Below are 144179 nucleotides of genomic sequence, written 5' to 3' on the forward strand. Positions count from 1 at the left end.
AAAAGGCCCCCGCAGCGATTCTCTGCCGACAACTGGCTGAGTTCCGCCGGTGTGGTTCACTCATGGTTACACCCGGCGTGAGCTCGGAATGGTGGCTGCGGACCCAGTCCATGTCTGCCCTGGTGGGGGGTGAGCGGATCGGTCACCGGGGGAGGGGGGATGCCTCCAGAATGGTCAGGCTCACGATCGGTGGCCACTGATCAGCGGGTGTACGTGATCCGGCGGGGGCCTATATTTAAGGGGCCGGCCCGCTGTGTGGATTCGCCATGTTGCGTGGGGCCACCGGCGCAGGCAGCGGCCCGCTGTGTGGATCCGCCATGTTGCGTGGGGCCACCGGCGCAGGCAGCCGCCGCGCACATGTGCAGACCCGCGGCCTGAAGTGTAGGGCCCCGTATCGGCAGCCGAAGCTGTGAGGAGCATTCCGGGGCCCTGCTAGCCCCCTGTAAATCGGAGACTCACTCTGGACTTTCTCCAAGATAGTCCAGAGTGATTCGCGCCCGTTTTCTCATGGGCGTGGGACAATGTACTGGAGAAGCTGAGTGCAGGAATACAGAAATGCTGAAGGATGATCCATTCATGTCATCCCCCTGGCCATTGACCTGCAAGGTTAGTCACAAGTACAAATTATTGTTTTTAAGCATTTGTGGAAACATTGTGACGCAATAAATATTAATGACCTCTTCAGTTAGCCTCTTCTTGCAACAAATTAAAAAAAAATTTTTTTTTAAATGTTTTCAATTAAGGGGCAATTTAGCGTGGCCAATCCACTTACCCTGCACACCTTTGGATTGTGGGGGTGAGACCCACGCAGACACAGGGAGAATGTGCAAACTCCACATGGACAGTGACCTGCGGCCAGGATCAAACCCGGGTTCTAGGCACCGTGAGGCAGTGGTGCTAACCACTGCACCAGTGTGCCGCCAATTCCTGCAACAATTATAAAGTGCTGCTTTTATCATTTGCTTTTATGAAAAAGCATATTTGCTTTTATCATAATATAAAGCACTGTGTTGTCTTTAGCAAAACATATTTGCTGTAGATGTGTGAGGTTGCAATGACTGGTGACCAAGGACTTACACCAACAATAGTTTATTGAGTACTCCAAAGAGCTCTCACATGCTGTAACCCCCATGCATTCTGTGGGGGACTCTCATGCTCCCAACTCGTGATCCTTTAAGTCGCTGTGTCATCACGTGACCACTCGATCTACACTTGCCTTCTGCAAACCTTATGATTGACCTGGCAGAAGCTGTTGGTTGCCATTTGGAATGGCCCTTTGGCAAGAAAGTTATGAGCTATTGTAGCCTTCATCCCAATAAGTTGGTAAAGCCGTTCCAGGACTTCTGGGATGGGCCGCACTTATGAAAATCGGACAGTAGGACAGTGTTCCTTCTCTTGGCATTCAAGCAGAAACCTAAGTGGGAGAATCCGGTTAAAAAGGTCATGCAATGCTGGTCGGAGACAATGAAAGAGCTCTTGCTCGAATGCTTGGAGTCAGTGGACTGGTCCATATTCAAGAAATCAGCGACCAACCTAAATGAGTATGCCACCATCATCACAGACTTCATCAGTAAGTGTGTGGAAGATTGCTTGCCAAAAAAATTAGTTTGTGCGTTCCCCAAATGGAAACCATGGTTCAACCAGGAGATTCACTCCCGACTGAAGGCCAGGCCTGAGGTGTTCAAGTCAGGCAACCCTGACCTATAAGAAATCTAGGTATGACTGCCGCAAAGCCATCAGGGATGCCAAGAGAAAATATGAGACTAAGCTAGGGTCAGAGACTAATGCAACGGACTCTTGTTGATTGTGGAAAGGCTTAAGCAACATAACGGGCTACAGAGCAAAGAACAAAGAACAATACAGCACAGGAACAGGTCCTTCGGCCCCCAAGCCTGTACCAGTCATGATACCAACCTTTGTCAAAAACCTCAGCACTTCCTTGTGCCGTATCGCTCTGTATCCATCCTATCCATGTGTTTGTCAAGATGCCTTTTGAACACCATTAATGTATCTGTTTCCGCAACCTCACCTGGCAAAACGTTCCAGGCACTCACCACCCTCTGCGTAAAAACCCTGCATTGCACATCTCCTCAAAACTTTGCTGCATGGACCTTAAACCAGAGTAGAACCTCCGGCAAAAGCGCACCCCTCCCCGATGAACACAATGCATTCTATGCTCGTTTCAAGCAGGAAACCACAAACCATTGTCAACTGCCCCAGCAGCCTCAGACACACCCATACCTACCTTCACAGCCTCTGAAGTCAGATCGGCCTTCTTGAAAGTGAAGCCATGGAAAGCAACCAGTCCTGATGGAGTCCCTAGTCGTGCACTCAGATCCTGTGCGGACCAACTGGCGGGTGTGTTCACAGACATCTTCAACCTCTCCCTACTCTGTTCCGAGGTTCCCATCTGCTTAAAGAAAACCAACATCATACCGGTGCCAAAGAAGGACCAGGAAACGTGCTTCAATGACTACAATCCAGAGGCCTTGACATCTAGAATTATTAAGTGCTTTGTGAGGTTGTTCATGAGACACATTAACTCCATACTCCCAGAATGCCTTGATCCATGCAATTTGCATACCGTTCACAGCAGACTCTATCTCCCTGACCCTATACTCATCCTTGGAGCATCTCCACAACAAGGTCTCCGACATCAGATTCCTATTCATTGTCTACAGCTCTGTTTTTAACACCATAATCCCAGCCAAGTGCATATCAAAATTCCAAAACGTAGGACTTGGCTCCTCCTTCTGTAACTGGATCCTGGACTTCCTGACCCATAGACCACAATCAGTAAGGATAGATAGAACACCTTCTCCACAATCGTCCTCAATACTGGGGCCCCGCAAGGCTGCGTACTTTGCCCCCTACTATACTCGTTATATACACATGACTGTGTGGAAAAATTTGGCTCCAACTTCATTTACAAGTTTGCTGATGAAACGGCCATAGTAGGTCAGATCTCGAACAATGATGAGTCAGAGTACAGGAGGCATATAGAGAACCTAATGGCGTGGTGTAATGACAACAATCTCCCCCTCTACGTCAGCAAAACTAAGGAGCTGTCATTGATGTCAGGAAGCAAAGTATCGTACACACCCCTGTCTGTATCAATGGTGCCGAGGTGGAGATGGTTGATAGCTTCAAGTTCCTAGGTGTGCACATCACCAACAATTTGTCCTGATCCACCCACGTCGCGCTACAAGCAGGAAAGCACAACATCCATATACTTCCTCAGGAAACTAAGGAAATTCAGCATGTCCACATTGACTCTGACCATTTTTACAGATGCACCATAGAAAGCATCCTGGGCGCGATTCTCCACTCCCACGCCGGTTGGGAGAATCGCCTGGGCCGCCAAAATTTCCGGGGACGCCGGTCCGACGCCCTCCCGCGATTCTCCCAAGCGGCGGGAACGGCCCGGTCGAGTTTCGCGGGCCGCAGGCCGGAGAATCGCCGGAGACACCGAAAATGCCGATTCTCCGGCACCCCCGCTATTCTGAGGCCCGGATGGGCCGAGCGGCCAGGCCAAAACGGCGGGTTCGCCCCGGCGCCGTCCACACCTGGTCGCTGCAGTCGTGAGCAGTGCGTGAACGCTGGGGGGGGCGGCCTGTGGGGGGGGGCGAGGGGGGATCCTGCACCGGGCTTTACCTGAAATGTGGGGTGGCCCGCGATCGGCGCCCACCGATCGTCGGGCCATTCTCTCTGAAGGAGGACCTCCTTCCTTCCGCGGCCCTGCAAGATCCGTCCCCCATCTTCTTGCGGGGCGGACTTCGAGAGGACGGCAACCACGCATGCGCGGATGACGCCCGTTATGTGGCGCCGGCCGCGTCATCTATGCGGCGCTGCTTTTACGCGGGCGACAAGGTCTGGCGCGTGTAGATGACGCGGCCCCGATCCTGGCCCATTGTCAGGGCCTGAATCGGTCAGGACCGGGGCCGTTCCGCGCCGTCGTGAACCTCGACGGCGTTCACGACGGCGCGGCCTCTTCGGCATGGGAGAGGAGAATTGCGCCCCCTATCTGGCTGTATCACAGCCTGGTATGGCAACTGCTTGGCCCAAGACCATAAGAAACTTCAGAGAGTCATGAACACAGCCCAGACCATCACACAAACCTGCCTCCGATCCATCGACTCTGTCTACATATACCGCTGCCTTGGGAAAGCAGGCAGCAGAATCAGACCCCTCCCACCCAGGTATTTTCCCAACCTTTTCCATCGTGCAGGAGGTACAAACGTCTGAGAATGCGCACCAACAGATTCAAAAACAGCTTCTTCCCGGCTGATACCAGACTCCAGAATGTCCCTCTTATGGACTTAACTGATCTCTCCATGCATCTTCTCTGCTGTGTAGCACTACACTCCGTATGCTTCACCCGATGTCTATGTATTTACATTGTGTATTTATTGTATGTCCTATGTTTCTCATGTATGGAACAATCTGTCTGGACTGTACGCAGAACAATACTTTCACTTTATCTCGGTACACGTGACAATAAACTCTAATCCAAATTCAAATCCAAATTCTAACTCCTGGGAAAATTGATGTCCAGAGAGATCTGGGAGTTCAGGTCCATTGTACACTGAAGGTGGCAACGCAGGTCGATAGAGTGGGCAAGAAGGCATACAGCATGCTTGCCTTCATCAGACGGGGTATTGAGTACAAGAGTCGGCAGGTCATGTTACAGTTGTATAGAACTTTGGTTAGGCCACATTTGGAATACTGCGTGCAGTTCTGGTCGCCACATTACCAGAAGGATGTGGATGCTTTAGAGAGGGTGCAGAGGAGGTTCACCAGGATGTTGCCTGGTATGGAGGGTGCTAGCTATGAAGAAAGGTTGAGTAGCTTAAGATTGTTTTTGTTGAAAAGACGGAGGTTGAGGGGGTGACTTGATTGAGGTCTACAAAATTATGAGAGGTATGGACAGGGTAGATAGCAACAAGCTTTTTCCAAGAGTGGGGATGTCAATTACAAGGGGTCATGATTTCAAGGTGAGAGGGGGAATGTTTAAGGGAGATGTGCGTGGAAAGTGTTTTACGCAGAGGGTGATGGGTGCCTGGAACGCTTTGCCAGCGGAGGTGGTAGAGGCGGGCACAATAGCATCATTTAAGATGCATCTAGACAGATGTATGAACGGGCGGGGAACAGAGGGAAGTAGATCCTTGGAAAATAGAAGACAGGTTTAGATAAAGGATCTGGATCGGCGCAGGCTGGGAGGGCCAAAGGGCCTGTTCCTGTGCTGTAATTTTCTTTGTTCTTTGTTCTGTTCCCAACGGCTCATGCCTCTTTTAGTTGCTCACGCTGGATAGCTGCAGTGATAAGCCAGAAGTCATCAAAGCACTGCACTTCACCAGTTCCCTCATCATAGTAGTACCCAGGCAAAAAGAAATACAGGGTTTAGGAATTAAAATAGGATGTAAAAGGATTTTCAATAAGCCAAGTTTAAGAACTCTATAAAGGCTGACCAGTTCCTCACTTCCATGTGGATCAGGCGATGAGGAAGCAGCTGTGGCTTCTTTATCCACATGTACATTTGTCGAATAGGGCTGTGAAAACCAGGAACTTGAGTCTGCAGGGCTGCAGATTGACATTCATTGCTATGTAAATGAGCCCTGTGGGTGCTCAGTGGGAAGATCGTAGGAAGGGGCAATGAACATTGAGGAAACTTAGAGAAATCGCTTTAAAAATGCACAAATAGCAAAAAACGTCGGTACTCAAGTTTTGTCAATGGAAATCGCTCCAACGCCATTCTAGCAAGCTAAATCCACTGGAATCAATGAGGAAACACCACCCCTCCCATCCATGATTTTTGCAACCCTGGGAATATATATATTGCTCTTACAGATTGCAATTATTCGGAGCTGTACCTTCAGTTTGTAAAGGTTTATTAATGTTCTACAGTTTTATTGGATTATTCTGAGTGGTCATGGTGACATTTCATAGAGTTTTACCTTCCTGGTGCATTTCGCATCGATTGTTGCCTGGCTTCACAGAGTTATACATATTGCGTGATGAATGTGGCTTGAACAGTTGAACGGTCTTTCTTGCTCCAGCTGCGTTCAGTTCTTGCTGAAGAGAATCCCCAGAATGTAAATAATTCATTCTCCAAACTGGAAAATCTATGCGATACTTACTCTATCAAGTGTGGAAGAACATAGGAAAGGAGCTGTCGCACTGAATTGAAAGCTGACACACGCTTGGTCCGATCAATTAGTCAGAGCTAAAGTTTCCGTAATAAGAAATTTGCATAACATTTCTATCTATTAAATTGCTTTCCCACAAATATTTGACACGTGTCTTCTTTACTTATGAGTGGATGAAAAAACAATTAAATCAAGAGAACATAAAACATATTACTACAAGCTCAGTCGTGCTAAATAAGCAACTTGTAAACTGCCATTCACATTCAGGATAAATATTTTTATAAATACATATATTTTTTGCAAACCACAGCAGTCATGCTAAAAATACCTGCAAGAACATTGCATATTTATAGCATTGTTTCCTAAATGGTGCAGAGGTCCATAAGATAGATTCGAAGGCACTTGCTGCTACACTACTTCAAAGGTTAATGTATGTAAACTTAGTTCCATAAGGATAAATCAGAGAAAGAGCAGTGTGCAGTTTGATTTAAGAAGATTAAGAATCATCTCCTGTGACAGATTAGCTCTGACTTCTGAGTTGAAGTCCTGGGGATTGTGTACTAGGTCACTCCAAGGACAGAAACAGAATGTGGAGAACAAAATACGAGGGTAAGTCTCGTACTTGGCTGCAAAAAAACACTTCAACACAGATATTGTAGTGTACGGCATTATGACAAAAACTCTTATTTTTTTTAGCTATTATCATTTTATTGTCTTTTGGTTGCAATTTTCAGCAGCAGTTTAAATTTATTTTATGTATCAAACAAAATAGACAATTTTTGGTGTGAGTTAAAGCCAAAACATTAATAAGGTTATTGTGGTTAATGTGAACTCTTCGACTGAATCATATTTTCATTGACTGTTTATTTTGAAAAATTTATTCTGTCTCACTGTTTATTTTGAAAAGTTCATTCTATCTCACAAGATTGTCTGTCAATTAAAGTAAATTACAAATGTATATTTCTGGTGCATTTGGTTTAAAGGAAAGACAAAAATAATTGGAATCAGTAAATCAGGCATCTGTAATCATTTGTTTATGACAAATATGCATGAGTAACTCCATAGTGACAAAGTAAACTTCTTTCATCAAAGCACCTGAGCGCAGGTGTTGGACAGACTAAATCCAAATGCTAACCAGAAACTCTGTGGTTGGAAATACTTAGGAAGTTGCCGACAGCTAAAAAGCTCCTAAACGGTTTAGAGTTTTTTTGGTGATCTAAGGAAAATAATTCCCGAGAACCTCCCAGAGTTGCTCAGCTGCTACAGAAGATAGCAGCTCATCAAAAGCTGCAGTTAAAGCACAATCTTTCCGAGATCAATCGCTGTAGAGTGTGAAATGTGCCCGCAGTATATTAGGTGTATTGTCGCTACCCTTGACTGAAAATCATATTCTGCCTGCCAGGAGGGAGTTCCCTGTTTACTTACTTCTATGTGGCAAAAAGAACTCCGTGGTTTTTTTTTAACAACTAGAAAGATGTTCAAGGAGGCTATTTGGTATGATTTGAACACATGTGGAGAACAATTTTGGTGAAGTGTGGGGCTGAGTTTAAAAGTGGACCGTAGATTCAGTGGACCAGCTTGATCACTGAACTTTGATTGTGTAAATCCCAAGTATGTGGAAGAGCTTTTTAAAAAAATTCCAATTAAGGGACAACTTAGCGTGGCCAATCCACCTACCCTGCACATCTTTGGGTTGTGGGGGTGAGACGCACACAGACTCAGAGAGAATGTGCAAACTCCACACGGACAGTGACCTGGGGCTGGAATCGAACCCTGGTCCTCGGTGCCGTGATACAGCAGTGCTAACCACTGTGCTGCCCGGCCTCCTGAAAGAGATGTCACACCACTTGCCTTTAGTATCTTCCAGAATCAGATCTGACGGCACAACAACACTTCCACTTTCACTGTCAGTGTGTGCACTGGAATGCTTCACATTGACATGAAAGTGGCAGAACAACTGGAGCTAAAGATGTTGGTGCTGCAGGCTTCAGTCTCTTGAGTCATTCCAGTCACATTCCTGTAAGAACATGAGACTGACATGATTTCTTCTCAGAGGGGAGATCACTTTAGATTGTTGTTCCATCTCTGTTAGTGCACTTAGTGTTGCTTGGCACAGCTACACATAATGTCATCTAAACAAATGTGTGCCTGCGCTCAGCAATTGACCTGAGCCTTCAGCCAGTAGCAGGTGCTGTCAAAAATAAAATGATTTCTGCTCTCCAAGTTTATTATCTTTTGGTTGCAATTTTCAACAGCAGTTTAAATTTCTTTTGTGCATCAGACAAAATAGACAACTTCTGGTATGAGTTAATAAAATCCACGTTTCTTTGTTGACTGCATATTTTGCTTGTAGTTTGTCAGGTAGAGACATTTCTTTTGTATTGCAGTTATAGTTTTTAAAAATAAATTTAGAGTATCCAATTCATTTTTTTCCAATTAAGGGGCAATTTAGCATGGCCAATCCACCTACCCTGCACATCTTTTGGGTTGTCGGGGCGAAACCCATGCAAACACAGGAAAATGTGCAAATTCCACACGTGACACAGAGCCGGGATTGAGCCTGAGACCTCGGCGCCATGAGGCAATCGTGCTAACCACTTGCGCCACCGTGCTGCCCGGGTACAGTTATAGTTCTGATAGTAAAATGATTAATTGTCTGTTCATTTAAGATCCTTTGCATTTTTAAGTACTTTGCAATTTGTGTGTAACTTCTCACAAATTGATCAGTCAAAAGCACTACTTGTTAACCAGTTCTGTGCCATGGCATAGTATGGTTGAACACAGATTGAAAGTCCATGATCTCAGCTGCACTGATTTTGGCAAGTCACCATGTCAAGGCCAAGCGATTCTTAAGTGGGAAGGATGCAAGAAGCACTGGCCCTGTCACAACACGACTCTTGGATGCGATTTAATGGAAACATTTCTAAGTGTTGTTTTGGGCGCGATTGGCAGGGTGTTTCTCAATGGCTGCATTGGTGAGATCATGGCCCGCATTTAAAGACACTTAGTGCCAGAAATGAGCCCCCAACAAATTTCACACCATTACTGGCTGTCTCGCCAACTGATTCACCAAATGTGCACCTCAGCGCCTCGCCGCTAACACGGGGAGCTGCTTTTAAGTGCTCCCTCAATACTCATCCCAGTCAACACACAAGCATGGCAGTGCGCAAACCTGCTCCTCGTTTTGGGGAAGCCGACATGGGCAGACTTCTTGATGCTGTGGATGCGAGATGAGGCATACTGTTCCCCCGAGTGGGTTGGAAGACCAGCAGTAGAGTCACCAATAACGCCTGGGAGGCAGTGGCAGTGCCTGTCAGTGCGGACAGCAGGAGAAGCAGGACTGCCGGCCAATGTAGGAAGAAGATCAATGACCTCCACTGAGCTGCAAGGGTAAGTTACCACCTCTTCCATGGCATGTGATCCGCCTGCCACCCCTCAAATTCCCAACCCCCCCCTTCCCAAAGTTCACTGGGTGACACCTCGCATCCTTCCCACATCCAATCTTCGTGCTTGTTCCCCAGAACCCCTTAGTACCCACCTGAAAAGCCCTTCATGTCCAGGCGCAGTGCCCAACACATGCACCTACTACCACCCCCCTGATCCATCAAGCATGCACTGCTCATAATTCCCTCTCTTTCTTTGTCCCTGCAGGTGAGGATAGCCCATAATAAGCGGGAAAGGAGCAAGATGGGGCAGGGGGGTGGAGTACAAGAGATTCAAGTCCACACCGCCTCTGAGGGAAGTGCCCTGGAAACCGTGGGGTTGACTAAGGAGAGAGCAGACAGTGAGGTTGGTTTACCCTGCAAAGGTGGGGGTTCCCTGCCCCTTCACACAGGTGACTTGTCTCAAGTGAATTGTTCATGTCAGATGAAATTATCCTTCCTCCTCACTGACCACATGTCCATTGTCTAGCAGGATCGCCATCTGATGGGGCCGGGTCATTTAAAGTTGTCCCACTCCCCCACCCCCCGCTGCTCCCCATCAGCCAAGAGACCATATCAGAGGAGAGCTCAGAGGAGACCGCCATCGAGGTGTCATGGCTATCATCCCCATCTTCCACCAGCACAGTGACACACATTTCGGTGGGTGACATTATTGGACAGGCTTCTGGGGCACAATCTGGTGAGAACCGCACAGTTGCTGATGCACATCAGGTGGATACAGGAACAGTTGGAGGAGTCAGCAGACGGAGGTCTTCTGGAGCCCAGGACTCTGCTGAGTCCCAGTCAGATGCCGAGCCTCTGGACAAGGTTATCCCAGAGCTGATGTAGATGATAGGGCATAGCCGGCAGTTTCAGTGGAAGACGTCAGCAATATTCCAGTGAGTGCATAGCCTTTTGGAGGACTCCCAAAGGCTATGAGCGCAAGAGATGATGCTGACAATACGTGACACCAAGGCCAACATTGCTAGCTGGCAACCACAGTGGAGCACAGTGTCAGCATCTTTAATGTTGGTGCCCAAGGAATGGCTCAATCTGTGACCACCATGGCTGAGGGCCTCTACATCATGTCCCAGTCAATGAGGGACATGACCCTGATGCAGGTGGACATTTTCAAGGTTCTCCAGAGCATGTCCCAGTCACTGAGGAGCATTGCTGAGGGCCTCAACACCATGGCACAGACAATGGTCAGCCGCCACGACTGGCAGAGCCAGATGACACAGAGGCATCTGGAGCTCACTCATGACTGAGTTGGCATGAGGCAGGGTGGGGGGCACTATCTGTAGCTCGGGGAATGGAAATGTCAAATGTTCACAATTAAACACGTTACACTTGATACATGTGAAGCCTCTGTCATGTTAATCTTCATAGATTATCATAGAATTTACAGTGCAGAAGGAGGCCATTCAGCCCATCGAGTCTGCACCGGCTCTTGGAAAGAGCACCCTACCCAAGGTCAACACCTCCACCCAATCCCCATAACCCAATAACCCCACCCAACACTAATCTTGGACAATTTTGGACACTAAGGGCAATTTATCATGGCCAATCCACCTAACCTGCACATCTTTGGACTGTGGGAGGAAACCAGAGTACCCGGAGGAAACCCACGCAGACACGGGGAGGATGTGCAGATTCCGCACAGACAGTGACCCAAGCCAGAATCGAACCTGGGACCCTGGAGCTGTGAAGCAATTGTGCTATCCACAATGCTACCGTGCTGCCTGCATCCCGACGCCCTTGTACCCTCCACCCACCCTCCACCCTAATAGCGAGTTATCATCACTTTACTTGTATATTGACCCGCTGACTGTGCCGACATATGCCTATCACCCTGAGGTGATGTTATACAGACCCTTGGAGGGTGGAACAAGGTAGTTGGGAGGGGGCTGTGGATGGCCGGGGAATGGGAAGACGGAAGGAGGGAAATGGGTGGGAAGGTGGGGAATGGGTGTGAAGGTGGGGAATGAAGGGACAGGATGTTTGGTGGAAGGAGGGATGGGGGGCAATGGAAGGATTGGGGGAAGGAGGGATTGGGGGGGGATTGGGTGAGCTGATGGACAAAACCTTGTCCTACAAGAATCGGGCGAGTGTGAGAGCCTCCCTGGTCCTCCGGGCATGCAAGGCCCTTGCCGCTGCCTGCCTTCCATCTTCCGGCACTACTGCGGCTCCTATCTGGGCTCATTCACCATCCCCTCCTGGTCTAGCTCCTCCTTCTCAGACGAGGCTGCATGTCCCTCCTCTTTCCGCCTCCTGCAGCTCCCAAAGGCTGGAATAATCATACCAGAAAGTGACACTGACACAGAGCACAGTACAAGAGTGAAAAAGCACCCCATCCCCTTCTCCAGTGCTAGGAGTATGCCGGCATACGTCCTCCCTTTGCCTTATTCCAGGCCACAGAAGCAGAAGGGGCAGCAGCAAACAAATACTAGGCATTGCAGACACCAGCAGGAGCAAACATCAAACAAAACCGTGAAGTGCTCTCACAACTAACAAGGCCAATTCCTTTTTAGCAATAGACTTCAGCTGTGAAGCTAGAAGCTGCTCACAGCCAAAGGGACTTTCAGCTTATAACCAAGATTGGGCTCTGACCTGGAACTGTTTGGTTGGACAGACAGTCAGCAGCCTGAGTAGTACTCTACTGCGTCGTACTACACCCTTGTACGCTTCACCTGATGCCTGTGTCTATATATTTACATTGTATATTTTATGTTTGCCCTATGTATTTTGTTTTCATGAATGGAATGATCTGCCTGAGCAGTATGCAGAACAATACTTTTCGCTGTACCCTCGGTGCACGTGACAATAAACAAATCCAAATCCAGTTGTCGTTGTCCCTGCTATATTTAAAGATGGCTCGAAGGCCTCAAAAATAAAAACCCCTTATGCCACCGCCCCCCCGGTCCAGGGACGACCCCTGACCTGGAATGTATCAGCTCCCTGACCAAGCTCAACCGCCCTGAGCACTGGGGCAGAAGCTCCAGTGCCCTTGAGCTGCATGCCGGAAAATGGAAATGGCTACTCACCTCCTCAGTTGCCCTCAGCAGCCATTGCATCAGTTTCACATTTTTAAAAAGGAGTACAAAATAACACCCGCGTGATTTCTCGCTGGGGAGCGATTAATTTCTGGGATGCCTTTTCATTCAACTTCAATCTCATTAATGAGATGGAAATTAATGCAAATGAGGGTTAATGAGATGCTCGCCAGATTTTGCTGTGATCCGGAACTCGCCATTGGGAGCGGGCCAGTTAGATAGAAAACTGTTTCGCCCTATTTTGGCCATGCCCCTATTTAACCTGCACGCCCAGATCTGCGCTGGATGCAACGCAGTAGTTAAATCATACCTCTTGTATGTTTCTTTGCAGACTATATAGCATAAGAAGAAAAGGCCTGGGAACAGGTCATTGTAATGTTAGGGTGTTTGGGCCTGTAAGGGCTAGTGTGGGACTGGGGAAACAGTATTATCCACATTAAAATGTAAAGAGTTACATGGGAATAATGGACGATAGTAATGAGTCTAGAAGAATTTGGCATGAAGATAGCACCTAGTCAGCACTGTATTTTGTTGATATGTATGTAGTTATGTGTTAAAAATACTCATTGTTCAACCATACAAACCTCTAACCCTCTTCATGAAGCAACATACAACTTACAACATTGTGGTAGCAGGTGATGGACCGAAAATCTCTAAGAATGAAGAAGTAAAGTAACTGCAGTCCGACCTGAGAGAAGTGAGCCCAACTTGAAGACCTCAAATACACAGCTGAAGATCGCCTAATGAGCTCCATTAAAGGCATGGAGGCTCAAGGGTAGAAGATAGGTCCACTTTACAGCATAAATGGACTCCACAAGAACGCATGGAGGTTTGTTGAAAGACCTGATCGAGAGCAAGCAAAGGACCTAACCAGATTGCAAAAACATGAGCAACCTGCAAAAAACATGCTGAAATAAGCTTTTAAATTTGATGCAATAATCAGGTAGCACTGGCAGATTGACTGTTTTAATGAGAACTGCTTGGAGGACGTTGCAGTCCAGATCCAGATCTAACCACGTGCGAACAACAAAAAAATGAAAGAGAAGTCGGACAAAAAATCAGCTTCAATTTGATTTTTCAAGCTGAGAAAAGCAACTAGCTGTCCAAAATGATTAATTCAAAATATTTTCTATTGAATTGCTGAAGTTGAAAATTTCTCCAGAACTCCAATGGGAGCCCGCCAAATCCTGATACCAGCAGGGGAAAAAAGAAAATATGATCACTGTAGCACTATGAAAAAAAAATCTTGACTCCCCTGTGTTGAAAACAGCCATGGATGGTAAATCAACACTTCCAGACTGATAAAGGCCGATGGAAGGGTCAGGCCTGGTGCAAAATTGGGCGTTATGAAGAAAAGGAGGTTAAGATATATGACAGCATCAGACTTGAACAAGAAAACAGAGACTGAACAAACGAATACACTATGAAATTCAATAGGTCCTGCGGCTAATGGCGGAATGAATGAATGAAATGAAATTGCTTCTTGTCACAACTAGGCTTCAAATGAAGTTACTGTGAAAAGCCCCTCATCGCCACATTCCGGCGCATGTTCGGGGAGGCTGGTACGGGAATTGAACCGTGCTGCTGGCCTGCCTTGGTCTGCTTTCAAAGCCAGTGATTTAGCCCTGTGCTAAACCAGCCCCTAATACCAGAGAAGGAATAAATAAATCTTCAGATAACTTTGAAGAGATCATAGAATTTACAGCGCAGAAGGAGGCCATTTGGCCATTTTCTGCACCGGCTCTTGGAAAGAGCACCCTACATAAGCCCACACCTCCACCCTATCTCCGTAACCCAGTAACCTCACCAACCTTTTTGAATGCTAAGGGCAATTTACCATGGCCAATCCACCTAACCTGCACATCTTTGGTCAGTGGGAGGAAACTGGAGCACCCGGAGGAAACCCACGCAGACATGGGGAGAACGTGCAGACTCCGCACAGACAGTGACCAAGCCGGGAATTGAACCTGGGACCCTGGAGCTGTGAAACAACCTGGCAACGGGAATCGTACCTGGGACGCTAGAGCTGTGAAGCAACTGTGCTAACCACTATGCTACCATGCCACTCATCATTAAATCCTTTGAAACCTACTTTGACCTAAAAAGCAATAACATATTAGAGGGATCAAAATGTAACAAGAGAGTCCAAAAACACAGGGAACTCATAGACTCTATATAAATCAGTTATGCAGATTGGCTGAAGACAATGACTATGTTGACCTTAAATCGGAACTGAAAATGGACCGAATAATAGTGCGAGAGGCCAACGATACACTTTGGATGTACTCCAATCTAAAGAAGAGCTGACTGTCGAAAAAGCTGTCCAGATTGTCGAACAATCAGAGGTCCACCAGCACAATCGATCCATTTTTGCATGATGGAGTTAAACTATTGTACTTAGAAACCCCAACAGCCCATATCACAACAAAAAGGCAATGAGACTCCAGGGCAAAGAAAACAATACCCAAGCTAAACACAAGATGATGGCAGACCATGTCATCGTTGAGGCACCACAAAACGCCACAGGTGCGAAAAGTGTCCAGCAATCACTGTCCAGTGCTTTTACTGCAACCACCTGCGACATTTTGGAAAGGTGTGCAAGTCTAAAACCTCGAGACATGCAGAGGATCCCAAACGAGTCCATAAAATAAATGAACCACACCAAGAAGAAGCCCAACAATACTTAATAATAATCTTTATTAGTGTCACAAGTAGACTTACATTAACACTGCAATGAAGTTACTGTGAAAATCCCCTAGTCGCCACACGATGTTTTGTAGTGCAGGTATCATGCAATATTTGACATTGAGCAGCACAGGGAGATACTGAGGTGAATCTTAGCCCACAGAAATGTGCGGATTGGAATTGGATATGATGTTAAAATCTCAAACTCACCCTAACCCACCTCCAACAGGGGCAGCATTGGTTGTTCTCACCTGCCATGCAGGAGGCCTGGGTTCGATTCCTAACCAATGCAGGGCCGGCTGGTCTTTCATTGCTATTTCTCTATGGGCAGCACAGTAGCACAGTGGTTAACACAGATGCTTCACAGCTCCAAGGTCCAAGGTTCGATTCCCGGCTTGGGTCACTGTCTGTGCGGAGTCTGCACATTCTCCCCGTGTCTGCGTGGATTTCTTCCGGGTGCTCCGGTTTGTTCCCACAGTCCAAAGGTGAGCAGGTTAGGTGGATTGGCCATGCTAAATTGTCCTTTGTGTCCAAGTAAAAGTTGGGTGGGGTTGCTGGGTTACGGGGATAGGGTGGAGGTCTGGGCTTGGGTAGGGTGCTCTTTTAAGGGCTGGTGGAGACTCGTTGGGCCGAATGGCCTCCTTGTGCACTGTAAATTCTATGAACCCATCCACTTCCAGGTTTAACAGAGGTGGGAGGAGGAGCAGGGACCCAACGTTCAAAAGGTTGACCATTGCTAAATTCCCCACTATAAACTTCACAGTAGTCACCCTTGATGATAAAGTTAACTGGACCAGTCACATCAATTATACGGCACAAGACAAAATCAGAGGATATCTTTTTTGTGGAAATTCACCTCTTCATTCTCCAAAGCCTTTCTACTAACCTCAAAACACAGATCAAGAGCATGATGGAATATACTCACTTGCCTGGAGATTGCAACTCCAACAATATTCAAGAAGATTGGCACCGTCCAGGACAAAACAGCTCCCTTGATTGACACCCACCTGTGGCTGCAGTGTGTGTCATCTCAAAGATGCACTGAAGCGAATTGCTAATGTTTCTTCAACAGCACCTTCTACACCAACTGGGTGGACCAGGACTGCAGGCACATGTAAACATGTAATTTCGCCTCCAAGTCACACACCACCCTGACTTAGAAATATATCGCCTTCCCTTCCCTGTCACTGGATCAAACTCCTGGGACACCACCTCGATCGACACTGTGGGTGTACCTGCACCACAAGGACTGCAGTGGTTCTAGAAGGAAGCTCGCCACCACCTTCTCAAGGCTGTCAGTTTAAACAACAAATGTTGGCCCATCCAGGATCCCCACATCCTGTGAAAATGTAAAAATAACTTTAATTTTTATTAACTAGGAAAGATGGTGCATTATTTTGAAGAACCACTTTCCACATCATTTAGCAGTTCCCATCTATTTTGGACTCTTTACATCTCAGGTCTTTTTATACAGCTCTTAATTGCTTGGCATATCATTTCATCTCTGGACTTTGAATATGGCTGATTTACTCATTTCTACCTTCAAAATAACTCTACTGTTCAGAAAACATCACTGGTCTGCTTGGTTGCATATTCTTATTGCAGAAGATACAGCATATTCTGCAACAGAAATGGATAGCTATGATGGCAATTTTTGAAAAGAGCTTTTGTGGCAAATAGCTCTTGGATTAACCAAGAACTGAATCTGCTTAAAAATTCAGGAGTAAGAAAACAATACCATTTTGTTGTTACTGGGGATAGATGCTTATTTATATGTTCTTACATGCTTGAGGAGTCAGGTTATTTCATCATCTTGAAGAATGAAATGGAATATGCCACTTAGAAGTTATAGCCAGACTGGAGAAAAGGAAAATGCAGAACATGGAAAATATCCACTTTGCTGTTTGTAACATGGATAAGCTGAATTATTATTTATTATTCTGCTGCATTATTCCATATGCTTCTGATGTTTAATTCTGATTCCCTTGCATTACCATTGTAAATATTTGCTTGGGCACTAAGTTTATAAATTTCCTCATGATTGGTGAAACAACTGGTCACCTTCATCAAGCAGTGATAAATTATGATCATCGTTGACCTTGAGATTGCTCTGCTTTTGCACATTTTCCCCAATGTTGGTGTGATTGACGTAAAAATATCAAAATTTGAAGCACGAGAGGTCACAAAGTTTTAACATTCAGCTTGACTTTCCATGATTTTTTGCACTAGTCTTAGAATCACAGAATTTACAGTCCAGAAGAAGGCCATTCAGCCCATTGAGTCTACACCGCCCCTTGAAAGAACACCCTACCTAAGCCCACACCTCCACCCTATCCCCATAACCCAGAAACCCCACCTAACATTTGGACACTGCAGGGCAAATTAGCGTGACCAATCCACCTAACCTGCACATCTTTGGACTGTGGGAGGAAACTGGAGCACCCGGAGGAAACCCACGCAGACATGGAGAGAACGTGCAGACTCCGCACAGACAGTGACCCAAGCCGGGAATCGAACCCGGGTCCCTGGCGCTGTGAAGCAACAGTGCTAACCGCTGTGCTACTGTACCACCAAAAACATTCCGACAGCAGAAGGCCCTGTCGACAAAACCGTATATACTCCCAGGTTAATGAATCACAATTGGGAGTTTCAGCTATTTGACAGGTCTTCAAAAAGGCCCCAAGAATTCAACTGAAGCTTTGAGGTGCAAGGACACTCATTGGTACATTTTAAAAGACTTTGAAAAGTCTTTAAAAAATTAGAATAGAACTGGTTACTTTTCTCCACTCTGATGAGAAGGTAGTTCTGCATATTTTTTGTGACAAAACCATTTGCGACTATATTAATCAAAGCTTAAGTTACCACTCTTAGACATGTCAAGGATTATTTTTGAAGGAGCGGCATGGTGGCACAATTGTTTGCACTACTGCCTCACAGCGGCAAGAACCCGGATTCGATCCTGGCCCCGGGTCACTGTTCGTGTGGAGGTTGAAGAATATCCCTGTGTCTGTGTGGGTCTCACCCCCACAACCCAAATGGATGTGCATTATGCACGCTAAATTGCTCCTTAATTGGGAAAAAAATAATTGGGTACTCTAAGTTTATTAAAAAAAAGGATTTTTTTGAAATGAAATTTATCTTAGAAAATAAATTACATTTTAAAACAATGCCCAATTGCATTCGCTCATTGCAGACTTTGCATTCAGCGATGGGCAAATGAGCTTAAATAGAAAATCGGGGGGTGGGGATGGGAGGAGGGTGCACATTTCAAAACAGGTGCAATTTTAGGTGCAAATTGGACCAAGATCATTGCACCCAAAGTGGAAACTCGACCCATGGTCTTTTTTATATCAATTTAATTTAGTGATACAGTTAGAATACATCATTGCTGAGAGAATGAGACTGTAGGCACAGTCCCATGGCTGTTAATTAGTAGGATATGTGAGCTGGTTCGCAAAACCTCCATTAAAAAATAAAGTACCCTCTCACATATCAAACCTCAGCTCCCAATTGGCCAAGAGTGCAACGATTTATTTATGGCCCTTTTTTAAATGTATTATTAAAAAATTCTCAGACATTTTAGTTCACAAGAGGATGAGAGTGTTGGGGCATGAAATGTGGAACAGTTTTTTCAAGGCATGCAGCTGGCTGCTTGTTCAAAAAGAAAAAAACAAGTCCCTGCAATTCGTCAAGAACTTTGGCCTAAAGATTTGGCTGCACCCATGGGTTTTGGGTATGTGACGGCATAGGGTGCTATCCCTGTGTCTGGTGAAAAACTAGGGCTGAGATATTCCTGATAGTGGGTCTTGGGACACAACTCAATAGTGCTTCCCAGAGATGCTAAAAAAACATTGGGTGAGATTTTGTCTGATATCGGCAAAGACTGATGTCAGGCGGGAAAAGCGGCTTTAATTCGTTAACAGCAATGGCGGCTTTTCCCACCATATAGTGCGGGACTTTGAAGATAAAAAGGCAGGCAGGGGTACCACGTTGTATCGCTGGTGGGGAGCCTCTGATTCGCCCACCCCAAAAATCAGCGAATCAATGATCTGGGTGCCACTTTAAAAATTGTCTCAGCGCAAACCGAGCATACCAGGAAACAATCTTCACTCTGGTGCACCCCCAGCACTCCCTGGCATTCCCCAGCATGACCCTCTCCCACCGAGCAATGCATTCACCTCTAAACTCCCCTGGGCGTACTGCTCACCAAGTCCATGCCTTCTGAGACCAGTCATGCTTTGCGCTGTTTTTACATCACGCCACTTGGACGTGTCATTTAACGTCTGAGTATGATTCTGGCTTATAGACCTGATAATGAGATGCTAATTTATTACAACGAGGTTCCCGGCTTTGAATGGTGGGAAATGTGGCCTGCCATTTATAGGGGATGGGTTGATCGCTTCCTGCTTTACAGTGAAGTGAAATGTGCTTTTGGCCTTGCGATATTTTGAGCTCTTGTCACCGAATCTGCCCGACTTGAACGGGAACGTTAAATCCCAGCAATTAATGAATTTCCCAGCAGCTCTAAGCTAAGTGAGCAAGGGTGGGTGATAATAATAATAATCTTTATTGTCATAAGTAGGCTTACATTAACACTGCAATGAAGTTACCGTGAAAAGCACCTAGACTCCACATTACGGCGCCTGTTCGGGTACACAGAGAGCGAATTTAGAATGTCCAATTCGCCTAACAAGCACGTCTTTCGGGACTTGTGGGAGGAAACTGGAACACTCGGAGGAAACCCACACAGACACAAGGAAAACATGCAGACTCCGCACAAACAGTGACCCAAGCTGGGAATTGAACCTGGGATCCTGGCGCTGTGAAGCAACAGTGCTAACCACGTGCTACCGCGCCGCCCATCAGGCATTGGGCAGCAGCAATCATTATCCGCGGGGGTAGGATGAGGTGAGGAAGCAATCCTCATTCCTTCCGTGTGGGTTTATGAAAGGAAACTTTTCTCCACATAGCTCCATATTCAAGTAAGCTTGAGGCCTTCCTGCTGGTTAACACCACATATCTCTATACAAGTTGAGCATGTGGTGAGTGAAGCACTGGCAGCTTCAAAGAATTACAATGGATCCTCCAAGGAATAGCTGAATTAAATTATTTGCCACTTAAAATGCTGCTTGTGTTCCTTCCTGCCACTAGCATATCTACCTTCATCACGATGATGGAAAGGTACTTTGCCCCCTGCCATTACGGGAAGGCAGAATTTTGAAGATCGGCACCCTGGAGAAATGAAACCATTGCTTCACAGTGTTAGCTGGTTTTCGACTGAAGTTTTGGTGTGGTTGACAGGTGTATGATTTTATCTGATGAACTTAATTTGATGTCGTCAAATCTAGTGTTTTATGCCATAACAGGTCCCAGCATTTTAACAAAATGGGTTTGCTTCCGACTTCCCAGAAGGAAAAAAAAGTAAAACGGGAAAATAAGAGCACTGGTCCTGACTGGCCTTGTATCCTTGAAAATGGAACACCAGTAAACTGCGGAAATAAGGATACTGGTCCAAATTGTGTTTTTCCTTTGGGTTGATTTTCATTTCTAAAGTTAAAAACCTTGGACATGCCCTTAACTCAATTCCGCACAAAGTGTGGAGTCACATCTCAAATCATTCTTTTATAAATGCAGGTATAATTTAGCTTTACTAAGACCTGTCATTACTCATGAAAATAAACAATGCCAGAAGGAAAAGGTGAATTGCCAGACAGCGATAGCTAAAAAAACAAATGGAAAGAAAAGGGAAAACACATAAAAGAAAGAGAGAAGAAAAGAGTGATGGCTGATTTTGTTCAGTTAGTTACCGTGAATGGATTTGCAACAAATTACAGAGCCTGTACGCCAATGGCAGCTATATTGTACCCCTATAGTGGAAATGTGACTGTTTTACAGTACTGGATCAGCAAATACCCTCTCAGATATGTCCAGTTTCATGGCATTTCCTGAGGTTGGTCTCATAAGCTATTCACAGTGCGCTCCCAGATTGGATTACAACTGTGTGCATGAACCTGCTGTCATTGAGGGAAGCGGAAAACAGCACACATTGTGACTTTTATGGCCACAAATGCGATTTAAAGAGGCTAATTTATTTCTGCCGGTCATTGGTGGAAAAATAATAAAAACTTGTACTTACATGGCACCTAATATTAACAAAGTACCAGGACATTTTACAAATGAAAAGATATAGAGCAATTATTTTGCAGGTTTTTATTTGTTCCTGAGGCGTGAACATTATTGGCCGGCTGTGGGACTGGAGAATCCCGATGCCAGCGGGAGCGCGCCGCGCAGGAAAACGCAGCTGATGGATTGGAGAATCCCGCCCTTAGCCTTTGACACGGTGCAGATATGATGAGCCAAATGGCCTCCTTCTGCACCGTAACCGTTCTTAGATTCTGTGACATGCTCCTGTAGATACTGCATTTATATGGCTAATCCAGTTTATTTCTGGTCAATGGTAACATCCAAGATGTTGACAGTAGGGGATTGAGCAGTGGTAAGGCCATCGAACGTCAACGGGTGATGGTTAGGTTCTCTCCTGTTGGAGATGATCATTGCTTGGCACTTGTGTGATAAAAGTGTTACTTGCCACTTGTCCGCCCAAGCCTGGATATTGTCCAACTCTTGTTACATTTGGATATGGACTGTATTGAGTTAGCTTGGCTAGGGGCACAGCTATTTCTGGAACAGAGGTGTTCTTTACCACAGCAGCGATGTTGTCAGGGTTCATAGCCATTGCTATATTCATTTCCTACAGATGTTTATTGGCATGATCGGCGGAATTTAGTGAGCCCTTTTGCCGCATGTACAAATCCCGTTATGGTTGCAAAATCTTGCAAGAGAGCCATAAGGGGATTTGCGCTGGCGAGATTTCAGAATGTGATCTTCACTGGCCCACATTGGTGACATGATCAGGTTCACACCCAGAAAGGGCGTGAACCTGATTTGCATGATATTAAATACATTTTTCATATAATTAATGGCTTTACGCTTTAGCATCCTGCCACGTTCAATCCTCACCCCAGTTGGCGTGACGTCACATTGGCGTGAATCACTACAGGCTTTCGACAACAAAAAACAGTCATGATGCCCATGTCGGGGGTGGAGGTGGAGTATAGCCCTCGAGTGGTGAGGGACGCAGCCGGGCAGTACCTGGTTCTGCCCCTGGTCCCGATGTCCATGGGAGAATGGAGGGGGCCTTTAATTTAACCAAGGGCACCTTAATCTCAGAGTCCCGGCATTTCCGGCGTGTTTTGGTCCCCCTCTGCCTTTGCCGCCCCCAGCCCCCTCTCCCCCCCCCCCCCCCCCCCCCAACCCCCCCAACCCAACCCAAGCTGGCTGAGCACTTGTCAGTGCTTTGAAATTACATAGTGCGAGCTAATTAGATGAGAAAAGGCATATCTGAAGCCAGCGCGTTTCACACAGCTTTCCTCATATGATCCAGCACTCTGTGCAATTCATGGGAAAAATCCACCCCATGTAACAAGTGATTCAACCTTGTGTTTTGTACTGGTGTGATGGACTCCACCCCCATCTGTGAGGATGGAAATATTTGAGGGACCTCCACTTCTGGTTGTTTAATTGTCCACCACCTTTCATGCCTGGATGTGGCAAGATCCTGTCGGTGCTGAATGTTTCCATTTTTCTATTTTTATTTCAGATTTCCAGCATTCACAGTATTTTGTTATGATACACATTTTTGATTTGGCAAGTTGCCATAATTTCATTCCACAATCGATGTTTTATGCATTCTATTCACACCTGTTTCAAAATTCCTTTAATTTAATTGCTTTATTCTGTTCAAATTCTTGCAGGCTTTTTCCTGCAACAACTTTTAATTATTAAATTAGTCTGGCAATGTATGCTGATCCCGTCTCATCCACAGTTCTTAGCCTCAAGCAAACAACAAACATCTGAGTGAATGTGCAGCCTTCATTTTGAGGATGATATTTCTTGAGGCGCTATATTGAAAACATAAGTGAAAAAAAGAGACACCTTGGACAACAATTACTTTTTTGCTGCATTGATAATTTATGTGCAAGTTTCACAAGCATTTAATAAAGCTTGGTAATCCAGATTTTTAAAAAAAATTAATCGTCTGGAATTAGTGATGATGAACTGGGCTGGAAAGACATCTGACTAAGAAAGCAAAATATGAACCTGAAGAAGCCTCTCTCAGTGTGGGCATTTGTTCTTGATTTCTGTTTGTGTATTTACTTCATAAGTAATATGGTGAAGGAATATTAGCAAATTTGTGATCTGCAAATGACCACTGTAAAGGAAGGTGATTGCATTTTCTTGGATTAAAACAAATTAAATGGCTGGGCTAAAGACATATTTAAGGTTCGAACACGTGACTAGAAGCGTAAAGTAAAGAGTTTAGCTGACACCCATTTAATCAGATGAGGAGGTCTTGTGGCGCAGTGGGTAGCGACCTGCTTCTGATCCAGAAACCCTGGGTTTGAGTCCCACCGCAGGACTTGATGGCCAAGGAAGGTGGGTTCGTAACGCAGTCAAACAGGTTGAGTGTGTCAATTGTGGTGTTGGGTGTTCTAACACACAGAAGAGCCAACACAGTTGCATATGGTACAACACTTGTTTATTTAAACTCACTATTTACAACTTGGTCTTTGCACTCTGCACGTGGGGGGCTCCCTGCTTGTGGTGTTTCAACAGCTCTTTCATGCTTCCTTCTCCCCAGACCTACTGACTTCCAGGTGTCGTGCTCGTGCTTTTTATGTGGTTGGTGTTCTTGTCTGTGATTGGTTGTGGTGTTGTGTACTCTGATTTGCCTGTTAGTGTGTCCATCATGATGTGTGTGTTTGAATATCATGACATCCCCCCTTTTTACAAAGATATGTGCCTACGTGGTAATAAATATGATCGTGACGTGAGTGCATCTAAGAGTGTGTGTGTGTCGTGTGCAGCATGTGTCTATGACGGAACTATGTACATGGGGCGATGTCGAGTGCGTCACATGAATCCAGTTGTACCATAACATAACAGAAATGCGAACGAGAGAAGAAGAAAAAAAATTTTGAACAGTTGTCCAGTCAGACGACATCTGGAACGATAAACAACAACAGGTTATCATGTAAAATTGTCCAACTTATTAAACATATGAACTGTATTATAAGTCCATTCTAATGGGTTTGCGACGAATTCGGGTTGACCGCCTTAAGGGTGGATCAAGAACCACCGGCTGCTGTGCAGGCATGGCCATGGGTGGCGATGGAAAGGGCGTGATGTGCGGCAGCTCCACAAAGTCATCCTCGGAAGCCTGTTGAGGATCTGGCGTGTTGTGTGGCTGTGAACGTGGAAGTCGGCGAAGGGCGCGCCGATTGCGGCGACGCACGGAACCATCCGGCATGCGAACCAGGAACGAGCGGGGAGCCACTTGTCGGAGGACTTCGGCCGGTGCTGACCAGCCACCATACGGTTGATGGACGCGTACTTTGTCTCCGGAGGACAGGGGGGGCAGGTCCGTCGCTCGTGTGTCGTACCGACCTTTCTGGCGATCACGCTGCAGTTGCATGTCCCGAAGAACCGCCTCATGGTCTGTTGTCGGTGCCAGGACGGAAGGTACCGTCGTCCTGAGGGAGCGACCCATTAGTAGCTGCGCTGGCGAGAGGCCCGTGGATAACGGGGCCGATCGATAGGCCAGCAAGGCAAGGTTAAAGTCCGATCCGGCATCAGCCGCCTTGCACAGGAGCCGCTTTGCGATGTGGACACCCTTTTCAGCCTTCCCGTTCGATTGTGGATGCAGAGGGCTGGATGTCACATGAGTGAAACCATATGCTGCGGCAAAGGACGACCATTCACGGCTGGCAAAACAAGGTCCATTGTCTGACATGACAGTCCTTGGAATGCCATGGCGAGCAAACGTTTCCTTGCAGGCCCCAATGACTGCGGACGACGTCAGATCATGGAGAGGCATGACTTCCGGGTAGTTTGAGAAGTAGTCTATAATAACAATGTAATCTCTGCCGAGCGCGTGAAATAGGTCAACACCCACCTTCGCCCAGGGGGACGTCACCATCTCGTGTGGTAGAAGTGTTTCCGGAGGTTGCGCCGGCTGAAACCTCTGACAGGTTGTGCAGTTGAGCACCATGTTGGCTATGTCTTCATTAATACCCGGCCAATATACCGCCGCCCGGGCCCTTCGTCTGCATTTTTCGACACCCAAGTGGCCTTCGTGTAGTTGACGAAGAATCATCTGGCGCACACTGTGTGGAATGACGATCCTATGCGATTTCATAAGGACCCCGTCTATATTGGTGAGATCATCTCGCACATTGTAAAACTGGGGGCACTGCCCTTTTAGCCACCCTTCCGTCATGTGGCGCATCACTCGCTGCAGCAGAGGGTCAGTCGCCGTCTCTGCGCGTATGTGGGCCAGACAAGGATCATCAGCTGGCATATTTGCTGCTGTCAGAGTCACGTGTGCCTCAATTTGACGCACGAACCCCTCCGCATCTGGTGGTGTGCTCACTGCTCGGGAAAGAGTGTCCGCCACTATGAGTTCCTTCCCCGGAGTGTAGATCAGTTCAAAATCGTACCTCCTGAGTTTGAGTAAGATGCGCTGGAGGCGAGGAGTCATGTCGTTCAGGTCTTTGTTAATGATGTTGACCAGGGGGCGGTGGTCAGTTTCGACCGTGAATCGTGGCAGGCCATACACATAGTCGTGGAACTTGTCCAGTCCAGTTAACAAGCCCAGGCATTCTTTTTCGATTTGCGCGTAGCGCTGTTCGGTAGGGGTCATGGCTCGTGAGGCATACGCAACCGGGGCCCATGATGACGTGCTGTCTTTTTGCAGGAGTACCGCTCCAATACCAGATTGGCTGGCGTCTGTTGAGATCTTTGTAGGGCGAGTCGCGTCAAAGAAGGCCAGCACTGGTGCCGTGACCAGTTTGTGCTTGAGCTCCTCCCATTCCTGCTGATGCGACTGGTGCCAGTTGAATTCCGTCGATTTTTTTACGAGATGGCGCATGTTTGTTGTATGAGAAGCCAGGTTGGGAATGAACTTCCCAAGGAAGTTGACCATGCCCAGGAATCTTAAGACAGCCTTCTTGTCAGCCGGTCGTGGCATGGCTGTGATGGCGCTAACCTTGTCTGCATCGGGACGGACCCCGGACCTTGAGATGTGGTCCCCGAGGAATTTCAGCTCCGTCTGGCCGAAAGCACACTTCGCACGGTTGAGACGCAGGCCATTTTGCCGTATGCGGGTGAAGACACGTCGAAGACGATGCATGTGTTCCTGCGGAGTGGTGGACCAAATGATGATATCGTCCACATATACACGTACCCCTTCGATGCCTTCCATCATCTGCTCCATAATGCGGTGGAATACTTCAGATGCCGAAATGATGCCGAATGGCATCCGGTTGTAGCAGAATCTGCCAAAAGGGGTGTTGAATGTGCATAGTCTTCGGCTGGCCGGGTCCAGTTGGATCTGCCAGAATCCTTTGGACGCATCCAATTTAGTGAATATGTTGGCTCGCGCCATCTCGCTGGTGAGGTCTTCTCGTTTTGGGATGGGATAGTGTTCCCGCATGATGTTGTTGTTCAGATCTTTTGGATCTATACATATACGGAGCTCGCCAGAGGGCTTCTTTACACAGACCATGGAGCTGACCCATGGCGTGGGCTCCGTGACCTTGGATAGGACCCCTTGGTCCTGAAGAATCTGCAGTTGTGCCTTGAGGCGGTCTTTGAGAGGCGCAGGAACCCTGCGAGGTGCGTGAACGACAGGGATGGCGTCCGGTCTGAGTCGAATCTTGTACGTGTGTGGCAATGTCCCCATGCCTTCAAAAACCTCCTGGTTGTGAGCGAGGAGGGAATGGAGATTCGCGTGGAACTCAGCATCCGGGAAGTCGGATATCTCATCTGGAGAGAGAGACATGATGCGCTGTACCAGGTGAAGGACCTTACACGCTTGTGCGCCCAGTAACGAGTCCTTTGATGAGCCCACAACTTCGAAGGGGAGTGTGGCCGTGTACCTCTTGTGAGTCACCTGTAGCTGGCAAGATCCTACGGACGGGATAACGTTCCCGTTATAGTCAACCATCTTAAGCCGGGATGGTGTGATGAGTGGTTTGACCTTCATGGCCTGGACTGCAGAGTAAGCAATCAGGTTGGCGGATGCGCCGGTGTCCAGACGGAAGGCGACGCGCGATCGGTTGACCGTCAGGGTGGCACACCACTCATCGTCTGGATTGATGGCATTGACCTTGTTGACATCAATGACGGCAACTCTGAAGTCATCCTGGTCATCTGCATCACTTAACTGGAAGTCTTGATGCGTGGGCTGGACGGTCCTGACTCGTGTGCGAGGTTGTCGAGGATGCGCCGGATCCATGGGTTGAGCCGCACGACAGCGGGCTGCGTAGTGGCCTATCATGGCACATCTGTTGCACTGTTGGTATTTTGCAGGACATTGCCCTTTTAAGTGTAGACCTCCACACTTGCTGCACGTCATGACGTCACGGCGTTCGTTGCGCCACTGCGCATGCGCAGTGCGATCTTGCGGTGGGCGCGCCTGCGCAGTGCGTCCCTCGTTGTGGCCGTTATTCTTGGCGCGCACCTGCGCGGGAGACCGCGAAAAGCGCGGGAAGCGGCCGCTGTCGTCCGGGCCGTGGGGCGGGAAGAAATCGACGGCCTGGATGCGTTCAACGTCGTGGGCGGCCTGGCTTGCCGATTCGACGGCTGGGGACCCCCTCCGTGCCAACTCGGACGCCTGAAATCGGGCAAAACGGCAGGTCGCATTTTCATGGAGGACACAGGCTTCCACAGCAGACGCTAAGGTGAGGCTCTTTATTTTAAGAAGCTGCTGGCGTAGGCCACTGGAGGCAACGCCAAAAACAATCTGGTCCCTGATCATGGACTCTGTGGTGGTGCCGTAACCGCAGGACTGCGCTAGAATCCGGAGGTGCGTCAAAAAGGGTTGAAAAAGCTCCTCCTTACCTTGCAGGCGTTGCTGAAAGATGTATCTTTCGAAAGTTTCGTTTACTTCAGTTTGAAAGTGCTGGTCCATTTTGAGGATGACCGTGTCATATTTGGCCTGGTTTTCGCCTTCCTCGAACACCAGTGAATTAAAGACATCATTTGGGTGGGGGCCTGCGTAGAAGAGGAGCATTGCAATCTTCGAATCATCCGAGACATTCTGTTTTTCGGTGGCACGGATGTACAGGTCAAATCGCTGCCTGTAGAGCTTCCAGTTGGTGCCTAGGTTCCCCGTGACTTGCATCGGCTGCGGTTTGCCGGTGTGGTCCATGTCCAGAATGGCAGGTTGGTAGGCAGGTATCGATCCACTCCTGTACCATGTGGTGTTGGGTGTTCTAACACACAGAAGAGCCAACACAGTTGCATATGGTACAACACTTGTTTATTTAAACTCACTATTTACAACTTGGTCTTTGCACTCTGCACGTGGGGGGCTCCCTGCTTGTGGTGTTTCAACAGCTCTTTCATGCTTCCTTCTCCCCAGACCTACTGACTTCCAGGTGTCGTGCTCGTGCTTTTTATGTGGTTGGTGTTCTTGTCTGTGATTGGTTGTGGTGTTGTGTACTCTGATTTGCCTGTTAGTGTGTCCATCATGATGTGTGTGTTTGAATATCATGACATCAATCTGCAAATCCTTCCAAACATACCAATGGCTGGCGGTAAGAACGGGAGAGACTCCTGGTCAGCCATGCTTGATATGGAGTGACGGCCCTCCAAATGTAAGCCCCTGGTGACAGACAAGCGACCTCTTCTGCGAATTACTAGCTATGGAACCGAATGAAAGTCTGCCTTAGTGCACCACTTGGTGAGGCAAGGGAATTGGAATTGGAATAAATCAAACGTATATTGTGGTAGCACATGCCAACAAGTCTAATGAAGTACGAGGATATCTTGCACATTAGTTGTGTCGTAGGTAGCTTTATGGGCTCACCCGTCCAAAAGATTATGCAATTGCAACTTGCACTGGAGTAGCAGTTATGAAATATGCTTTGCTACAGTTATGGACATGGTCATGAGGCTTGGAAAAAACTGTTTCCAGAAGGCGTGGTCTGCAATCCGAGTCATGATAGAAAACTCTTTTAGCTGGCATAATTCACTCATCTACTTGATTAAATGCATTGCCATCCTGTAGTTATTCACCATAGCCATCTGTTCCCATAGTTTCTGGATGTTTCACACTGCTGTGATACTGGCAGTCACCTCATATCAAGCTGTTTGGATATTTCTTCAGCGATGAGAATACCAGAGAGGGCAGTCCTCCTTTGCTACATTTCTTCTGTGAGCACATCAGAACAGGCCTCGCAAAATAGAAATAATTAGCCCCAAACGCAGCCCCTCTTCTTCTGAAGCCTTTATTTATGTTTTTTGCCATCCCTCACCATGCCACGTTCCTCCACCACCTCTTCATTCTGAACAAACTAAATCACCTATACCCAGTCTCCCATCCTCACTGACCTGTAACTGCTTCCTTGGCATTTGATATACTTCCACCTCATCTCTGGAACCCCTTCCAGACTCATTGCAGTCTTTCGGTCCTCTGACTCTCACCGTTTATGTTTACTCTCGTTTATTGGTGAGCCGCTTTGGCACTGGTCTCTTGAACATTTTCCCTAAAACTATGCGTCTCTATTTCTCTTTCACCCTGACAAACATTCTCATATTTTTGACCAGGCTTTGACCACCAGTCTACTCTCAATCATCAAGAAAATGATGGAAAGTATTGTTGATGGTGCTATCAGGCGGCACTTACTCAGTGATAACCTGCTCCCCAATACTAAGTTTGGGTTCCACCGGGGTACTCGGTTCCTGACCTCATTGCAACTATATTCCAAATATGGATTAAAGAGATGAGCACAGTAAGAAGTCTCACAACACCAGGTTAAAGTCCAACAGGTTTATTTGAAATCACAAGCTTTCTGAGCGCAGCTCCTTCATCAGATGAAGTCTTCACCTGATGAAGGAACAGTGCTCCGAAAGCTTGTGATTTAAAATAAACCTGTTGGACTTTAATCTGGTGTTGTGAGACTTCTTACTGTGCCCACCCAAGGCCCGCGCCAGCATCTCCCCATAAAGAGGTGAGAATGGGTACCATTGCCAAGGCAGCGTTTGACTAACAGTGCCATGAAGAAGTCCTGGTAAAATTGAAGTAAATGAGAATCACGGGCCAACTCACGCCAGGCTGAAGTCATACCTGGCACAAAGGAAAATGGTATTGGTTGTCGGAGGCCAATCATCTCAACCCCAATAGACCACTGCAGTATTTCCCAGGGTAGTGTCCCAGGCCCATTCACTTTCAGCTGTTTTGTCATTTACTTTTCCTCCATCAGAAGGTCAGAAGTGGAGATAACCTACTTCTTTCCTGTAACATCACCTGCCTTTCTTTCCATTTTATCCCATTTGCTGCTGAATCTCACCGCCATGGGATTGTCATCCTTGGACTCAATTATTCCACTGCTCTCCTGATCAGTGTGCCATTCTACAACCTCTATTAAAACTAGCTCATCCAAAACCCTGCCATAATCATACCCTACTTCAATCCACGTTTTGCTCATCGATCAAACCTACCCTTGCTGATCTCCACTGGCATCTGCCCTCTCAATGTCTTCAATTTAAAATTCATAGTCTGGTCTTTAAATCCCTTCCGGCTTTGAGGGCCCCCTCGCCAACAACAATGTCTTTACATGGTGTCTTTAATGCATTAAAGCATCCCAAAGTGCATCACAGAAGTGTTGTCAAAAATTTGACACCAAGTCAAATAAGGAGGCATTAGTTAGAACAGATGATCAAATGCTTCATCAAAGAAGAAGGTTTTAAGGTTAATCCTAAAGGAAGAAAGAGCGGTAGAGAGGTTGAGTGAAGCGAAGTTGAATTCAGTCAAGCTAGATATACAGGACCATCTGTATAGGCAGCCAATTGAATACTTTGCAGGCTGAAGACACTGAAACCCTCTCCTGATTCATTGCATAATCCATGCATCATGACTGAGATACAGCTTTAAAGAAGATATAATGTTAGCTCTCATGATGCCGTGGCATGCTTAGAGATTGGGAATGTTTGCGTGTCTCTCCTCCCCCAATGTGGCCATGAAAGTGAACCTTGCTTATGTGGGTATGTTGCAGCAGGCACTGAAAGAGCTGAGTTGCTCCTGTTGATATTCCCAATTTTGTTACAGACTGGACCTTTGCCAACTCTCTCTTCCGCACTAATGCCACCATTTATGTTGATATCATCAATGTAATGTATATTTGAAGGCAATCATGCGTAAAGTTGCATAATTGGTACTTGATAAACCCTTATCAAGCAAAAAAAAAACGGAACTGTTAACAATTTACTCCCAGAGCAATTATAGAAGCAAGGAAAAATATTAGTGTAACCCCTCCTCATGATTATGCAGTTTTGAAGATTGCTTCTCGTCACTTTGTGTCAGCTACATTGTACATTTCTATTTGCAGCACAAATGTGAATGCCGTCTATTACAATGGTTCAAAAAACTCTTTCAGTTCCTCTCCATTGTTTTTCACCAGTGTATTTTTCCGGAAATTAAGAAAGAATGATGTGAGAAATTTATAATTAAATTGTTTCTCAGTCTTTTGATTGTAAGGATTTTACTGGAGTAACACCTGGGCAATTAAATCTGATTCCAAATATTCATGTGCTCAGAACATGATTAGCCACCTATTTAACACAAAATTAGCAACCTTCTTCAGACAGACTAGAGTAGCCGTTCATTCTGTGAGGGTGGGCTTGAGGTACAGGGCATGATTTAATGGAAGCATTTCGAAGTATCATTTTGGGCACGATTGGCAGGGTGTTCTCCATGACCGCATTGGCGAGATCGCGGCCTGCATTTAACTGCACTTAGTGCTGAAAATTAACCCCCATGAGCATCTTGCCATTGCTCGTCATTTGATTTACCAGACTCATGCCTCAGCACCTTGCCGCGAACAAGGGGGAACTGCTTTTACACGCACCCTCACCACTCACTCAGAGGCAACACACAAGCATGGCAGGGCACAGACCTGGGGCGAAATTCTCCGTTATCGGCGGAAAGTCCGCCGATCGGCGCAAAAAACGGCGCAAATCACACTTGCGTCACGTCATAAAAATGGGCCGATAGTCTCCGGCCCAAAATGGGCTAGCAGCGACGTGACGGGATCCACGCTTGCGCAGTGGTTCACGCCGTGCAGCGTCATACGCGCTGCACGGCGTGACGGCTCATAAGGCCGCGCTGCTCCCCCCCACCCGACCGGAACACCCGACCGCAACACCCGACTGGATGGCTGGCCGTCGCTCAGCCCCGAGGTTCAAGTCACGCGATGTGGAGGCGCTCCTGGACGCGGTGGAGCAGAGGAGGGACGCCCTGTATCCCGGGCACGGCCGCAGACTTGCCCCACGCCACAGCCGGCGTCTGTGGAGGGAAGTGGCAGAGGCCGTCACCGCTGTGGCCCTGACACCAGGGACAGGCACCCAGTGCCACAAGAAGGTGAACGACCTCGTCAGAGCAGACAGGGTGAGCCTCCCCCATATCCCCCCTCCCCCATATCCCCCCTCCCCCATATCCCCCCTCCCCCATATCCCCCCTCCCCCATATCCCCCCTCCCCATATCCCCCATATCCCCCCTCCCCCATATCCCCTCTCCCCCATATCCCCCATATCCCCCCTCCCCCATATCCCCCCTCTCCCATATCCCCCATATCCCCCCTTCCCATATCCCCCTCCCCATATCCCCCCTCCCCCATATTCCCCCTCCCCATATCCCCCTCCCCCATACCCCCCTCCCACATATCCCCCCTCCCCCATATACCCCCTCCCCCATATCCCCCCTCCCCCATATCCCCCCTCCCCCATATCCCCCCTCCCCCATATCCCCCCTCCCCCATACCCCCCTCCCCCATATCCCCCCCATATCCCCCCTCCCCCATATCCCCCCTCCCCATATCCCCCCTCCCCCATATCCCCCCTACCCATATCCCCCCTCCCCCATATCCCCCGTCCCCCATATCCCTCCCTCCCCATATCCCCCCTCCCCATACCCCCCTCCCCATATCCCCCCTCCCCCATATCCCCCTCCCCATATCCCCCCTCCCCATACCCCCCTCCCCCATATCCCCCCTCCCCCATATCCCCCCTCCCCCCTCCCCCATATCCCCCCTCCCCCATATCCCCCTCCCCAATATCCCCCCTCCCCCATATTCCCCTCCCCCATACCCCCTCCCCCATATCCCCCTCCCCCATATCCCCCCTCCCCCATATCCCCCCTCCCCCATATCCCTCCTCCCCCATATCCCCTCCACCATATCCCCCCTCCCCCATATCCCCCCTCCCCCATATCCCCCCTCCCCCATATCCCCCCCTCCCCATATCCCCCTGCCCCATATCGCCCCTCCCCATATCCCCCCTCCCCCATACCCCCCCTCCCCCATATCCCCAAGTGAATCCAGCCCTAACCTTAACCTCTGCAATGCACGCGCAACCGATGGCGTGCATTCATATACCTGCCTAACACTGTTGCCTTTTACCCCTGCCACCACCGCCCCCCCCCCCCACAGGAGAAGCGCGCACACAACAATAGGGAGCATGTGAGGACTGGAGGAGGGCCCGCTGATGAGAGGCCACTGACCGTACACGAGGAAAGGGCCCTGGAACTGGCTGGTGGACCTGAGGACCGGGAGGTTGCTGATGCAGAGGTCAGGGGCCCACGAGCAAGTGAGCCACCAACAGCCCGTCCCCATATCCCCCCTCCCCTATATCCCCCTCCCCCGTATCACCTGATCACTGCCTGCTGTCTAACCATGCATGCTTCATTGTGTATCGCAGGACCAAACGTCCAGGCACCCATCCCCGCAGATGCACACCGCCCGCAGGATGCCCCTCGGAGACCACAGGAGACGGAGAGACCCGCACCCTCCAGCATGCGACGCCCGCAGGATGCCCCTCGGAGACCACGGGAGACGGAGAGACCCGGACCCTCCAGCATGCGACGCCCGCAGGATGCCCCTCGGAGACCACGGGAGACGGAGAGACCCGGACCCTCCAGCATACGACGCCCGCAGGATGTCCCTCGGAGACCACGGGAGACGGAGAGACCCGGACCCTCCAGCATGCGACGCCCGCAGGATGCCCCTCGCACACCATGGGAGACGGAGAGACCTGGAGCAACAGGGAGACGACACCCCCGTCACGTGCGGGAGCGACCACCCAGCGATGAGGGGGGCAGCCACAGGCCCCCGTCACATCCGAGCCAGGACACCACTACCCAGGACACCACTATCCAGGACACCCCTACCCGGGACACCACTACCCAGGACACCCCTACCCGGGACACCACTACCCAGGACACCCCTACCCGGGACAGCACTACCCGGGACAGCACTACCCAGGACAGCACTACCCGGGACAGCACTACCCAGGACACCCCTACCCGGGAAGACGAAATACCGGACAGTGACTCAGAGTGGATGGGTGGAGACGAACCCCCACCCCAAAGTGCCATGGACTCAGAGTGGGACGAAGAGCACGACACAACGCCACTGCTGTCAACAACACCCTCCACCATCGCACAAACACTCACCACGGTTGGGCACTTTAGTGATGAGGCGTCTGGTACACTCACTGGTGCGCACAACACAGCCGTCCCGGTACAGCAGGTGGAGGTAGGAGCAGCAGAGGGACCGAGCGGTCGGAGGGCAGCCCAGGCCAAGCGAACATCTGCCGCCCAGATGGATCCCGGGTTCCTGGAGTTACCACACCCACACATAGATCCGATGCAACCACCGACACGGAGACGAGCGAATAGGGTGACGGGTGGCTTGCGGCGGCTGCGGTCGCAGGTGGAGGAGTCCACCCGCGTCCAGGAGCTGGGAGTGGTCCCGGTCATGCGTGCCACCCAGGCTGACACCGCACGGGTGGCGTCCGCGGTGGAGGCAATGGGTGCGACGGTGTCAGACATGGGGAACGGTTTGCGAGGCCTGGGGCCTTCCGTGCAGGCGGCGTCTGTGGCCCAGGAAATGGCTGCCCTCTCACAGGAGGCCATGAGCCAGTGCCAGCGCCAGATGGCAGAGGCGCTCAACACCATAGCCCAGTCTCAGCAGGCCATGGCCCAGTCTCAGCAGGCCATAGCCCAGTCTCTGCAGGCCATGGCCCAGTCTCTGCAGGCCATGGCCCAGTCTCAGCAGGCCATAGCCCAGTATCTGCAGGCCATGGCCCAGTCTCTGCAGGCCATGGCCCAGTCTCAGCAGGCCATAGCCCAGCCTCTGCAGGCCATGGCCCAGTCTCTGCAGGCCATGGCCCAGTCTCAGCAGGCCATAGCCCAGTCTCTGCAGGCCATGGCCCAGTCTCTGCAGGCCATGGCCCAGTCTCAGCAGGCCATAGCCCAGTCTCTGCAGGCCATGGCCCAGTCTCTGCAGGCCATGGCCCAGTCTCAGCAGGCCATCGCTGAGGGCATCGGCGCCAGTGGCCATGTGCGAGCCGGCGTCGCACTGTCACAGACAGGGTTTGACAACCCCCTGGGCTCCATGGCTGCAAACCTGCAGACCCCTGTCGATACCAGCACGGGCCTCCAGGACTGGCAGTGCCAGATGTCGGGGGCGCGTCGGATGGCCAGTCCGTTCGCATCCCCCACCCATGTAGAGGCCTGGGGGCCATCGGGCACCCCGAGGGAGGAGGAGGTGGTGTGGTCCGTCCCGGCTCCCTCTGTAGGGGAGGTCCCGGTACACCGCGACACCTCGGACTCCCCCCCTTCCGTCCCAGGTGCATCGGGTGGGCAACGGGCAGGACAGGCTGGCAGCTCGCCATCCCAGTCGCCCGGGCCGCAGCCTGGCCCATCTAGGCCAGGACGCCCCAGGAAACGGCCGCCAAAGGGATCCAGTGTCAGAGGGCAGGAATCACAGGAGTCCACCTCCAGTTCTGCTGTACCGTCTGGGGAACCACGTAGACGTAGTCAAAGGGCCCGTAAGGCCAAACAATTAGACACTGAGTAAGCTGGCACGGGTGCAGGGCACAGATGAGTTTTAGGGGCTAGGGCACGTGCATGAACTCCTTTGGTTATTAAAGTCAATGTTACACCGACCGAAGCTGCCTTTGTGCTCTGTCCAAAGTGTGCGGGCGTGTCATGTATGTTGAGCGCAAGTGTGTGTGTGACGGGTGGTCTTACCTCAGCCCCAGGTGAGTCTGCCCCCTTCCCCCTGGGCCGCCATCAACATCCCCCGGGCAGAGGACGGGACTGTGCGCTGCAGTGTCACAGCCGCATGCAGGGATGGTCCGGGTGGATGGTGGTACTGTGGCCATGGGTCAGACATAGTCCAACGATGTAGAGCCAGGAGCTCATCGGAGGCGGGTTGTCATCATCCTCCATGGCCTGCGATAGACACGCGTCCACCCGCAACTGGGTGAGCCCGGCCCGTTGTGCCGCCGGTGGATCGGCAATTGGGGGGGGGGGGTGGTGTGCATGCGGGTGGGGTGTGTGGGGTTGGGGAGGGGGGTGAGGGTGCTGGGTGGATGGTTGGGTGGGGGGTGTGGGTGGTCGGCTGTTGCCATGGTGTGCGGTCTGTGGCCATACTACCCGATTCCCACGCCCATCTAGTCAGTGAAGCGGGCGTCTATCAGTCTGTCCCGTGCCCGCTGGGCCAGCTGGTAACGGTGGACAGCCACCCGCCTGTGTCTACCCCGTCTGCCCTGACCATTGCCCCCATCCCCCTCATCTGGGGAGGACTGGGCCTCTTCCTGCTGCTCCTCCACTCCGCCCTCCTCTGCCTGCGGCACATCGCCCCTCTGCTGGGCTATGTTGTGCAGGACGCAGCTCACCACAATGATGCGGCCGACCCTATCTGACCGATACTGGAGGGCGCCCCCAGAGAGGTCCAGGCACCTGAAACGCATCTTCAGCACGCCAAAGCACCTCGCGATCACTCCCCTTGTTGCTACATGGGCATCATTGTAGCTGTTCTCCGCCTCATTGCGTGGCCTCCGTATAGGCGTCATCAGCCACGATCGCAATGGGTAGCCCCTGTCGCCCAGCAACCAGCCCCTCAGCCGGGGATGGCGTCCCTCGTACATGCCGGGGATGGATGACCGCGACAACACGAATGAGTCGTGTACACTGCCTGGGTGACGGGCGCAGACGTGCAGGATCATCATGCGGTGGTCGCAGACCACCTGTACGTTCATCGAATAGGTCCCCTTCCTATTAGTGAACACGGCCCTGTTCTCTGCAGGTGGCCGCACAGCGACGTGCATCCCATCGATCGCGCCCTGGACCATGGGGAACCCGGCAACGGCAGAGAAGCCCATGGCCCGGGCACCTTGGCTGGCCCGGTCCACGGGGAAGCGGATGTAGCGGTGCGCCATGGCATAAAGGGCATCTGTCACTGCCCGGATGCACCGATGCACCGATGTCTGCGATATGCCGGACAGGTCCCCACTCGGTGCCTGGAATGACCCCGTTGCATAAAAGTTCAGGGCCACCGTAACCTTGACGGACACGGGGAGAGGGTGTCCCCCGCCAGTGCCACGCGGTGACAGGTGTGCCAGCAGGTGGCAGATGTGTGCCACCGTTTCCCGGCTCATCCGGAGTCTCCTCCTGCATTCCTGGTCCGTGAGGTCCTGGTATGACTGCCGGGGCCGGTACACACGGGGCGCCCTCGGGTGCCTCCGTTGCCGTGGGGCCGCGACGTCCTCCTCCCATCCTCGTCCTGTCGGTCAGGTGTCCCTCCAGCCTGGGCGGCTGCTGCCTGCCCCTCTGCGGCAGCCTGCGCCGCCTCTCTGGCACGCTCCTCCTCCTCCTCCTCCTCCTCCTCCTCATCCAGGGCAACATAGACATGAGCGGCTGCCACCACGGCGGCCAACATCGTTGGATGGTCTGAAAACATGACGGCCTGGTGGGGGGGAGGGGAACGACGACATGTCATCATTGCCCATATCCCCTCCTCCCCCCAGCCAGGTGGCATGGACCGCATGGGTCCAACTCTTGGAGGCTGGCTCCTGGCCAGGTGGACCAACTCATTTGCCCTCCCATCATCCACCCCGGCACGGACCCCCTCCCCAACCTCCACCCCAGCACGGACCCCCCCCAACCCCCAACCTCCACCCCGGCACGGACCCCCCCCCAACCCCAACCTCCAACCCAGCACGGACCCCCCCCCCAACCTCCACCCCGGCACGGACCCCCTCCCCAACCCCCAACCTCCACCCCAGCACGGACCCCCTCCCCAACCTCCACCCCAGCACGGACCCCCCCCAACCCCCAACCTCCACCCCGGCACGGACCCCCCCCCCAACCCCCAACCTCCACCCCAGCACGGACCCCCCCCCCAACCTCCACCCCGGCACGGACCCCCTCCCCAACCCCCAACCTCCACCCCAGCACGGACCCCCTCCCCAACCTCCACCCCAGCACGGACCCCCTCCCCAACCCCCAACCTCCACCCCAGCACGGACCCCCCCCCAACCTCCACCCCGGCACGGACCCCCTCCCCAACCCCAACCTCCACCCCAGCACGGACCCCCCCCAACCTCCACCCCGGCACGGACCCCCTCCCCAACCCCCAACCTCCACCCCAGCACGGACCCCCCCCCCAACCTCCACCCCGGCACGGACCCCCTCCCCAACCCCCAACCTCCACCCCAGCACGGACCCCCCTCAACCTCCACCCCGGCACGGACCCCCTCCCCAACCCCCAACCTCCACCCCAGCACGGACCCCCCCCCCAACATCCACCCCAGCACGGACCCCCTCCCGGCACTCCCCCGGAGCCCAGCCTACTCTAACCACCCCCCCCCGCCGCACACACACACACACAAGCCGAGACACACCTCTCCTCACGCAATCAGTCTGCGGCCACGCCATTTCCTGCCCAGAGCCAACCTCCCAGGCCGTCACTCACCTCCTCGCTGGTCGGCGTGAGCCTGGAGCACCGGGTCACGCCGATGAAAAGGAGGTTTGATTCACGTCGACGGGAACGGTCATCACGTCGACGGGACTGCGGCCCATCCGGAAGAGAGAATAGCGGCAGACTGAAAATCGGCTGCCTTGCGCAGACCCGTGACATTCTCCGCGGCAGCGGCGCCATTAATGCCCCGCCGACTTTTCTCCCTTCGGAGACTTCGGCGGGGGCGGGGGCGGGATTCACGGCGGCCAACGGCCATTCTCCGACCCGGCGGGGGGGTCGGAGAATGACGCCCCTGCTCTTTGCTTTTGGGATAACGATCTGGCCAGGTTTCTTGCTGTTGTGGATGCAAGACAGGACATCCTGTTCCCCCAAGGGGCTGGGAGCATCAGCAGTAGAACAAAGAACAAAGAAAAATTACAGCACAGGAACAGGCCCTCCGGCCCTCCAAGCCTGCGCCGATCCAAATCCTCTACCTAAAACTGTCGCCTATTTTCTAAGGATCTGTATCCCTCTATTCCCTGCCCATTCATGTATCTTAAATGACGCTATCGTGCCCACCTCTACCACCTTCGGCGGCAATGCGTTCCAGGCACCCACCACCCTCTGCGTAAAGAACTTTCCACGCATATCTCCCTTAAACCTTTCCCCTCTCACCTAGAACTCGTGATCCCTAGTAATTGAGTCCCCCACTCTGGGAAAAAGCTTCTTGCTATCCACCCTGTCTACACCTCTCATGATTTTGTAGACCTCAATGAGGTCCCCCCTCAACCTCCATCTTTCTAATGAAAATAATCCTAATCTACTCAACCTCTCTTCATAGCTAGCGTCCTCCATACCAGGCAACATCCTGGTGAACCTCCTCTGCACCTTCTCCAAAGCATCCACATCCTTTTGGTAATGTGGCGACCAGAACTGTATGCAGTATTCCAAATGTGGCCGAACCAAAGTCTTATACAACTGTACCATGACCTGCCAACTCTTGTACTCAATACCGCTTCCAATGAAGGAAAGCATACCGTAGGCCTTCTTGACCACTCTATCGACCTGCGCAGCCACCTTCAGGGTACAATGGACCTGAACACCCAGATCTCTCTGTACATCAATTTTCCCCAGGACTCTTCCATTGACCGCTCTTGAATTGGATCTTCCAAAATGCATCACCTCGCATTTGCCCAGATTGAACTCCATCTGTCATTTCTCCGCCCAAACCTCCAATCGATCTATATCTAATCAGACCACCTATACCTTCCTCCAGATCAACAACAGTGGTCCCAGCACGGATCCCTGTGGAACACCACTAGTCACAGTTCTCCACTTTGAGAAACTCCCTTCCACTACTACCCTCTGTCTCCTGTTGCCCAGCCAGTTCTTTATCCATCTAGCTAGTACACCCTGGACCCCATGAGACTTCACTTTCTCCATCAGCCTGCCATGGGAAACCTTATCAAATGCTTTACTGAAGTCCATGTATATGACATCTACAGCCCTTCCCTCATCAATCAACTTTGTCACTTCTTCAAAGAATTCTATTAAGTTGGTAAGACATAACCTTCCCTGCACAAAACCATGTTGCCTATCACTGATAAGCCCATTTTCTTCCTAATGGGAATCAATCCTATCCCTCAGTATCTTCTCCAGCAGCTTCCCTACCTCTGACGTCAGGCTCATCGGTCTATAATTACCTGGATTATCCCTGCTACCCTTCTTAAACAAGGGGACAACATCAGCAATTCTCCCGTCCTCCGGTACCTCACCCCTGTTCAAGAATGCTGCAAAGATGACTGTTAAGATCCCAGCTATTTCCTCTCTCACTTCCCTCAGCAACCTGGGATAGATCCCATCCGAACCTGGGGACTTGTCCACCTTAATGCCTTTTAGAATACCCAATACATCCTCCCTCCTTATGCCGACCTGACCTAGAGTAATCAAACATCTATCCTTAACCTCAACATCCGTCATGTCCCTCTCCTCAGTGAATACCGATGCAAAGTACTCGTTAAGAATCTCACCCATTTTCTCTGACTCCACGCATAAATTTCCTCCTTTGTCCTTGAATGGGCCAACCCTTTCTCTAGTTACCCTCTTGCTCCTTATATATGAATAAAAGGCTTTGGGATTTTCCTTAACCCTGTTGGCTAAAGATATTTCATGACCCCTTTTAGCCCTCTTGATTCCTCGTTTCAGATTGGTCCTACATTCCCGATATTCTCCCAAAGCTTTGTCTGTCTTCAGTCGCCTAGACCTTATGTATGCTTCCTTTTTCCTCTTAGCTAGTCTCACAATTTCACCTGCCATCCATGGTTCACTAAATCTTGCCATTTCTATCCCTCATTTTCACAGGGACATGTCTATCCTGCACTCTAATCACCCTCTCTTTAAAAGCCTCCCACATATCAAATGTGGACTTACCTTCAAACAGCTGCTCCCAATCCACATTCCCCAGTTCCTGCCGAATTCTGGTTTTGTTGGCCTTCCCTCAATTTAGCACTGTTCCTTTAGGACCACTCTCATCTTTGTCCATGAGTATTCTAAAACTTACAGGATTGTGATCACTATTCCCAAAGTAATCCCTGACTGAAACTTCAACCACCTGGCCGGGCTCATTCCCCAACACCAGGTCCAGTATGGCACCTTCCTGAGTTGGACTATTTACATAGTAGGGCCACAATACCACATGAGAGGCAGTGGCAGCAGCTGTCAGTGTGGGCAGCATGACCAGGAGGACCAGCGTCCAAGATCGGAAGAAGATGAACGACCTCCACCGAGCTGCAAAGGTAAGTTACCATCAGTTCCGCATGCCACCACTCAGGCTCTCAAACATGCCCCTCCCACCCACAAATCACTGGCTGACACCTCACACCCTCCCCACATCTGATCTTCGTGCTTGTTCCTCAGCACCCCTGAGAACCCACCAGCACAACCCCTCCATATCCAGGTGCGATGCCCACACATGCTACCTGCTGGAGAACCCCCGTGACCCATCAAGCATATGGCTCACAAGGCCCCCTCTTTGTCCACACAGGAGAAGACACCCATAATGAACTGGAGAGAGCCAAGACAGGGGGACGGAGTACCAGAGCTCCGAGTCTTACCCCATATGAGGAACTGGTCCTGGGGATCAAGGAGTTTACCAAGGAGAAAGCAGTCACCGACAGCGAGGTTGGCCTGCGCCTGCGCACACAACCTCTGCAAAGCCAACTGAGAGGCCAAGAGAGAATATCAGTCCAAGCGAGAATAAGAGACTAGCATTACAGACTCTCGGCGGTTGTGGCAAGGCTTAAACAACATAATGGGCAACAAAGCGAAGCTGGGCGGTATCTCCAGCAGGAGCGTACCCCTCCCCGATGAACTCAATGTAGTCTATGCTCAGTACGAGCAGGAAACCAATGATCCGCTGTCGAGTGCCCCAGCAGCACATAACACACCCATACCCACCATCACAGCTTCTGAAGTCAGATCGGCCTTCCTAAAAGTGAACCCTCGGAAGTCGACGGGTCCGGACAGGATCCCTGGTCGTGCATTCAGAGCCTGCACGGACCAGCTGGCAGATGTGTTCGCGGACAACTTTAGCCTGTCCCGACTCTGCCCCGAGATCCCCAACTGCTTCAAGAAGACTACCATTATACCGGTGCCAAAGAAGAACCAGGCAACGTGCCTCAATGACTACCGTCTGGTGGCCCTGACTTCAGTCGTAATGAAGTGCTTCGAGAGGTTGGTCATAAGACCATAAGACAAGGAGCAGAATTAGGCCACTCGGCACATCGAGTCTGCTCTGCCATTCAATCATGGGTGATATTTTTCTCATCCCCATTCTCCTGCCTTATCCCCGTAACCCCTGATCCCTTTATTAATCAAGAACCTATCTAACATGAAGCGCATCACCTCCATACTCCCAGAATGCCTTGATCCACTGCAATTCGCATACCGCCGCAACCGGTGCACAGCAGACGCCATCTCCCTGGCCCTACATTCATCCCTAGAGCATCTCCACAACCAGGACTCCTACATCAGACTCCTATTTATTGATTACAGCTCCGCCTTCAACACCATAATCCCAGCCAAGCTCATCTCAAACTCCAAAACCTAGGACTTGGCTCCACACTCTGCAATTGGATCCACAACTTTCTGACCCACAGACCACATCAGTAAGAATAAACAACAATCCCTCCTCCACAATAGTCCTCAATACCAGGGCCCCGCAAGACTGCGTACTATACTCCCTGTACACACACGACTGCCAGGCAAAATTTGGTTCCAACTTCATCGGCAGGTTTGCTGATGATAAGATCATAGTGGGGCGGATCTGGAATAACGACGAGTGAGAATACAGGAGGGAGATAGAGAACCTAGTGGAGTGGTGCAGTAGCAACAATCTATCCCTCAATGCCAGCAAAACTAAAGAGCTGGTCATTGATTTCAGGAAGCAAAGTATTGTACACACCCATGTCAGCATCAATGGGGCAGAGCTGGAGATGGTGAGCAGCTTCAAATTCCTAGGGGTCCACATCACCAAAACTCTGTCCTGGTCCACTCACGTCGACGCTACCACCAAGAAAGCACAACAGCGCCTATACTTCCTCAGGAAACTAAGGAAATTCAGCATGTCCACATTAACTCTTACCAACATTTACAGATGCACTATAGATAGCATCCTATCTGGCTGCATCACAGCCTGGTATGGCAACTGCTCGGCCCAAGAAACTGCAGAGAGTCGTGAACACAGCCCAGTCCATCACACAAACCTGCCTCCCATTAATTGACTCCATCTACACCTCCTTCTGCCTGGGGAAAGCGGGCAGCATAATCAAAGACCCCTTCCACCCGGCTTACTCACTCTTCCAACTTCTTCCATCGGGCAGGAGATACAAAAGTCTGAGAACACGCATGAACAGACTCAAAAACAGCTTCTTCCCCGCTGTTAACAGACTCTTAAATTAACCTCTTATGGTCTGACCTAACTAACACTACACCCTGTATGCTTCATCCGATGACAGTGTTGATGTGGTTACATTGTGTACCTTGTGTTGCCCTATTATGTATTTTCTTTTCTTTTCTTTTATTTTCATGTATTTAATGATCTGTTGAGCTGCTCGCAGAAAAATACTTTTCACTGTACCTCGGTACACGTGACAATAAACAAATACAAATACAAATCCACAGAGGTGAGAATCCCCTGCCCCTTCACCCAGATGGCCTGTGTCAAGTGCATTGTTAATGTCAGACAAAATGATCCTTCCCTCTCACTGACCACATGTCCATTGTCTCGTAGGATCTCCATCTGATGGGGCCGGGCCATCTAGAGTCGTCTGCACTTCACTGTGCCCCACCTCCGCTCCCCTCCCCACCAACTGCAACCCAAAAACCACCTTGCAGGAGACCACCATCGAGACGTCACAGCTATCACCCTGAGCTTCCACGAGTGCAGAAGCACACATCTCGGTGGGTGTCATTATTGGACAGTCTTCTGGGGCACAATCATGTGAGCATCATGCAGTTGCTGATGCACATCTGGGGAGGCAGGAACATCCAAGGGAGACAGTGGTCGGAGGTCTGCTGGATCCCAGGACTCAGCTGGGTCACAGTCAGATTCCGAGCCTCTGGACAAGGTTGTCCAAGAGCTGATGCTACAACACAGCCGTGAGATTCAGGAGGGCATGTCAGCGACATTCCAGCGAGTTCATAGCTGATTGGCAGAATCCCAAAGGAAGGCCAAGGGCACAGGTAATGATGCCGACCAAGGCAGCGACAGCAGTGGAAAACCTGGAGCACAATCTCAGCGCCGTGAGTGGTGGTGTCCAAGGCATGGCTCAATTTCTGATGACCATGGCTGAGGGCCTCGGCATCATGTCCCATACACAGGTGAACATTGTAGAGGCACTGCAAAGCATATCCCAGTCACTGAGCAATGTGTTCCTGATGCAGGTGAACATTGCTGGGGCACTACAGAGCATGGTCCAGTCACTGATGAGCATCACTGAGCACATTGACACCATGGTGCAGACAACAAATGGGAAGGCGCCAGTTTCCGTCAGCAGCCATTGCGCCAGCTTCACGTTTTCAAAAAGGACGACTAAACGACGTCCGTGTGATTTCTCGCTGGGGAGATGGTTATTTCCCGGGAGGCCGTTACATTAAATTTCAATATCGCTAATGAGATAGAAATGAATGCAAACTGGAGTTAATAATATGCTCACCATATTTGGCCGAGATCTGGAACTCGCGATTGGGAGTGGGCTGGTTAGATGGCAAACTCTCGATTTTGGTCTTTGCTGTTATTTAACTAGCACACCCAGATCCGCGTCGGGTGCAACGCGATGGTTAAATCACGCCCATTGTACTGGTGCTGAGCAGGAGCAGTAGTCCACATGCAGCTAGAACTATATGTAATTTTGGAGTGTTTGATAACATAGGGGATTCAAAAGGTGGTAAGCGTGTCTTATTCCTTTAGCACTAACACCGATGTAAAGATTTTTGGAAAAATGTTCTGTAAAATAAATTGTTTCAGTAAATCCATTACACTTTGATGTATTAAAAGTAATGACTTGCCGTCCATGTGTGGTATGGGTCAATACTATTTAGTATCTGATTTTCCATAATCCACTTTCTGCTCCACCTGTTTTATTTTCCATTATTTTCAGAACCTTGCATTTGAGACTGTTGTTATCCCTGTCATCTTGCAGAACATGAGGAAAGCCAGAAAGACGGCATATGCTGCATCAAAGCCCAATGTTGAGAGGCATTTCCCTCCCATTTCCCTTTTATCATTGTGCTTCATGGTACATTGGAACAATATAATTGGATAGGCCGTTCAGCCTCTCAAACCTGTTCTGCCATTCCGACAGATCCTGACTGATCTGGTCCTCAACCCCAATAACAGGTCCATGGTCCATATCCCTTCCACATTTACTTAGCAAAAATCAATCAACAGCAGGCATGAACATTTCAATCGATCCAGAATTCAGAATACTTTGGGAAGATTTCTATCTGGAATCATTTATGGTTATGAGATTAGAAATAAATGCAATAATGACTGCAAAAGCTTCTTTTTTATATTAAAGTAAGGTTGAAAAATGCTATTTATGAGATCACAAGTGCTGTGTTTGCTGTATTGCGAGAGAGATCTTCAAGTTCAATGCTGCAGATGTTGTTGCATGAAGTGATTTGTATTTAATGTATCCTCGTGCCACTTTCAAGGTAATGAACTTGATTAAATTTCTTGGTTCAGCGCAGGCAGGCTGCTACAACAAACATTGAAAATGTCACATTTCCATAACGTAGTACTAGTTATTAATAAATTTTGATTGAAATTAATGCAGTCTTGAAAAACTCCATATCCCAACTGCAATATTAATTTGCTTTGTAATGTGCTTGATGCTCAGGGGCATCACATGCTATACTGTATAATGTTGATAAGCTAATATTCTGTAATTGGAATTCTGCTTTTGTCAGACATTTTTAAAGATTAGTTGGCATGCTGCTGCCAAAGTATGTTTACATCTCTCTGGTTATTTGCCATACAGTTGTCAAGGTCTGATATTAGTGTTTTTCTTATCTCTTGTGTTTTGTTATGTTATTCCTGTGCTCAGCTGAGGCTGTAGTTTATAACCAGGGACCTTAGATTGGAGGAGTGAAAGTTTGCAAAGCAACAGCCATTTTTAAATATTCAATTTTGTATGCTTATCCCAATTGACTCTGCATAACTCAATTTGGGTACCACTGAGACAATGGTTCAGGTTTTCATTATGATTCAAGCTGAATTAATGCAAAACATTTAAATATATGTCTAGAGCATCACAATACTTGTGGTACTGGATTAGAGATTGTAAATTGACAGCCTACGATGGCAAGTTATGATCTGAAATCAATCAGTCTGGTGATTTGTGAGTGAGGTGCAGAAAAATCTCCCTTAAAGCCACATTGTTATAAAGCCCTACCAGATTCATGAATGGGGTAAGGAAACGTCTGACACCTACCTGGTTTAGCTCAGGTATATGGGGCGATTTTATGCCTGCGTTAGCCGTCAGTGAGAACAGAGACGTGGGTGCACCCCGATGGCGTGGGGCTGCCCCACAATGGGAAACACCATTGACTAGCCGGCGTAACGGAGCATCCCGCCGGCAGGGTAAAAAAGAAATGTAGCGCGGCAGGGCAGAGAATACAGCTGATCATTTTTCAATTGTCCGCACCCATCGCCGGTGACAATACAAGGTTTCCGCCCAGAAAAATAAGGAGCTTCACTTAAATTAACGAGTGATGTCATGCTAGTGCGATTTATAACAGCTCTTTAAAAACGAGAGCCTGCCGACCTCACCTCTGGAGGAGATATCGGAGGTGAACAGTCAGGTCGCCATTATCCTCCAGGCTGACATTTGGAGAGGGAGCACTGGACAGGATGCAAGGGACCCAGATAAGTGCAACTCATGGTCAGTGTGGGAGGCTCAGGAGAATTACATTACACAGATTGGGACTGAGTCTGGCTCCAATTCCAACACCTACAAAAGCCTCGGGCCTGAGGCCTGGAGGTTTCACAGCCTGCAAGAGAGGGAAGTGCAGGAGGATTGCAGAGTCTGGGACTGAATCTGGACCTGCTGCCTCCAATTCCAACACCGACAAAGGCCAAGGGCCTGAGGCTTGGAGGCCTTACAGCCTGCAAGAGAAGGAGATGCAGGAGGATTGCAGAAACTGTGACTGAATCTGTTCTGGGCTTAATTTCAATACCTAAAGGAGGAGGGGGGTGGTGTGGGGTGGGGGGTGGGGGGGGGCGGGACAGTCCTGACCTGATTTTTTTGGCTTGTGTTGAGACAGGGGTGGGGGTTAAAGAAAAACACTTTTGTGGACTATTAGCTGGACCCCTCTTGGGGCTGAAGACCCTGTCCTTTCACCCATTGACTGACTGAGAAAAATCTGGAAGCCAAGCCCCCCCCTCTCCATCTGACCTGGGGCATCTGTTCATCTTTGTGCCCCACTCCTGTGGAAACCTTCTCTCTTCCCTCTCGCACGCTCCTCTCTGCCTCTCTCTTCTTTCCAAGTTCCGAGCACCTGGGGGAGAATGCCCTTAAAAACGTGCTCTCCCCCATCATAAGCACAAAATTAACCACATGGGATGGATGTAGCAACACTCCAGGACCATCTATGCGGGAATGCGGCTTCCCAGGTCTCCGCTGCTCCTGCAACCGCGCCAGTATTGAAATTTGAACACAAAACCTAAGGTGAAATGCTACATCCATTGCTAGAGGGCTGGTTTAGCTCAGTGGGCTTGACAGCTGGTTTGTAATGCAGAACAAGGCCAGCAGTGCGGGTTCAATTTCCATACCAGCTTAACCAAACAGAATCCGGAAGGTGGCGACTAGGGGCTTTTCACAGTAACTTCATACTTGTGACAATAAAAGATTATTATTACATGACATTAGAGGCTTGCATCAAGGCAATGGCCGGGGTCGCCGACCTCTAGGACTTGTCGCAGCCTCAAAATTGTACGGCAAAGCCATCTTTTTTCTGAAGGTCGAGTGGGTGGTCCCTTTTGCCCTGGGAAAGGGGCTCATGGTGGGTGGGACCTTCTTGAGGCCACTTCCCAGAGGATCATCCTTTCTAACGTCCTGCCCTTCATCCTGGCTAAGCTCATCCTCCCCCACCTCCATCAGGGCAGCACGGTAGCATTGTGGATAGCACAATTGCTTCACAGCTCCATGGTCCCAGATTTGATTCTGGCTTGGGTCACTGGCTGTGCGGAGTCTGCACATTCTCCCTGTGTGTGCGTGGGTTTCCTCCGGGTGCTCCGGTTTCCTCTCACAATCCAAAGATGTGCAGGTTAGGTGGATTGGCCATGATAAATTGCCCTTAGTGTTCAAAATTGTCCAAAATTAGTGTTGGGTGGGGTTACTGGGTTATGGGGATAGGGTGGCGGTGTGGAACTTGGGTAGGGTGCTCTTTCCAAGAGCCGGTGCAGACTCGATGGGCCGAATGGCCTCCTTCTGCACTGTAAATTCTATGAAATCTACTGGGGGAGGGGCTGGCACCAAGCTCATTCAGCCTTAATGAAGCCTTCCTCCAACACATTTACTCCTTCCGGCGACAGGAGTTTGCTCGCCTGACCCGGGAGGGTTGCACGGAGGAAGGCTTCGTCATTATCCACGAAGAGTCCATGGATGACATGCACCTCCCCCCCCTGCAAGGAGGAGTGATGCTGGCAGCAAATGAGTTGAGCACATTCCTGTCTCTTGATGAGGAGAAGGCGTTTGACAGGTTAAAGTTAATAGGTCTCTTCCCTGTATATAACATACATGGGCTTTGCATCCTGATTTACAGTGCGACAATTAATAATCGATACCTCAATAAATCATCTTTACCCTTCTTTGTTCCTGTTTTCATCTTCTTCTTCATGGGTTGTTCACCAGAAGCCCTGGAGCTTACACCAGCCCACTGCTGGCAGCCGCAAAATGGAGGACTCTCTCTCGCGTCCAGAGCACGTGTCGTAAGTGTATGGGACGTGTGACCTCTCTGCCATTACTTCTGTCGAGAAGGCTACACCGATTTCTTAGAAGAATCTGCTCAAGGGCCAGCGTGCTGGCGTCAGGAGGAGGCGGCCTGCCTCGCTGGGTTCCAGGTCTGTGCACTGCTGAGGGTGGGACGGCCGGCATTCTGAAAGTCGGTCGCGGCCGACATTTTTAAAAGTCGGTCACGGCCTTCGGGCACTTCTTTCCACGATCGAGAACGCCGGGACCGATGGTCCCGCGATCCTTCCAATACCTGGCCGCGACCCACCTGCGGGTCACGAACCTGAGTTTGAAAATGACTGATTAAAGCAAAGGGACAATGCAATGAAGTCAGTTTGCATGGTTGAATGTAAAAGCACTTTTTTGAAGTTTGTTGATGTAACCTTATGTTGTTACTGCCAAGCCATTGGCTCCTGTTCAGCTCAATTAAAACTTTACTCAATCATATAAGCGATCCAATAAAATATTTATGGACAGTTACCATGGTGATTTGGGAGAAGTATCACTTGATCCATGCAGTTGATGTGACGTGGAACAAAAGCATTCTGGAAATAGTCAGCGATCCATTAAGAAGGGTAAATGGCTTGAAACTTTGGTCTGAATTGTATCAGTTCGCTGGTGGAGGTTGGAGGGTGCTTAATTGATGAATGAAGGCATTAGATGGGTTAAGGAATCTCTGAAATGCAGTTTTATAATTCTTCATGGTTGTGGTTGGATGTGCTTTCCAGATACACGTTTATTATACAGCCCCAAGGGGCTGGTTTAGCACAGCGCTAAAGAGCTGGCTTTTAAAGCAGACCAAGGCAGGCCAGCAGCACTGTTCAATTCCCGCACCAGCCTCCCCAAACGGGCACCGCATGTGGCGACGAGGGCCTTTTCACAGTAACTTTATTTGAAGCCTACTTGTGAGAATAAGCGATTTTCATTTTCATTTCATTACTCAGACATCTGTGGAGTAATATCTATTACGGTTAAACAATGGATTCATACAACTTAGCTTCCTGCTGATCCAGGGTGATCAAACTTTGTCTTTGTGATTCTCCTCCCAGTTGCCTTGTCAGTTCTGACCTTAGTTCCCTGCTCCCTGTTGTATTGAACACGATTTACCGGCCTTGTCGTGTCATCAAGTCAGGTGTCCCGCGTGATTCACGATGCTCGAAACATGTTGCAAGATTCGACAAAACCTCGTAAGACTTTGCGATCTGGATCTCACCCTCACTTAGCGTGATCCAGATTTAGGCTCATTTAAATATGTCTGCGCCGGATGCCCCTGGCGCCCAGGTTCTAATGGACGGTAATGGGAGACCTCGCCAGGGCGCCATTCAGCACTGGTCCACACAAACGTGGACCAGGTGCAATGGCACCTGAAGGAGCCTTTGGAGGCTCCCGGGTTGTGAGGCTCTGGGCAGGTTGGCACCCTGGCACTACTGCTGTCACCCAGACACCTTGGCACAGCTAGCCTGGCACATTGGCACTTCCAGCTGGACACCCTAGCAGTTTCAGTCTGGCAGTGGCACTGCCATGGTGCCAGGCTGACAGTGCCAATGTGCCTGGGTGCCAGGTTGCCTGTGCCAGGAGTCAGGCCCTGTGTGCCTTGCCCATAAGAGTTGGGGTGCAGTGGCGGTCTCAAGGACCCCAGAAGATGTACGTTGGGTGCAGTGGGGGTCCAGAGGCCATGGTAGGATCCCTGAAGGAGGTTGAAGGATTAGTGGTGGCCTTTAAAAATGACGCCCCGATCGGCAAGTCATCTTCCTGAACTGGTGAGCTGAGCTTGTCAGTGCAGGAAATTATGTCAGCGTGGCCTCGACAGGGCGTTCCCCGCCAAGGTTAAAATAAAACGTTGAATAGCTGCAGGCTCCGAGAAACACCCCGTTAAACTCGCCCGATACAGGTCTCTGTTTTTGTCCTGTTGAATCACGCCCATTGTGTACCCTTTCCTTGTGAGTTATATCACATCGTACTCAGAATGTATATTGATGTGAGTTCCTTCTCAACATAACGGCCGCCATGATGATTTAGCTGATAAGCAGTTAATATCACTCAGCATGACCCAGATAATCTCAATTAGTTAAGTGATGCTGTTTGGTGCTCCCATTGTTCTGGCCAATAGAACAAAGAACAAAGAAATGTACAGCACAGGAACAGGCCCTTCGGCCCTCCAAGCCCGTGCCGACCATGCTGCCCGACTAAACTACAATCTTCAATACCCAATATGTGCACCTGATGTGGGTGTAAGCAGCAAACCTGCTACTTATTTTAGTCTGACCAACAGCCATGTCAACAAAAAAGTCAATTTCTGACAATTGCTGGAGATGTGATTAACCAAAGGACTCCAGTAAATTCCAACAGAGAGGTCCGACATGTTCCCACCAGCATAGGATATCAGCAAAGGGGGAAGGGAAATGTTCGACTTCCTACTGAATGTTCCTTTCCGGTCGGGGAACACTTCAGCAGTCAAGGGCATTCAGCCTCTGATCTTCGGGCAAGCATTCTCCAAGGTAGCCTTCAGGACGCGCAACAATGCAGAATCGCCGAGCAGAAACTGACAGACAAGTTCCGCACACATGAGTACGGCCTCAACGGGGACCTTGGATTCATGTCGCATTACATTCACCCACCACCATTTGGCCTGGGCTTGCAAAATCCTACCAACTGTCCTGGCTTGAGACAATGCACACCTCGTTAACCTGTAATTATCCCTCTCTCCAGTCGCACCGTCTAGATCTGTAAAGACTTAATTACCTGCAAAGACTCACATTCAAAGTATCATCTTGCATCATTGACTTTGTTGATATATGGGTTTGTGGAACCCACCTCTTCACTCACCTGATGAAGGAGCTGCGCTCCGAAAGCCAGTGATTCGAAACAAACCGGCTTGACTTTAACCTGGTGTTGTTAAGATTTCTCACTGTGCTCAATTCAGAAGGGGAGTGGGGGGCTGAGATGCTGCTCTTCTTGCCACTGGGAAAATGGCTCTCTGATAGGATTGGGTGGGGAAAGCTCCCATTGTTCTTCACATCAATATCCACCCCTCCCACCCCACCCCACCCACCTCCAGAGTGCTGAAAAAAAGACAGCCGTTAACTGTGTTTCTGCCTCCACAGCTGCTGCCAAGTCTGCTGAGTATTTTTGCTGACTTTCTCTTTTTATTTCAGATTTTCAACAACTGCAGTATTTGGCCTTCGTTCTGTTGCAGATGTGATGTTGTCCCAGTGGCACTATGGAACTGAAAATAAGGCCTATGAACACATGCAGAAAGTCCTCAATTCCTAAAATGTATCTTTTTGCATCAGTAACATAATACAAAACAAAGGCAACAAGCAATTCAGGGCAGTCAATCAGGTTTATGACTTACAGACGGCTGGATAATGATGAGGTCTGCCTTTGTGAAAATAAAATCAATTGATGTTTAAAAGTGAATGGTAATGTAAAACTTTACAAGAAAACCACACACATTTTAAATGACGAGAATCAAAGTCCATGTTTCTATTATATCGTTGCTTCTTCAAACCAGGCAATGTGTGTCTGAAAGTACTTAATACAATTGGTTCCTCTGATCATCCGCGAATCTGTCTCTGTGAAACACATTTGATTTTTATTGACAAAAGTGAATAAGAGCGTAGGTTGCCATTGACATTTGGAAACCTTGGGTGAGATTGTAACTACCCGCATGATGGGGAGGAGGGGGTGGGGAGGAGGGGATGGGGGTGGGGGTGGGTGGATGGGGGGGTGGGGGGTGGAGGATGAGCGGGTGGCAGTTGGGGTATGGCCCCAAGAAAAGAATTGATTCGTTTTTGGTGAAGATGTAGGGCATGATCTAACAAACAAAATGGAGTTCCTTCTGAGCCTGGTTAGCCGGGTCGTTCTCAACGCTTCTGTTTTTTCAGTGCTTCGGTGCGGACCCCCCACTCCCCCAACCCTCCCCCGAGGCCACAGTCAGCATAATTTCCTACACTGAGGAGCTCCGATGAGCAGAACCCCTCAAGATCAGGATTGATGGAATAGAAGCATTAAGCTTTGACGAAAGAAATAGCAAGAATGACTGAATACTCTCTGAGGAAAAAAGGAAAGAACAGCCTACATGCTGGTAGATGGGATAAAGGATATCAAAATATTAAACAAGGTCAAGGGAAAATGTAAGAGTCAAGGTTCTATCAGATGGGAGTCAACACTAAGTAAATACACAAAGCATTAAAATAGAATTGCAGAGACAAAAGCATTAATGTGGAGGATACTATGTAGTAGCTTTCATAGAGATGTGTTAAAGTTTGGCAGGGAAATTAATATTAATATTCTTCACAGAGATAAGGAGGGGACTAAGTAGGTCACATGGTAATGGATTTACCAGCGTTAGTAAAGGATTTTTTATCACTGTGGGAGGGTGTAAGTGGGTCCTTGGGATTTGAGTTGAGAAAGAATCCATATGGATAGAGTTAAGAAATAAGAGGTGGAATTCAAATGTGCATGGTATGCATTTCAGGCCACTGTCAATAATTTGTTAAGTACTTCCTTCTATAAAGGAACAGATTATTCCCATGCCCTACAAACATTACACAGAATGCCCCTGCTTAACAGTCCTTCATACCTCCGTTGCCACTCCCCTCATTTGCATTAAAGAACATTCAAAACATTCAGAAAATTCTACATCTTTCACAGACTGAGAATGTCAACTCATAAGTGTTCTGTGTTTTATTATTTGAGCCTGTTTACAATTGATGCCCACTGTGCTTGATTGATCAAGCCTGGACTCATGGAAAAGTAAGGAAATCATAGAACGAACTGGAAATATAGCATTGGAGGTCACATAGTAGCATGGATAGAGGTTGATTAGCTGATAGGAAACTGAGAGTAGAATTGATGGGTTATTTTTGGATTGAGAAGATGTAATGTGCCACAGGGATCGTGCTGGGGCCTCAACTATTTACAATCTTTATCAATGGCTTGGATGAAGGTACTGAACTGATGGTGACAAAAAGATAGGCAGGAGAGTGAGTTGTGAAGAGGACATAAGGGGCACGATTTGAAGGAAATGAAACGGTCCCGTTTTGGGCACGTTTAGCGGGTTATTTCCTGGTGCTTGTAGCGCCAAAAATAACCTTGCTATTACATGGGACTCTGCTTCAGTTTTGGGCTTCAGTGAGGAACGCCGCACAGAGGCCACACTTCAGCTCATTAATAACTTTGGCTCATGAGTTCATCAGTGCAGGAAGAAATTGGCCTGCAATTGTTAAATGGCACCCCAATCTCTGTACACCCCCCCATGCCCCAATTAGGGAGTCATTGAGCCACCTCATAAGGCCAGGGCTCCATGGGCAATAAGCCACCTGGGCACCTTGGCACTGCCTGCATGGCACCTGGGAAGCTCTGCCAAGGTAGCATCAGAAGTGCCAGGATACCACCCTGCCCAGAGTCTGACGTGGACCAGGCATAACGGCACATGGGGGAGCTCTCCCAGGCAATTGGAGACCCCTGGGTGGTCACGCATTGGGCAGGGTGGCACCTGCCAGGGTGGCACTGCTATTGAATAGTGGGATGTTTTTCGGCATTGCAGATGTCGAGAAACACATGGTTAAATGCGCCCAAAACCAGATATGCAATTTGGCTTTGGCTGGAATTCAATTGCCTGTTCCTTTCACACGTGCTTGTTTGCCCAGCTGCCTTACTCAGAGTATTTTATGGCTTCTTTAACAGCTTCCAAATGTTCTGGTAGAGCATGAAAGCTCTGTTCATAATGTGTGTGGTAGTATGTATTAGGGGTCATGTGGGACTGGAAGCCCTAATGTCATTGGCTGACAGATCCCGGGTCCTGGTTGGCCGTTGACCTCTAGCTCCGCCCTGAAGGCGGAGTATAAGAAGCCGGAGTCCTCCCCCGCAGGCCATTCTACTATTGAGCTGCGGGGGAACAGACACGCTTAATAAAGCCTCATCAACTTCACTCTATTCGTCTCACGGAGTCTTTGTGCGCTACAATTTATTAAGCGTGCCTAAAAAGGACTATGGAGCTCAGGATCATTCCGGAATGCCTGAGGATCAGCCCCCACGCAGTGAACGCGGCAGCAGCCTTCAAGCACTGGCAGACTTGTTTCGAGGCCTACCTCAGAACGGCCACCGGCCGGGTCACAGAAGACCAAAAACTACAGGCCCTGCACTCGAGGGTGAGCACGGAGATTTTCTCCCTCATCGAAGACGCGGAGGATTTCCAGACGGCGTTCGCAGCACTGAAAAGTCTCTATGTCCGCCCAGTTAACCAAATCTACGCTCGCTACCAGCTCGCGACGAGACGGCAAGGTCCCGGAGAATCGATGGACGAATTCTACACTGCGCTGCTGATTTTGGGACGAGCCTGCAGCTGCCCTTCGGTGAACGCAAATGAACACACGGACATGTTAATGCGCAATGCTTTTGTGGCAGTTATGAATTCCTCCCAAATCCGCCAAAGACTTCTAGAAAGAGAGTCGCTAGGACTCTCAGAGGCCCGGGCCCTAGCAGCCTCCCTAGACGGCCCCGACCGTGCGGCAGCCCATTGGGCTCCGTACGTACCCGTCGCGACAAACCCACCCCCCCCCCCCGGACACCCCACAGGCTTGCGCGGTCCAAACGCCAAGTCGCACCGGGGGCGCCTGCTGCTATTTCTGCGGCCAGGCGAAACACCCCCGGCAGCGCTGCCCGGCCCGCGCAGCAATCTGCAAGAGCTGCGGGAAAAAGGGCCATTTCCCGGTTGTGTGCCGGTCCCGCGAGGTCGCCGCTGTCCCGGGAGAACAGGGAGCCCTGCAAGCCGTTTACGCTCCCCAACCCCCCCAGCGCCCCATGTACGACACGCAAGCGCAGCCGCTCTGGGTCCCGACCACCGCGGTCCCGGGAGAACAGGGAGCCCTGCACGCCGCTTACGCTCCCCAACCCCCCCACCCCCGTCCCCACGTATGACCCGCCGGCGCTTCCACTTTGGGTCCCGACCACCACTCTCCCCGGAGATGAGGGAGTTCTGCGCGTCTCTAACGCCCCCCAAACCCCCCCCTCGCGCCCCATGTGTGACCCGCAGACGCCGCCATTTTGGGTCCCGGCCACCACGAGGGGAGGAAGGGCGCCGCCATCTTGGACCACCCCAGACCTGTACGACGCGTGGTGGCGGCCATTTTGTCCACCCCCACCGCCATCTTGTGACCCCCCAGCCATGTGCGATGTATGGGGGCAGCCATTTTGTTCATCCCCGACGCCATCTTGGACGGCAACAACGGACCCCACTCCACTACTACAACCACGTCTCGCTTCAATTACGCTCGATCAAGCTCGGCCCCGGACACTCCAGACGACGACGACAACGGTGCTAATAAACGGCCACGAGACACCATGCCTAGTCGACTCTGGGAGCACGGAGAGCTTTATCCACCCCGACACGGTAAGACGCTGTTCCTTGACTACCTATCCCAGCACACAAAAGATTTCCCTAGCTGCAGGATCCCACTCCATACAGATCCAAGGATTCTGCATAGTTACCCTAACGGTGCAGGGGAGGGAGTTCAAAAACTACAAACTAAACGTCCTTCCCCAACTCTGCGCCCCCACCTTACTGGGATTAGATTTCCAATGCAATCTACAGAGCCTTACGTTCACATTCGGCGGCCCAATACCCCCACTCACTATCTGCGGCCTCGCAACCCTCAAGGTGCAACCCCCGTCCTTGTTTGCGAACCTCACCCCGGATTGCAAACCCGTCGCCACTAGGAGCAGACGGTACAGCGCCCAGGACCGGACCTTCATTCGGTCCGAAGTCCAGCAGCTACTAAAGGAAGGCATAATCCAGGCCAGCAATAGTCCCTGGGGAGCGCAGGTGGTAGTAGTGAAGACAGGGGAGAAACAAAGGATGGCCATAGACTATAGCCAGACCATCAACAGGTACACACAACTAGACGCGTACCATCTCCCCCGCATATCCGACATGGTCAATCGGATTGCCCAATATAAAGTCTTCTCCACCGTGGACCTCAAGTCCGCCTACCATCAGCTCCCCATCCGCCCAAGTGACCGCAAGTACACAGCCTTCGAGGCAGACGGGCGATTATACCATTTCCTAAGGGTCCCATTTGGCGTCACAAACGGTGTCTCGGTCTTCCAACGGGAGATGGACCGAATGGTTGATCAACATGGGTTGCAGGCCACGTTCCCGTATCTCGACAATGTAACCATCTGCGGCCACGACCAGCAGGACCACGACGCCAACCTCCAAAAATTCCTCCAGACCGCCAAAGCCTTGAACCTCACGTACAACGAGGACAAGTGCGTTTTTAGCACCAATCGGCTAGCCATTCTGGGCTACGTAGTGCGCAATGGGATAATAGGCCCCGACCCTGAACGTATGCGCGCCCTCATGGAATTCCCCCTCCCGCACTGCCCAAAAGCCCTGAAACGCTGCCTGGGGTTTTTTTCATACTACGCCCAGTGGGTCCCCCAGTACGCAGACAAGACCCGACCCCTAATACAGACCACGACCTTCCCTCTGTCGACAGAGGCTTGCCAGGCCTTCAGCCGCATCAAAGCGGATATCGCAAAGGCCACGATGCGCGCCATCGACGAGTCCCTCCCCTTCCAGGTCGAGAGCGACGCCTCCGACGTAGCTCTAGCGGCCACCCTTAACCAAGCAGGCAGACCTGTGGCCTTTTTCTCCCGGACCCTCCACGCCTCAGAAATCCGCCACTCCTCAGTGGAAAAGGAAGCCCAAGCCATAGTGGAAGCTGTGCGACATTGGAGGCATTACCTGGCCGGCAGGAGATTCACTCTCCTCACTGACCAACGGTCGGTAGCCTTCATGTTCGATAATGCACTGCGGGGCAAAATCAAAAACGACAAGATCTTAAGGTGGAGGATCGAGCTCTCCACCTTCAACTACGAGATTTTGTATCGTCCCGGAAAGCTGAACGAGCCGTCCGATGCCCTATCCCGCGGCACATGTGCCAACGCACAAATTAACCGCCTCCAAACCCTCCACGAGGACCTCTGCCACCCGGGGGTCACTCGGTTTTTCCACTTTATCAAGTCCCGCAATCTCCCATACTCTTTAGAGGAGGTCCGTACAGTCACAAGGGACTGCCACATCTGCGCGGAATGCAAACCGCATTTTTTTCAGGCCGGATGGTGCGCACCTGATTAAGGCTTCCCGCCCCTTTGAACGCCTTAGTCTCGATTTCAAAGGGCCCCTCCCCTCCACCGACCGCAACACATACTTTCTTAATGTGGTGGACGAATACTCCCGCTTCCCATTCGCCATTCCCTGCTCTGACATGACAGCGGCCACAGTCATTAAAGCCCTGAACACCATCTTCACACTCTTCGGTTGCCCCGCATACGTCCACAGCGACAGGGGGTCCTCTTTCATGAGTGACGAACTGCGCCAGTTCCTGCTCAGCAAGGGCATAGCCTCAAGCAGGACGACCAGCTACAACCCCCGGGGGAACGGGCAAGTAGAGAGGGAGAACGGCATGGTCTGGAAGACCGTCCTACTGGCCCTACGGTCCAGGGACCTCCCAGTTTCACGGTGGCAGGAGGTCCTCCCGGACGCTCTCCACTCCATCCGTTCGCTATTATGTGCGAGCACTAATCAAACGCCTCATGAGCGTCTCCTTGTCTTCCCTAGGAGGTCCTCCTCTGGAACGTCGCTGCCGATCTGGCTGGCGGCCCCAGGACCCATCTTGCTCCGAAAGCATGTGCGGGCACATAAGGCGGACCCGTTGGTCGAAAGGGTTCACCTCCTCCACGCGAACCCGCAGTACGCTTACGTGGAGTACCCCGACGGCCGACAGGACACGGTCTCCCTGCGGGACCTGGCGCCCGCTGGCAACACACACACCCCCCCGACACCATTCACCCAACCCCCCACCTTCCTGCCACCGCCGCACCCCGCGACCGCCCCCTTCCCAGGAGGATCGGTTCCCCTCCCCTCAGGCCCGACCAAGAATAAAGCCCAAGCTGAAACCGTAAGGCTCCCGGAGACGACAACACCGGTACAAGCACCACCACCACCACCGGGGCCGAGGCGATCGACACGGACGACCAGACCGCCCAACCGACTCGTGGCGTCGATCTAAATCAATATATGGACTTTTCACAAGAACATTTTGCTTTTCTCCCGATACCTTCTGTAAATATTTGAAACAGGACAAAATTGTACAATACTGTATTGCCATGTGAATGTTTTCCTCCCAGGACCAGCCCTGTAAACCCTTACCACCATACGAAGCATCACCCCGCCGGGTTCATTTTTGACAAGGGGTGAATGTGGTAGTATGTATTAGGGGTCATGTGGGACTGGAAGCCCTAATGTCATTGGCTGACAGATCCCGGGTCCTGGTTGGCCGTTGACCTCTAGCTCCGCCCTGAAGGCGGAGTATAAGAAGCCGGAGTCCTCCCCCGCAGGCCATTCTACTATCGAGCTGCGGGGGAACAGACACACTGAATAAAGCCTCATCGACTTCACTCTATTCGTCTCACGGAGTCTTTGTGCGCTACAATGTGTATAATAGATGAGGAGGTGAGGTTGGTGTGGGGGTAAGTGTGAGGGGGTGAAGATGAGGGTGTGAAGATGGGGGCTTTCGAGTGGTCAAAAACGTCAATTTACATAGGTGAGCTGCCGATTGCCTCAGAAGCACTCCACCAGACCACAGCTTTGTGAGAATGGAGGTGGGCCTTTCAACCTGCCCATTCTGAACAGGCATGTGGGCGATGTTAGCACTGTCTGCTGCATCTGTTCAGTTCTACAGTACTGTTATCTTTGGGGTGCCTGCATGTGTGCAAGTGTGTCTGTGTTGGGTGGTGAGAAAGAAGACTTCCTTCCTCATCCCTACCTCTCAATTAAAACTTCTTTGTCAGATATTGCAGATTTCCTGAAAATAAAACTCCAAATGAGCTCTCAGATTCTACACTTTAAGTACACTAAATCTGGAAGCAGCGAGTGACAGTTTTCCAGCTATTCAGTTTTGTGAGAATCAAGCTTGAAAGTTAAAATGGGGCGGGATTCTACATCCAATGACGCCTGAATCACAAAACGCGATTGGGTGGGGAATTGCGCATGGATCGCAATTCGTAGATGGTGTCGGGCACCCGATGGAGTGCCATGCTCCAGTGCCACGTCAATACATTCTACTCCGCCAGTACAGTAAATGCCATTGGCATATTATAAATGGGCCCGACCTGATAATCTCCGACGCTCCCATGATGCTCCACTTCCGCCAGGAGGAATTGCGGACAGCAAGGTTCACTTGTGGTTTTTAAAATTTGGAAAACAGGCACCGTGGCTGCTGAGGGAGAGGAAGGAGGTAGGACCTGTTCCCAGAGACGCAACCGTGGGTTGCTGTCCCTGCTGCTGGCACCACTGGGGGGGGGGGAGGTCATCTGCCAGGGCCAGGGGAGGGGTGCGAGTAGCAGGGGGCAACCAGCGGATGGACCTTGGGGACGGGTGACTCCCCCCCCCCCCCACCCCCCCGGGACTGGGATGTCCAGGCATGGACCGCTATTGATGCAGCCTACAATGACGCCCATGCAGCGAGCAGGAACGTGATCGAGAAGTGCATTGGCATCCTGAAGATGTGGTTCAGGTGCCTGGACCACAGTAGAGGGACCCTCCAGTACAGCGCGAGGAAGCCTGCTGCGTCCTCCACAACATCGCGCAGCAGAGCGGCAAGGTACTGGAGGAGGGGGCTAACACCAGGCCCCGTCTGATGAGGAGGATACGGAAGATGGCCAGGATGGGCAGGACATGGGGCTCGGGCAGGCACAGGAGCAACAGGGCCAATGCGCATGGGATGTTCTAATCGCCACCAGGTCACTGACTAGGGGGCCTCGCCGATGGTACAAATATCCATTTTTCATTGGAATCAATAGAGTTCCACATGGTGCTGGTGCTCGCTAATTAGTAGATCACAAATTGCTCCGGGACCTGAGCCAATTTAGTTGTCACAGAAGTCCCCGGGTTCATTCCCTGCGTCAACACTCAGGACTGGATTGTCCGCAGCCCCGCGCCAGACACAATTTTGTCGAGGGGCGGAGAATCCAATTTCACGCCGAAATCGGGCCCGGCTCCGGTCCGGCAATTCTCCAGGACCCGAGAATTGGCGTGATCGCGGAGTATGGCGCGCGGCTGGAGGCCCATTGACAGAGGCCAGCCCTGTCAGTCCTGGTGGGAGGTGGGGGGATCGGACATCGGGGACAGCCTTATCGGTGGCCAGGGGTTAGATCCGCGCGGTCGGATACTCTGGCGCGCGGCTGATCTGGGTAGTCTAATTTTTCTGTCTGCCTCCGCAGTTCGAGTCCGCCATGGAGCTCGGCGCGGCTGCTGGAGGCCGCCATGCACATGCGCGGACTCAAAACGGGAAGTGCGGGGGCCTGTATCCACAGCTAAAGTTGCGTGAATTACTCCGGGTCCCTGCTAGTCCCCTGCAGGGCATTGAATTAGCTGTACATTTCTCCAGGAATCTCTGGAGTAAAACTCCGCCATTTCTACGCCGGCGTGGGGACATAGTCCCATTTTGGGAGAATCCAGCCCCAGTTTCTGAAATGGAGAATTCCACCCAAAATGGCCCAGGGCAAACACTCTCCTGTTCCACACCATGCCTGCCCCAAATATGCCCCAAACTACAGTTAAGGCTTGGGTGGGTTTAGGCAACTCAACAATTAAAAAAAAATATGGGAGCAGAAGTAGACACTCAGTCCTTCTTCATCATACAGTATGATCATAGTTAATCTTCTATCTCAACTCCACATTCCTGTACTAGCCCGATTCCCTAGAAATTCCTCAGTGTCCAAAGTATCGATTGATACTTACAAATTTTATGGGTAGAATTTTAAGGCCCCATCATGACGGGCCGGGGCTTTACAATGTGGTAAGCATTTCAAATGTCCATTGACATCGCCAGTGTAAAATACCGTGCTATACGTTTCAATGAGACCAGTTTTCAGTTCTCAAACTTCCAGGTACATAAGCCCAGTTGTGTTACTCTTTTGTACCACCTGCTGTCATGATCCTTTGCTCCAATCCTCATTCCTTATTATTTTCATGGCCCCAATCCTCTTTTATTGGCACCAATCACTTTTCCAATGGGAATGATCTGAGAAAATGTGTTTGTTGTAAAATCTATAGGGGGATGCCGAGCACGTTAAACGACTTAAGATGGGATCTAAGCTCTCGTGCTGACACTTGCATCTGTGAAGAGGTTTGACAGATATAATGCTGGTGTAAGTTCCTCTTCTTAAAGGAGGCTGTGCCAGCACATCTTGAATTGCATCACGGTGATATGTGAGTGCAGAGCATCCTGTTACGTTGAAAGATTAGTCGAAAGCACTGCAATCGCAGCATGGGAAAATCAAGTTGCCCCCTCCCTAAGCCACTCACCATCCTGACTTGGAAATATATCACTGTTCCTTCAGTGTCGCTGGGTCAAAGTCCTAGGACTCCCTCTCTAACAGCACTGTGGGTGTACCTACACCACATGGAATGCAGCAGTTCAAGAAGGCAGCTCACCACCACCTTTCGAAAGGTGATTAGGGTTAGCAATAAATACTAGCCTAGCTAGTAAAGCCCACATTCCTTGAATGAATAAATAAAACCTTTATGTGCCAGGACCTTATATTACACTTCCATTGAGGGTAAGAGCCCATCTTCCCAGAATTTGTGTCAACTCAGCCAGGTACTTCAGGTCTGCTTCAGAGATATCTGTGACTGTACTCCAGCTCATAGATGGGATTATTAGTGACAATAATGGCTTGTAAGTGGTTTGAAGCTTTTTCCAGGCAACTTTCTGTTTTTTTACTCTCTTGTGAAGCATCTTTGGTTATATTTCTACAATAAAGGCATTATATAAATGCACGCTTTTGTTGCTATGGCATACCTATGATAATAGCGCACTTGAATAGCATTGAGGACACCCTCTTCACGGGCACATCATGCAGCAAAGGCTCTGATGTGTTAGGCAGGTAGGTTCGATGTGGACTGCACTCGATGCAGGGAAGCTAGAAACAGACGTCTAACACTGTTTTATTCAACGATAGAACTGATATACATATTCAACTGTGGGTCGACACTATACTGAACTGACTGGAGACCTTGTCGTAGCCTGACCAGACTTACTAGATACCGCATGGTGTTTGCACTTGTTCGCTCGTGGACTCTGACTGTCTCAGTGGCCAATTCCCGAGAGAGCGGGAAACCTAGGCTTTATAGTGGTAGTGTCCTGTCTGGTGATTGGCTGCATTGTGTTGTGTGCTTACTGGTCATCCTGTGTGTCAATTACTGCCTGTCTGCATCTCATTATATATATGAGTGGATATTATGACATCTCCCCCCCCTTTTTTTTGATAAATAAATACTAAGGTGTGCATGCGTATATATATATATACCTGACTATATACAAAAGGTGTCTAAATGAACGTATATTCATAGGAAGGTGTCGATAGTGCAGATACATGGCAAACGAAACAATATTTACAGAGGTTAAATCGATGAAGTCACAAAATGTACAAAAGTTCATCTACAGATTCAGTCTTTGTGGCGGGCGACAAATTCTTGTTGATCGCCGCAGAGGTGGATCAGGAGCCGCCTGCATGTGGATAGGCGGGATCGCTGCCATCGCGGTGGTCGCATGGGCCGGCAGGATTGCTGGTAGATCGGTGGCCTCGTGGCAGGGTACATCTGGAGGAAGCATCGTAGGCGGCGAGGTACTTCAGTCAGGTAGCGGGCGTGGAACTCATTGCAGTGCCCGTCTGTTGCGCCGTAGCAGGGAACCATCAGCCATGCGGGCAAGGAACGATCTTGTTTGATCACAACAGCTGTGGCTGACCGGCCGCCCTCAGGCAACTGGACACGAGCATGATCAGTTGGGGCCACCTCGGGTAGATCCATGGCATGAGCATCGTATGTGGCCTTCTGTTGGGCCCGTGACTGCTGCATTTTCTGTAAGACCGTGAGGTGGTCAAGGTCTGGAACATGGATGGCTGGAACTGTGGTCCTCAGAGTGCGATTCATGAGCATCTGCGCTGGAGACAACCCAGTGGACAGTGGGGTTGCCCTGTATGCCAGCATCGCCAGGTTGAAGTCGGAGCCTGAGTCTGCACAGCAACCGCTTTACAATATGGACCCCTTTCTCGGCCTTCCCGTTTGACTTACGTCAGTGGTTGGGAAATTATTGGAGAGAATTCTTCGAGACTGGATCTACTCCCATTTGGAAGCAAATGGACGTATTAGTGAGAGGCAGCATGGTTTTGTGAAGCGGAGGTCGTGTCTCACTAACTTGATAGAGTTTTTCGAAGAGGTCACAAGATGATTGATGCAGGAAGGGCAGTGGATGTTGCCTACATGGACTTCAGTAAGGCCTTTGACAAGGTCCTTCATGGTAGACTAGTACAAAAGGTGAAGTCACATGGGATCAGGGGTGAGCTGGCAAGGTGGATACAGAACTGGCTAGGTTATAGAAGGCAGAGAGTAGCAATGGAAGGATGCTTTTCTAATTGGAGGGCTGTGACTAGTGGTGTTCCGCAGGGATCAGTGCTGGGACCTTTGCTGTTTGTAGTATATATAAATGATTTGGAGGAAAATGTAACTGGTCTGATTAGTAAATTTGCAGACACCACAAAGGTTGGTGGAATTGCGGATAGCGATGAGGACTGTCAGAGGATACAGCAGGATTTAGATTGTTTGGAGACTTGGGCGGAGAGATGGCAGATGGAGTTTAATCCGGACAAATGTGAGGTAATACATTTTGGAAGGTCTAATGCTGATAGGGAATATACAGTGAATGGTAGAACCTCCAAGAGTATTGAAAGTCAGAGAGATCTAGGTGTACAGGTCCACAGGTCACTGAAAGGGGCAACACAGGTGGAGAAGGTAGTCAAGAAGGCATACGGCATGCTTGCCTTCATTGGCCAGGGCATTGAGTATAAGAATTTGCAAGTCATGTTGCAGCTGTGTAGAACCTTCGTTAGGCCACACTTGGAGTATAGTGTTCAATTCTGGTCGCCACACTACCAGAAGGATGTGGAGGCTTTAGAGAGGGTGCAGAAAAGATTTACCAGAATGTTGCCTGGTATGGAGGGCGTTAGCTATGAAGAGCGGTTGAATAAACTCGGTTTGTTCTCACTGGAACAACGGAGGTTGAGGGGCGACCTGATAGAGGTCTACAAAATTATGAGGGTCATAGACAGAGTGGATAGTCAGAGGTTTTTCCCCAGGGTAGAGGGGTCAATTACTAGGGGGCATAGGTTTAAGGTGCAAGGGGCAAGGTTTACAGTAGCTGTCCGAGGCAAGTTTTTGACACAGAGGGTAGTGGGTGCCTGGAACTCGCTACCGGAGAAGGTGGTGGAAGCAGGGACGATAGTGACATTTAAGGGGCATCTTGACAAATACTTGAATAGGATGGGAATAGAGGGATACGGCCCCAGGAAGTGTAGAAGTTTGTAGTTTAGTCGGGCAGCATGGTCGGCATGGGCTTGGAGGGCCGAAGGGCCTGTTCCTGTGCTGTACTTTTCTTTGTTCTTTGTTCTTTATTCTTTGTTCTTTGTTCTTTGACTGCGGGTAGTGGGGACTGGAGGGTACGTGACGGAAGTTGTAGGACTGTGCAAAATCAGACCATTCCTGGCTGTAAAAGCAAGGACCGTTGTCGCTCATTACCGTGAGCAGATTCCCATGCCTGGCGAACGTTTCTTTGCAGGCTTTGATTACCGCCTTTGACGTGAGGTCGGACAGTTTCACCACTTCTGCGTAACTGGAGAAGCAGTCGACCAGGAGTACGTAGTCACGCCCCTTGGAGTGGAAAAGGTCTACACCTACTTTGGACCACGGAGAGGTCACGATCTTGTGCTGTTGCAGCGTTTCCTTGTGTTGAGCTGGTTGAAATTTCTGACAGGGAGGGCAGTTGAGGACTGTGTAGGCAATGTCCTGGATGATGCCCGGCCAATAGACCGCTTCGCGAGCTCTGCGTCGGCCTTTTTCGGCCCCAAGGTCACCCTCAAACTAGCCAGTGTTTAAAAGTGACCGCTGAGTTTGCCGCGTAGGGGCTGATTTGCAGACACTCCGGAGTGATTCGGAGCTCCATGTCTTTTAAGTCTGCGTAATAAATTGTAGCACGATCAATCACTCACGAGACGAAAAGAGATGGAGTCAATCGATGGCTTTATCACGCAGACTTGTTCCCCAGCAGCACAGTTACAGAATGCGGCTGCTGGGAGAACCTGGGCTCATACTCCGCCTTACTGGGTGGAGCCAGTAGGCGGCTGATCCAATTGGGACCCAGTGTCTATCCACCAATAGCCTCTCGGCATCACAGGGTACCGTAATACCCCTAATACATACCACCACAGTAGGTTCGATGTGGACTGCACTCAATGCAGGGAAGCTAGAAACAGACGTCTAACACTGGAGAAGATCCAACACTGTTTTATTCAATGATAGAACTGATGTACATATTCAGCTGTGGGTCGACACTATACTGATCTGACTAGTGACCTTGTAGTAGCCTGACCAGACTTACTAGCTACCGCATGGTGTTTGCACTTGCTAGCTCGTGGACTCTGACTGTCTCAGTGGCTGGGTCCAGAGAGAGCGGGAAACCTAGTGCCCTCTGGCTTTATAGTGGTAGTGTCCAGTCTGGTGATTGGCTGCACTGTGTTGTGTGCTTACTGGTCATCCTGTGTGTCAATCACTGCCTGTCTGCATCGCATTATATACATGAGTGGATATTATGACAAGCTCAACTTCAGCAGCCTCAAAAGAGGGATGTTCAATGTTGGTTACTTTTCTGTGGTCTCATGTCTGAACTTGGGTTTCTTTTCACTTCATTTCTGCCTTTCCAAAACCACTTGTCTCTGCAGATGTTTAAGGGCTGCTGATTATTATGACTCTCAGTCGGTTTTCCAAATGTCCTCCCCACTGTCATAATATCCACTCATGTACATAATGAGATGCAGACAGGCAGTGATTGACACATAGGATGACCAGTAAGCACACAACACAGCACAGACCAGACAGGACACTACCACTATAAAGCCAGAGGGCACTAGGTTTCTCACTCCCTCGGGACCCAGCTACTGAGACAGTCAGAGTCCACGAGCTAGCAAGCACAAACACCATGCGGTAGCTAGTAAGTCTGGTCAGGCTACAACAAGGTCACTAGTCAGATCAGTATAGTGTCGACCCACAGCTGAATATGTACAGCAGTTCATCTAGTTGAATAAAACAGTGTTGGATCTTCTCCTGTGTTAGACATCACTTCCCTGCATTGAGTGCAGTCCACATCGAACCAACCTGCCTAACACATCACCCACCCCCCCAAAGCTCAGCTTGTGACACCCAATTTTAACTACGTCACTCATTTGAAATTTGGCTTATTTTACGATTTTTCTTTCCCATCATTAAGGTCTTGCTTCCAGAGCTGTGAATAATTATAGAAACAAGTGGCGGAATTCTCCGCTCCCGCGCCGAAGTGCCCACGCCGTCGTGAACGCCGTTGAGGCACACGACGGCGCGAAACGGCCCCTATCCCGACCGATTCAGGGCCCGATAATGGGCTAGGAGTGGGGCCGCGTCGTTTACATGCACCAGGCCTTGTCGCCGCGTAAAGGCGGCGCCGCATACATGACGCAGCCGGCACTGCATAACTGGCGCCACCCGCGTCCGTCCCGCAAGAAGATGGCAGACGGATCTTGCGGGGCTGCGGAAGAAAGGAGGTCCTCCTTCAGAGAGGACGGCCCGACGATCGGTGGGCACCGATCGCGGGCCAGACCCCATTTGAGGTACCCCCCGGTGCAGGATTCCCCCCCCTCCCCCCCTCCCACAGGCCACCCCCCCAGCGTTCCCGCGCTGTTCCCGACGGCAGCGACCAAGTGTGGACGGCGCCGGGGGGGAACCCGCCGTTTTGGCCTGGCCGCTCGGCCCATTCGGGCCTGAGAATAGCAGGGGTGCCGGAGAATCGCCATTTTGGGTGTCTCGGGCGATTCTCCGGCCTGCGCCGCGCGGAACTCAACGTGGCTGTTCCCGCCGCTTGGGGAATCGCGGGAGGGCGTCGTTCTGGCATTGCGGGAAAATTTGGTGGCCCAGGCGATTCTCCCAACCGCCGCGAGAGTGGAGAATCGCGCCCAAGGTCTTACACTGGAGAACAAAGTGCACTTGATCTTTTGGATGGGATTTGTGCAGCTCCTTGGCATTTAAAACTGAAGATGAAAAGTGGCTCCACGAGGTTTGGGAAAAGCTGAACTTTCATTTCCCTTTTAAAAATAAACCATGGCTACACGTTCAGCGGTTACTCAACGTTGATGATACTTCCTTCAGTGGGAGGATAGGGCGAAGATGCACTCAACTTAACTATCTGAACAGATTTGTAGAATTAATCTCTCATCCTGTCAACATTTGACAGAGCCTATTTTTGCAAGTCTTTGTCTGTTCTAAAATCTGCATTCAGCTCTATAATTTCTTCCATCTATTTTCAGACAGAAAGGAACAAACAGTTCCAGTGCAAACCCTTCACCAGCAGCTACAGTTAATTCAGAATTGATTGCAGTATTAATGATTGTACTAAAGCTCCTGGATGCATTTCCCCTTGTGTCATGATTATTATGCAGAAGAAATATGTCTTATCATTTGCTGTGGAGCTTAAACTTCCTTGACTTGCTTCTCATTTCTTTCTATTCATCTTTCAGTTTGCTGAACTAACGATTACCGCCAGTCCCCTTTCAATTCATTCTTGCACACCACACATTCTTTTACTGGCAAGCACCCACAATATTGTGTTCAGGTATATTCGATCGAATCTCCAAAAGTTGTTCTGATCTTTCACTGGAGTCTTTGAGACTGGTGCCACGTAGAATCCTGTTCACAATTTAATTGTTTATGCCATAAGCCTATGTGATTTTTGCACCTCGCTGTCTGTTATAGGACTTTGCTGCTGCAGATAAAAAACTCAGGTTATTTGTAATTCCTGATAACCATTTCCACATTTTTCAGTGTGGCACTGAATGTAACGACACACTTAAAATTCAAAACTGGCACAAATAAAATGCAGCATTATGCAAAATCGTCTGAAAGTGGCTGGTGATAATAGAGGACACGTAACCCATTCTAATGAAAGTCCTCTATCAGCGTAGATATTAACTTGTTTATTTTAAATAGATCACTTCCTCACAGAATTGTTACGCCGTAGAAGGAGGCCATTTGGCCCATCGAGTCTGCAGCCTCACTCCAAACAAGCATCATGACGTAATGCCATTCCCCTGCCTTTTTCCCATACCCCTGCATATTGTTTCTATTCAAGTAATCATCTAATGCCCTTTAGAATGCCTCAATTGAACATGCCTCCACCACACTCCTAGGCAGAGGATTCCAGATATGAAACCAGTGAAATAATGGACTAAAGAAAATCATTACAATTTGGTCTACAGTGATTGTGAGGCTTAACATTTTGTTCCTCAAAGTTCAATATTTCACTCACCTGTACGGCAAGGTTGGGTTTTTAATTCTTCTTTTTTAATGTAGAGAATAGTTTGCACAATATTGTTACACACAATGAATACACGCTAGAAATGCTTTAGTTAGGTGGCTCAGCCATGAACTTTGCTGAGTGTTTTTTTCAAATTAAAATCTAGTGATATAGAGTGAATTAGACCATTCTGCATGGTCACAGGCATCCATCATTGAATTCACCTTCCTGCAGTTAAGTAATGGGGAACTATCTCTTCCGAAGCATTTATCAGGATAGACATGTCAGCTCTAATGTTATATAATTCAAGTGTTTTAACTGTTGAATTTGCCATTTAGTTTGACCAACTAAAATGTATATACCTTAAGTTATTTTGCACTATTGTATCTAACACGCCATTTATTTTAAATAACCTTGCAGCTACAAAATATTTTAAAGTTAAACTTTGGATGTGAGCAATTAAGTGCTGTGTTCTAACATATTGGGGGTGATTAGCCTCACAATCTTTGGCTGTAATGCTGTAGATGTACAAATATAGGTTCATTCATACGGAAGTGCTATTAATCTGGTAGTACTGTGAATGAGAATTTCCTGCTATACCAGCACTATTACATTCTGAATAAATGAGCTTCATATAAACTAGGTGTGGTTACTCCATCAGACAACAAGATACATTTATATATTGCATTGAGGGGCAGTCCGGTGGCGCAGTGGTTAGCACTGCTACCTCACAGCACTGAGGATCCAGGTTCGATCTCGGCCACAGGCCATTGTACATGTGGACTTTGCACGCTCACCCCATGCCTGCATGGGTCTCACCTCCACAGCCCAAAGATATTCAGGATAGATGGATTTGCCATGCTAAATTGCCCCTTAATTAAAACAAAATGAATTGGGTACTTTAAATTAATATATATATACATATTGGCATTCAACAGAGTAAAGGATTTTAAGACATTCTCAAAGGTTTTTTGACAGTGAGCCATAGCAAAAGCTTGGTCAAAGAGGTGAGTTCAAAGGAATATCTTCAAGGAGAGAAAGGTGGAGAAGAAAAGAGATTTAAGAAGGGAATTCCAGAATTTAGGGCCTATAGGCAGCTGTATGCAAGCCTGTCAATGATGCAGCAATTAAAATTGGTGAGAAGCAATAACCCAGGATTGAAGGAGTGCAGGTATCTCAGAGGCCTTTTGGTATGGTGGATGGTGTCCCTGCCTCTGAGCTAGAAGCTCCAGTTTCATGTCTCACTCTAACACGCAATAGCCAAGGAAGGATCATTTATGATGCAGTCAAACAGTTTGAGTATCAACTTGTAAATCCTTCCAATGTCCACCAATTGCAGGCAGTAAGAGTGGGAGAGATTCCTGGTGATCCGTTTTCCTTCCCACTGGCAGGATCTTTTAGTTCTGGCGAAGGTGATCCCTCCCCAGCCCCAGGGACAGGATAGACGAGCCATAGAAAATGCCATAGACCTTGGCAGGATCTTCCGGGGGCGGCACTAAGACAGACTCCCTGGCCTTTCCAGGAAGCTCTTCAGAACAAAGAAACAGCCTCCGTTTAAAAACTGCGGTTAGAAACAATGCCCATTCAAAAGAGGAAGTTAATGGACTGTGAAGAGCTATAAAAACATAAACCCTCCTTTGAAATAGTCTGAACCTGTCAGTCAAGAAGCTTGTAAAAGGTAATGGCTGTAAAATTGAATGTAAACAATGCAATTGAAAGATTTTAGTCTTCTCAGGAAGTTCAGAGGCTTGACACAGTTAAAGTGGAATGAAATTGACTGTGAAAAGGGCACTCCAAAGGTTTCCAATGTATCCAATATTCATCTGACTGACCATTGATATTGACGTGCTGGGAGAGACATCAAATATTTTTAGGATACAGAGGAAGGACGTTCACCTTCATATTACAGATCATTGATTTGCATACTGAGACATACATCAAAGTGGTCTAACACACCAGAGGGAAGACGTTTAACTACAACCTAACTCGCTGAAAGAGATTTTAATGATTTTCAAAGTACATAGGAAAGACCTGCCACACAACCCCCATCCCAGGATACACCTCTGACCTGAGCCCCTCCAGCCAGCCTGAGCTTCCCTGACACCACCTCCACTGAAGGACCCCCCCCCCCCTTTGCATCCTGGAGGTAAGTGTAGAGAGGGTACTCACCCCCTTGCATCCCCTCAGCATCCATGGCACCAAGTTGGCATTGCCAAGGGGTGGGACTTGAGGGAGGCATTTGCGAACCCATAACTGGGTGTTGCTCACTTGATTGGGGGGCCGTGCCAGCGATTTGGGGAAGGGGCCTGCCAGCCATTCAGGGTGTGGGGGGCGTCCTTGCCAATGATTAGGTGGGACTGCAGATTCTGAGATCGGGATGCCCTGCAAAACCCACCCCTCCAAAACATTTGCAAAATGTCATTGAATAGCACCTGATTAGCGCTGCTATTGCCAGCGGTAATTGCGCCAATTTTCACATTGGTTGCAGCACTTTGTTTTTTTGGAGGATTGTGACAATAGTACCGAAACAGGCCATTTGCCCATACCATAGTTTGTGATCCACTTGGGCCTCCAAGGCATCGTTCCACATCTAAATCTATCATTGTACCATCTATTCCCTTCCCCTTTATATCCTTGTCTAGCTTCCTCTTAAGTGCATTTGTACCATTTATTTCAATCACTCCCAGTAGTATTGAGTTCCATAGTCTCATGACTCTTTGGACAAAGAGGTTTCTTTCAAATTCCAAATGTGATTTCTTGGTGACTATTTTATGTTCCTGGTCTCTGGATATACTCTTCCCCACAAGAGAAACAATCTTTCTGAAGAATCCTTCTTCAGACACCATGAAGTATGTTTTATAGTCTTGATTATATTAACAGTCAGTCTTTATTAGGAACTCATAACTATATGCATATATACAGAGAGGTGCAGATATGTGGGTTATTCCATCCGAGGTCTTAACACATCTCTGACCATCTTCAACTGACTCTGGTTCTAGGTCCATGGACGTTCTTACATCACTGTCTGGTACTGTACTCAGTCCCACTTTAACCCTTCTACTGCTCTCTCTACTCACTCTTAAATATTTTTAAAGACCTGTATTAGGTTATGCTTCAGCCAAAATTTTGACGGAGAAAGGAGACATAGACTGTTAATCTCTTCCTGATCGGCCCAGCATTGAGGTGCTAGTCATTCAAAACCACCTCCACTTGGGCAGGAACTGCCATTCGTATGCCTGATGTGAGGCTTCCAAAGCAATATTAAGCAGAGAAGATTTATATGCAACTCATTACAGGAGGGCATTAATAAATTTACAGAATGCGCAAATAATTGGCAAATGAATTCCCACACAGATAAATGTGAGGTAGTCCATTTTGGTAGGAAGAAGGTGGGTTGGTATTACTCATTATCCTGGAAAGTTCACGTCTAAGTGAAGTTGAGGAACAAACGAATTTGGAGTACAAATACAATAATCACTAAACATTGCACCATACAATATCAGGTCCATAAAAAAAGGGAAACAGAGCATTAAGCTTTATTTCAAAAGGGATAGAATTGAAAAGCAGGGAAGTTATGCTAAAACTGTATCGAACCGTTTCAACGGAGTTGGCATGTCATCAGCTGGCCTACCTGCGACGCTCCGCTCCCAATGGTTCGAATTCCCGACGGAGCGAGCCACGTGTGGTCCCAGCCATTGGGAACCCAGCGTGCCGGCTGCGGATTGTGTCCAATGCCCCCACACTCGGCCGAGATCACTGGCCGAGGGGGCTTCTGACAGGGCTGGAGGGACAGGTGGGGGGTAGCCAGGGGGTGGCCAACGGGTGGGCTGTGGGGTCGGTTGACTCACAGCTGGCGCCATGTTGTACGGTGCGACCGGTGCAGGTCATGAGCTGTGCACCATTCCCAGGCCATTTTTGGCGTGGGCGGCGGGAGTTTCAGTCGTCACCGGTGCTAGCCCCTCACCGGTACCGGAATTGGTGAGGGTTTCATGACGATCTTTTGGTCAGCTGGCATCAGCACTTAGTCTCAGGAATGGAGAATCCAGTCCCCTGGCTTTTGACTGACCAAAATGGAGAATGTCCATTTGGGAAGGTCCTGGACCTATTGAGAGCCTTCATTGGGAACATGCAGAGGTAAAGGTGAGGCATTGAAGAGAGTGCATACATCTTCCAACAATCACCTACTGACTATTTAAAAAAATAATCATCTTCATTAGTGTCACAAGTAGGCTTACATTAACAATGAAGTTACTGTGAAAATCCCCTAGTCACCACACTCCGGCACCTGTTCGGGTACACAGAGGGAGAATTCTGGAAAGAAACAAATTATCCTCGACCGCAAGAGACTGCCTAAGAAGAAAATATGTATACCTATTATGGTATTTCTAGTATTACCCTATAAATCTTCTCTGCACCCTCTCCAGTGCCCCTCTGTCCTTTTTATAATTATAATTATTGACCAGGCCTACACTCAGTACTATATCACGTGGTCTAACCAACATTCGATACAGTTTTAGCATAACTTCCCTCCTTTTCAATTCTATCCCATTCAAAATAAAGCTTCATGCTCTGTTTCCCTTTTTTTTACGGACCTGTTAATGTATGGTGCGATGGTTAGTGATTATTGTCTTTGTACTCCAAATTCTTTTGTTCCTCAACCTCACTTAGACGAGAACCTTCCAAGCTAATAAGTGACCCTCCCCCGCATTTTTCCTACCAAAATGTCAAAATGTACGACCTCACATTTATCTGTGTTGAAATTCATTTGCCAATTATTTGCCCATTCTGCAAGTTTATTAATGTCCTTCTGTAATGAGTTGCAGTCCTCCTTAATATTGCTTATCCCCTCATTTTTCTCTGATCTGAAGATTGAGAAATTAAGCTTTTCATTCCAAATCATTAATGTAATTTGTTAACAACTGCAGTGGCCCCAACATTTATCATGTCAAACATTATTTCCCACCTTCAGCCACTCTGAACGATGAGCTTTTACTCATTCTCCACTTTCTGTCTTGAAGCCAGCTGGCAACCTATTCTGCTCCACGTCCTCTGCTTAGTGTACCATGTGGCACCTTATTGGAAATCCAGATAAATTACAAGTACTGCATGATCATTGCCTACACTGTTAACTCCTTTAAAAAATTCAATATGATTCATCAAGCAATTATTAAGAAGTCGGCACGGTGGCACAGTGGTTAGCAATGCTGCCTCACGAGGCTGAGGACCTGGGTTCAATCCCAGCCCCAGGTCACTGTCCGTATGGAGTTTACACATTCTCCCTGTGTCTGCATGGGTTTCACCCCCACAACCCAAAGATGTGAAGGGTAGGTGGATTGACCATGCTAACTTGCCCCTAAATTGGAAAAATGTAACTGGAATACACTAAATTTATTAAAACAAAAGCAATTCATCAAAAAATTTATGTTGACTATTCATTGATATATTTTTCATTTCAGATATTCTTCTATTCACTCCTTTGCAAAAGGTTCCATTACTTTTCCTGCTACCAATGTTCAACTGACTGGTTATTTTTGTTTTCAACTGCAGGACCCCTCACATTGTTAAGAAGCATTTTGGTGAGCACTTGAAACAATCCTTTTCCCAAAGGTAGAGGAGTCTAGAACTAGAGGGCATAGGTTTAAGGTGAGGCGGGAGAGATACAAAAGAGACCAGAGGGGAAATATTTTCACACAGAGGGTGGTGAGCATCTGGAACGAGCTGCCAGAGGCAGTGGTAGAGGCGGGTACAATTCTTTCCTTTAAAAAGCAGTTAGACAGCTACATGGGCAGGGTGGGTATAGAGGGATGTGGGCAAGTGGGACTAGCTTAGTGATAGAAACTGAGTGGCATGGATAAGCTGGACCAAAGGGCCTGTTTCCATGCTGTAAACATCTATGACTCACAAGTATATGGGCCAAGTACTGGAATATGGGATTAGACTGGATAGATGCTTGATGACCAGCGCAGACACGATGGGCTCAAAGTTCTTTCTGTGCGGTAAAACACTATGACTCTACACTTTTAATATATTATTATTTATGTGTTGTAATTGCTAGAGTTTATTTAATAAATGTGTGGAAGAAACCCACCCGAATCAGGGGCATTATCCTGTTTGAGGTTATATATTTTGTTCAGTATGTCCCCTTTTTAATTTAAATGCATTAATCTCATTACTCACCTAATCATTCTGTCTACCTGTTCTACCTCCCTGGTAAATTTTGAAGCAAAATAGTTCTGTAATATTTTTGCCATCTCTCTATCGTTGTCATGTCATGTGTGCTCTGCTTGAAGGCAGGTCATTGGCTCGTTGTCTGCTAATGTTTCACCCTGGGCCGTTTTCTTGTCAGATTTTATCAGTGATCGTTTGACATTGCCTTCCACTCTTGGGGATTGGGTGAGGAAGCAGGTCCTAAATCAACACAACTGGAACAGGAACCGTGCTGTTGGCATGATTCCAAGCCACATGTTATCCATCTGGCCAACTATTATCCAGTCTATCCCTCAGTGATCCTATCCAGTCTATCCCTCAATGATCCTACTCGCATCACAGCCTTCCTTTTTGTTTTAATTGATATGCCTGTAAAATAATTTACTCTTTATTTTATAGTCCTTGATAATTTAATTTCATAGTTCCTGGGCCGTCAGCCGAGGTCCGCAACAGCCGATACGTGTTTAGAACTCAGGGGTTCGAGTCGGGAACTTGGCCAGTTACGCACGGAGAATAGCGGGGCGATCCTCTGTCAATGGCCCCCTAACCGCACAACGTAGATCACGTAGATCTCCGGGGACCAAAGAATCACTTCAGCGACACCGGGCACAATTTCTGTGCGAACGCCCATTCTCCGCCCCCGCGCCAAACGCGATTTCGGCGCGGAGACTCGGAGAATCCAGCTCCCGATTGATTTTTTAACTTTCACCTAATCTCTTCATATTTTCTCTTATCCTGTACTCCTGTGCAGACGATGATTTAATATATACCTCTTTCCTAACCCTCAATTGTTCTCTTATGTCTTTTTTCAACCACAGAGTTTCACGAGTGCTTATTGTTTCCCATTTCCCAGTAGAATATGTTTTCCCTGCACTCTGTTGGGTGTTTTAAGTGCATACCATTGTTGTTTCACGTCATTGTTTGCCAATCTAGTTGCCCATTTAATTTTTCCAAGTTCTATCTGTAGCCCCTCAAAATCGACTTATCTCCAATCTATTAACTTGACTTTTTTCTTCCATTTTTGTCCTTCTTTATCATCATCTTAACGCTCTATAGTATGGTCACTATTGCCTGGATGCACCCTTGTGTTTACTTTTCATATCTGCTCCGTTCCATTCCTCATCACTAGATCCAAGAGTGAACCTGACCTGAATGGATTTTTTACATATTGGGTTAGAAAGGAGTCCTGTACAAATTGGAAGATCTCCATTGCCTAATCCTCTTTATCTACCTCTTCTGTAAAATTAATATCAGGGAAATCCCCCTTGATTATCATTCTATGTATTTTACTCGGTTCCCTAATTTGTCTGCATATTTCCTCCTCCACCACCCACCCCATCACTATTAGATGGTATAATACAGTTTTACTCACTAGGAATTGCCATTCGAATCCCCCATAATCTCACTCCAACCTTACATTTTTGACAGTCTCTGACCTCTCACAAATATGGGCTTACTTTGGACCAGGCATTAGATTTCACTTGACAAAATCTTTCTATGCAATCATTATGGAGGTGGAGAAATAGCAACAGTGAGTGGCATTGAGGAGAATAAGCTAACAAGGCCAAAGCCACCAGCCCACCAGGTAGTATCCTTGACCATGTGTCTACAGACAACTCCATGTTCAAAGGTTGTGATTGCCTATGTCTACTTCCACTGCCAGTCTTGCTTCAGTCTTACTTCACTGCCAGCAGTGTCATTCAAACCTTTTAAAGTACCAATAGTAGTAATGCTAAGCACAGGAAACCTTGTGTAAATCTTGTGTAAATAAACACTGTATAACTGACAACATAGTTCAGAGAGTGAGTGCGGTCAGTCAAGCAATGATTTCCCTGGGGCTCAGCCGTTTCAACAGGCTAATGGATTTCTGGGCCCTCAGCCAAGCCTCATTGTGTATTCTTATCTGAGAACCCAGACATTTATTAGAGTACTGAAGCACATTTTATTACACATCCTACTATCATTATAGGGTTCATTGGTTCTATACAGTGTCTAGTGGGGTGAATGAGGAGGGAAGTGGTATAACCTGGGATAGAGAGGCCATAGGTTTTTGTTAGGTGGCATCCCCTGGAATGAGGACATGGCATGTCAGAGGGGGTGTATAGGGAGCATCCCGTAGCATGGAGGACATGAAGGGCCATAGCGAGAGGTTGAGGGTCCTCCCTTGGCATCAAGGCATGGGGAGAACCTTTTCAAATTAGATTTGAAAGGTTTCCCTCAATCTGACTATGGTTCATAACATCTCTGAGGTGCCGAGAACAATGACTCTTTGAAAAACGGTCCTTACTGAATGAAAGTTGCAGAGGATTCAGACATGGCCATCCCTGCAATGGAGCCACCTTCAGGGCAATTGCTGCAGCGAGTCTGTAAGGAAGGATAGATAGTTGATAGGGCAAAGTTTCACTTAGTGGGATGGGTTAATGTTTGTCTGTTTCAATGCAAGGAGTATCAGGAATAAGGGAGATGAACTTAGAGCATGGATCAGTACTTGGAACTATAATGTTGTGGCCATTACAGAGATATAGATTTCACAGGGGCAGGGATGGTTGTCAGATGTTCCGGGGTTTAGAGGTTTTAAGAAGAATAGGGAGGGAGGTAAAAGAGGAAGGGGAGTGGCACTGTTAATTAGAGAATACATCACAGCTGCAGAAAAGGAGGTAGTCGAGGAGGGTTGTTTGCTGAGTCAGTATGGGTGGAAGTCAGAAACAAGAAAGGAGCAGTCACTTTATTGGCAGTTTTCTATAGACCCCCCAACAGCAGCAGACAGATGGAGGAACAGATTGGATGGCAGATCTTCGAAAGGTGCAGAAGTAACAGAGTTGTTGTCATGGGTGACTTCAACTTCCCTAATATTGACTGGAACCTCCTTAGTGCAAATGGTTTAGATGGAGCAGATTTTGTCAGGTGTGTCCAGGAAGAATTCCTGACTCAATATGTAGATATGCTGACGAGGGTGGAGGTCAGATTTGATTTGGTGCTTGGCAACGAACCAGGCCAGGTGTCAGATGTCTCAGTGGGAGAGCATTTTAGTGACAGTACCACAACTCCTTGACCTTTGCCCGTTGCTATGGAGAGGGATAGGAACAGACAGTATGGGAAGGTATATAATTGAGGAAGGGGAAATTATACTGCTCTTAGACAGAAGCTGGGGAGCATAAATTGGGAACAGATGTTCTCAGGGAAATGCACAACAGTAATGTGGGGGTTGTTTAAGGAGCACTTGCTGCGAGTGCTGGATAGCTTTGTCCCACTGAGATAAGGAAGGAATGGTAAGGTGAAGGAGCCTTGGATGACAAGAGGAGTAGAGCTTCTAGTCAAAAGGAAGAAGGAAGCTTACGTAAGGTTGAGGAATCAAGGATCTGGCATGGCTCTAGAGGGTTACAAGGTAGCCAGGAAGGAACTCAAAAATGGACTGAGGAGAGCTGGAAAGGGGCATAAAAAAGCCGTGGTGGGAAGGATTAGGGAAAACCCCAACGTGTTCTACACTTATGTGAGAAATAAGAGGATTATCAGAGTAAGAGTAGGGCCGATCAGGAATAGTGGAGGGAACTTATGCCTAGAATCTGAGGACGTAGGGGAGGCCCTAAATGAATATTTTGCTTCAGTATTCACTAGAGAGGGGGACCTTGTTGCTTGTGAGAACAGCGTGAAGCAGGTAATAGGCTCCAACAGGTTGATATTGAGAAGAAAGATGTGCTGGAAATTTTGAAAAGCATCAGGATAGATAAGTCCCGTAGGCCAGACGGGATATACCCAAGGTTACTACGGAAAGCAAGGGAGGAGATTGCTGCACCGTTGGCAATGATCTTTTTTTTAAATATAGGGGACCCAATTATTTTTTTCCAATTCAGGGGCAATTTAGCATGGCCAATCCACCAACCCTGCACATCTTTGGGCAGTGGGGGTGAAACCCACGCAGACACAGGGAGAATGTGCAATCTCCATACAGATAATGACCCAGGACCGGGATTTGAATCCAGGTCCTCAGTGTCGTAGGCAGAAATGCTAACCATTGTGCCACGGTGCTGCCCTGTTGGCGATGATCTTTGCATCCTTACTCGCCACTGGAGTAGTAGGGAGGCGATTGAAGGGAGGCGAATGTTGTTCCCCTGTTCAAGAAAGGGAATAGGGAAATCCCTGGGAATTACAGACCAGTCCGTCTTACGTCTGTGGTGAGAAAAATACTGGAAAGGGTTCTGAGAGATAGGGGGCGGGATTCTCCGAACCCCCGCCGGGTCGGAGAATCGCCGGGGGGTGGCGTGAATCCCGCCCCCGCCGGCCGCCAAATTCTCTGGCTCCGGAGATTCGGCGGGGGCAGGAATCGCGCCGTGCCGGCCGGCGGGTCCCCCCTGCCGATTCTCCGGCCCGCGATGGGCCGAAGTCCCACTGCTGTAATGCCGGTCCCGCCGGCGTGAATTAAACCACCTCCCTTACCGGCGGGACCAGGCAGCCCGAGCGGGCTCCGGAGTCCTGGGCGGGGGGGCGTGGGGCGATCTCCGGTGGCCTGGCTCGCGATCGGGGCCCACCGATCCGCAGGCGGGCCTGTGCCGTGGGGCACGCTTTCCCCTCCGCGTCGGCCATAGCCTCCGCGATGGCCGACGTGGAGGTGACCACCCCCCTGCACATGCGCGGAGATGAAGTCAGCAGCCGCTGATGCTCCCGCGCATGTGCGGACTTCCACCGGCCGGCGGAGTCCCTTCGGCCCTGGCTGGCATGGCGCCAAACGCCTTCCATGGCAGCTGGTGGGATGGCAACCACTCCGGCGCGGGCCTAGCCCCTAAAGATGAGGGCTTGGCCCCTAAAGGTGCGGAGAAATCCGCACCTTTGGGGCGGCCCGACACCGGAGTGGTTCACGCCACTCCATCCCGCCAGGTCCCCTCGCCCCGCCAGGTAGGGGCGAATCCCGGCCAGGATTTATGATTAGTTAGAAAAACCTAGTTTGATTAAAGACAGTTAGCATGGCCTCGTGATGGGCAGGTCATGCCTCACAAGCCTCATTGAATTCTTTGAGGATGTGACAGGACACACTGATAAAGGTCGGGCAGTGGATGTGGTGTATATGGATTTCAGTAAGGCATTTGTTAATGTTCCCCATGATAGGCTCATTCAGAAAGTCAGAGGGCATGGGATACAGGGAATTTGGCTGTCTCGAAACAGAATTGGCTGGCCGAAAGAAGACAGCGAGTGATATTGGATGGAAAATATTCCGCCTGGAGGTCAGTGACCAGTGGTGTCCCACAGGGATTTGTTCTGGGACCTCTGCTCTTTGTGGTTTTTATAAATGACTTGATGAGGAAGTGGAAGGGTGGGATGAGTAAGTTTGCTGGTGACACGAAGGTTGGTGGATTTGTAGATAGTGTCGATGGCTGTTGCAAGTTACAACAGGACATTGTCAGGTTGCAGAGCTGGACTGAGAAGTGGCAGATGGAGTTCAACGTGGATAAATGTGAAGTGATTCATTTTGGAAGGTCGAATTTGAATGCTGGATACAGGGTAAAAGGCTAGATTCTTGGAAGTGTGGAGGAACAGAGGGATCTTGGAGTCCACGTACATAGATCCCTCAAAGTTGCCACCCGGGTTGATAGGGTTGTTAAGAAAGCGTATGTTGGCTTTTATTAACAGAGAGATTGAGTTTAAGATCGTGAGGTTTTGCTGCAGCTTTATAAAAGCCTGGTTAGACCACACTTGGAATATTGTGTCCTGTTCTGGTCGCCTCATTATAGGAAGGATGTGGACGCTTTGGAGAGGGTGCAAAGGAGATTTACCAGGATGCTGCCTGGACTGAAGGGCATGTTTTATGAAGAAAGGTTGAGGGAGCTAGGGCTTTGCTGTTTGGAGCGAGGAAGGAAACTTGATAGAGGTGTACAAGGTGATGAGAGGCATGGATAGAGTGGATAGCCAGAGACTTTGCCCCAGGGGGGGGCATCATTTTAAGATGATTGGAAGAAGGTATAGGGGAGATGTCAGAGGTCGGTTCTTTACACAGAGAGTGGTGGGTGTGTGGAATGCACTGCCAGCAGAGGTGATGGAGTCAGAGTCATTAGGGACATTTAAGCGACCCTTGGACAGGCACATGGACAGCAGTAAATTGAAGGGGTGTAGGTTAGGTTGATCTTAGATTAGAATAAGTGGTCGGCACTACATCGTGGGCCGAAGGGCCTGTACTGTGCTGTACTGTTCTATGTTGTATGTTCTAAAAACACTTACCTGTGAAATTCTGAGAAGGATTCCCCAATGCATCTTTGGTGTTCCCCCCAAATCTATGCTGGGGTGCCAGGAGGTTAAGGGTCGATGATTTGCAGCCTGGCACACAAAATAGTCTGCCAATTCTGAATTCCTACTCTTCCAGGAGAGCTTGTAGTATGAGAGAAATCCACAACTCCTTGGTAGCTTGTTGCCCATGAAACAGTGTTTTAAAATGCGTAGCTGACCATGACTGGTCATGGTTTTGGCAGGGTTTACTTCAGATGTAGGTGGGAGGAGACTAGTTTCCGGGCTGCCCCAACCACCACCACCATCCCACCCCTCCCCTCCACCGTCCCGTCTTCCCCCCCAGATGGAATCTGTAATGGGTGAATGAACTGCTCTGCCAAAATTCCACCTGTGTGATGAAAATTGAAATAGTAACACCCTTGTACCAGCTCCTCCCTGGGTTTGAACAGTTAAAAATTAGACAAACGGCCAGTTCATTATCATTTTAAATGAAGAAACTGTCTATGAGGGCACGGCAAGAGTTAACAACATGTCCAAATAATGTTAATGGGACCTAAGGCTGATGCATAATTAGGCTGGACTAGTAATCCAGAGATCCAGAGTACTCTGGGGACCCGGGTTCAAATCCTGCCACTGCAGACGGTGAAATTTGAATTCAATACAAATCTGAAATTAAAAGTCTCATGATGACCGTGAAATCATTCTTCAATTTGATTTATGTCTCGAGTGTTTGGACTCCTGACCAGCAGTTTTATAAATCTAATACGTCAATAATCTCTTGTTTTCAGGCATTAAACATATGAAACATCCAGGAAAAAGTGCCACTGACAAATTGCAAAAATGCCATCTTTAGTAAACCCAATTCTAAATTCCAAGTGAAAGATTACTTTTGTGATATAGTGAACAAAAATTGCCCAGCCTTACTGGGATCTAAGGACAAGAGCTGATTATCAACTAACAGTAGCAGCGGAGAGACTGGCAGGACAGGACGGATTGTCTGGCGTAAAGTAGCTGTGGTTAATTTTCTAGCAACAAACATACTTTATCAGGCAAGATGTGAAAATGAGAAAGTGGTTCTATGTCTCTTGTCTATTATGGTAATGAAAGTGAACATGACCTCTGGTGCAATGAGACAATTTGACTGTACTACCACCAGTGAAATAGAGAGGCAGAAAGAGGGTTGACAACTGGATGTAAGGCAGAATATCACAGCATTTCTTATTTCCTTACCAGCAGCCCATTGAAGGTGTTATTTTAGCCATTGTTTTCACATATAGTTACAGTACCCAAGTCTTGGATAAATTTTAGCTTCCTAGAGGAGTTTCTGAAGTGGAAAGAAGTGGAACAGCTATTGCAATGGAGAGGATGTAGACATTTCATTGGAGATAGTACTTAATAGTGAGATTTAGAACACCTTTGGATTAAGGCAGGCTAAAAACAGTATCAACACAGGTTTGACATATTCTTTCACTGTACCTTATTCTTCCACAACCAATTCATACAGTCGCATCTGGGACCCATCACCACAGTGGAAGGTGAAATGGGATCGATGATTTTGCCAGTGAGGGCAATTTTGCAAATTTCTTTCCAAAAAGCTGATTGGAACAGGTTTGAGATGTACTTGATCTGGTGATTGTTGAATTTCAGTCCCTATATGTGGGTGTGTGTCCAATAGAATTTTCACTGACATGAAGCAACCTGTTCTTGGTCTTGAAGGCAAGTGGTCATGGATTAGATTATGGTGTTCTGCTGCCACCGTCATCTCCATGGGCCTATCCTTGGATAGCACGATACAGCTAAAATGATGTGAGAGCACACCAGCCACAATTGACGCTTTTTATCACAGAGATGTTATGGCACAGAGGAAGGCCATTTGGCCCACCGTGTCTGAACCAGCTCTCCAGATAAGCACCATGACTTAGTGCCGTTCCACTGCCTTTTGCTCGTACACCTGCACATTGTTTCTAGTCAAGTAATGGGCAGCATGGTAGCACAGTGTTAGCACTATTGCTTCACAGAGCCAGGGAACTGGGTTTGATTCCTAGCTTGGGTCATTGTCTGTGCGGTGTCCGTACATTCTCCCGTGCCTGCGTAGATTTCCTCCGGGTGCTCGGGTTTCCTCTCACAAGTCCCGTAAAATGTGCTGTTCGGTGAATTGGACATTCTGAATTCTTCCTCAGTGTACCCGAACAGGCGTCTGAGTGTGGTGACTAGGGGATTTTCACAGTAACTTCATTGCAGTGTTAATGTCAACCTGCTTGTGACACTAATTATTATTATCATAATCAACTGATGCCCTCTTGAATGCTTCGGATTGAAGCTGCCTTCACCACTCTTGAAGGCATTGCATTCCATACTCAAACCCCTTGTTGTGTGAATAGTTTTTTCACGCATCACATTTCAGTCCCTAAAAAGCACAGTACACTGAAGGAGACAATCACAGAACAAAAAAATAAATAGAGTTAAAACTAGTTCCAAATATTGATTCAGAACAATGAAGTAAATAATATATTACACTGAAATTGAGTTGTTCTTTCCTTCAAGCCTGCTCTTGTGTTACATTGATTATTATAAATATATAAGCCACCTATTGTAGACCTATTTATGTGGAAACGAACAATGTTAAAGTGACACTCGGATGTAAGGGCTAAGATATGTTTGGGATAATTTGGAGAATGCATGTTTGTTACCTGCAGGCATGATGTGAACATGCCTGCTGTTGTTTTATCACATGAAATTAATGGATGGAATATTGTAAACAGTGCACATGCAGTTTCCTGATGGGCATGACCAGTTCTACCATCAGCACACATTTATAAAATTGGTCACCCTTATTTAAAGTAACAGTAAGTGAATGTTTAATATGTGTTGCTGTGTTGCATCTTTTTTTTAAATTTAGAGTATCCAATTCATTTTTTTTTCCAATTAAGGGGCAATTTAGCGTGACCAATCCACCTACCCTGCACATCTTCGGGTTGTGGGGCGAAACCCACTCAGACATGGGGAGAATGTGCAAACTCCACACGGACAGTGACTCAGGGTCAGGATTCAAACCCGGCTCCTCAGCGCCGCAGTCCCAGTGATAACCTCTGCACCACCGTGCTGCCGTGCTTGCATCTGACTGGACAATATGTTTGTGTTATCTACTCCACATGCTTGATGTAGCACTGTAATGCATAGGAGTCTTAAAGTGATTTAGCGGTCCACATACTCTACATGTGACAAACACAGATAGTCCAGACTAGTCTCTCTTGACCTGTCAAAAGGAGGGCGAGAGAAAATGTGAATCTGCAGACCTGTTAGCCTGACATCAGTAGTAGGGAAAATGCTTGAATCTATTACAAAGGGAGTGATAAATGTGCACTAAGAAAAGATTTTAGGATTGGGCGGTCAATATGGAATTATGAATAGAAATTATGTGGGCGCGCGCGAACGGAGCGTTCGCGTTGGAGAGGGACTCCCACTGGTCCAAGACATTTCGGCGTTTTCTGGGGGTTTCCCCCTTGTTTCACCAATCGGGATTTCTTCCGCCCTTGGGGCCTGAGGGACGGGCGCCGGATCGGGCCGGTGTGGAGCCCAGTGCCGGAGGAGCAGGGGCATCGAGCCTGAAGTGAGCAGCAGGGGAGGAACTTGGCGCGAGGAGAGGCCCGAATCTAGGATGAATGTAGAGGAGGACCAACGCACGTCGGGTGGCCCCCGCTGAATATGAATGTTTGGGATGTTTGAAGTCCAGTCCCAGGGGAAGAGATTTTTTGAATTTTGATTTTTGACATTTTATTAATTTTATTTTTTTATCTAAAAATTTTGTTTTATTATTTTTTGTAAATTATTTATTTGTTTTAAGATTGAAGAAAGAAGGAGAAAAATACTTAGTGGTTAAGGGCTGCAAAAAACAGCTGTGAAGAAGGGCAGAAACGCGGGTTCGCCGTCGAATGAGAGGACCAGAAAAAGTGCTGACAAGATGGCGGATGCCGGGCCGCGTGTTGAGGCTGCACTACTTACAGTGGAAAGGATAACCAAGATAATGGCTGTGGAGCTGGTGGAGCAGTTTGCGAGGCACAAGGAGGTATTGAGGAAGGAGATGGCGGTCGCACTGAGATCATTGGTGGAGGAGGCAATCGTGCCGGTGAGGGTGGATGTGGCAATGATATTGGGCGATGTGAGAGAACAAAGTGAAAAGATGAAGGAAGTGGAGGAGGCTGTGTCACAGCACAGCAGCCAGCTCACCTCGATGGGGGACGAGCTGCGGAGGGTGGTGGAGGTCAACAGAGGACTCCGAGCAAAGCTCAAATACTTGGAGAACCGCTCGAGGCGGCACAATCTGAGAATTGGGGGCTTGCCGAAGGGGCAGAGGGCTCAAGGCCAACAGAGTGCTTTTCTAAGATGCTGAAGGAGTTGATAGGGGAGGGTGAAGGCCCCTCCCGGTATAAACTGGACCGAGCTCATCGGTCGTTAAGGCCGAATTCCCAAAGTAAATGAGCCGCCGAGAGCAGTAATAGCTGCTTCCATAAACACCAAATGAAGGAGAAGGTGTTCATCTGGGCGAAGCAGAAGCGGGAGGTGCAGTCGGATGGTGCTAGAGTTCGGATTTACCAGGACTTGATGGTGGAGTTGGCGAAGAGATGAGCGGCCTTCAGCCGGGTGATGGCAGCACTGTACAACAATGGGCTGCGATTTGGTATGGTATACCCGGCAAAGCTGAGGGTGACTTACAACGCTAAAGATTTTTATTTTGAAACGGTGGAGGTGGCTGAGGCGTTCATGAAGGCAGAAGGCAGGGGACAGAAGTGAGGAATGGAGCTGGAAGAGAGATCGTGGTCTGTGATTGGGGAGCTGGAAAATGTATAAATGTAATAACTTTCTTTTCACTGACCTGTATTGTAACTTACTTGACTTCACATTGTTATAGAGTTGAAGTTTTTGTTTGGTTTGATTGGCATTTTTGTTACTTCTTTTTGTTGCAATGTTGTATGTTATTTTATTGAATTGTATCGGTTAGATTGTTTTTCTTTTTCTTCTGGAACTTACTGGGAGGGGGCAGTATGCCTTTTGGGGCGGGGGAGGGGGACCATCCGCGCTAGCTCACTAAAGTCGGCTAGTGAACGGAGGTGAGGTGAGAGGAGGGCTGCGGACATTCGAGCCTGGTTAGCAGGTTTCGATGGGCCTACGAGGCGAGCAGGTGGGGAGGTGAGGATCGATACTGGGTGAGATTTTTTCGAGGGGAAGTGCAGGGGGGGATTCTGGGAGGCGGGAGGGGGTTCGATGTTAATAATGGATAGGGACGGGTCAGGCTCATGGGGCAGGGCCCGGTGGTATGATGATGGTGGATAAGAAGGGGGGCTGAGAGACCCCCAGTTAGGATAGTCACGTGTAACGTGAGGGGGTTGGGAGGCCCAGTCAAGAGGTCAAGGGTGCTTGCGCATCTTAAAAGTTTGAAGGCCCATGTAGCATTGCTGCAGGAGACTCACCTGAGGGTGAATGACCAGGTGAGACTTAAAAAGGGCTGGGTTAGTCAGGTGTTTCACTCTGGATTTGACGGAAGGGCTCGAGGGGTGACGGTAATGGTCAGCAAAAGGGCACGGTTCCAGATGGAGAAGGTGGTTGCAGATCAGTGGGATAGGTAGTGATCGTGACAGGGGCGCTGGAGGGAAAACTAGTAAGTGTATATGGTCCCAATTGGGACAATGTGGGATTTGCGAAGAAGGTGTGTGGGGCCATCCCCGACTTGGACACACACAAACTGATAGTAGGGGGGGCGGGGACTGGAACTTGGTGCAGGAGCCAAGATTGGACAGGTCACGGCCCCGCTCGCTGGTCCCATCAGGAGGGGCGAAGATGCTGGCTGGGCTAATGGAAATGGGAGGGGTGGACCCTTGGAGGTTTCCCAAGGGAGCGGGAGGTCTCGTTTTTCTCATCAGTCCATAAGGCGGATCGACATTTTTATGGTGGAGAAGGCGCTGCTAGCTGGTGTTAAAGGGTCGGAGTACTCGGCAATTGCAATATCAGATCAAGCTCAGCATTGGGTGGATGTGGTACTGGAGAAGGGGGTGGTGAAGACACCACGGTGGAAGTTAGATGTGTGACTGTTGGGGGACCGAGGGTTCTGTGACAAAATTGAAAAAGTAATCGATGAATATGTAGGTTTTAACTGCACAGATGAGGTGTCGAAGGCAGTTGTCTGGGAGGCTCTAAAGGCGGTGGTGAGGGGTAAGGTGATCTCGTTCAAGGCTAGGCTAGACAAAGGGGAGAGGTTGGAATATCAGAGGGTAATAGATGAAATGCTGGAGGTAGATAGGAGGTGTGCAGAAGATGGGGACCCAGCGAAGTTGGAAAAGAGGAAGGAACTCCAGGCGAGCTGTGACCGACTATCTACCAGGAAGGCGGTACGGCAATTGAGGCGAGCAAGGGGGGCAGTTTACGAGCAGGGAGAGAAGGCATTTGTTGGCGGGTCAGCTCCGGAGGGAGGCTGCGGCAAGGGAAATTGTCCAGGGGCGGGACAGGGCAGGGAAGTTGGTGGTAGCTCCAGGTCAGATTACAAGGTCTTTAAGGAATTCTATGAGAGGGTGTACAGGTCAGAGCCATCTGGGGGAGACTGGGAGATGCAGGAATTTCTTGATGGGCTGGAGTACCCGAGGTTGGGAGGGGGGGGGGGGGGGGCAGGGCTATATTAGAAGGGGCGATAGTGGAGCAGGAGATTAAAGATGCGATTGGGAGGATGCAGTCGGGCAAGGTGGCAGGGCCGGATGGGTTTCCGGTGGAATATTATAAAAAATTCAAGGATAAGCTGGTGCCGTCGATGGTGGGGTTGTTTGAGGAGGCGATAGGGAAGGGGGTGTTACCACAAACTTTGGGGCAAACATCGATTTCCCTGTTACTTAAGAAAGATAAGGATCCGACGGAGTGTGGGTTGTATAGGCCCATATCACTTTTAAACGTGGACGCAAAGATATTGGCGAAGGTACTGGCGGGTAGGCTGGAGGAGAGCCTTCCGAAGGTGATAGGTGAAGATCAGACAGGGTTTGTGAGAGGGAGGCAGCTCTTTTCGAACATTGGGAGTGTATTGTACGTGGTTATGGCACCGGCGGAGGGGAAGGAAACAGAGGTCGTTGTGGCATTAGACGCCGAGAAAGCCTTTGACTGGGTAGAATGGGGGTACTTGATGGCAGTTCTGGAATGGTTTGAGATTGGACAAAGATTTGTGGACTGGGTTACGCTACTGTATAAGGAGCCGAGGGCGAGTGTCCGCACAGATAGCATCAGCTGAAGATACTTTTCTCTCCACCGTGGGACTAGGCAGGGATGTCCTGTGACCCCCTGCTGTTTGCACTCGCCATTGAGCCATTGGCCATCGCGTTAAGAAGTTCGGGGATATGGAAAGGAATAGTGCGGGGTGGGGGGGGAGTGGGGGGGGTGGGGTAGAGCATAAGATGTCCTTATATGCCAGTGACTTGTTATTATACGTGTCGGAACCGAGTGTGCAATTGGGGGAATACTGGAGCTGCTTCGGGTGTTTGGGTCCTTCTCGGGATACAAATTCAATCTAGATAAGAGTGAATATTTTGTGGTGTCTCGGCCGGAGGTGAGGCAGTGCTACCTGGGGTGCAGGTTGCTTGGGATTGGGGGGTTCCGTAGGTACAACATTTCTAGTTTGGTGGGGAGGGTGAAAGCTGATCTGGCAAGGTGGGATGGTCTCCCTCTGTTCCTGGCGGGTCGGGTACAGGTGGTTAAAATGAATGTGTTGCCACGATTCCTGTTTATTTTCCAATGCCTACCGATTTTCCTGCCAAAGGCATTTTTTAGAGAGATTGTAGGGATGATTACCTCGTTCATATGGGGAGGGAAGGTGGCCAGAATTAGAAAGATGCTACTACAGAGAGGAAGGCAGACAGGGAGTTTGGGTCTTCCGAATCTGATGTATTATTACTGGGTGGCAAATGTGGAGAAGGTACGGAGCTGGGTCAGAGGGGTTGACTCCCAATTGGTCAGAAGTGTTGGCTGGAGCAGGGGGAGATATTTAGATACATGCAGGTTCGAGACTTTGCCAGACAGGAGGTACGGAGCTTCCCAGTAGAACCGGCTTCCACATTGCTGGAGGAGCTGCTGACGACAGGGGGACTGGAAAAGGGGGTAGTATTGGCGGTTTACGGGTCTATTTTGGAAGAGGAGGAGGCACCGCTGGAAGGGATCAAGGGAGGAAGAGTTGGGAGAGGGTATGGAGGACGGGTTCTGGTGGCAGGTGAAAGAGAAAATGCTGGAAAATCTCAGCACATCTGGCAGCATCTGTAGGGAGAGAAAAGAGGTAATGTTCCGAGTCCAATGATTTGACAAAGAGTCATTGGACTCAAAATGTTAGCTCGTCGCTCTCCCTACAGATGCTGTCAGACCTGCTGAAATTTTCCAGCATTTTCTCTTTTGTTTCAGATTCCAGCATCCGCAGTAATTTGCTTTTATCTGGTGTGAGGTGCTCCGGAGGGTGAATGCCTCCACCTCGTGTACGAGGTTGGAGCTGATACAGCTGAAGGTGATACATAGAGCACACCTTACGAGGGCGAGGATATGCAGGCTCTTTGAGGGGGTAGAAGATGTTGGTTTAGTTCAGAAGATTTAGCAGAAGAGGCTGGTTTAGCTCAGTGGGCTAGACAGTTGGTTTGTGATGCAGTGCAAGGCCAGGAACGCAGGATCAATTACCGTACCAGCTGACACGAACAGGCGCCGGAATGTGGCGACTAGGGGCTTTTCACAGTAACTTCATATGTGTGACAATAAAAGGTTATTATTATTATTGTTTTATTAATATTATGTGTGTGAACGTTGCAGGGGAGGGCCGCAAACCATGTTAATATGTTTTGGGCCTGTCCAAAGCTGGAGGATTACTGGAAGGAGGTTTTAGGGTAATCTCTAACCTAAAGTGGTGCACGTGAAACTGGACCCGGGCCCTCGGGAGGCCACGGGTGGGATTCTCCGACCCCCCGCCAGGTCGGAGAATTGCCGGGGGGTGGCATGAATTCCGCCCCCGCCGGCTGTTGAATTTTCCTGCGCCGGGGATTTGGCGGGGGTGGGAATCGCTGGCAGCAGCCACCCCCAGCGATTTTCCGGCACGCGATGGGCCAAGTGGCCGCCCGTTTTCGGCCAGTCCCGCCGGCGTAAATTAGAGTAGGTACTTACCGGTGGGACCTGGCTGCGCCGGCGGTCTCCGGGGTCCTCGGGGAGGCGCGGGGGGATCTGACCCAGGGAGGTGCCCCCACAGTGGCCTGACCTGCGAACGGGGCCCACCGATCTGCGGGTGGGCCTGTGCCATGGGGGCACTCTATTCCTCCGCACCGGCGGCTGTACCGGTCCGCCATTGCTGGTGCAGAGACGAACCCCTCTGCGCATGCGCTGGGATGACGCCAGCACACACTGGTGCTCCCGCGCATGCGCCAATTCGCGCCGGCCAGCGGAGGTCCTTCGCCGCCGATTGGCGTGGCGTCAAGCCCCTTCCCCGCTAGCCGGCGCAGCACAAACCACCCCAGCGCCAGCCTAGTCCCTGAAGGTGCGGAGGGTTCCGCACCTTTGGAGCGGCCCGACGCCGGAGTGGTTCACACCAGTCCCTTGCGCCGGAGTTTCCCGCCCGGTCAATTCCTGCAGAATCCCGCCCCTGATTCGGGGTGTCGGACCAGCCAGGGTTGGAAATGGGTGTGGACGCAGATGTTGTAGCCTTCGCCTCGTTGATTGCCCGAAGGCGGATCCTGTTGGGGTGGAAATCAACCTCTCCACTCTGTGCCCTGGCGTGGAGGGGGGGGACCTGCTGGAATTCTTGACTCTTGAGAAGATCAAATTTGAACTGAGGGGAAAGATGGAGGGGTTCTACAATTCATGGGCCTTAATCACTATTTGGTGGGGGGGGGGGGGGGGGGTGGTGCTGGGAGGGTTGGGTGGAGGGGGACTGTATGTATTAATGGTCTCTGTGGGTGATTCCTTTTTGTCATTTGTTTATGTTAACATGTGGACTAATGTTTGGGGGTCTGGAGGGAGGATGGGATCGTTGCTATTGATATGGAGATTGACATTATATTCGTTACTGATTATTGTTTATTGCTGGATGTAAATTTGGGAGAAAATGTGGAAAAGGAGGCGAATAAAAATATTTTTAAAAGAAAATGAATAGAAATTATGTTTGACAAACCCATTGGAGGTTTTTGAGGATGCAGCAGAGATAAAGGAGAACCACTGCATACAGTGTATTTCAATGTTTGATAAGGTCCCACACAAGAGGTTAGTAAAGAAAATTAGAGCACATTGGATGTTGTGTAATGTCCTGACATGGATTGACAATTGGTTAACAGACAGAAAACAGAGAGTAGGAATAAACGGGTCATTCTCAGGGTGGCAGTCTGTGACTAGTGGGGTACCAAGAGGATCAGTGCTTGGGCCCCAAATACTCTCAATTCGTATCAATGATTTGGATGGAGAAACCAAATATACTATTTCCAAATTTGTCAATGACACAATACTCGGTAGGAATGTAAGTTGTGAGGAGGATACAAAGAAGTTTCAAGGGGATTTAGACAGAGTATGTGACTGGGCAAGAACATGACAAATGGAATATAATATGAAAAAAAGTGAAGTTATCCACTTTAGTAGTAAAAATAGATATGCAGAGCATTATTTAAATGGTGAGTCATTAGGAAGTGTTGATGTCCAAAGGAACCTGGGTGTTCTTGTTCATATTTCACTGAAAGTTAACATGTTGATGCAGAAAGCAATTAAGAAGGGGAATGGTATGTTGGCCTTCAGTGCAAGGTTAATTGAGTACAGGAGTATAGACATCATGTTGCAATAGCATAGAACCTTGGTGAAACCGCACGTGGAGTACTGCATGCAGTCTTGGTCTTCTTGACTAGGAAGTGATATGCTTGCCACAGAGGTAGCTCAACAGAGGTTCGCTAGACTGATTCTTGGGATGCCGTTATTGTCCTTTGAGGAGAGATTGAGGAGATTGGGCCTGTATTCTCTAGAGTTTAGAGGATGAGAATTGATTCCATTGAAATGTACAAAATTCACACATAGCTGGACAAGGTAGATGCAGGAAGAATATTTCCTCCGGCTGAGGGGTTTAGAACCGGGGCACATTGTCTCAGAACAAGAGGTAAGCCATTTAAGACCAAGATGAGGAAGATCTTTGGAATTCTCTTCTCCGGATGGTTGTGTATTCTCAGTAATTGAGTATGTTGAAGTTAGAGATCAATAGATTTCTACATATGTCATGTGAGAGTACCTTGAAGAAATGGGTGCTTAAGAAATGTACCTTTAAGAAATGGATGTTTATCAGTGATGTCAGTGAGTGGGTGAAGCTGGGCTGTCTGTCAGCTTTTTACTTTTGTTTCAGGGTGTTTGCTGCAGGGTGTGTTTTAGTTTCGTTTCCAGTGTTGGAGCTGAAGCCAGACCTAGCAGGTGTACTGCTGTTCTCTCTGCCATCAAAGGACTATCTCTTGATCATTTGGTGAATTCAGAATTATAAATGTTCTCAGTAGTGAATGTAAACCTAATGTGCTTCTGTTGAAGGTTTTATTTTTAGGTTGTACGGATGTTTAAAGGAAAGCTTAAAGTGTTTCAGTCTTTGGGGGTTGTATTTGAATTGATGGTTGCTAAGATGTTCACTGTATGTTTTAAAAAGGTTAACTTGAGTTCATAGAATAAACATTGTTTTGTTTTAAAAAATACTTTTCCATTTCTGCTGTACCACACCTCTAGAGTAGGCTGTGTGCTCCCCATACCACAATCTATTAAAAGTTGTGAGTCAGGTGAACTCAATGATACATTTTGGGGTGCTCTAAACCCTGGCCCATAACAAATTGGGGGCTCGTCCGGGATAAAAGTCTATCTATTGGATTGGCTTAGTGAATTTAAACACAGTGAGGGGTGAGCATATTGTGGTTGCTTATCAGGTGTGGTATTCTAGTTTAAGTGGGGAGTGTGTTGTGGACAATGGCTCTTTCAGAGGCTCTGAAGGGTTTGGGGGTGGAGATGGTCATACGTAGTACCTTACGGACAGAGACGAAAAGCAGACTGTTAGATTTGGCAAAAACATTGCAGTTAACATGACCTGATAAAATGCGAAAAGATGAGGTAATTATGGTGGTGGCTAAGTATTTAAAGTTGCCTGAGATAAAGTTTGACTCATTGTAAATGCCAGAAATTCAGTTACAAATTAAACAAATGGAACATGAGAAAGAATTAAAGCAGCTTGAATACAAAAGAGAGGAAAAAGAAAGCGAGAGAGAGGAAAAAGAAAGAGAGAGAGAGGAAAAACAAAGAGAGAGAGACGAAAAAGAAAAGGAGAGAGAAGAAAGGAGAAAAGAAAGAATAGCCCTAACAGAACAAAAAGAAAGAGAAAGGGAGATACAGATCAAGGAAAAAGATAAAGAGAGAGAGTTTGAACTTCAGAAAATGGCCATGAAACATGACAGTCAGTTAAAATTGACAGACGTAAAGGGAAATGTACAGTTGGGTGATAGTGATGAGGATAGTCAGAAAGAGCGTCAAAGTCAAAGGCTTGGTGGGGATCTATTTAAATATGTCCAAGCATTGCCAAGGTTTGAAGAGAAGGAGGTGGAAGCCTTTTTCATTTCATTTGAGAAGGTAGCTAAACAAATGAAATGGCCACAGGGCATGTGGGTATTACTGATTCAAACAAAGCTGGTAGGTAGGGCTAGTGAAGTGTTTGCATCACTACCGGAGGAGGTATCTGCGACGTATGAGGAGGTGATAAAATCCATCTTAGGTGCATATGAACTAGTGCCTGAAGCCTACAGACAAAGGTTTAGAAATTTAAGGAAAGAATTTGGTCAAATATACATGGAGTTTGAAAGGCTCAAACAGAGTAATTTTGATAGATGGATAAGGGCTTTGAAAATAGACCAAACGTATGAAGCTCTCAGAGAAATTATACTTTTCGAGGAGTTTAAAAATTCAATTCCTGATGTAGTGAGAACTCATGTGGAAGAGCAGAGGTTTAAAAATGTGAGGTTGGCAGCAAAATGGCAGATGATTATGAATTAGTTCATATATCAAAGCTTGGTTTCCGACATCAGTTTCAGCCTGTGAGGGATAGAAACTGGGGACATGAGAAATACTCAAGTGGTAAAAGTAAAGGTGATCTGATGGGAGATAATAAGGAGAGTGTACCTCAGATTACAAAAGAAATCCAGGAGGGTGGAAGAGTCATGAAAAGTTTCAAATGTTTTCACTGTAATAAACTAGGCCATGCAAAGTCACAGTGTTGATGGTTGAAGAAAAGCACTGGGAAGGCTGATGTGGTAAAACAGGATAAGACAGTGGGGTTTGTGAAAGTGGTAAAGGAAAGCTCATGTGAAGCGAAGGAGGTGCAAAAGATTGTACAGCCTGATCAAGAGGTGATTGATAAGAAGGTGCCAGATCTCTTTAAAGAATGTACTTGTGTGGGTAAAGTTTACTCATGTATATCAGGAAGAGCAGGTAAAGAAGTCACAATTATAAGATGTACAGGAGCTAGTCAATCTTTAATGGTAAGAGATGAGGAATTATGTAGTTTGGGAAGAATGTTGCCAGAAAAGGTGGTAATATGTGGAATTCAGGATGAGAGGAGTAGTGTTCAATTATATAAGGTAAGGTTGGAAAGTCCAGTGAAGAGTGGTGAAGTGGGAGTAGGAGTAATCGATAAACTATCTTGTCCAGGAATACAGTTTATCTTGGGTAATGATATTGTTGGATCGCAGGTGGGAGTGATGCCTACTGTGGTTGATAAGCCAGTGTAAAATCAGACAACTGAAGTGTTTAAGGGCGAATATCCTGGGATTTTTCCGGATTGTGTAGTAACCAGGTCGGAAAGCCACAGGTTAAGCCAAGAGGAGAAATCATAGAGTGAAGATGAAGTTGAAGTGCAATTATCAGAAATGATTTTTGATCAGATGGTTGAAAAAGAACAAGAACAGGTGGAGGATGAGGTGGATATTTTTAGTGCAGGAAAATTGGCGGAGTTACAACAGAAAGATATAGAAATAAAACGGATGTACCAGAAAGCATATACGGAAGAGGAATCTGAGTGTATACCAGAGTGTTATTACCATAAAAGTGATGTCTTGATGAGAAAATGGAGACCTTTACATATGCAGGCGGATGAAAAGTGGGCAGAAGTTCATCAAGTAGAATAATCGGTAGGGTGTAGAACGGAGGCGTTGCGAGTTGCACATGAGGTACCAGTGGGAGGTCATTTGGGAACAAGGAACACTCAAGCTAAAATACAAAAACATTTTTATTGGCCTGGACAGCAGAAAAATGCCGTTAAATGTTGTCAATCATGTCACACATGTCAAGTGATAGGGAAACCTCAAGCAGTAATAAAACCAGCGCCCTTAATACCCATTCCAGCATTTGAGGAACCTTTTACAAGGATCCTAATTGATTGCGTAGACCGCTTCCGAAAACAAAAAGTGGGAATCAATATCTTTTGACGATAATGGATGTGTCTACTAGGTTTCCAGAGGCCATTCCAGTACCTAATATTACAGCTAAAAAGATTGTGGAGGAGTTACTTAAATTCTTTACTAGATATGGACTACCCACAGAAATACAATCAGATCTAGGATCGAATTTTACCTCAAGGTTATTCAAAGAAGTTATGGATAGCTTAGGAATAAAACAATTTAAATCAACTGCATACCATCCAGAATTGCAGGGAGCGTTAGAAAGGTTGCATCAGACATTAAAGACAATGTTGAGGGCTTATTGTCATGATTATCCAGAGGATTGGGATAAAGGATTTCCATTTGTACTGTTTGCAATTAGGGATGCTACTAATGAGTCAACCAAATTTAGTCCTTTTGTACTAATTTTTGATCATGAGGTAAGAGGACCACATAAGTTGATTAAGAAAAAATTGGTGAGTGAGAAATCAGAACTTACATTATTGGATTACGTGTCAAAATTTAGGGAACGATTACATAGACCAGGTGAATTGGGTAGACAATATTTGAAAGTTGCAAAAAATGTGATGAAATGGGTAACGGACAAGAAATCCAAAGTTTGTAGCTTTGCCAGTGGAGATAAAGTTTTCATGTTGTTCCCAGTGGTAGGTGACCCTTTAAAAGCAAGGCTTTGTGGATCTTATCAGATTGAAAGGAAAGTAAGTGAGGTGAATTATGTGGTAAAAACACCAGATAAAAGGAAGACTCACCGAGTGTGTCGTGTGAATATGCTTAAAAAGTACTTTGAAAGGGAAGGAGAGAAAAAGGCGGTTTAATGATTCTAACTCAAAGTGACAAACCAATTCCAGATGACTGTGAATTTGACATACCTCAAATTAAATTGGAAAACGAGGATGTTCTTAAAAATTGGGACAAATTGTTGAGTTACCTTCCAGAGGAAAAACAAAATGAGTTCTTGATATCATGTGGGCAAGTTTGTAGAGATAAATTGGGAAGTACTAAAATGGCTATACATGAGGTAGATGTGGGAAATGCTGTTCCAATCAAACAACATCCATATAGACTTAACCCTTTAAAATTGGCACAGGTCAACGAAGAGATTGAGAGTATGCTTAAAAATGGCATAATTGAAGTGGGTTGCAGCCAATGGAGTTCACCCATAGTGATGGTGCCAAAACCAGGTGGTACCCAACGGTTGTGTGTGGACTATCGAAAGGTTAATGCAGTTACACGAATGGACTCTTATCCTATCCCACGTTTGGAGGATTGCATTGAGAAAGTGGGACAATCAGCTTTTATTTCCAAATTGGATTTACTTAAAGGTTACTGGCAGGTACCTTGATCCGAAAGGGTGAAGGAGATTTCAGCTTTTGTGACTGCAGATAGTATATACCAATTCAAAGTTATGCCATTTGGCATGAAAAACACACCAGCCACATTTCAATGGTTAACTAACAAAGTTGTTACAGGATTACCCAATTGTGTGGTATACATCGACAATCTGGTAATTTTCAGCCAGAAAAGGACAGAACATTTGAAACATCTGATGGAGTTATTCGATCGACTTCAGGAGGCGGGTTTGGTGATAAACCTAGCCAAAAGTGAATTTGGAAAAGCCCAAGTCACTTTCCTTGACGAGTTTCCGATACCCTCAAGATGAAGGGAAATAATGCGATTTCTTGGCATGAGTGGATTTGATCAAACATTTGTGGAAAAGTTTTGTAGCGTGATAGCTCCACTGATGGACTTGCTGACGAAACGTCAAAAATTTCAGTGGACAGCGGACTTTCAACAGGCATTTGACTGCCTGAAAGCTGTGATAACCAATGCTCGTGTGTTGGAGAATTACAAAGGACTCTGTGATCAGATTGAACTAAAGTATCTGACTTTAAAGAGAAATGCTGAGGAATAGAGAAATGGATGGATCGTGCAGAGACCTTCTTGTTCAAATAGACTGTCGATTGAGAAGGATTTCATTTGGAGGAACAAAAAAAAAAGGACAATATTTTCATACCTGTTTGCGTGTGTTGTTTTTTGAAACTAAAAAATATATTTACTGTGTGCATTTCTTAAAGGATAGTGAAAAGTTGAAAAATGAAACCATCTTGAAGTTGATGGTTTATTTTTTTTTGGGGGGGGATGTGTCATGTGAGAGTACCTTTAAGAAATGGGTGCTTAAAAATGTACCTTTAAGAAGTGGGTGTTTATCTGTGATGTCAGAAAGTGGGTGGAGCTGGGCTGTCTGTCAGCTTTTTACTTTTGTTTTATGCTGTTTGCTACAGGGTGTGTTTTAGTTTCGTTTTCAGTGTTGGAGCTGAAGCCAGACCAAGCAGGTGTACTGCTGTTCTCTCTACCATCAAAAGACTATCTCTTGATCATTTGGTGAATTCAGAATTATAAATGTTCTCAGTAGTGAATGTAAACTTAATGTGCTTCTGTTAAAGGTTTTGTGTTTAAGTCGTTTGGATGTTAAAAGGAAAGTTTAAAGGATTACGTAATGTTGTAGTCTTTGGGGGTGAATTTGAATTAATGGTTGCTAAGATGTTCACTGTATGTTTTAAAAAGATTAACTTGAGTTTCTAGAATAAACATTGTTTTGTTTTTTAAAATATTTTTCCATTTCTGCTGTACCACACCTGTAGATTGGGCCTTGTGCTCCCCATACCACAATCTATTAAAAGTTGTGGATCAGGTGAACTCCATGATGCACTTTGGTGTTCTCCAAACCCTGGCCCATAACACATAGTAAAGGCATCAAAGGAAGTCTGAAATCAAGGAGTCTGAAATAATTGACATCTTCCTGGGATCGGCCTTAAAGGATGAGGTTCTCAATGCACAAGGTTCAAGGGTTTTGTTGCTATTGGTGACTATAATGGACATGTTGGATAGGCTGTCAAGTGCTCCAAGGAAGTGGCCACAGCCATTCGCGGAGGTATTATTCTGACAAAGCTGTCAATCATCCCTGTAAGGAGGGGCTACTGGGGTAACAAAATTTGAAAGCCATACACTGTGCCATGCAAGGTGACTGGCCGTTGTGGTTCAGTCTTGGTGTGTCTAATCCCTGCACCCCGTGGTACTGGTATTGTCTCAGCTCCTGTACCCAAGAAACTGCTACAATTGGCTGGTATTGCCGATTGCTATACCTCAGCCAGAGGCTGTATGGCCACACTGGGCAACTTTGCTAAAGCTACTTTTGATGCCATCTCTAAGACCGACAGTTATCTGACTACCGGATCTGTGGAAAGAGACTGTGTTTACCAAGGCCCCATACCAGGAATTCACTGATCATCTGGCCAAGACCCACACCCGCGTGTCTGTCCAAATGTCCCAGTCGGCTGTTGCTCCAGCAACATAAAGCTGGAGCAACAGCCTTATGTCGTTTGGATGAAACGACATTGGATCAAAGAATGAAATAAACATCTGTTGCCCATGAAAAAAATACATGGTTATGGTGGTATTATACAACGTTTGCCATTCATTGAGCCTTCAATCTTGTTTTTGTCAATCATACTGTTTCTCATTCAACATTTGGGTGTCATGAGGACTCACTTCTGTTCAGAAGGACTTCTACAAACACCACCGAGCATCATTTTTACTCAAAACGACGTTGGCATTGTGCAATGGTTGTCATAAGGGCTGCTGCTAATCATAAAGGGTAAATTCTTCAAGAAACATCAGCATCATAATTTGTGTGTATCAAAAAGGCAAAATATTTATGCCACCCACCACACCACTTTGTATTGCCTTTCCTTCAAACTAAAAAGCTGCGGGCAGCATGGTGGCGCTGTGGGTAACACTGCTGCCTCATGGCGCTGAGGTCCCAAGTTCGATCCCGGCTCTGGGTCACTGCCCCTTTTGGAGTTTGCACATTCTCCCCGTGTTTGCGTGGGTTTCGCCCCCACAACCCAAAGATGTGCAGGGTAGGATTGGCCACGCTAAATTGCCCCTTAATTGTAAAAAAATCGGGGACACTAAATTTTTAAAAAAATAAATAAAGAAATAAAAAGCTGCTCTGCATCCAGTAACCACAGAATTGCAGTGATAGCTCGAGTTACAGCATTGAAAATCCTGAGTGTAGATGAAGAAGAGGGGAAACTACAAATCACGGGCAGGCAGGATGGGCGATGTTAATAGCAAAGTGGTACCAAGATCGAAAAACTTGAGTATTGCTCATTATGAGTAATGTCAGCTATGCGCCTTATCAATGTATTGCAATACCTTTATGCAATATAACCAAAAGGATGAATATCTCTGTATGAACAGCTAAACAAGTTGTCCTGTATTTCACATCAAAAGGGATACCTTGAAGGAAAAGAAACTGGTCACAATAACAACCACCAGTCACTTAAAGTAGGGAACCTGCTTTCAACTGATTCACAGCTTCACCTGCTGCCCTCAGTTGCACTGTCACCATATCTTATTGCAGAAGCAGCAGAACCAAGGCATCCACGCAAGGAAAGTAGCTCATGATTTAGAAGAATTTTCACTGGGGAAAGAGTCTGTGTATCATGGACAGAAGAGAAAGAATGCAATTGCTTCACAGAGGGTGGAGAAATCTCACGGGCTCCAGGGTGAGGCAGTCAATACAAAACTGGCTTGATGACAGAAGACAAAGGGTGGTTGTAGAGAATTGTTTTTCAAACTGAAGGGCTGTGACCAGTGGTGTGCCTCAGGGATCAGTGCTGGGTCCACTGTTATTTATTATTTATATTAATGATTTGGATGAGAACTTAGGAAGCATAGTTATTAAGTTTGCAGATGACACGAAGATTGGTGGCACAGTGGACAGTGAAGAAGGTTATCTAGGATTGCAACGGGATCTTGATCAATTGGGCCAGTGGGCAGATGAATGGAGATGGAGTTTAATTTAGATAAATGTGAGGTGACGCAATTTGGATGATCAAATCGGGGCAGGACCTACTCAGTTAATGGTAGGATGTTGGGGAGAGTGATAGAACAAAAAGATCTAGGAGTACAGGTTCATAGTTCCTTAAAAGTGGGGTCACAGGTGGACAGGTGGTGAAGAAGGCATTCAGCATGCTTGGTTTCATTGTTCAGAACATTGAATACAGGAGTTGGGACGTCTTGTTGAAGTTGTACAAGACATTAGTAAGGCCACACTTTGAATACTGTGTACAGTTCTGGTCACCCTAAAATAGAAAGGACATTATTAAACTGGAAAGAGCGCAGAAAAGATTTACTGGGATGCTACTGGGACTTGATGGTTTCAGTTATAGGAGAGGCTGGATGAACTGAGATGTTTTCCTTTGGAGCGTAGGAGGCTTAGGGGTGATCTTATAGATTCTACAAAATAATGAGGGCATAGATAAGGTAGATAGTCAACATCTTTTCCCAAAGATAGGGGAGTCTAAATCTAGAGGGCATAGGTTGAAGGTGAGAGGGGAGAAATACAAAAGGGTCCAGAGAGGCAATTTTCTCACACGTAGGGTGGTGAGTGTCTGGAACGAGTTGTCAGAGGCAGTAGCAAAGATGGGTACAATTTTGTCTTTTAAAAAGCAGTTAATAATTTAACAATCTTTATTGTCACAAGTAAGCACACACAAGATGGGTATGGAGGGATATGGACCAAATGCAGGCAATTGGGACTAGCTTAGTGGTAAAAACTGGGTGGCATGGACAAGTTGGGCCTTTTTCTCCAAGCTGTAAACCTCAATGACTCCATGACTAAATAAAAATCTAATATCCAGGCGTATCAAGTACGTGTGGAAACAGTGAGAATATTTTTGAACATATGGTTGAGATGATGGACACATGGAAGGAGTTACTACTCATATCTGCAAAATGTTGGGTTAAGTTCCCATGACTGGAAGATTACCCCAGAGACTGTAATAGCGTACGGAATTTCTGTGGCTAATGAATCAGGAACAACTTGAATTAGGGTACTGAGATGGTATAAGTGCTGTCATAGATTCTTTGAACATGACACTTTAATGGAACTTCCAAGATTAGTTTGTACGAAGAATGTTGAGTTGCTATGCTGAACTCATGTTCCACACCTGCCAGTTATAAGGAATGGGTGCAGATATCATTGATGCCATTGCCTCTTGTTGCTTCAGATTGCTTATATTATTCTCTTGTGAGATCTCCTGCCCTCATTGTCCAACAGTTAGACTTTAGTCATTATCGCCCGGCGATGATCCGAACGCGATGACCTGGCTGCCATTTTGTGTAGGTGAGGTGAGGATGTGAGAATGAGGTTGATGATGGACAACTCTCCCTCACTATAATCCAATTCATGCGCAATTCATGTTCTTCATCATTCTATCATCTATCTGCCACAAGATCTGTGGCATTGGGTGAACGATATAGCAGCAGATGTGCATCCACTGAGTTTTAGCAACAAACACAGCTTCATTTTTCACCACCCTAGAATGAGGAAAGGCCCAAAAAAATGTTGCCTAAAACATGGTTTGCCAGTGCTGGCAGCGATTGTATCAACACGGTTGCAAGTCAATCTCAAAAAAGAAAGTAAAGGTGACACCTTTACCATTGGCAAATGGAACATGCCCAAATTCTGTGATAATTCTATCCGTATGGACATTAACTGACAGACCTAAGAGAAAGCTAGGTACAATGTCCAGAGCGCCATCTTCAGTTGACCTGCCTATCTAAGGGAGGTCAGCTGAAGGATATTGGTGCAGGTTGTGGAGCAACCAAACGCCGACTCTGATTCACGTAAGCCGGACTTTACTCCAGACAGGGAGTGTCGCAACCTCAGTGATGGCACGCTCAGGGTGACAGCAGATGCCACAACGACAGGAGATGGATCACTTAACAATTACACTGGGTCAGTAATAACAAGCAGCGGTTACAGTCCAAGAGGAATACACCAATATTCACCACAGCTATATCCACACATTTTTTCTACACCAGCAATGTAGCCAATTACAGCTTATGCTGGACAAACCCAGTATTCAGGCATGCTGCAGCCAGCAGTCTATGCAGCATATTCTCAAACAGGCCAGCACTACGGATTGCCCACTAATGGAATCAAGACCGAAGGAGGTCTACCACAAGCGCAATCTGCACTACAGTCTGGATGCCTTAGTTACAGCCCAGGAGTTGCTGCACCCCAGCCTGGCCAGACGGCATATTCCTATCAGATGCAAGGTTCTAGTTTCACACCATCACCAGGTATTTATGCGAGCAGCAATTCTGTTTCCAATTCGACAAGCTTCAATGGTTCTCAGCAGGATCACCCTTCCTGGTACCTCTTCAACATCAACACCTTATCAGCCACAAGATGCCATCCGACAGCATCATCACAACCATCGGAAAAAGAAAGGGACTCCAAATCAGACAGCGAAGTGATTTGACCACTTCTTGGTTCCTGTGGCACAGGGACGTTGATGGCGTTCATAACCAAGAGAGACATTTGACCATGATGATTGATGGTTTTTGGACTCACACAAATGATTTGGACTTATTGTTTAATCACTGTTCCCATGACTTGTATATACCTTACCTCATCTACCTATTCTTTGTTCAATTTTCTCAAAGAGTGCAGAAAATATGGAACATATAAAATAGGGGGATGTGGTGATGTGCATCAATGTAAATACATGTAGGCTAGCTAGATACTAGATGGAGCACAAGAGACATCACACACACACACTCAACCAATAGATCAAGTAGATAGGACATGACCAAAAGACATTCACGATACACAAGAAGGTGACACAGGGGGGCATTACACCAACCCATATATAAAGGACACCACACACATGATCTGCCTCTTTCCAGTGGAGACAGTCAGTGAGTAGAGAGACAGGGTTGATTCGATATTACACCCACCACGTGGATCGCAGTAACTGGTTAGTCAGTCTGGGTAGCTGGGTAGTAGGATTAGCAGTAGTGTCGAACCCGAGTAATAGAAGTGTAAATAGTTTAATAAACGTGTTGAAGTTATCTCCACATCTGAACCTTCCTTTGTCAAGTGCACCACAAGGAAGCCGCTTATGTTACACCTACAACATAACAAATCACAGGTTACACATTCTTTTGGGGTGACAATGGAAAAGTAGAACAATGTGAAGCTGGTATAAGCTTTGCTGTCAAAGACCATCTTATCAGTAGGTTGACTTACCTTGTCAAGGGTGTTAATGATTGTCCGATGATGCTTAAACACCCACTGCATGGTAGCAAGCAGTAATTCTCATCTCTTTTTTTTTTGATAAACAATTATAATGAGGTATTTTTTATGATTTTGTAAGCAGTAGAATTACAGAACGAAAAAACAAAAAGACTGTGCAATAAACAAAGTACATAGAGCAATTGCCGTAACCCGTCCCACCCAGATCTGCCTAATTGACACCCTATACTACATTCCCCTAACCCTCCCCCCCTGCTGACGATTAATTCTCTGCAAAGAAGTCAATGAATGGTTGCCACCTCCAGGCGAACCCTAACAACGAACCTCTCAAGGCGAACTTGATTTTCTCCAAGCTCAGGAAACTCGCCATGTCTGACAGTCAGGCTTCCGACTTCGGGGGCTTTGAGTCCCTCCAAGCTAGAAGTATCCGTCTCTGGGCTACCAGGGCAGCAAAGGCCAAAACGTCGGCCTCTTTCTCCCCCTGGACTTCCGGGGCCTCTGAAACCCCCAAAATCGCCACCTCTGGACCTATTGCCACCCTTATGTTCAATACTCCAGACATGATGTCCTCAAACCCCAGCCAGTATCTCCTAAGTTTTGGACACACCCAAAACATGTGGACATGGTCTGCCGGTCCTCTCAGACACTTTACACACCTGTCCTCTACGCCGAAGAATCTGCTAATCCGGGACACTGTCATGTGGGCCTGGTGGACGACCTTAAATTGAATCAGGCTGAGCCCGGCACATGTTGCAGTCCCATTAACCCTGCTCAGTGCGTCCGCCCACAGGCCTTCCCCAATCTCCCCTCCCAACTCCTCCTCCCATTTATGCCTCAGCTCCTTGGTCTGCGTCTCCTCCGCCCCCATGAGCTCCTTGTAAATATCCGAGAGACTGCCCTCCCCCAACCATCCTCTAGATACTACCCTGTCTTGGATCCCCCTTAGCGGCAAGAGAGGAAAAGATGGCACCTGCCTGCGCAAAAAGTCCCGCACCTGAATATACCGGAATTCATTTCCCCTTGTCAACCCAAACTTGGCCTCCAGCCCCCTCAAGCTAGGGAAGCTGCCTTCCAAGAACAAATCTCCCATCCGCTCAATCCCCACCCTCCGCCATACCCGAACCCTCCCCCCCCCCACCACCCCGGGGCAAACCAATGGTTGTCACATATCGGGGACCAGACCAATGCTCCCATTGCTCTCGTGTGCCTCCTCCACTGTCCCCAGACCCGAAGGGCCGCCAACACTGCAGGACTGGTGGAACATAGAACATAGAACATAGAACATAGAACATAGAACACTACAGCGCAGTACAGGGCCTTCGGCCTTCGATGTTGCGCCAACCTGTGAAACCACTCTAAAGCCCATCTACACGATTCCCTTATCGTCCACATGTCAATCCAATGACCATTTGAATGCCCTTAGTGTTGGCGAGTCCACTACTGTTGCAGGCAGTTACTACTCTCTGAGTAAAGAACCTACCTCTGACATCTGTCTTATATCTATCTCCCCTCAATTTAAAGCTATGTCCCCTCATGCTAGACATCACCATCCGAGGAAAAAGGCTCTCACTGTCCACCCTATCCAATCCTCTGATCATCTTGTATGCCTCTATTAAGTCACCGCTTAACCTTCTTCTCTCTAATGAAAACAGCCTGAAGTCCCTCAGCCTTTCCTCATAAGATCTTCCCTCCATACCAGGCAACATTCTGGTAAATCTCCTCTGCACCCTTTCCAATGCTTTCACATCCTTCCGATGATGCCGCGACCAGAATTGCAAGCAATAATCCAACTGCGGCCGCACCAGAGTTTTGTAGAGCTGCAACATGACCTCATGGCTCCGAAACGCAATCCCTCTACCAATAAAAGCTAACACACCGTACACCTTCTTAACAACCCTCTCAACCTGAGTGGCAACTTTCAGGGATCTATGTACATGGACACCGAGATCTATCTGCTCATCCACACTGCCAAGAATCTTACCATTAGCCCAGTACTCTGTCTTCCTGTTATTCCTTCCAAAATGAATCACCTCACACTTTTCTGCATTAAACTCCATTTGCCACTTCTCAGCTCAGCGCTGCAGCTTATCTATGTCCCTCTGTAACTTGTAACATCCTTCCGCACTGTCCACAACTCCACCGACTTTAGTGTCATCTGCAAATTTACTCACCCATCCCTCTACGCCCTCCTCCAGGTCATTTATAAAAATGACAAACAGCAGTGGCCCCAAAACAGATCCTTGTGGTACACCACTAGTAACTGGACTCCAGTCTGAACACTTCCCATCAGCCACCACCCTTTGTCTTCTTCCAGCTAGCCAATTTCTGATCCAAACTGCTAAATCCCCCTGAATCCCATGCTTCCGTATTTTCTGCAGTAGGCTACTGTGGGGACCCTTATCAAACGCTTTACTGAAATCCATATACACCACATCAACTGCTTTACCCTCATCCACCTGTTTGGTCACCTTCTCAAAGAACTCAATGAGGTTTGTGAGGCACGACCTACCCTTCACGGAACCGTGTTGACTATGTCTAATCAAATTATTCCTTTCCAGATGATTATTCACCCTATCTCTTATAAACCTTTCCAAGACTTTGCCCACAACAGAAGTAAGGCTCACTGGTCTATAGTTACCGGGGTTGTCTCTACTCCCCTTCTTGAACAAGGGGACAACAATTGCTATCCTCCAGTCTTTTGGCACTATTCCTGTTGACAAAGATGACTTAAAGATCAAAGCCAAAAGCTCAGCAATCTCCTCCCTAGCTTCCCAGAGAATCCTAGGATAAATCCCATCCGGCCCAGGGGACTTATCTATTTGCACCCTTTCCAGAATTGTTAACACCTCCTCCTTATGAACCTCAAGCCCTTCTAGTCTAGTAGCCTGAATCTCAGTATTCTCCTCGACACCATTGTCTTTTTCCTGTGTGAATACTGACAAAAAATATTCATTTAGCACCTCTCCTATCTCCTCGGACTCCAAGCACAACTTCCCACTACTGTCCTTGACTGGCCCTACTCTTACCCTAGTCATTCTTTTATTCCTGACATATCTATAGAAAGCTTTAGGGTTATCCTTGATCCTACTTGCCAAAGACTTCTCATGTCCCCTCCTGTCTCTTCTTAGCTCTCTCTTTAGGTCCTTCCTAGTTAACTTGTAACTCTCGAGCGCCCTTACTGAACCTTCATGTCTCATCTTTACATAAGCCTCCTTCTTCCTCTTGACAAGTGTTTCGACTGCCTTAGTAAACCACGGTTCCCTTGCTCGACCACTTCCTCCCTGCCTGACAGGTACATACTTATCAAGGACACGCAGTAGCTGTTCCTTGAACAAGCTCCACATTTCCATTGTGTCCATCCCCTGCAGTTTTCCTCTCCATCCGATGCATCCTAAGTCTTGCCCCATCGCATCATAATTGCCTTTCCCCCAGATATAACTCTTGCCCTGCGGTACCTATCCCTTTCCATCACTAAAGTAAACGTAATCGAATTGTGGTCACTATCACTAAAGTGCTCACCTACCTCCAAATCTAACACCTGTCCTGGTTCATTACCCAGTACCAAATCCAATACAGCTTCGCCTCTCGTTGGCCTATCTACATACTGTCAGGAAACCCTCCAAGCGTGCCGGCGGGAACGGCAGAGGTGCCGTAACCAATGCCCCCAGACTGGTACTCCTACATGAGGCTGCCTCCACCCGCTCCCAATTCGACCCCCCCCCACCACCCACTTCCTTATCATGGCTATGTTTACCGCCCAATAACAGTTGCTGAAATTCGGCAGTGCAAGCCCCCCTTCCTCCCGGTTCCGCTCGAGCATCACCCTCTTTACTCGCGGGGATTTGCCCGCCCATACAAAGACCCAAATGATCTTGGTTACCCTCTTAAAAAAGGAACATGGAATGAAAATGGGGAGACACTGGAACATGAATAAGAACCTCGGGTGGACCGTCATTTTAACTGTCTGTACTCTCCTAGCTAACGACATCGGGAGCGCATCCCACCTCCGGAACTCCCCTCGCATTTGATCTACCATCCGGAACAGGTTCAGCTTATGCAGTCGACTCCAATCCTGCGCCACTTTTATTCCCAGGTACCTGAAACTGTCCCCAACTAACCGGAACGGCGGCTCCCTCAGCCGGTCCCCCTGGCCCCTCTCCTGAACTACAAACATTTCACTTTTTGTCATATTCAATTTGTACCCCGAAAACCGGCCAAATTCCCCCAGGGCCACTATCATTCCCCATGATTCCGTCCATCCCCGCCACCGGGTCTGAAACGTACAAGAGCAGGTCATCTGCATACAATGAAACCCTATGCTCCACCACCACCCCCCTCCCCGAACCAGCCCCTTCCAACCCTCTGAAGCCCTCAGAGCAATTGCTAGCGGCTCTAAAACTAGCGCAAACAGCAGTGGAGAGAGGGGGCATCCCTGTCTCATCCCGCGGTGCAGTCTAAAATAGTCGGAAGTCGTCCTGTTTGTCCTCACACTCGCCTCCGGGGCCTGATGTAGCAGCCTGACCCAGTCGATGAAACCCACCCAAATCCAAACCGTCCCAGCCCCTCCCAAAAGTAGTCTCACTCTACCCGGTCAAATGCCTTCTCCGCGTCCATTGCCACCACTACCTCCACCTCCTTTCCCTCTGGCGGCATCATGATCACATTGAGCAATCTTCTTATATTCATCACCAGTTGCCTACCTTTAACAAACCCTGTTTGGTCCGCCCGAATAACACTTGGCACACAATCCTCAATCCTAGTGGCCAAAAGCTTTGCCAGCAGTTTGGCAGCCACGTTAAGAAGGGAGATCAGCCTATAAGACCCAATGATGTCAGGAGTAAATTCTATGATGTCTTCCACTCCTTGAATTCTACTGTGCCAAAATCGGACAGGCTAGTCTATCTTGGTGACATCAGGGCAAGATTTGATCATAGAATTTACAGTGCAGAAGGAGGCCATTTGTCCCATCAAGTCTGCACCGGCTCTTACAGAGAGCACCCTACTCAAGCCCACATAATCTACCCTATCCCCGCAATCCAGTAATCCCCACTTAACCTTTTTGGACACTAAGGGCAATTTATCATGGTCAATCCACCTAACCCGCACATCTTTGGACTGTGGGAGGAAACCGGAGCACCCGCAGGAAACCCACGCAGACACGGGAGAACGTGCAGACTCCGCACAGACAGTGACCCAGCCGGGAATCGAACCTGTGACCCTGGAGCTGTGAAGCAATTGTGCTAACCACTATGCTACCGTGCTGCCCTAATGTGGTGCAGATCACGGGGTGTGGGAAAGGATCTTCAGAACAAAAACATGGTTGGCAGCTGTAACAGGGCAGGTCTGTCCCTGAAGATATTTTGAGCCTCCATAATCATAACAAGACAACTTGGATGCATCCCCATTCTATGCATTGGCATCTAATTGATATATCATCACCAGGGAGAGGGATAGACAGCAAGTGTGTGTGACAAATGTCATGTGTGTTACTGACTGCTGGAGTAACCACCATCTTATCATTTCAAAGTCAAAAATCAAAATCTATCCCTCTAGATACCCCAAGGGCTTTAATGCTCAGAAGTTTATCAAGGCTCAAACAGGCAGTCAACTCAAGAGTTTGTCTGTGTAAAGAGCCAATAGACAGTCACAGCATTAAGGGTAACTTGGTGACCTTCAGGGATATCGTATGCTGCACTGCCTAGAGGTCCTTAGACCGGCCTCTTCTAAGCATCAAGAAAACAATGAGCTAATCCAGGAGGGGAAACTTCACTTCTACAAGATTTACCTGATTGACAAGTTATGACTATCCAAGCATGATGCCTACTGAAATGATCACAGAACTGTGCAATGTAAGCTCCGGGAGATGTAAAACACTTAGCTGAATCACAAAACAATGCAAATTATGAAGCATGGGGAGATTCTAAGATGTTCTCGAATCTGTCTATGGTCCCAATTTATCCGATTCATCAATCCTTGGTGTTAATGGGTCAACATAGCTCAGAGAAAAAGCCCAAATATTAGAAAGATGGGAAGAGCACACAATCAGTCTTTTAAAAAATAAATTTAGAGTACCTGTTATGGGCCAGGGTTTAGAGAATCCCAAAGTGTATCATGGAGTTCACCTGACCCACAACTTTTAATAGATTGTGGTCTGGGGAGCACACAGCTTACTGTACAGGTATGGTACGGCAGAAAATGGACCAGTGGTTTTTAAAACAGAACAATGTTTATTCTATGAACTGAAGTTAACCTTTCTAAAACAAACAGTGAACATCTTAGCAACCAGTAAATCAAATACACCCCCCAAAGAATACAACACTAAGTAATCTGTATGCTGTTCTTTTAACATCCAAAAGATTTAACAAACCTTCAAACAGGAGCACATTAGGGATTCCATTCAAGACTGAAAACATTTACAATTCTTCTTAATTCACCAAATGATTATTAGATAGTTTTTGGATGGCAGAGATCAACAGCAGTGCAGCTCACAGACCCACCCAAGCTTTCTCAAACTGAAACTAAAAAGCAGAAGTCGAGCTCAGCTCCACCCACACTCTGACATCACTCCAGTAACATGAGCAGCTCCATTTCTTAAAGGTACATTTCTTAAACACTCATTTCTTAAAGGGTACTCTCACGTGACAGTACCCATTTCATTTTTCCAGTTATGGGTAATTTAGCGTGGCCAATCCACCTACCCTGCGCATCTTTGGGTTGTGGGGGTGAAATCCATGTAAACACTGGGAGAATGTGTAAACTCCACATGGACAGTGACCCAGAGCTTGGATTGAACATGGGACCTCAGCGACATGAGGTGCTAACCACTTCACCATCATGCTGCTCCCCTCAATCAGTCTTCACCCATCAATGAAGAAGCAATCAATAGAATTTAGAAAGCGTAAATGTACAAAGGGTGTCCTTGTCCATAACATACTTAAGGCTAACATGCAGGTGCAGAAAGCTATTAGGAAGCCCAGTGGAATGTTAAGTCTTTATCGCAACAGGATTTGAGTACAGGAGTAGTGAGGTCTTGCTTCAATTGTATAGGAGCTTGGTTAGACCACACCTGAAATAATGTGTATAGTTTTGGTCTCCTTACCTCAGAAAGGATATTATTGCCATAGAAGAAGTGCAAAGAAGGTTCACCAAATTTGATCTGGGTATGGTTTCTTCTGCAGTGAGATTGGATAAAGTGGGCATGTATCCTCTAGAGTTTCGAAGAATGAGAGGTGATCTCATTGAAACCTACAAAATACTTAAAGGAATCAACAGGGTAGATGCTAAGATGTTTCCCTTGGTTGGGAAGTCGAGAACAAGGAGACAACATTTCAACATAAGGGAGATGCCACTTGGGACCGAGCTAAGGGGAAATATTTTTATCAGAAAGTTGGGAATTTTTGCAATTTACTACCTTCGAGAGCTGTGGAAGCTCAGTCATTGTGTATGTTTATGTTAGAGATTCATAGATTTCTGATGCACAAAAACGTAAGGGTTATAGGGATAGTGTGTGTAAAAGGCATTGAAGTGTCCGATCATCCATGATTGTATTGAATGACGGAGCAGGCTTGACAGGCTGAATTACCTTCTCTTTTTCCTATATTCCTAACAGGCTGCTACAGGTTGCTATCAACTGCTCTCTTGACAACACCTCACATGCTGTTAGAAATAACAAATGCAATCACACTCATGTCGAGGGGAAAACCACTTCAATAACTATAACTTTAGATTAGATTAAATCTATATATAATGATTAACTACACCTGCACACTAAGCTATATATCTAACTCTGTTCACTAGTCACTCCTGATACGAAGAGGCGGGAACTCTCTCTGAGTATACCTTATATACATATATCTGGGTCTGCCGTCTAGTGGTTACCTAGCACTTACTTATAGATGTCAGATAGACATACCTTCAGATATACAGATCACTACATCCCCCCTTTTTAACACATTTTCTATACTATAAAGAAAATTGTATAACAAATAAGCATAAAGAATGATATGTATATCTGTACAAACATAATGGTAATGATGACTATGCACAGTAGAATGATATTTATAAGCCCAGAATTTATAAGTTAAGTCTGTTAGGTTTTTGTCACCTTCTTGTTGATCTTCTCAATTGTCAAAGTGGTGAGTGTGAAATTTTGATAGTTTTGTGCATGTCATCTGGTTTCTTGGTATGAAGTAGATTTTCTTGAAAAAGTGATTCTTTGAAACTTAAGGTTCGAAAAATTGGTGGTTGAAGTTTAACTTTCAGTCAAGCTCGTCTGTTGTGTTGAGAAATTGCTCCATCAGCTGATTTGACGATGTAGGATCGTGGAGCTGCTTGCCTAACGATAGTCGCTGGAGCTGACCACCCTCCCTCTGGATTCTTGATTCTGACAATGCCGTCTTTTGTCACTGGGTCTAATTGAATTGTGTGTTGGTCATAGTATAATCTTTGTTTTGAACGTTGTTCCTTGATTTTCTTTAGAACAGGTGGATGATCCGGATTTTGAAATCTGATCACTGGTAATGTAGTTCTGAGATCTCGATTGAATAACATTTGTGCTGGTGAAAGTCCTGAAACTAATGGAGTTGCTCTGTATGATAAGAAAGTTAAATTTATGTCAGATTTTGAATCATTCGCTTTACTTATAAGTTGTTTAATAATGGGAACACCTTTTCCTACCTTTCCATTGGATTGTGGGTAGTGTGGGCTGGATGTTACAGGTCCAAAATTGTAGTTGTTTGAAAATTCGGACCATTCCCAACTTGCAATACATGGACTATTATCCAACATTACTGCTTCCGGAATTCCATGTCGCGAGAATGTTTCTTTACATGCCTTAATGACAGAAGATGTTAGATCTAGAAGTGTCATAACGTCTGGGTAGTTTGAATAGTAATCCATGATGAGAACGTAGTCACGACCAGTGCATGGGAGAGGTCAATCCCTACTTTTGTCCATTGTGATGTGATAAGTTCATGTTGTTGAAGTGTTTCCTTGCATTGTGCAGGTTGGTGTCTGATGCACGATCAATGACCACTAAAGCGAGGTTGTAGTCCAACTGAAGGCTTTAATAAGCTAGATATTTCCCCCAGCAGCTCAGGTACAGAATGAAGGCTGCTGGGGCGGCACAGGCTCTTATACCCCACCTAGCAGGGTGGAGCTAACATACAGCTTGTCCAATAGGAAGCATACAATTTCTACCAATGGTGTTCCAGCATTACCTGGTACCGTAATATCTCTCCTACCACATTCACCCCCTGTTAAAAAAGAGTCCGGCGGGGGTGGTGGCCTGATACTACAAACATGGCAACGTGGGAGAATTAGTTATGGAGGTACCGTAATACCTCCGTACAGCGTTTTGTAACTATTTACAATTCTAGCAACTATTTACAATTTATGATTTAAATTTACAATTTAAAATGAAGTAATCAGTCGATCGGGTGCCCTGGTCGTCCTTTGTGATCGTCGGAGCTTCGGTGGTGACTCCGGTGGAGGCTCAGGCGCCTGTGACTCCGGGAGTGTGGCCTCGATCTCTGTGGCAGCTTTGACATCCCTAGACGGCGCTGAAGGGGAAAACGGTTGAACTGGGAAGGGAGCGCCTGCGGGGTGCGTCGGTGGGCCTAGTCGGGGCCGGCGGAAGGTCCGATCCTCCTGTAAAGGGCCCTGGTGGAGGGGAGGGTGGGACTGGTGGCTGGGGTGTGCGTGGGGCTCCGGCGGGCGCCAGGTCTCGTAGGGAGACCGTATCTTGTCGGCCGTCGGGGTACGTCACGTAGGCATACTGGGGGTTAGCGTGGAGAAGATGGACCCTCTCGACAAACGGGTCCGACTTGTGCGCCCCCATGTGTTTTCGGAGCAGGATGGGTCTGGGAGCTGCCAGCCAGGTCGGGAGCGAGGTCCCAGAGGAGGACTTCCTGGGGAAGACAAGGAGACATTCGTGAAATGTCTGGTTGGTTGTGGTACAAAGCAGTGACCGGATGGAGTGGAGGGCATCCGGGAGGACATCCAGCCAGCGGGAGACTGGGAGATTCCTGGGCCATAGGACCAGGAGGACGGTCTTCCAGGCCATTCCGTTCTCCCTCTCTACCTGTCCATTACCCCGGGGATTGTAACTGGTCGTCCTGCTAGAGGCGTTGCCCTTTCTGAGCAGGAATTGGCGCAGTTCGTCGCTCATAAAGGAGGACCCCCTATCACTATGTATGTAGGGGGGGAACCCGAACAGTGCAAAGATGCTATGAAGGGCCTTGATGACGGTGGTTGCGGTCATGTCGGGGCAGGGGATGGCGAATGGGAACCGGGAGTACTTGTCAATCACGTTCAGGAAGTACGTGTTGTGGTCGGTGGAGGGGAGGGGGCCTTTGAAGTCCACGCTGAGGCGTTCAAAGGGATGGGAAGCCTTTATCAGGTGCGCTTTCTCTCGCCGGTAGAAGTGCGGTTTGCACTCCGCGCAGATTTGGCAGTCCCTGGTGGCTGTCCTGACCTCCTCGATGGAGTAGGGCAGGTTGCGGGTCATGATAAAGTGGAAAAAGCGAGTGACTCCCCGGGTGGCAGAGGTCCTCGTGGAGGGCTCGGAGGCAGTCCACTTGTGCGGTGGCACATGTGCCGCGGGACAGGGCGTAAGGAGGCTCGTTTAGCTTCCCGGGACTATACAAGATCTCGTAGTTGTAGGTGGAGAGTTCGATCCTCCACCGCAAGATCATATCGTTTTTTATCTTGCCCCACTGTGCATTATCGAACATGAAAGCAACCGACCGTTGGTCAGTGAGGAGAGTGAATCTCCTGCCGGCCAGGTAATGCCTCCAATGTCGCACATCTTCTACTATGGCCTGGGCCTCCTTTTTGACTGAGGAGTGGCGGATTTCGGAAGCATGGAGGGTACGTGAGAAGAAGACCACGGGCCTGCCCACCTGGTTGAGGGTGGCCGCCAGATCTACGTCTGACGCGTCGCTCTTGACCTGGAAGGGGAGGGACTCGTCGATGGTGTGCATTGTGGCCTTTGCAATGTCCGTTTTGATGCAGCTGAAGGCCTGGCAGGCCTCTATCGACAGGGTATAAGCTGTGGATTGGATCAGGGGACGGGCCTTGTCCGCAGAGTTTGGGACCCACTGGGCGTAGTAACTGAAAACCCGAGACAGCGCTTCAGGGCCTTGGGGCAGTGAGGGAGGGGGAACTCCATAAGGTGGCGCATGCACTCAGGGTCGGGGCCTATAACTCCATTTCGCACTACGTAGCCGAGGATGGCTAGGCGGTCGATGCTAAACATGCATTTATCCTTGTTGTATGTAAGATTAAGGATCTTTGCGGTCTGGAGGAATTTTCGGAGGTTGGTGTCGTGGTCCTGCTGGTCGTGGCCGCAGATGGTGACATTTTCGAGATACGGGAATGTTGCCCGTATACCGTACCGGTCAACCATTCGGTCCATCTCGCACTGGAAGACCAAGACCCAATTGGTGACACCGAAGGGAACCCTTAAGAAGTGATAGAGCCGCCCATCTGCCTCGAAGGCAGTGTATTTGCAGTCACTAGTGCGGATGGGGAGCTGGTGGTAGGTGGACTTGAGGTCCACCGTGGAGAAGACCTTGTAATGCGCGATCCTGTTTACCAGGTCGGATATGCGGGGGAGAGGGTACGCGTCCAGCTGCGTAAACCTGTTGATGGTCTGACTGCAGTCGATGACCATCCTATGCTTCTCCCCGGTCTTTACCACCACTACTTGAGCTCTCCAGGGACTGTTGCTGGCTTCAATAACTCCTTCCCTCAGTAGCCTTTGAACCTCTGACCTAATAAAGATCCGGTCCTGGGCACTGTACCGTCTGCTCCTGCTGGCGACGGGTTTGCAATCCGGGGTGAGTTTCGCAAACAGGGAAGGCGGGTCGACCTTAAGGGTCGCGAGGCCGCAGACAGTGAGGGGGGGTATAGGGCCGCCGAATTTGAAAGTTAGACTTTGGAGATTACACTGGAAGTCTAAACCTAGGAGTGTGGCCGCGCAGAGGTGGGGAAGGACGTAGAGTCGGTAATTTTTAAACTCCCTTCCCTGGACTGAGGTTTGCTACACAAAACCCATTTATCTACTGAGTGGGAACCGGAGGCCAGGGAGATTTTTTGATTAACGGGGTGGACGAGGAGAGAACAGCGCCTTACCATGTCGGGGTGTATGAAGCTCTCCGTGCTCCCAGAGTCGATTAGGCAGAACGTCATGTGCCCGTTGATAAATACAGTTGTTGTAGCAGTTGAGAGTGTTCGAGGCCGGGACTGATCCAGGGTCACCGAGGCTAATCGCAGCAGTTGAGTGTTCTCTTCGGGCAGTGTGTAGTCAGCCGAGCTGGGGTCCTGGGGGTCCATCCAAGTTGGCGGCTCCCATTGGTCGCACATGGCTGGGGGTGCACAAAATGGCGGCGCCCATCCATCTAACGTGGCGTCCGCGGGACAAAATGACGGCGCCCGAGGGCCGCAAGTGGCCCTGGAGTAGGAAGATGGCGGCACCCGCTGGCTGCACGGGGACTGTGGAGAGGTTTGTGGTGGCGGTCCGCATTCGTCGCCGGAGACCGCGGCAACTGCACGGGCCTTGCATACCACCACAAAATGATCCTTTTTACCGCATCCCTTGCAGGTGGATGCGCGGGCTGGGCAGCGCTGGCGGTGGTGCTTGGCCTGCCCGCAAAAGTAGTAGCAGGGCCCCCCTGGGGTTGCCAGGCCGCCTTGCAGCACAAGCTTGTGGGGGATGGGGGATGTCTCGGGGTCGGCTGCGGAGGGGTTCCACACTGTCCAGGGGGCTGCCGCGCGGTCGGGAAAGTAAGCGTGGGCGTTTCTGGAGGCCACATCCAGGTAGCCTGCAAGGGCCCATGCCTCCTTGAGACCTAGAGTGTCTTTTTCCAGCAATCACTGGCGGATTTGGGAGGACAGCATGCCTGCCACGAAAGCGTCCTGGACCAAGAGTTCAGTGTGTCCGCTCGCCGAAACTTGCGGGCAGCTGCAATTTCTCCACAACACCAGGAGTGCACGGTAGAATTCTTCTCGCGATTCCCCAGGGATTTGTCGCCTTGTTGCTAGCAGATGTCGGGCGTATACCTGGTTTACCGGGCGAATATAATGTCCTTTTAGCAGCTCTATTGCTGCATCAAAGTCTTCCGCTTCCTCGAATAGGGTGTAAATCTCCGGGCTCACCCTCGAGTGCAGGACTTGCATTTTCTGTTCTCCCGTGGGTGTGTTTTCGGCCGTCCCGAGATATCCTTTAAAACACGCCAGCCAGTGCTTGAAGATTGCCACTGAGTTCGCTGCATGGGGGCTGAGTTGCAGACACTCCGGCATGATTCGGAGCTCCATCCTTTTAAATCTAGCTTATTAAATTGATGCACGATCAATGACCACTCAAGTGAGGTTGTAATCCAACTGAAGGCTTTAATAAGCTCGATGTTTCCCCCAGCAGCTCAGGTACAGAATGAAGGCTGCTGCTGCGGCACGGGCTCTTATACCCCGCCTAGCAGGGCGAGGCTACCATACAGCTTGACCAATAGGAAGTATACAATTTCTACCAATGGCGTTCCAGCATTACCAGGTACCATAATACCTCTACTACCTCAGTGTCTTTGACAGTTTTCACATATTATGACCATGTCAGTGATATCCCTGTTGATCCCTGGCCAGCATACTGCTTGTATTGCTCTCATCTTACATTTTTCGATATCGAAGTGTCCCTCGTGAATTTCTGTAGGATTTCGGAACGAAGGCTTTGCGGGATAACGATTTGATCTTGTCTTAACAATAGACCATTAACTATTGTTAAATCTGTTTGAGTATTGCGGTATTCAGGACAACGCCTGAATATGTTAGGCCTCCCATGTTGTAGATAGTGCATTACCCTTAGAAGAGTTGCATCTTTCTTTGTTTCTTGCTGTATTAACTCCAGTTTTTCATCAGGTGCTGGAACATCCTCCATGCAGAGTTGAGCCTGAGCCTCTATGTCTCTGATGAATTCCATTGGTGTGCTCTCTGTTGCAATGGAACGTGATAGAGTGCCTGCAATGATAAGCTCTTTCCCAGGTGTATATGTTAATTTGTAATCATACATTTGCAAATGCATCATGATACGCTGGAGTCTGTCACGTTGTTTAAATTTTTCTCAATGATGTGGATCAACAGCCTATGATCCGTCTCCACAGTGAAGGTTGGAAGTCCGTAAACATGGAATTTAAGTATTCCCGTCAATACTCTGAGACATTCTTTTTCTATCTGTGCATATCTGCACTCTGTTGCAGTCATAGCTCTTGAAGCATATGCTACAGGAATCCAATCAGAGTGTTCATCTTGCTGTAAGAGAACTGCACCTATTCCATCCTGACTTGCATCAGTGGATATTTTAGTTGCTCTTTTCAGGTCGAAGAAAGCGAGTATCGGTGGGGGCATAAGTTGTTGTTTTAAATCTGCCCATTTGTTTTGATGACTTTGTGTCCATTCAAAAATGGTTGATTTTCTGATCAGATTTCTTAATGCAGATGTTCTTGATGACAGCTTTGATATAAACTTGCCCCAAAAATTGGCAAAACTCACAAACCTCAGAACAGCTTTTGTACCTCCTGCCGTTTTCATATTTTGAATTGGGTGGGTCAGGATCCACCGGCTGAGGAATGGGCCTGGCCACGGGCGATAGAGGAATAGGCAGAGTGGCAGGAAGCTCCACGAAGTCGACATCAGGGACAACAGGAGGGCTTGGCACTGGTACATGATCACGTAGCGAGCGCGGAAGCAGCCGAAGGGCCTGCCGATTACGCCGGCGAATGGAGCCATCAGGCATGCAAACCAGGAACGAGCGGGGAGCCACGCAGCGGAGAACCTCGGCAGTTGCCGACCAGCCACCCTCTGGTAGGTGTATGTGGACGTTGTCTCCAGGCGCCAGGGCAGGAAGATCAGTTGCTCGAGTGTCATGTGCCACCTTCTGCTGAGCACGCTGCCGTCGCATCCTTTGCAGTACTGGAGCATGGTCGGGTTTAAGAATATGAATGGACGGCACAGTGATCCTGAGGGCGCGACCATCAACAGCTGGGCTGGTGAGAGGCCTGTGGACAGTGGGGCCGACGATAGGCCAGCAGGGCTAAACAGAAGTCAGATCCGGCATCAGCAGCCTTGCAGAGGAGCTGCTTCACGATATGGACGCCCTTTTCTGCCTTGCCATTTGACTGGAGATGCAGAGGGCTGGACGTCACGTGTGTGAAGCCATATGAAGCAGCAAAAGAAGACCATTCTTGGCTCGCAAAACAGGGCCCATTGTCCGACATGACGGTAAGCGGAATGCCATGGCGAGCGAAGGTTTCTTTACATGCTCTGATTAGAGCAGATGATGTCAAGTCATGCAGGCGTATGACCTCCGGATAATTTGAAAAATAGTCAAATATAATGACGTAGTCCCTGCCGAGCGCATGAAAAAGGTCCGCACCCACCTTTGCCCAGGGAGATGTTACCAACTCATGGGGCTGAAGCGTCTCAGAAGGTTGCGCCAGCTGAAACCTTTGGCAGGTGGGGCAGTTGAGCACCATGTTGGCAATGTCGTCGCTGATGCCTGGCCCGTACACAGCTTCTCGGGCCCTCCGCCTGCACTTTTCAACCCCGAGATGGCCTTCGTGTAATTGTTCGAGGACCAGCCTGTGCATGCTGTGTGGGATCACAATCCGGTCCAACTTTAGGAGGACACCGTCAATGACGGCCAAGTCATCCCGGACATTGTAGAATTGTGGGCACTGCCCCTTGAGCCACCCTTCCGTCATGTGGCGCATCACACATTGTAGAAGGTGGTCAGCCGCAGTCTCAAGGCGAATATGGGCCAGACTTGCATCAGTAACCGGCAGATTGGCCGATGTGAAGGCTACATGTGCGTCGACCTGACAGACGAACCCCCCCGATTCGGGCGGTGTGCTTACTGCTCTGGACAGGACATCCGCGACGATGAGGTCCTTACCCGGGGTGTAGACCAGTTGTATGTCGTACCCCCATAGCTTGAGCAGAATGCGCTGGAGGCGAGGGGTCATCTCATTGATGTCCTTTTGTATGATGCTGACCAGGGGGCGATGGTCGGTTTCCACGGTGAACTGAGGGAGACCATACACATAGTCGTGGAATTTATCTATGCTGGTTAACAAACCCAGGCACTCCTTCTCAATCTGCGCATAGCGCTGTTCTGTGGGGGTCATGGCCTGTGAGGCATAGGCGACCGGGGCCCATGATGCAGTGTCGTCCCGTTGCAGGAGTACCACCCCAATGCCGGACTGGCTGGCATCAGTCGAGATCTCTGTGGGCAGCCACTGGAACTCCGTAGTCTTCTTCACCAGGTGGCGAATAGCCGTTGTGTGGGAGGCATGGTTGGGACTAAACTTCCCCAGGAAGTTGACCATCCCGAGAAAGCATGGCACTGCCTTCTTGTCTGCCGGCTGCGGCATGGCTGCAATAGCTGTCTCTTTGTTTGCATCCGGACGCACCCCTGACCGGGATATGTGGTCCCCCAGAAACTTTAGCTCAGTTTGGCCAAAAGAACACTTGGCTCGGTTGAGGCGCAGGCCGTGTTCTCGTATCCGAGCAAAAACGCGCTGGAGACGACTGATGTGCTCCTGTGATGTGGTGGACCAGATGATGACTTAGACGCGCACCCCTTCGATGCCCTCCATCATCTGTTCCATGATTCGATGAAACACCTCGGATGCCGAGATGATGCCAAACGGCATCCTCTTGTAGCAGTACCTGCCAAAGGGAGTGTTGAAAGTACACAGCTTCCTGCTGGACTGATCCAGCTGAATCTGCCAAAAACCCTTTGAGGCATCAAGCTGGGTAAAAAGTTTAGCCCGGGCCATTTCGCTCGTGATCTCTTCCCATTTGGTTATGGGGTAGTGTTCCCTCATGACGTTATTGTTCAGGTCTTTCGGGTCGATGCAGATCCGGAGTTCGCCAGAGGGCTTTTTTACGCACACCATGGAGCTGACCCATGGCGTAGGGTCCGTGACCCGGGAAAGCACTCCTTGGTCCTGGAGATCCTGCAGCTGCTGCTTGAGGCGGTCCTTGAGTGGTGCTGGGACTCGACGAGGTGCGTGAATGACCGGGGTGGCGTCCGGTTTGAGCCATATTCTGTAAGTGTAGGGCAGTGTGCCCTTGCCCTCGAAAGCCTCCTGGTTGTGGGTGAGGAGCGAGTGGAGCTGTGCCCTAAAGTCTGCATCCGGGAAATTGGATGTGCCTTCTGGAGACAGAGTGTATACCCGCTGAACGAGGTGGAGAATCTTGCACGCCTGTGCGCCCAGCAGGGAGTCCTTCGAGGATCCAACTATCTCAAAAGACAGTGTGGCTGTGTATGAATTGTGTGCAACCTCGAGCTGGCGAGATCCCATGGCTGGGATAACATTCCCGTTGTAATCGACCAACTGACAGCGGGATGACCGAATCGGTGGTTTGACCTTCAAGGCGTAGAAGGCTGACCATGCAATGAGATTGGCGGAGGCACCATTGTCTAAACGGAATGTGATTGGTGATCGGTTGACCGTTAGGGTGGCACACCATTCATCGCAAGGATTAATGCTGTGCACTGGCATTGGCTGGTGGTCCTACTTGGGGACATCGATTACCGCAACGCAGAAGGCTTCCCGGTCGTCGGTATCACCGGTCTGTACGTCGTCAGGGTATGACTCGGTGTATGGAGGCTGAATGGCCCGCACGTCCCTGCGAGGCTGGCGGAATTGCGGGGCGTTGGCAGGTTGAGCTGCTCGGCAACAGGCAGCGTAGTGGCCCATCTTGCCGCAGCGGAGGCATTGTCGAGTATTGGCTGGACATTGCCGCTTTAAGTGTGCGGATCCACAGTTGCCGCACGTCGTGACGTCATGGCGTTCGTTGAGCCACCGCGCATGCGCAGTTCGGTCCTGTGTAGAGCGTTCCTGCGCGTCACTTCCCTCTGCGTCGATGTCTCTTTTGGCGCGTACAACCGCGGGAGGCCTCGGAAAGCGCTCAAAATGGCCGCCCTCGTCCGGGCCGCGGGCCGGGACGAACTCGATCGACTGGACCCGCTCGGCCTCGTAGGATCCCTGCCGTGCCGATTCGGCCGCTTGGAATTGGGAGTACCGGCTGGTCGCGTTTTCGTGGAGGACGCAGGTTTCGATGGCGGTGGCTAGGGTGAGGATCTTTACTTTGAGGAGCTGCTGGCGTAGGGTGCCCGAGGTGACCCCAAAAACTATCTGGTCCCGAATCATGAAATCGGAGGTGGCCTCATAGCCGCAGGACTGCGCGAGGATACGGAGGTGTGTCAAAAAAAATGGAAAAGGCTCATCCTTACCCTGCAGGCGCTGCTGGAAGAGGTACCTCTCGAAGCTCTCATTCACTTCGACGTTGAAGTGTTGCTCAAATTTTAGAAGGACCGTCTTGTACTTCGTCATGTCCTCGCCTTCCGCGAATGCCAGGGAGTTGTAGATGTGGATGGTGTGTTGCCCTGCCGTGGAGAGGAGGAGGGCGATCTTCCTGGTGTCCGATGCATTCTCCCTGTCTGTGGCTTCTAAGAAGAGCTGGAAATGTTGTTTAGAACATAAGAACATAAGAACATAAGAACTAGGAGCAGGAGTAGGCCATCTGGCCCCTCGAGCCTGCTCCACCATTGAATGAGATCATAGCTGATCTTTTGTGGACTCAGCTCCACTTTCCGGCCCGAACACCATAACCCTTAATCCCTTTATTCTTCAAAAAACTATCTATCTCTATCTTAAAAATATTTAATGAAGGAGCCTCTACTGCTTCACTGGGCAAGGAATTCCATAGATTCACAACCCTTTGGGTGAAGACGTTCCTCCTAAACTCAGTCCTAAATCTACTTCCCCTTATTTTGAGGCTATGCCCCCTAGTTCTGCTTTCACCCGCCAGTGGAAACAACCTGCCCGCATCTATCCTATCTATCCCCTTCATAATCTTATATGTTTCTATAAGATCCCCCCTCATCCTTCTAAATCCAATGAGTACAGTCCCAGTCTACTCAACCTCTCCTTGTAATCCAACCCCTTCAGCTCTGGGATTAACCTAGTGAATCTCCTCTGCACACCCTCCAGTGCCAGTACATCCTTTCTCAAGTAAGGAGACCAAAATTGAACACAATACTCCAGGTGTGGGCTCACTAACACCTTATACAATTGCAGCAGAACCTCCCTAGTCTTAAACTCCATCCCTCTAGCAATGAAGGACAAAATTCCATTTGCCTTCTTAATCACCTGTTGCACCTGAAAACCAACTTTTTGCGACTCATGCACTAGCACACCCAGGTGTCTCTGCACAGCAGCATGTTTTAATATTTTATCATTTAAATAATAATCCCTTTTGCTGTTATTCCTACCAAAATGGATAACCTCACATTTGTCAACATTGTATTCCATCTGCCAGACCCTAGCCCATTCACTTAGCCTATGCAAATCCCTCTGCAGACTTCCAGTATCCTCTGCACTTTTTGCTTTACCACTTATCTTAGTGTCGTCTGCAAACTTGGACACATTGCCCTTGGTCCCTAACTCCAAATCATCTATGTAAATTGTGAACAGTTGTGGGCCCAACACTGATCCCTGAGGGACAGCACTAGCTACTGATTGCCAACCAGAGAAACACCCATTAATCCCCACTCTTTGCTTTCTATTAATTAACCAATCCTCTATCCATGCTACTACTTTCCCCTTAATGCCATGCATCGTTATCTTATGCAACAACCTTTTGTGTGGCACCTTGTCAAAGGCTTTCTGGAAATCCAGATATACCACATCCATTGGCTCCCCGTTATCTACCGCACTGTTAATGTCCTCAGAAAATTCCACTAAATTAGTTAGGCACAACCTGCCCTTTATGAACCCATGCTGCGTCTGTCCAATGGGACAATTTCCATCCAGATGCCTCGCTATTTCTTCCTTGATGATAGATTCCAGCATCTTCCCTACTACCGAAGTTAAGCTCACTGGCCTATAATTACCCGCTTTCTGCCTACCTCCTTTTTTAAACAGTGGTGTCATGTTTGTTCATTTCCAATCCGCCGGGACCACTCCAGAGTCTAGTGAATTTTGTAAATTATCACTAGTGCATTTGCAATTTCCCTAGCCATCTCTTTTAGCACTCTGGGATGCATTCCATCAGGTCCAGGAGACTTGTCTACCTTTAGCCCCATTAGCTTGCCCATCACTACCTCCTTGGTGATAACAATCCTCTCAAGGTCCTCACCTGTCATAGCCTCATTTCCATCAGTCACTGGCATGTTATTTGTGTCTTCCACTGTGAGACCGACCCAAAAAACCTGTTCAGTTCCTCAGCCATTTCCTCATCTCCCATTATTAAATCTCCCTTCTCATCCTCTAAAGGACCAATATTTACCTTAGCCACTCTTTTTTATTTTATGTATTTGTAGAAACTTTTACTATCTGTTTTTATATTCTGAGCAAGTTTACTCTCATAATCTATCTTACTCTTCTTTATAGCTTTTTTAGTAGCTTTCTGTTGCCCCCTAAAGATTTCCCAGTCCTCTAGTCTCCCACTGATCTTTGCTACTTTGTATGTTTTTTCCTTAAACAGCTTCCAGTTGACGCCGAGATTTCCAGCGATTTGGAGCGGCTGCGGTGTGCTGATTGTGTCCATGGTGCAGGATGGCGGATCTCTGAAGATGTGCAGGTAGGTCTCACAGTTGCTGAGGAGTTTCCAACCCTGGTGCTATGTCGTGTTGTGTGTTCCGAGATACAAACGAATCAACATGGTTGTAGACGGTACAACTCTGTTTTATTATTCTGGATAATAACAACTGTTAACTTCTGGCTGTGGTTCGTACCTCACCAGTTAACCTGTGGACCCAGCCCTAGCACTATCTTAGCGAGGCACTCAGCACATGGTGTATGTCTGAGTGGCACGCTGTGAGCTCTGTGCCCTGAGCTGTCTCCTGCTGGAATGAGCGGGAACTGTGGTGTTCCCTGTTTTATAGTGCGTGTACTCTCACTGGTGATTGGGTGTGATGTTGCGTGTGTGTTGATTGGTCCGTCGATCTGTCCATCAGTGTGTGTGTGTGATTGCACCATGATATGTTAATATGGATATCATGACATGTATCATCAGGTTTGACACCTTGAGTTAGGATATGGCATTTCCCAGGAATTTCAATGAGGATTGTGTAAATGTGCACTTTGCCTGATTCAATTTTAATCTGAACATGTTGATTCTCTCACTTTTCTTAAACGTTTGATGTGTTCTTCCTTAGTCGTGGACCAAATGATGATGTCGTCAACATACACCCTCACACCTTAAATTCCTCCTGTCATTTGTTTCATGATCCTGTGGAATATCTCAGATGCTGATATGATACCAAACGGCATACGGTTGAAGCAAAAGCATCCAAAAGGAGTGTTGAAAATACATAATAATCTGCTCGAGTCATCAAGTTGCATTTGCCAAAATCCCTGTGAAGTGTCCAGCTTTGTAAAGGTGCGAGCATTTGCCATCCCACTTGTGATTTCTTTGCATTTTGGGATAGGATAGTGTTCCCTACAAATATTTTTATTTAAATCTTTCGGTCCTATGCAGATTCAAAGATCTCCAGACGTTTTTTTAACGCAAGCCAATGAGCTGACCCAGTCAGTCGGTTTAGTGACTCGAGATATAGTACCTTGTGATTGAAGTCGGTCAAGTTCTAGTTTTAACCTTTCTTGCAAAGGGGCAGGAATTCTCCTCGGCGGATGAATAACTGGCTTGGCACCTTCCTGCGTAAAATTTTATACTGGAACGGTAATGTACCCACGCCTCTGAGAACATCAGGGTACTGTTGTAGGATTTGCTGGATTTCTTCATCCATATTTGGTGTATCTTGAGTTGTGTATATTCTTTGAACAAGTTGCAAGTCTTTGCAAGCTTGAGCGCCTAACAATGAAGATTTTTCATTTGTAATTATCTCAAATCGCAGTGTCTTCTTCATTCTTTTGTTGGTGACTTTCAGATGGCATGATCCCATTCAAGTGATTTAATTACCATTGTAGTCCTTCAGTCTACATGCAGCTGGAAGCATCTCATGTTCTCCTGGAATCTTATTGAGATCCAAACTTGTCAGCAGATCGGCTGAAGCTCCTGTGTCAAGCTTCAACATGACAGGATAATTGTTAACTTGAACCACAGAATTCCATTCATTGCTGGAGTTGATTGTATTAACTGGATGAGGATTGCTTGTTGTAGCTTTAGGTTCCTCACATCTTTCAATGATTTGCACGAAAAATGTATCTTTGAGTGGGAAGTTGTCTTCTTCTGATGAATAATTCTCTTCGGCTTTCTTCTCCGCTGAATCCATTCTTCGAACGTTGATGTTTGCGTGTTTTTGTTTTGGAGTTTGAAATTGTACTGAAGATCTGCATTGTGATGCATAATGATTGAGTTTTCCACACTTTAAACATTGTTTGCCTTTAGCTGGCCATTTCCATTTTAAGTGTGCGGTTCCACATCGATAACATGTCATGACGTTGTCTCCCTGATGCATGAGACATGTTATCTCCCGTCTCGCATTTTCTGACGAAGTGCACATGTGCAGGGTTCAAGTGCGCGCATGCAAGGTAGCTGCCATCCGAAACGTGCTTCTTCATCGATTGCGATACTATTTTAACACATTCAACCTCATGGTGGATTTTTACGCCTTTTTCATGGTTATAATATTCGTTGTACTGGTTTGTACTTTGTTCATGAGCTAAATATTTTTCTATAGCGATTTTTAATGTAAGACCTTGCTATCTTAATAATTTCTCTCTTAAACTCTCATCCCTTATGCCATACATAATTTGATCACGGATTAGTGAGTCATGAAATGAATGAAATGAAATGAAAATCGGTTATTGTCACAAGTAGACTTCAATGAAGTTACTGTGAAAAGCCCCTCGTCGCCACATTCCGGTACCAGTTCGGGGAGGCCGGTACGGGAATTGAACCCGTGCTGCTGGCCTTGTTCTGCTTTACAAGCCCACTGTTTAGCGCACTGTGCTAAACCAGCTAAAATGCTGCATAGTTACAAGATTGTGGTAGTAATTTTAAATCAGTGACAAAGCTGGTAAATGATTCCCCATTTTTCTGCAAATGTTTGTTGAATCTGAATCTTTCAAAGATTTCATTCGCCTGAATTTTGCAGTGGTCATCAAATTTGTTTAATATAACGTTGAATTTGTTTTTGTACTGTCCTTCAGAGTATAGAAATGAATTATAAATTTCAATTGCATGCTGTCCTGCCATTGATAAAAGCAACGCAATCTTCCTGGCATCAGTAGCGGTGGTTAAATCAGTAGCCTCTAAGTAAATCTGAAACTGTTGCTTGAACAATTTCCAATTGGAATTAAGATTACCGGTTGTCTTGAGTTGACGTGGAGCTTGTGCGTGGTCCATCGAGGTGGTTTTTCTGCGAAGGATCCGATTGCTGCGAAGCTTCCCCAGTTGAATATCTGCTACGAATTTGTTCTTTTCTTGAATTTTCTAATCTAACTAGTTAGTTTTTGCGAAGCCAAAGCCTGGTACCTTGTTATATTACGTTTAGTAATATCTTGTTACTCATTTGCTTACTGCCAGAATGGTCATATGCTTGATGTTTAGTAACACTCGAAGTCTTCAAATAAAGCAAATACTGTTTATTGAGTAATGTTCATAAATTAACTATGTGTTTGTTCATTCTTCAATAACTATAACTGTAGATTAGATTAATAAGATTAAATATATATAATAATTTGCTCGAATGGTTGGGGAGAGTTTAAACTAAAATGGCAGGGGATGGGAACCTATGCAAGGAGTCAGAGGAGGGATAATCAAGGTCAAGAACAAAGGACATCAAGGGGAATGAGAAAAGTGGTATGCAGAGACATCAAGGACAAGATTCAAACAGGGGCACAGTGAACAATAGTGGGAACGGAACAAGTAATGTTAAAAAGACAAGCCTTAAGGCTGTGTGACTTAACCCGCGGAACATTGGCAATAAAGTGGATGAATTAATCGCGCAAATAGGTGTAAATGGATATGATATGATCAGAATTATGGAGACATCGCTGCAGGGTGATCAGGGATGGGAACTGAATATCCAGGGGTATTTAGGAAAGACAGACAAAAAGGAAAAGTGGTGGACTTGGATTACTTGTTAAAGACGAAATTAACACAATACGGAAGAATAGCTCTGACAATGTAGAATCTGTATGGGTAGAGCTGAGAGACACTAATGGGCAAACAACGTTAGTGGGGGTTGTATATCGACCCCCAAACTGTAGTGGTGATGTTCGGAATGGCACGAAACAGGGTATTAGAGACACATGCAATAAAGGAACAACAGTAATTATTGGTGATTTTATTCTGCATATATATTGGGCAAATTACATTTTTAACAATACTGTAGAGGAGGAATTCCAGGAATGTATACGGGATGGTTTCCTGGACCAATTGACTTACACTTCATACCATCATAGTTTCCTTTATTGGGCTTCAGGACCCTAGTCTCAGAATCAACTCTCCATCTTGATGGAGGCTAAAGGGCCTCGTACAACTAGATTTCCAATTATTCCTTTCTCATTGCATAATACCCAGACTAGGATGGCCTGTTCTCGAAAGGGATGACAGTAGATAAGCAATGGCAAACATTCAAAGAGCACATGGGTGAACTGCAACAATCCCCCACTCCCAACCGTCTGCACTCTGCAGCCAGTCCATCCCATCACTCACACCATTCTGAAAGAACACCGCGGCAGTTTGGAACTTTTGCGCACAGGTGTTTATTTTGAACATAACAGGTGAACATCTCTATAACAGTTTAGAACATGGAACATACAGTGCAGAAGGAGGCCATTCGGGGTTGAAGGCAGGAACAGGCTTTTGAGTAGGATGATCAGAATGAACGTCGGAACAGGCTTGAAAGGTTGAATGGCCTACTCCGGATCCTATTTTCTATGTTTCTCTGGTGATCCAGGCATCAAAATCAGATTTCTTAAAATTAATTTATGGTATATGGGTGCACTCTAGGCCAGCTGCCCATCACAAGCTGCCCTTCAAAAGGTGATGATGATCTGCCTTCTTGAACCATTTGAGTTCCTGAGCTGTAGGTGCACCCACAGAGGTGTTCAGGACGGAATTCCAGGATTTTGACCTAGCAAAAATGAAGGAACAGCCAAGCATTTCTAAGTCAGGAGGACGAGTGACTTGGAGTTGAACCTCCAGGTGGTGGGGATCTCAGGTATCTGCTGCTCTTGTCCTTCTAGATGGTAGTGGTCATGGGTTTGGAAGGTGCTGCCTAAGGAACCTTGGCAAGTTCCTGCAGTGCATCTTGTAGATGCTACACATGGCTACCGCTGTTTGTCGATGACGGAGTGATTGAAGGTTTGTGGAAGGAGTAGCAATCAAGCGGGCTGCTTTGTCCTGGATAGTGTCAAGCTTATTGAGTGTGGTTGGAGCTGTACTCATCTAGGCAAGTGGAGAGGATTCCATTTCACTCCTGACTTGTACCTTGTATATGGTGGACAGGCTTTGGGGGCAGGATGTGAGTTACTCACCGCAGGTTCCTAGCCTTTGACTTGCTCTGGTATCCACAGCATTAATATGGCTAGTCTAGTTCAGTTTCTGATCAATGGTAACCCCCAGGGTATTTATTGTGGGAGATTCATTGATGACAATGGCATTGAATGTCAAGGGGCGACGGTTAGATCCTCTCTTGTTGGAGATGGTTATTGCCTGGCACTTAAGTGGTGCAAATGTTACTTGTCACCTGTCATCACAAAGATGGATGTTGTCCAGGTCTTTCTCCTCCACCATTGAGGCTGGGGATATTTGTTGGTCCTCCTCTTTCATTGAGGTATTTAATTGTCCACCACTATTCATGACTGGATGTGGCAGGACTGCAGAGCTTAGATTAGATCTGTTGATGTTGGGATTGCTTAGCTCGGCCTATTACTTGCAGCTTATGCTGTTTGGCGCACACGTAGTCCTCTGTTGTATCTTCGCCAGTTTCGAAGTCTATCCCATTTAGCATGGTGGTAATGCCATACAACACAATGGATGGTATCCTCGATGTGAAGATGGGACTTCATCTTCAGAAGTACTGTGCGGTGGTCACTCCTGGCAATACTATCATGGACAGATGCAACTGTAGCAGGCAGGTTGGTGAGGATGAGGACAAGTATGTTTTTCCTCTTTTGATACCCTCACCATCTGCCACACTCCCAATATAGCAGTGATGCCCTTTTGGACCCGGCCAGCTTGGTATGTGGTGGTACTACCAAGCCACTCTTTGTGATGGACAGTTAGGTCCTTCACCCAGAGTACATTTTGTACCCTTGCCAGCCTCAGTGCTTCCTGAAAGTGGTGTTCAGCATAGAGGAGTACTGATTCCTCAGCTAAGGGCAGACAGTACATGGTAATCATCAGGAGGTTTTCTTGCCCATGTTTGACTTCAAGGGGTCCAGCTTTGACATTGTGGACTCCCAGGGCACCTCCCCCCTGACTGCATACCACTATGCTGCCCTACCTCTGCTGGGTCTGTCTGCCAGTGAGACAGGATACACCCAGGAATAGTGATGGTGGTTTTGGGACATTATCTCAGGCTGTTTTTCGACATGCCTGTGGTTCAGTCTCCCAACTGTGGCACGAGCCCCCAGATGTTAGTAAGGCAAACCAGTCTAGGTTTGCCGTTAATATTCTTTGTAAGGCACTTATGTTAAATTGACTGCTTTTCCTGAATATAACAAAAGCTGAAAGGAAAGAAAAACAAATAAGTCAATGCTACAAATGCTGCCTCTGATGCCAGTTACACTAGGATCACATCTGTTATGCCTTCTATTCTTTACCCTGCTTGAATTGTGGGATCAAATGAATGGGAAATACAGTGGCACAGTGGTTAGCACTGCTGCCTCACAGTGCCATGGATTAATTCTAGCCTTGAGTGACTGTCTGTGTCCAGTTTGTACTTTCTCCCCGTGTCTCCTCCGGGTGCTCCAGTTTCCTTCCACAGTCCAAAGATGTTCAGGTTAAGTGGATTGGCCATGCTAATTGCCCTTAGTGTCCAAAGATTAGATGGGGTTACGGAGATAGGGTGAGGGTGTGGGCGCTCTTTTCAAGGGTTGGTGGATGCTTGATGGGCCGAATGGCCTTCTTTTGCACAGTAGGGATTCTGTTGATTCAATGCATTTGATTCTCAAATGAATTTGTCCCAATTATCCATTTTCTGGATTATTGATCAGAATTTTTTGTGGGGAAAAATTTTGGCCTGAATTTTGGGACCTCATAAGGTGGGCAAAGAGGCAAGCTTGTGTGGAATTTTGTGCCGCTGGCTGGTGTGCCAGTTCCCCACTTCATCTCATCCCTTGTCCATTTTTCTGGACGTGGTATGGCAGGGATACCCAACTAAATACATCAGGTAGCCAATTGACTGTATTAACTCTGTTGTTGAAGTTGACTGGAAAATCCCTGGACACATTGGAGAACAGTGTCACCACTTGGAGGTCCAGTGCTCCAAACAGGCTGACAAGCTTTCCCTTCCTGCCTGGCTTCAGCTGCAGCTACAGGGCACCCTTGTGAAGAGATTCCCTCTCTACTGTGTTGGCTGATAAAAGGTTCTTTATTTTAAATCGTTGTAGAGCGGACACCTAGATCACAGGGTGCCCTCTCTCTCACTTGCCTTGAAAGAGCAGCCTGTACTGCTGGGTGTCCTACCGGCCCTCACTTCGAGAATCCACCCACTGCCCTTGATTGGGTAATAACACTGCCCTCTGGTCAATTCAGGGAAAATCACAGCCTTAAGGTACAGGTAAAGTCATGAAAGTCCCAGATGACCCGAGGCTGCTTTCCCCTTTTGGGGGAAGAGCTGACTGGTGTGATTGAACCTGGGGGTCACCTCACCTCAGGTGAGGAGTAAGGTGGAGAAGGCGGGTCTTCATGAATAATCCCAGCTGGTCTGGGAATTGAACCCGGAATCAGCTGCCCAGCCAACTGAGCTAAAACAGCCCCTGGTACCTCGGGTACTGCTGTGCTATATGTGTATGCCCGTAAATTATTGACTTTCAATTCTCTTCCAATTGCCATTATCTACCATTGTGAAAGATAATCAAGATTTGGCTGTATTTGATAGCAGTAACTTCACTCTTTTAATCTCAGTCTCATATCTAACCTTAACCTTGCTGTTAAACTTTCTATTTCTATCCATCACTAAGACCAGCAATTATCACCTCCATGATACTGCCAAACTTTATCCCTAATTTGCATACATTATTGTTGAAATTCTCATTTGCACCTTTATCAATTCCAGGTTATACTTCTCCAGTGCTCCCAAGTTAGATTATCAGGTGTAGAAATTTGTTATGATCCGTTTTTGGATGTACAACTGACAACATGTAGGCAGTGTATTCACCAAGCAGAAAATCCACGTCTTTGACCTTTATTTCCAAGTTCCAAAGAGTCACATTTGTCTCAGAACGTGGGCTGGAATTTTCCGTCCTGGAGTCTAAATTTGTGAGCAGGTGCATAGGTGGGAGGGATTTCCACCAGTGGTGACAGAGGTTGTGTGTGTGTGTTGGGGGGGGGGGGGGGGGGGGGGGGGGTGGAGGTGGCTGGCCACATGCTATCTTGTGATGTTCAACTAATTAAATCTGCATCAATGAGGAACTCACTGATCTTTGCGGGGGACAGGCAGGAAGTTGCTGTCAATGTCATTACCTCATGGGGTTGAAGGTCAGGAAGCCATATTCAATGGTCACGCAAACAGCCTGCACTATTCCTTCCACCTTTCCCCAGCCACTGCTCTATCCTTCCCCATTAACCCTGTCTCTCTTCCTTGTTCATCCTCGACGCAACTGGCACTGCCACCCCCGGTCACAAGCATAGGCTGGCACTTAGAGATGCTACCCAAACAGGAAAATGTAGCCACAATTCAGCATTAATCGTAGAAAACGTCTACCTCGGCAGACTTCTGACATACAGTTGTAAAAGTGAGTATTCTAATTTCTTGCTGACATGAAACTTAGTCTGGAGTGGAAACTTTATTCTGGCGAGCTGGCCTTTTAATGAGCATGCATGACATGGTAATACATGCAAAAGGGCTTTCCGACATCATTCATTAGGAGGGTTGGCCCACCTTCAACCCGCCCGAGATTAATAATTACTAAGGTTCATCTCACTATAGGGAAACCTTTGGCTTCACTCCAAATTAAGGTCCCCCACCTGCCTGCTTTCTGCTGTGTGTGGGGCCGAAAGATTCACCCTTTAACTCAATTTCTCTCTCCATGGATGCTGCCAGGCCTGCTGATTTTTTTCCAGCATTTTCTGTTTTGCTTTCAAATCCTAGTCTCATCTGAACTTGGGCCTCATTGTAATTTCTTGGGACAACTAGTATCAGCCTTGAGACACAAAGAGCATTGCTTCAATTGCAGTCATTTATCTCATCAGCAATGACCCTTGAGCCTTAGGGGGGATGAATCAAAGGGAGATGATGGGGTGCTAGTAGCAGCCCAAAGGTGTGCTGGGAGGAATACTTCTGCTTCTAATGAACCTTTCTGTTCAACCTTTCTGTGACAAAATCTCAGAAAAATCTGAGCAAAACACCCAGTATCAATGCTGCATTCACTACTGCTGTGTTTTACCAAGAGTTTCTTAAATGAATATTAGGCTCCTCATTAGCTTGCCTAACTCCTGTTTCAGGGCGTTGTTTGGGGTATTTAGCAATGTTCTACTGTCAATGTAGCGTGGAACTATATCAGGTGATATAATTATTAGTTATGAAGAAAATAGATGTTTGTTCAATTTTCGTTAAAAGAAAAATTTCATCCTACTGTCAGTGAGGTCCTGGGGCTGATATTTGTTTGCCTGCCAACCCGTTTATGTTACTTAACAGAGAGCTAAATTATTTTATTTTTGAAAAAAGTCCGACCCATTAACTGTCACAGGCTCACCTGAGTCAATTTATAAAGCAGATCTGGAAATGGGTAATCAATATGCTCCTGCTAGGAATTATTTAAATTGGTGGCCTCTGCCTGTTGTAGGATCTGGATATGATTGTCATTTGCAAGGGTGAATCGTGAGCCACGGCCACCATATCCATTGGCCCCTGTTCTGGAAGAGCCTGACCAGTGCTTTTTAATGGGACTGCAGCAGGTCAAGCCGAAAGAAGGACAGATTTTTTTCTTCATTTTATAATCATTTTCTTTTGTGAGAAGGAACCTCATTTAAAGTAGGTCTCCTCTACATTGTAGCTGCAGGACTAAAAATAAAGCAGGCACAGATTTTGGTATGTTGCAGAACCTGGGTAGATCGTCAGATTTGTGCTCAGTTGCAGCAGCGAGACGTCTGACCCGCCTTGCTGGCGAGGTCTCATTAACATCTGCCCGGTCAGTTGCAAATGCCTGACTGACAATCTGAGATAGCTCACCAGTCGGGAATTGATTTTAGGGGTAGCCAGTCGAGAATTGACAGAAAATTGATTTTAACATCTCATTACAGGAGTGCAGTTGCATAGCTATTGCCTGTCATGTTTGATTAGATATCAGGTGACCTTTAAAAACACTGCAATCAGAAAACATTAAATGAAAATCTGGACAGTAAAGTGCCCTGTTACTTGTAATAAGATGACCATAGCAAATTGTACAACTTAATCAAATTAAAGAGAATCAATACTTTGACATGTAAGAAAGAACACTCTCCTTTTTTGTTGTTATCTATATTAGTTTCTCTGACCAGTATTTCAAATCTCAATCCCTTGAAGAATACTTGCTGATGATTTCCTCTCAGTAGGCAATCTAGAGTAAGTAATGCTGCCTACTTCTTCTTATGATGAACCCAAGGACAAAAATGACATGTAACTCAATGGATGTTCTACTGTTTGGTTTGCCTTGATCTCTTTTTTTCCTTCCATGTCACAGCATTGATTCCCTTTAATTTGCTTGAATTGTACAATTTGTTCCGGCTATCTTATTACAAGCTGGCTGGGAGTTTAATTGACTAAATTTTAATTTATTGCAGCTCTCAAGGATCCTTTGCTTTCCACTCAAACAGGACAACTGGGAAAAATCTATTAAATTGCTGACGAGTGTTTTCTTCCCCCTCAATAGATACCCCAATACACACTCAAGGATTGATAAATGTGAGCTTCTAACCCTGATGTATATTCCAATAACCAATGGCACAACCCATAGTGACTGATTCCCTTGATCGATTCTCCATTCTCAAGTGAATGTTGATTCTTCTCCTCTTTATACTCCAGGCTTCACTGCTCTCAGAAAACATTACAGTGTGAACGACTTTACATTGGATTACAGGGAATCGAATTTGGCATTCTCTTCATTTTCCACTGAAGTGTTATCAGCACTTTATGTGAAGATTCAAACATATAAAGCAGCTGAACTTGGTACACATGTATACAGAGCAAAGTTTATTGCCTCTTCAGTGAGTTCAATCCATCTAACTACAAAGAGCCATGAGTGAATAAGAAATTCCGTGCATTTGCCCCACTTCAAAAAATAGAAGTCTGCCCTCTTGTGAAAAGATTAGCAGTGGGCACTCCCCCATTGCACGGTCAGTTTAAACTGTGGATCAAGTTCAAAAAGTTGGGGGCAGTACGATGGCACAGTGGTTAGCACTGCTGACTCATGGCGCCGAGGTCCCAGGTTTGACCCTGGCTCTGGGTCACTGTCCGTATGGAGTTTGCACATTCTCCCCGTGTTTGCGTGGGTTTCACCCCCACAACCCAAAGATGTGCAGGGTAGGTGGATTGGCCATGCTAAATTGCCCCTTAATTGGAAAAAATGAGTTGGGTACTCCAAATTTTTTTTTTAAAGTTCAAAAAGTTGGACGCTGTCAAGATAGCAGAGATGGCAGAGAAGCATATCAAAGGCAAATTAAATCATTTTTACAGGTATTTAATTTAGGCTGGTGCATTAGTTTCTTCGTCCAAACAACCAGCAGAATATTTGGCATTTCTGGGGCCAGTCCTCATGAGGATCTGCCCTCCGCACCCAAAATGAGATAGTCACCTTTATATTTCTGTTCTGATGGGCTGCCCAACCAATGCTTGGTTGTGATTTCCCCATAATGGAACATCCCTGACTCTCCAGACTTGTAGAGTAAGCTTCCACTGGTGCCCTTGAGGAATCCCAGCAAGTGCAAAAGCCATCAGGAAAGATAGAGAGGATGTTGGCACAAATAGGAGGATTCATTGTTAATGCTGCCACGTTCTGAGTTTTAGTCCCACTCGTCAACCTGTTCCCACGAGGTCTTGCCTCAGATTGCCAATTAAAGCAAGTACTGGATGGTGAAACTCAGAGAAAGTAGACAGTGGTGCTCCCCAGATTTAGCATTAGGATCCAATGCTCCTTGTGATTTGTGTTAATAAGCTTGACTAGGATATATAGAGCAGCATTTCAAAGTTGGCAGATGATCCAGGACTCAACAAATATAGAAAACAATGAAGAGGATAGTAGCAGACCTCAGGGAGACATAGAGAGACTGCTAAAATAACCAGGCATGGGTGAATGAAATTTAATGAAGGGAAATGTGAAGTGATACATTTTTGCAGGAAGAATGAAGAGAGACAATGGGCCCGATTCAACCACTGTGTAGCGCCCAGCGCAGATCCAAGCGCAACATGTGAATTGCAGGGAAATCAAGATTTGCGCAGTTCGCAAAACATTTTGTGATTCACCCGACCTGCTCCCGATGGTGAATTCTGGGTCTCGCGTAAAAATTACGAATATATCATTAACCTCATCTGCATTCATTTCAATCTCATTTACAAGACTGAAGTTGATTGCAGCGGCACCCGGGAACTACCCGATGATGTGTTTGGTTCTTTATACCTTATGAAGAAATCCACTAAACACCTCGACTTGCCCAAACCAAAGTCTTTTATTGAATCTCGTGTGGTAAGATAGCAATCTGTTACAGAGCACGTTATCATGGAGTCTGCTTGTTACTCTGCTGGAACCTGCACCTGGCACTGGCCATTGAGTTTTGGAGCCATGAGGTCATGTTGCAGCTGTACAAAACTCTGGTGCGGCCGCCTTTGGAGTATTGTGTGCAATTCTGGCCGCCGCATTATAGGAAGAATGTGGAAGCATTGGAAAGGGTGCAGAGGAGATTTACCAGAATGTTGCCTGGTATGGAGGGAAGATCTTATGAGGAAAGGCTGAGGGACTTGAGGATGTTTTCGTTAGCGAGAAGAAGGTTAAGAGGTGACTTAATTGAGGCATACAAGATGATCAGAGGATTGGATAGGGTGGACAGGAAGAGCCTTTTTCCTCGGATGGTGATGTCTAGCACGAGGGGACATAGCTTTAAATTGAGGGGAGATAGATATAAGACAGATGTCAGAGGTGGGTTCTTTACTCAGAGAGTAGTAAGGGCGTGGAATGCCCTGCCTGCAACAGTAGTGGACTCGCCAACACTAAGGGCATTCAAATGGTCATTGGCTAGACATATGGACGATAAGGGAATAGTGTAGATGGGCTTTAGAGTGGTTTCACAGGTTGGCGCAACATCGGGGGCCAAAGGGCCTGTACTGCGCTGTAATGTTCTATGTTCTATGTTCTATTGTGCTGTGCATGAGACAGCTGCATTCGTTGAAGGACCGGAACGTGGTCGAGGTCTGGGACATGAATCGACGGCACCGTCGTCCTCAGGGTGTGACCCATGAGCAGCTGGGCTCGTGACAGGCCAATGGACAGTGGGGCCGAGCGATAGGCCAGCAAGGCGAGGTAGAAATCGGACCCAACATCGGCAGCCTTGCAGAGGAGCCGTTTGACTATCTGGACGCCCTTCTCCGCTTTGCTGTTGGATTGGGGGTACAGCGGACTGGATGTCACATGCACAAAGCTGTACCTCCTGGGAAAGTTGGACCATTCCTGGCTTGCGAAGCAGGGGACATTGTCCGACATCACAGTGAGTGGGATGCCGTGTCGAGCAAAGGTCTCCTTGCAGGCACAGATGACTGCAGATGGTGTCATGTCGTGTAAACGTACCCACCTCCGGGTAGTTTGAAAAGTAGTCTACAATCAGGACATAGTCCCTGCCCAGCGCATGGAACAGATCGATGCCCACCTTGGTCCAAGGGGACGTGACCAACTCATGGGGCTGTAGGGTCTCACGTGGTTGGGCCGGCTGGAAGCGCTGACAAGTGGGGTAGTTGAGCACTGTGTTGGCGATGTCGTCATTGATGCTGGGCCAGTACACTGCCTCTCGGGCCCATCGGTGGCACTTTTCCATGCCAAGATGGCCCTCGTGTAGCTGTTCCAAGACGAGCTGGCGCATGCTATGCGGGATGACAATGCGGTCCAGTTTCAGGAGAACACCATCTACTACTGCCAGATCATCTCTGATGTTATAGAACTGCGGGCATTGGCCCTTGAGCCACCCGTCTGTTAGGTGGCGCATGACACGCTGTAGCAAAGGGTCAGCCGCCATATCGCGGCAAATTTGGACGAGGCGTTCATCCGTGGCAGGTAGATTGGAGGCCACGAAGGCCACATGGGCGTCAACCTGGCAGACGAATCCCGCTGGGTCACACGGAGTGTTGACTGCCCTGGAGAGAGCGTCGGCAATGATGAGGTCTTTGCCTGGGGTGTATACCAGCTGGAAGTCGTATCGCCAGAGCTTGAGAAGAATACGCTGGAGGCGAGGCGTCATGTCGTTGAAGTCTTTCTGTATTATATTGATCAGCGGGCGATGGTCGGTCTCGAAGGTGAATCGAGGAAGGTCGTACACATAATCGGGAAACTTGACGACACCGGTCAGAAGGCCCAGGTACTCCTTTTCTATCTGCGCATAGCGCTGTTCCGTGGGGGTCATGGCACGTGACGCATATGCAACGGGGGCCCATGATGAGGCCTCATCGCGTTGCAGGAGCTTTCCCCAATGCTGGATTGGCTGGCATTGGTCAAAATGTTTGTCTCTTTCGCTGGATCAAAGAAAGCTAAGACCGGTGCCGTGGTCAGTTTTGTTTTGAGTTCTCTCCATTCGTGCTCGTGGGCAGGGAGCCATTGGAAGTCTGTCGTCTTCCTGACCAGGTTCCTGAGAGCCGTGGTATGAGGGGCGAGGTTAGGGATGAACTTCCCTAAAAAGTTGACTATGCCCAGAAATCGGAGGACCGCCTTCTTGTCCTCTGGCGTTTTCATGGCTGTGATAGCAGCCACCTTGTCCGCATCCGGCCGCACACCCAACTGGGAGATGTGGTCCCCGAGGAACTTGAGTTCCGTCTGACCAAACAAGCATTTAGCTCTGTTGAGGTGTAGGCCCTGCTCACGTATGTGTTTGAACACGTGCTGGAGGCGACTGACATGCTCCTGCGAGGTGGTGGACCAAATGATTATGTCGTCGACATAGACGCGAACACCTTCAATGCCTTCCATCATTTGTACCATGATTCTGTGGAACACTTCTGAAGCAGATATGATCCCAAACGGCATCCTGTTGTACCAATATCTGCCAAAGGGGGTGTTAAAGGTACACAGTTTCCTGCTGGATTTGTAGAGCTGGATTTGCCAGAATCCTTTCGAGGCGTCGAGTTTGGTGAAGAGCTTGGCGCGAGCCATCTCGCATGTGATCTCTTCGCGCTTGGGGATTGGATAATGCTCCCTCATGATATTGCGATTCAGGTCCTTGGGATCAATGCAAATTCTCAGCTTGCCGGAAGGCTTTTTTACACACAACTTGGAACTGACCCAGTCAGTTGGTTCTGTAACTCTGGAGATCACTCCTTGGTCCTGGAGGTCCTGCAGCTGCTGCTTGTGGCGGTCCTTAAGGGGTGCTGGGATCCTGCAAGGTGCATGCACCACAGGCGTGGCGTTCTGTTTGAGTAGGATCTTGTCAGTATATGGGAGAATGCCCATGCCTTCGAAGACATCGCGGTGCTGGTCGATGATGGCGTTGAGTTGCGCCCTAAAGTCAGCATCCTGGAAGGCAGACGTGTCATCAGGAGAGAGAGAGTGCACTCTCTGAACGAGGTTCAACTTGCATGCCTGTGCGCCAAGCAGGGAGTCTTTCGAGGAGCCCATGATCTCAAAAGGAAGGATGGCTTTGCGTGACCTGTGCGTCGCTTCAAGTTGGCACGAGCCGCTAGCAGGAATGACATTGCCATTATAATCCAATAGCTGGCAGACTGATGGAAGGATGGTTGGTTTGACACGAAGGCTTTGGAAGTCAGACCACGGCATGAGATTGGCGGAGGCAGCAGTGTCCAGGCAGAATGGTATTTGGGACTGGTTTACTGTCAGGGTGACACACCACTCATCGTCTGGATCGATGCTGTATACCGACAGCAGCTGGTCCCAGCCTTCGGGTCCTCGGTGTCACTGCTGTGTGGGAGGTCCGCATCGGACTCGGTGACCGTGGCTTGTGCCCGAACATTCCTGCAAGGCTGGCTGATGCGATATGAATTGGCAGGCTGAGCTGCTCAGCAGAAAGCAGCATAGTGGCCAAGTCTGCCACTTCGTAGGCATTGTCGAGATTTTGCGGGGAATTGCTGCTTTAAATGGGCGGAGCCACAGTTGCCGCATGTCGTGACGTCAGCACGTGCATGTGCGGTGTGGTCGTGCGTGGTTCACGCCTGCGCATTACGTTCCTCAACGTCTCCGTCCCCTCGTTTGGTGCGTACAAGTGCGGGAGTCCGCAAAAAGCGCGCGAAATGGCCGCCCTCATCCAGTCTGAGGCCCTGGAGGTGCTCAATCACTTGGACCCGTTCCGCCTCGTGGGGACCGTTTCAGCCGCTTGTATGTGGGAATACCGACTCGTGGCATTCTCATGTAAGACACAGGTCTCGATGGCGGTTGCTAGGGTGAGTTGCTTTACTTTGAGGAGCTGCTGACGTAGGGGGTCCGACTGAACGCCGAAAACAATCTGGTCGCGTATCATGGAGTCGGAGGTGGGCCCGTAGCTGCAAGACTGCGCAAGGATGCGGAGGTGCATGAGAAAGTATTGGAAAGGTTCAATCTTACCCTGCAAACGCTGCTGGAACACATAGCGCTCGAAACTTTCATTCACCTCCACGCTGCAGTGAGTGTCAAACTTGAGGAGGACCGTCTTGAACTTCGTTTTATCTTCATCATCCGCAAAGGTGAGAGAGTTGAAAATGTGGATGTCATGGTCCACGACCGTGGAGAGGGGAAGAGCAATCCTTCTGGTATCCGAGGCACCCTCCCTGTCTGTGGCTTCGAGGAAGAGCTGGAAGTGCTGTTTGAAAATCTTCCAGTTGGCCCCGAGGTTGCCGGCGATGCGATGCGGAGCGACGGCGGTGGGCTGGTGTTGTTCATGTTGCAGGATGATGGAATGCTGGCGGAAGGCAGATCACTTGCAGGTAGGTCTAAGAAGTGCTAATATCCCACCACCCCTGGGATCATGATGTGTTGGGTGTTCTGGATCACATACAGGTCACCAACACTTGAAATAGTGCAACACTATTTTATTGAATCATTAACTATTTAACCATACTCTCACTGTGGGTAAATACAATACCAGCTTTAACTAAAGACCTTTGCCTTGTCCTAATCAGTCGATGCGCTGAGCACATGTCTGTGTTGCAGGCTGTGAGCTCTGTCCTCCTAGCTAGCTGCAACTCGAATGAGCGGGAACTCTGATGCCCCTTGTCTTTATAATGCGTGTGCTCTCACTGGTGATTGGCTGCGGTGTTGTGTGTGTTGATTGGTCCCACTGTGTGTTCATCAGTGTGTGTGTCTGCACCATGATATACTGGTGTATATTAAGACAAACATCACCTCTTATCCTCTCTCAGTATTACAGTGCATTGCTAACATATATCAGGCACTCAAGTCCTGGAGCGCCCCCAAATCAGGTAGAATCATAGAATCCCTGCAGTGCAGGAGGAGGACATAAAGCTCATGGAGTCTGTACCGAGCCTCTGAAAGAGCATCTTACCTTGGCTCATTCCCCCACCCCTGACAAACTCCTTCTGAGGAAGTTCTGTTTTAAAATTACCAGGAAGGCACCCAAAGTGAGCAGTTAACTCCAAGTTGGTAATCTCATTTCTCAGACTGCTATCCACATATCTATTAAAGCTTCAGCCTACAAATCACATATCACAGAAAACAATTTATGGATCTTTTCAGATATAGTAGTCTGCTGGGAACCATCACTGCCATCGTAAAAAGACTAATGCAGCTTTGGAGCAACATGAAGCAATTTCTTTCTGCCAGAGCATTCTACAATGAGACGGGTAAGCTCATAGCATCCCCTCATTGATATGCTGGTGAAGGCTAGAAATATGTTGAATCACCTAACAGAAATGACAGATGCTTTCATCAAGCAGCTCTGTGGAGAGACACAATTCCTTATAAACGCAGAACATTAATAAAGACAGTCACATGAGATTTGATAAATGGTGGAGAAATTATCAGAGAGCCAAAGCATATCGCAAAGTCCCAGACATACACAGATTGAAAACCAGCATGAGAAGGAAGTGTGTTATGAAAATTAATGGAAAATATGTCACTTTGCCCCCATATTCATGCTAACTAAAATTTTGAAATTCGGTTCCATCAATGATTACGGCGAAAATGCATCACATCCTTTTCGAGTTTCACATGCTGTAAATTATATTAATATTTTAGCATGAAACACTATGTTTTCTTAAATTAATCTCCTTCATTGAAAGGAAGTGAGGGTGTCAGCTCTCCTTATTTTGTGCAGTTTTACCCCTGAATAGCGTTTGATAAGGTTCCCCATGGTCGGCTCATGAAGAAAGTAAGGAGGTGTGGGATGGAGGGAAATTTGGCCAATTGGATAAGTAACTGGCTATCACATAGAAGACAGAGGGTGGTGGTGGATGGAAAATTTTCAGACTGGAGACCAGTTACCAGCGGTGTACCACAGGGATCAGTGCTGGGTCCTCTGCTATTTGTGATTTTTATCAATGACTTGGAGGAGGGGCTCAAGGGTGGATCAGTAAATTTGCTGATGACACCAAGATTGGTGGAGTAGTGGATAAGGTGGAGCGCTGTTGTAGGCTGCAAAGAGACATTGATAGGATGCAGAGCTGGGCCGAAAAATGGCAGATGGAGTTTAACACAAATAAGTGCGAGGTGATTCATTTTGGTGGAAAAAATTTGAATGCGGATTACAG

The 144179-nt window shown here is 48.1% G+C and overlaps 1 pseudogene; it reads left to right on the forward strand.

The window, feature by feature from the left end:
- The first annotated feature begins 53726 nt into the window (after positions 1-53726).
- On the forward strand, positions 53727-100354 carry LOC140430114 (small ribosomal subunit protein uS5-like; annotated as a pseudogene).
- The last annotated feature ends 43825 nt before the right edge of the window (positions 100355-144179 follow it).

This window comes from Scyliorhinus torazame, chromosome 9, assembly GCF_047496885.1.
Source record: "Scyliorhinus torazame isolate Kashiwa2021f chromosome 9, sScyTor2.1, whole genome shotgun sequence".
Lineage (NCBI taxonomy): Eukaryota > Metazoa > Chordata > Chondrichthyes > Carcharhiniformes > Scyliorhinidae > Scyliorhinus > Scyliorhinus torazame.